The sequence below is a fragment of the Cyprinus carpio genome, chromosome B25 (assembly GCF_018340385.1).
Source record: "Cyprinus carpio isolate SPL01 chromosome B25, ASM1834038v1, whole genome shotgun sequence".
Classification (NCBI taxonomy): domain Eukaryota; kingdom Metazoa; phylum Chordata; class Actinopteri; order Cypriniformes; family Cyprinidae; genus Cyprinus; species Cyprinus carpio.
The window spans coordinates 6,097,986-6,242,164 of record NC_056621.1 but is presented as its reverse complement, the minus strand read 5'-3'; the positions used below and the strand labels follow the sequence as shown (position 1 = coordinate 6,242,164).

The following is a 144,179-nucleotide window of genomic DNA, read 5'->3' as shown; positions in this document are numbered from 1 at the left end:
TAATATATTTGTATATATATAATTTATTAATATATTATATATTACATATAAAACAATACATATACAATACAATAATTATTGTTATAATAATTTACAAATATAATGTATGTAAATATTTACTTTATTTGATATTGACTTCATTAGTTCTACAGTTCTCACCAGTTCCTGAGCGTTTGTATACTTCAATGGCATATTGACTTGCATTGGGTAAATTCCTCTATTTTATCTCAATTTAATCTCATTGATGTCTATAGATGAAACAAGTAAGATCTCATTTGTGGTTATGGACTATGACTTTACTGAATTTCCTGTTGCCCATAAGGGCTTGTGTCTCTCTCTTTCTCAGGGAGATTTCACTGGAACGGTCTCCCAATAGCTCTTGGCAGAAGTAGTTCAATGCAGAGAGCAAACAGGGAATTCACCTTAAAAGGAGCCAATCCTGAGTCTCTATAAACCCAAGAGAGCCAAGAGTGTATATACAACTGCATGAAACAGTTTACAGTCGCTCCAGCACTTCTTAACGTCTGTTTTTCCTGAGTGTGTGTGTGTGTGTGAGAGCGAGAGAGAGAGAGACTGTATTTGCATGGCTTCACTTTCTTAGAGACCTCTGTGTGTTTTTATTGTCCTTTTTACAGTCATATATAATCTATTGTCTTTTTTACTGTCTGATGCACTGCTTACACAACAAAACACTCACTGCTGGGCCACCAGGCAAGCATGTGATGAATAAAACTTTATGTGAAAAATGCAGAAAATGACTTCCTAATATGACTGGATTTGTTGGTTGACAATATTCTCTGGAGACCAAAGCATCTCAGATGTGATTTATGTTATTATTACACCTAAAATTCTCTAACAATCTAAAAAAAAAAAAAAAAAAAAAAAAAAATCCTTATTTAAATTACTAGTCTTGTGCCCAAACTCCCTCTAAAACCATCAAACCAGACAAGTCTGGGCAGGTCAAGAGACCAGCTGAGAGTCAAAAACCAGATTATGCTACATACACAATCTTAAAGGTGCAATGACAAAAACAACCTACTTAAGGGTCAAGAGAGGTCAGGAAACGATCATGAAAATAAAAAAAGATTTTGTTTGTGCAATGTATGATCCTAGGTGGCTCATGCTGACAATTTATGAAAGCCTGAATATTTTACCTTGGGTTTAAACACAAATTTAGCATTACAAAGTACACACGTTGAAATAAGTTTGAGTTAAAGCATTATATTTGATGCAAATAATTTGCCACAGCAGTGTTTGCACTTTACTGGTAACCATTCAAGGTAACATTGATTATTCAACATGAATTTGAATATTTAGTGTTGACATGAACCACGATGACAACAAAAACACAATGACGTTATACTCTTGATTTAACTTCTGGACTATGTGCATCATCCTGATAAAAATGGATATGTGGTTTAAAACAGGAACAAATTTAGGCCTTAAGAATCTCGAAACCATCTTCAGACAGACATGAAACTGCAATAAGAGGTTCTGAATATTTTACACGCAGCTCTGCGGTGCGTCAAACACCGGTGACAGCACTGAGAGATACAGTGCACATTAAAGTTTTCAGCTGTAGTCCGACATGACAGTTTCTGCTGAACTGAGTTAATATTTACTTTGATAAATGTAAAATTTTCATATTCCAAGTTAAAGTTCCAAAGAAAGTTTTGCCAGGAGTATTATTCCCTACATTCACACAATAAACTCAACACAAACTGAAATTTGGAATGATTCTGTTTTAACTCAGAATATTTCTCTGATGTTCTTGCAAAAGATCCTCTGCCCAAACAAACATTTTTAGCATTTTTATTATATGTTTTTTAAAGCATCTTCACAATCTTCTGAATATTTTCAGCACTGATAAACCTCTGCACTATGGAAGTGTGTGTTTGCCACGGAATACAAAAAGAAAGTGTAATTGTGACTTTTTAATTTCACAATTCAGATTTTTTTTTCTTGCAATTCCAAGTGAGACATAAACTCACAATTCTTATAAAGAATGAATTGCGAGACAAAATCTCTGACTTTTCTCTAAATTCTAAGTTTACATCTTGCAATTAATTTATTTTTTATTTTTTTATTCTGCCATAGAATAAAAAATGAAACGATCATTGACACTTTTTATCTCACAATTCAGAGTTTTTGGCTGTAAGTTTACAGAAAAAATAATTAGAGAGAGTTAATCTCATAATTCTGAAAAAAAGAAAAATCAAGATTTGCAAGATCTTAACTCGCAATTGTGAGTTTATATCTCACAACTATGACTTTATTCAGAATTATTGGATAAAAAGTTACAATTCTAAGAAGAAAAGTCTGAACTGTGAGACAAACTTGGAATTGCAAGAAAAAAAAAGTCAGAATTGTGAGGCAAAAAAAGCAGAGATTACCTTTTTTTTATTTTTTATACCATAGTGGAAACAAGCTTCCTTACTACTCTTACACTGGAAATTATTTTTTCCCTTTACTTAATTTTTACATAGAAATTGCTAGTAAATTCTATAAATAATTACAAAGAAGCAGCAAGTAACATTTAGAAAATTAAACATGAAATTTTGAAATAGTAAATTTGTGTGAAACGTACTCCAATAATCTTTATTTATAAATTTGGAAAGTCATTTTCTTCAGTGTATTACATCCATGTTCTTCCTGTTTATAAGCATTAATGCTGTAATCCTGAGGCCGTGTGAGAGCGAGAACATCTCGCCTGTCTCTGTCAAACAAACGTGTCTGATTTGCTGCTCCTCTCGTGCAGCAGAGATCTGTACACTGTCATTTTGAACATAACAGAGGAACAGAGCTATACACAAACATGATTTATAATGGAGAACAGGAGCGCACGGGCCCGGAGTTGACACTCTTTTCCTTTCACCTATTCTCTACTCCTTAAGAAAACCAGAATCAATCCATTTATGAACTTTTACATCCTTGGAATTTTATTACTGACCCCCTGAGTGACCCCTGCAGTTCCTCTAAACACTAACGGGGTGTGAGTGCTCTCATTTAGGTCCTCTCACTGTTATCTCTGTGGTGATGAAGAATGTTAGAGGTTGTTATATATACCCCTGGCGTCTGATAGCAAGGTGACTGTGGCAGACGTGTTTATCTCTGCTAGATTTTTCTTGATTACGAAGAGGGCAGGGTGGTCTGTAAAAGAGATGCAGACCCCCACTGGGACACTACAGGGTAAAAGCAACGCCCAAATCACGCCCTCTGCTAATTTGAGTGTTTATCTGATATCTCAGTTAACCGAGAAAAACATTTGCAGACTGATCTAAAGAGAGATTCGACTTAGACATGAACCAAACTGCTACACTAAAAAACATTTGAAAAACACTCAGAAATTGCTAGTAGATTTCACAATTATTACAAAGAAACAGCAAAGAACTATGGAAACCCATTACTGGAACAGAATTAAAAAATAAAAAGCAATTGTGGCTTTATATAAACTCTATAAAATCTTTATATAAACTCAGAATTGTAATATATAAACTTCTCTATATAAATATATAATATATAAACTAATCACAAGATATACGAAGGTAATTGCTCTAAATTTTGACTTTTTTTGTACAATTGCAAGCTTATATTTCACAATTCTGTCTTTTTTCTTGCAATTCCAAGTTTTTTTTTCTTTGAATTGTGAGAAAAATTCTGAATTCTGGGATAAAAGTAAATTACCTTTTTATTTTTTATCCCGTGTTGGAAATTTTGAAGTATAAACAGTGAAATATTGTTTAATTGTAAAACAAACTTCAGTAAATATTGTAATTTTTTTTTTTTATCTTCACAAAATCATCTTTTACAATGCACACTTTTAATAAATTGTGGCTGAAACATATTCATTCTCGTGATATTTACAGAAGTAAATATTATAATATTTACAGACAAAATGCTATATTATTAGGAAAAGTTGTCAATCAATTAATTTATCTATTTAATTTTTCCTAAGCAGCACTGAAATTGCAATAAATGAAGGAGCATTAATAAAATATAGAAATAAAAAAATTGTTCTACTCATTTTATAGCATTCTTTAAGATGTATGAGGTCTTAAATAGACCTTTTCTACATAAACTCTCAATGAAATCCTAAAACATGAGTGTGCATTTGTGAGTCATAAGTTAATAAGTGACTCAAATGCTTTTAGCAATGCTCATGAATATTTAGCACTTGCAAAACGTAAGAATGGAAAAATAAGCAATAAATCAATAATTTTACAACTCAAAAATTCTGATCTGTGCAATATCTTAAACACAGATCCTTACTGAAATGGAACATGTAAATATTCTGTACAGCGAGGGACTGTAAATAAACACACTACAGCTGTAATACCACAACAATTGTCAATATTGTCTATAAACAGTAAAGGGATATCAGAATATCAGTGACTGGAGGTGTAAACCACAGATATTGTGGCATCTTTTAATCTTCACATACGAACTAGGAAGGTCAGAGATTGTTTTAGTTAAGCAGTAAGCAGGTAAATGATTGTTAAAGTCTCAGAATCCCGGCAGCAGGTTTCTGGTCTTTGAATTGTTGTGTTCCAGTACAAAGTCAGGAAACCAGTCATTCCTGCACACACAGGCTGAGCGTGCATTAACACACACTCCGACACACTCACAAGCACCTTTACACACACACACACACACACACTTCAGATGGAAACTGACTTCAGCCTTGCCTGTGTACATATTAGACCAGCTGAATCACATGCTTAAACACACAGACTGGCCAGTGAGCCCTGGATCTCTATAATTATATGTCTACTTGATCAGATATTACAGATCAAAATATGAAAATGCCTCTGTCATTAATAAAAACACACACAAAAAAAATATATGCTCAAAAACAACAAGCTGACCTTAAAATATGGGCAAAAATGATCAAATAACCATAAATAAAATAAATAAATAAATAAAAGTCATAATATAATATAATATAATATAATATAATATAATATAATATAATATAATATAATATATTTGTTATAATTACAAATAAATATATATACATTTTAAAAAAATGATATTTAAAAATTAATAAAATAAATAAATCACATTATTTAAAATATTTAAAATATTAAATTTGTAAAAATATTATATGTAATATATATTTAATTGTAATTATAACATAGTTTACATTATATTATATTAAAAACTTGTATGACATTTATTTAAATGTATGGTTTAAATAATATAAATGTGAAGATCTGTCCTAATTACAAATAAAAATATATGAATTTTTGAATGATTGTTAAAAATGCATAAAATAATCTTCAGAGAAACACGCTGCATGATGCTCAAAAACAACAAGATAGTTTATGGCCAATGATGATAAAATAACAATGAATACCATTTAAATAAATGTTATAAAAATGTAAATATAATATAATATAATATAATATAATAAAAAAAAATAAAAAATAAAATAATATAATATAATAAAATAAAATAAAAAATTCCTAATATAATATTTCGAATTAAAATTAAATTGAATTAAAAAATCTAACTTATAATACTTTCTTACTAAAATTTACATTAAGTCAGATTAATATTATTATATATTTTCATATACTATAACATAATTGTTGTTGTCGTCTTTATATAACAAAACATAATCTATTGTTCTTTAATCTATTCAACTTTTATTTTAAATATTATGATATTTACAAATATAAATACAACAATATTTACAGAAAGTTAATTCTATAATATTTACAGACAAAATGCATTGGTAAAACCTGAAGTACAAGTTGTGATGTAAAGGAGCAATTATTAAATATAGAAAATACAAAAGTGTAAAAACGATGTTTAACCTGATTGTTCCTCTGTTTTTGTTTGTCTGCTTTAACACAAGTCAAGAAACGGTCTGGTAAATGCTTTGACAGGATTGTAAATGTTTCACACTCAAGCTCATTAACCGTAAAACATGCGCGGGACATCAAGAATCTGTCACGAGACCGAGCTGAGCACATCACGCGGGACAGCCGCGAGATCTTACAGACCTCAGAGGATATTTAGATAGCAAGCAATGTGGTATATTTAATCAGAAACTAAATGTGTGTAACCCATATCCAGTATTTACGTCACATGTGGACAGAACAAATTCAGTTCATTTTGATAATGTGGAGCCAAAACCCCAGAGCAATTGTTCAGCCAGTTAAAATGCGTTGATTCTGTCTCACATTACAGTCAAGGAAACTGTGGCTTTTCATCCACACAGCTATGAACATTCAAAATAAAGCCTACAAAAACTCTTGTGATCCCTGCAGTTAAAGCCATAGAAATAAAATGTTCAAGTCCAGAAATTAGAAAGGAAAAAGGAGGGGTACATACAGGGCTGTCCTGGGCCTTATGGATTTTAGCAATGGCCCTGGTTAGATTAAAAGACAGAGTTAAATCATCAGTAAAAAAAAAAAAACCTTTGCCATAATTTATTTAAAATACTTTTATTTCATGCTCTTTTTATTTCAGCCCAAGTAATTAAAAAATTAAGACCTATCAGTTAAGCCTTATAATTATTTAAAATACTTTTATTTCATGCTTCAAATAGTAACCATTAACACTATGATTTTGTATTTTAATGTCACTATTGATGAGGATTGTATGATCTTTGAATAACAATAATTATATATTTGTAGTATTTCTCTATTTCTTAATATTATGGCTAAATTGTATTTTAATGTCACTATTGATAACTATTGAATAACATCTGAATAAAAATGCAAGATATTACCTGAGGTTTACTTGCAGTAGTTCCACTTTAGCACACTCGAATGTAATTCAGTGTATCTTTAGTTGGACTTCACAATGTTGAGACTTCAAAAGCACTAATTCCATAACAATTTAAAGTTCTTTTCCCCATTAAAATGTTCACTTATGTACAAAAATTCCTTACAAATACAATTTAAAATACATTTTAATATAATTTTAGATAATTCATCAAATTATTAATCCAATGATAAAACAAATAACAACACAAAGAAAAACACAAAGAAAATTAGAAATGACACATCACCTGTTACACCATAATTTCAAATGTATGTACATATGATGATATTACAATGATCATTGCACATTTCAGAAATGTACCAAGATGTTACATGTGGAATGACACTGTGACATCAGGGGTATCTTACCGTAATTTTATGACAATGCTCACGAGAATACTTTTTGTGCGCAGTGTATTAGAAAGGTAAAAACAATAACAGTACTTCCAAACTTATTTAACATATTCAGGTTTCCCCGAAGTTAAAACCGTTAAACTTTCGCCACTTTTGGAGAGTAGGCTACCCCAGAACGTAATCAACGTAATGAGCGTTGCATGCGCTTGCTGTCTACTAAATGTAAACAACACTGATAACGTTGCGTATATGTTCTGGGGTACTCACCAAAATGGCGAAAGACGGTAGCCTAACTCTGGGAGAAGAATGGCTAAATAAATTATGTTAATATTGTTTTCTTTGCGCCCAAAATGTATTCTCGTAGCTTCTTAAAATTACAGTTGAAACCCTGACGTCACTGACGACTATTTTACCAATGTCCTACGTGGTAATATACTTAGGCTGCTGTCTATGGAGGGTCAGAAGATTTGTGTTCTGAAGTTGAACGAAGGTCTTACAGGTTTGGCATTTTTGGGTGAACTTTAATAAAACACAATCTAATAGGTATAGGCTAGAAAATGAAATTTTATTGTTAGTTTCCGGTCGGGAGCTGTATCCCTCCTATCCATAGCCATTATGTAGGCAGGGTTGGATATAGAGGCAGGCATGGATGTAAAGGAGGGGTTAGATATGGTGATGATGGTGGTGGTGGTAAAGTGGGCCGGGCCTCGCGCAGCTGAGTCCCATCTGAAGCTCGGGTGCGCATTTAACATGATTGATCCGCTAATAGGACAGAAGAGCAGACGCACAACTTCAGCTTTAAATCTACCCACGGTTCCTCTTTCCTCTTTTCTTTCCACTTCAACTCAAACGAGCTTGATGTGAGCGAGGGGGGATAAAACTCCAAAAATCACCTCCTTTCCCTTCTGTCACCCTCACAGAGCACCTCTCACCTTTACTTTCGGATTGTGGCTTTAACTCACGGCTTCACTGGGCACAAACGACACCAGGTTCTCTTCTGCAACTTTAACGCACACCAGGGACAAAATCACCGACAGGGAAACAGATTTTTGTTTTTGTTTTTCTGGCACAAAGAAGCGTTAAAGTTACACAATGAGTCTGAAGTCAGATTCAGAGACGAACACCAGTGTTTCATTAGAGGAGGAGGTAAGAGAAATAAACTCTTTTGGTAAACACAAACTTCGTTTAGTGAAGTGCAAGTCTCTGCCGGAGGATGACTGTGGAAAACGGTTTTGGAGTTTGACATGACGATTAAAACTCGTGTGAAGCGTTTCGGAGGCGTTTGGCGCTTTGAGGAAAAGCGTTTGCTGTGGAAGAGCTTTGAGAGGAATGTGGAGTCTGTTGATGATTAATCTTAAAGTTGGCAATGAAATATGACTCACCTGATGAGACGCACACACTCGTGTGACTCTGTGGATAAAGTTTAAACAAGCAAATGTTTCAGTGGGTGTTCTTTTGAAGTTGTTAGGTTTTTTTTTCTTCTGTTACGTTTTTCTTCCCTCATTCTCATAGTTTCATTAAAGACGCGCAAGCAGTGACGTACTGAAGAACGTGGGTCTGCAAGAGAAAAAAACCCTTCACTTTTAGTGCTTTAATTTTCAATGTGAATCAAAAGTATTGTCTATGTTTTTGGATATATATAAAATATCCTAAACATTATTTGCATAGACTCATAAGTGTTTTTTTCGAAACCGTAATTTCTGTCCTTTTCGGTATTTGTTTACACTGTGGATGTCATCTCTTACTAAAGGAGACATGGTTTTAATTTAGAGTTTAAATAATTTAACTTTAACTTGAGACGCAAAAAGAGAGCCAATTAATTGTGTAAAAAGTATTCTATTTAATTGAGTTTTATTATGCATTTATTTATTTTGTGCAGCTTATCTTTAATTTAGCCTTTTAATTTAAAATTAGTCTATTTCAGCAGTTGCAGTAAATTGAGTGAAACAAGTGAATCTGTATGATATAGGCCTAAAGTTTCTGCTCTTAAGTGTAGATGTCACCTCTGACCTCTTATAGAGGCATTTCCTGCAGTTCAGTGTATTTTACTTTCTTAAGACCTTACAAGGCAGTTTGCAAACACTCCTATCAGAACACAACAGACTTGAGCAGGTTTTTTTTTTTACGTTAAAGTGAAAAGTTAGTGAGGATCATTGTGTAACTGGTGCAGTTTGGGGTGGGAGTTGTGTCCTGTCATTGTTACCGGGCAGCACTGGGTCAGAGCGTCTGGTGTGGCCTGTTCAGATTGCTCATTGTGTTCAACATGCAATAATTAGGACAGGGGTTTCCTCCCTCTGTGCCTCGAACCGGTCGCTCACATGCCCTTTGTTTCGGTCCTGCTAAACCTGCACCCCGTTTTTCTGACCGCCGACAGAATCAACTGTTTATTTAGGTTATTAAGTGGCACATTGTCCATTATTTGTGTTTGTGGAGTGTTTATTACTTTTTGATTAAATTCCTGTTGTTTATTTACCCTCTCAGCTGCTGGCAGCGCTTGAGCACTGCACTCGTGTTTCATGTTTCAGGAACATTGAGGATAACCAGAAAGTTTCTGCTGAGGGGTTTTAAACTGACACGAGTCTGAACTCTGCGGCTGCTCTCCCTGCAGCCGTTCCATCGCTCGCTCCTCTGAGCCGTTCAGGAAATGACGGGTTTCCAGTGGCTGATGTATTGGTGGAAAAGATGTGTAGAAATCGAAGTGATGGGCGTTTGTCCAGTTATACACTCTGATGATTGGCTGTTTTAGCACTTTAATGACCTGACACCTTGTTTTTAGTGTTGGTACCATGTCTTTTGTGCACCGTGGTGTTTAATTGCTACCATATTCTTGTGCCATGGCATTTGATACTTCAAAGAATATCATGACACAAAAAAATGTACATTTTTAATTAAAAAGATGACTCTTAACAAGTGTCGGAGTTATATAAAAAAAGGTGAAATTTTGCATTAAAAATCCTTTATTTTTTTTTTTGCAGTGACATTTTCATAGTTTTATCATTATTGCTTTATACAGGGTCTTTCAGATTACGGTTGTTCACCTCTGAAGCGTTTGGAGAATGTGGTGGGTCAGGCTGAACCAAAGTTCTCTCTTCCCCTCTCTCTCCCCTCTTTTCCGTAAAAGGTCATAGCACACTGTGTCCTTCCTCCAATCTTTCTCTTCTCCCCTCTAGATCTGTATAGAGTTGCTACATCTGTTTTTAAATGCTCACTGCTTTTTGAGTAACTCTAGAATCTGTGATACTTGGTCTCAATTTGTTGGATAAACCGTGTTTTAGGAATTCCAAGGTCGAGTGCTGGTTTGCTGTGTTCATTCAATGATGATTTTGTTTCTTTATTTGATTGCTCTTTGCTCTCTCTGTTCACTGTAATATCATTTTATCCATCCTGTTAATTTGTCCAGTTAAATTAAATTTTCTACCTTCCACTCACATTGGAGCAATAATGCTGTCCGCGCCCTGCAGAAGTTTCTGCATCCATGCTTAGGGTCACACACCTGATCACCACAAGCACACTTCTGCTCACTAAACTAACATAATCTCATGATTTTGATCTGAACGAATTCAGTCTCAGATAGCAATTTCTGCAGACAAACGGGAAGACTCTGACACAATAGGAAGGGACAGAGTCAGTCCAAGGTAGTTCTAAACCGTTCCTATTTTTCTCCTTTTCAGGTGCACATTTATAAGTCCATACATGGCACTCATAGGTCAGAGGTCACTGCATTTTGTCACTTGTTTGCTGATGTCATTTAGGCATTTCCCTGTTCTAGGTACGAACGCTATTTGTCAGCGGGCTGCCTGTCGACATCAAACCACGTGAGCTTTACCTGCTGTTCAGACCCTTCAAGGTAAGAGACAACGGCTGAAATAAAAAATAAAATAAAATGGAGTTTTGTTGGTCCACATTTTTCTGGATGTGGTGATTTTGATTTTAAGATAATTGACTGGAATTCAAATTTTCTTCAGATTAATTTAATTTGTCCTTTTTATTAAACAGGGATATGAAGGATCTCTCATAAAACTGACCTCAAAACAGGTAAAGTTGAATTATTTTCTTTTGATAATTACTTCCCATTTAAAGAACACACAGATGGATTTATCTAACAAATGTCCAGTTCATATTTAACCTCCCCAAAACAGACTTTTTTTAATCAAATTATATTTGTATTCTCTCTCTGCTTTTTAGTTGCTTTTCTGTCTGTTTATCCATCTGATGTTTCTTTCCATTCTCTAGCCTGTGGGGTTTGTCACGTTTGACAGCCGGTCTGGGGCTGAAGCGGCCAAGAATGCATTGAACGTAAGTAACGTGGTCCGTCAGTAAGCTGAAGTGATGGCAACTTTTAATTATTCATAAAACTGTCTGTGCTATGTCCTCCAAACTTTGCTCTTAAAAGTCTGACTCAGACACTGCTCTCCTCTCTACGGGGTGGTCCCTAAGAAAAGTTCCATGACGTCATGCGTTTCATGTGCATACTTTAGGAATCGGTGCACTTGTGCTGCTTTTCTGTTTATGGACCTGTTGATTGATTTGTGCATTGTATGAAAGTCAACCCTACCTCATCTGTTCTCAGGGTATCCGCTTTGACCCAGAGAGCCCTCAAACGCTGCGTCTGGAGTTTGCTAAAGCCAACACGAAGATGGCGAAGAGTAAACTGATGGCCACGCCAAACCCTTCCAACCTGCACCCAGCTCTAGGTGCACACTTCATCGCTAGAGACCCATGTGAGTAAAACAATGGGCTTAAGCCCCGCCCACACCGCAGAACATGATGCTGGCTCCACCCATCTGAGTTAATTTGCGATAAGCCACTAGAAAACTACCATATGCATTTTGGGGTACATTTACACAATTTTCAACTAAAAACAGAAACTTAGGGGTCTAGGGGTGTGCAATTTATACCAGTAGACATGATTAACTGGTAGAAATTTGTCAGTTGGTAGATTTTCGACTATTGTCTCTTTTGGCTACACACATGATGTTGTGCTTACATGGTCACAAAAACATTGTTTCAATGCATTAAGCATTGCAGTTTAATAACAAGTGACTTTAAGCCATTAAAATGCAATCGGCAGCGAAATAACTCATTTTGCTATGTGTGCACTGTTTGGGAGACTGTTTCTACGCGCTGTCAGAAGTGCGCGCACATGAAGACTGTGCTCAGAGTGCGGGAGTATTGAATGTTATTTTTGACATTTTTACAGGCCTTGAACAATTAAATACACACACTTGTATCTGTCAAAATGCCCATCTCTGCAAGTATTCCTGTCAACACAGTAATTTTCGTCTTAAGTTAAAGCAAACTGCTGAGAGAACAACTCATGTAACAGTATATTGGATCCGGGCAGCTCTTAAAGTGACAGCAGTCTAATATCCCTGCTTTCTGTCATTTAATCAAACAAAAGAGAATCTCTCAGTGCTTAATCACTTTTGAAACATTAAGAAATATATTTAGTTTATACCATAAAGGATATGCAGTGTTTTATTCATTTACGTTTTATACATACTTTATACAATGTACCATTTCTTATTATTCTTGTTCTACTGTGTTGGATTTTTTTCCCTATTGTTTTGTAATTTGGTTTTATTCCTTTTTAATTGCAGACTGTTTGCTTGTCTTTGGTGAGCTTATTTTTATTTATTTTTTATTTATTTTTTTTTATCTAGACTAGTAATCGTTTGACACTGGTGACAAGAATTATGAAATTTCTATGGAATCAAATTGATATCATAAAGACCTTATTTAAAGCAAAAATAACTTTGTGATGTACGTTTAAAGTGGAAAAAAAATAACTTGTATTGTGAACAAGCACTCACTATCGAACAAAATACATCTTTACTGATTTATTTTTTTTTTTTTAATCAAACACAATCTTAAACCTAATGATACCAAACATTTGAGCTGTGGTGTATACAGTATTTTGGAGCGGTTTCCTTTTGGCTTTCTTAGTTTGGGCTTAAAATACACTTAATATTCAGGAATATTATCAAATTGAGGACACTGACCCTCAGGTGAGAACAAAGCATACACTAGTGTCATTATTCGGCTCACTTCAGTTTTTGTAGCTGCTTTATAGCTGAATCACATTTTGATGAATTTGTGACAATTTTATTGAACTGAATGGCAGCGTTTCCATCTGTATAGCTGCTTATAGCCAAATTGAACTTATTTCATAATTGATAAACTACAGTTCTTGATCTGGTCCAACACTGAACTGACTTGAGCCAAATAATGACACTGTCGTTTTAGAGCTGCTTTATAGCAGATTTTGGATTTCTCATATTTGAATGTCAACAATCATTGATTATTACTTTCCTGTTTATGACTGTGAAGCTGCTTTGAAACAGTGTCTGTTGTATAAAGCGCTACAGAAATAAAGTTGACTTTGCTGTAAGTGGTGATTCAGCTTCCTAGTGTTTGGTTCCGGATGTGATGCTCAGATGTGTGATTCTGTAGATGACCTGACGGGGGCAGCACTGATCCCTGCGTCTCCTGAGGCGTGGGCTCCGTATCCTCTCTACACCACTGAACTGACCCCAGGCCTGCCTCACGCCGCCTTCACCTACCCCGCCGCTGCTGCTGCCGCCGCCGCCCTGCACGCCCAGGTGAGGGACCAACCGGTGTGTGCCCTCTCTTCCTTCACTCATCACTGTCTCTCTGCTTTTTCTGTCCAGTGTGATGTCGCCAGAGCTTGGCAATCCTTACTTCCGTTAGTTTGTATAGGAAGCACGTTCTGTGGTTGTGAATTTGTAGCATTCATAATTCAAAATGAGTCGCTAACTCCATATCAACGAATGTTGAAAAAGCCTTTTCACATCAGTTCTATTGCATTGCATAAGGGATTGTGGGTAAAGCCCAAGTTTCAAGGATTTCCAAAAAATATTTTTGAATTTAGGTTTTTATTTTTATTTAATTAGTTTGGCTTATGTTTATAATTTGGCATTTATATTTTTTTTTTTTTTTTTAATCTATTGCATTTATGTTTGTATTTTTTTTTTTTTTTATTGAATCTCATCTTTTCTTTTTGTCTTTAATAAGATTCAAAACAATCAAAATACAGAGACCAAATGAAAGGGATTCAAAATAAAAAAAATCTATGAATACACAATACAAAATATACGTTTAAAATTTGTGTTTTTAATTAAAATTAAAATTATTTTGAATCGTATGAGTTTTAAAATGTTTAATGCAATCTCTTGATTTTTTTTCTTAACACATTTAGAAAATATTTACTTTTTAATTGCATATTGAACCATGCAATTCAAAAATTCACCTATATATTCATATACTGTATATATGAATGTGTATAAAGCATTGCTAGTTTTGTTGTGTACTGCACTATTTCACAAAAAATACATGAGCCTTCATTTCAGTGGCCTGCAGTTCAGTATGCCAACTTTCCCATAATGCACCTGACTCTCGCTCTGGTTAAACCTGACCATGGGACTTGACGCAGCTAAACCAGAGGAGTTGTCAGGGGTCCAATCTGAATATGACAGTTCTGATTACCCAAAATCCCTTTATAACAGCATTCCTTGGCCTGCTAGCGTTGCTACGTGATCACATCAGAGAAAAGCTGTTTTTAATTGCATCTCAGGTTGGGTTATGACCGAGTTGTTGAGTGAATCTGTGCTCAGGGAGGTGTCGGTTAAAGTTTAGCCAAAAAACTGTGTTTGAGCGTTTTTATGATCCATTAAAAGCAGCACATGTTAAAATTCTCCCCCACAAATGCTTTGCATTGTAGGTTTAAATGGGTAAAAATGAATATTAAAGTGTTTTATGCTCCTCAGGTGATAATGTTATGGTTATGGTCAATCTTGCATTGTTCACTTGAGTTTAATGAAATGTGATTGGTTTTGAAGACTGTGCTGACAGATCAAGTTTATTGATTGGATGGCTAGACTTTTTAGTTGTCATAGCAACACAGTGAGAGCTAAAGGTCATGGATGAAGAGGTTTTACTTCAGTCTCTTGAGCCGTACTGTATGTTCACAGCTTCAGCAAGCCTTAAATTCAGCTTGTTTGCAATTTAAGTGTAAGAGAATGAGAAGTTATCCAAACAAATCCGAGAGAGAGGAGAACTGATCCAAACAAATATTTAACAATCCTGTTTGGAATGACTGGTTAAGGTTGTAGTGTATTTTGTTCAGGATCTCAGAGCGGTTGTAAAAGGTTTCATCCTCTGGGTGAGCGAGCGAGTGCAAATGGATCCACACGCTAACACATTCTCTGCCCAGTGTCACTCTGAGGGGCTTCAGAGAGTTCAACCATTTTGTATTTTCCAAAGAATAAATGGATTTTTCAGTTAATAATAATAATAATAATAATAATAATAATAATAATAATAATAATAATAATAATAATAATATATGGTTGTAGTGTTGCTTTTTAATAAAAAAAAATTACAAACTATTACTACAATCATATAATCACAAAAAAAAAATACAAAATTATGTAAATGTACAAAAACAATAATTTATCAACAAATATTTTATATGGTGTATATGCACGCAACAAATAATTTAAAATAAATTATACATATAAAATATTTCAATAATACACAAATATAAATAATATCTATTTTAAAATGTATACATAAATTGTGCAAAACTATATTTAATCTCTTCCCCTCTGTACAAATATTGTTCCATTTTACAAAAAGTCTCCATTATAAAGTACTATTGTCTTGTAAAAACAGAAGGCATTTTTTTTTTCTATAGAAAAAGCTGATAATTTCCTGCTTTTCATGAAATGTGTTTTTATATTCTATCTTCCAGACTACCAGGGGAAAAAAATAAAAAAAGCTTTTTTTATTTTTTTACCGTATACAAGGTCACAGAAATTTGTTAAAATGTAATGTCCTCTATAGAGGACAAAACGCCATAGCTGGGAGTCGGGAGGATATTAAACTATATAATAAAAATAACAATATTGATGTTCTGTATAAAGCTCCTAAACAAATATGAAGAACTTCTAGCCGTCCTGCATTATCTAGCTCAAGGAAATAGAAGTGGAATTCCTTTGGCATGTTTGCATGTAGCTGGGATGACACAACTGTAAGTCTGCAGTCAAACTGCTGGAAGAACAGAGCTCTTGGCTTTCTCTCACTCCACCATCTCTATCCAGAGCTTTCCAACACACACACCTGCGGAGTGAGATTACACGGCCTGCACTCTGCCGTCGAACTGCTCCAGGCCGCGTGAAGAACCTGGGAAGCTCGGAGTGAGTCGGTGAAGGGCTGAAACGGACGTGCCAGACTGCTTGTTGTCGTCCTCTTGCCCTTGGCTGGGGAAGTGGGGGTTTTGGCGTGGTTTGGGAGGGCAGGATGGGAAAGGAGTTAATGTCATCTTGCTGAAAGATGTTTATAGATGCACTGATAAGAGTTTCCTGCTCAGTCAGGGAGTTCATGCTTGCGTCAGGTCATTAGCACCGCTCAAACGGGAGTCTGTTGTAGAATTTTTTTTTTTTTGTTTGTTTTTGTTGCCCTCTACAGTTTTAAGACTTTTTACAGTCGTAAGGGTTGGTGAGTGGTTCTTAAATGCCTCTTGGCAGCAACTTTGGTTCAGAAAAGACGTTTTAGTTGGCTTTATGGTTCTTTTGGGATGTTTAAATTTGTTCTGAATGTTAAGCTTGTTTGTTTTAGTTTTACAGAATATAAGTATTTATTAATATTGGTATTTATACATGTAGTTTACTGTAGAATAAACATTTGATATTAACCGTAAATGTAATGCATGAAGCATAAAATTAGTTTTTTATAAATTAACTGTTTTAAAGTGTTATTGTACAATAAAACCATGTATTGTATTGTATTTTTAACTTTTCTTTATAAAAATGTAATGCATTGTTTTAGACTTTTAAATGTACTTTTAATTTCATTTTCATAAAACATTAATATAAATGTTTCTTTATAAAACATACAAGTGATATTTTTAAGAAACAAGATACTTTTAGAAATGTAAATTATATAATACCAAAAAATCAAGTATTTTTCTTTACATAAGACTATGCAAATAAACAGTAGTGCTGCAGTATTTATAAATGTTAGAAAAATATGAACGTAGTTTAATAATTACAATATAGAATAAGCTTAAATGTAAATTTTTCTTTATCTAAAACAATGCAAATGTAATGCACTGTTTATATACATCTATTAACATGTTTTGTTACATTTTTACAAACTAAATTGCTTTGTTTTTTTTTTTCTTTTTTGTTTTTTTTTTTGTGGTCCATGTTGGTCAAGGAGAAGATTGTGAAATATCAAAGATCTCATTGTAATTTCTCTTGTTCATGTTGTCTGTAGATGCGCTGGTACCCTTCTCCCTCTGAAAGTTCTCAACCGGGGTGGAAGTCACGCCAGTTCTGTTAAATAATCAGTGAGTATCGCTTGCGTCACCTCCTGCTTATGCTCACTAGTCTTGATTGTACTCTGACTGTAAGCTGATGCGGTGTTCTCGTCTCCACAGATGCCGGTCCTTACCAGGTGTTTTGTTTCTGTTTCTCCCTCCTGTTTAAATGAAGGACAACTGGGCTCAGCATTTAATTTAATCCGGTTTATTTAATGGACAATCTAAGCATGGATTGTTTTCCTTGGAGGAAGTTTTCTACAAAGCACTCTGAGATGCTGAGGACTCTCACGGTACTGTCTCTGTTTCCAGAGCTGCGCTTGATGAAACAATCAGGCGCAGACGTTCAACTTGTCTAGCTGCTCTTATAGATGTTTGTTTTTAAGGTCGTCGTCATCCTGCATGTGATAAGGCATGAGTTTTAGAATTCAAACCTTTTCTTTTCCGTCCCAGTCGACCCTAAATGTTTTCAGCCTCTTGTTTTTGCAGTTTCTTTGATTTTGTGAAAGGTGGAGAGCTTTTTTTATTTTTTTTGCAATCCAGTCTGTGTACTTTTGTTTTCTATTTAAGAACTGATGACATATGCACTGGGTATTTGTTTGTGTTTGTGACCTTGACGTGAACAGAGCAGATTCGAGTTCTTGTCTCCTCCAGACCTTCGATGCATCTTCCTCTGCCCTGAAATCACCAAACCTCTGCTATCTGTGTCTGCTTGGAGAATATTTGAAAAAAAAAAAAAAAAAGAAATGTACAAGTATTTTGTACATTTGTGTAATGAATATTTATGCATTTTTGTTTTGTGCAATTAAATAAGTATATATGAGCAGTTTAGTGTTCCTTTTTTTGGGGGGGTGGGGGGTGTTTTAGTTGATTCAGTCTATATCCTGTTTGAAGTAAAGTGCAATTTTTTTTTTTTTTTTTTTTTTTTTTTTTTTTTTTTTTTTTTTTTTTTTTTTTTTTTTTTTTTTTTTTTTTTTGCTCTGTTACATACTGAAGTTTCCAGACTGTGGCAGGACTAAAAGTTTAAATTGACTGCTAACATGAGATTGCTGTATTATAATATATATTAAAAAAAAATGCAGATTTTTTTTTTTTTTCTTTCAGAATTTGAAACTGGAGAATAAAAGGGAATCTGAGGATCTTGAGTGTTTGGAGTGGCTTCTTCTAATCCATAACTAAAATTGTATATTTGCTGTAAATGTACTCACCTTCAGGCCATTTAAGATGTGAAAGTGTTTATTTCTTCATCAGATTTGGAGAAATGTAGCATTACATCACTTGCTCACCAGTGGATCCTCTGCAGTGAATGGGTGCCGTCAGAATGAGTCTAAACAGCTGATAAAAACATCACAATCCACATGATTCCAGTCCGTCATTTAATGTCTTGTGAAAAAAGTTGTTCATAAAAATAAAGTCCTCTATGCAAAGTTACTTTCTCCAGTAAAAAGAAAAACGAAGTTGCCTAAAATATGCACAGATCAACCAATGTTTACAACAACAGTCAAAGGCCAAAGCTGTTATAAAAGTGAGTTTTGCTGTTAGAGGACAGGGGATGGGTTTTTTTTTTCTACTGGAGGAAGTGCTATAGATTTTTGCCAGAAGCAACATTTAAAGTTAAAACCTCTTGATGATGGATTTGTTATGCAAACATGCATCTTTTGGCTTCACAAGATGTTAACTGATGAACTGGAGTGGTGCGTATATTGTGATGTTTTTATCAGCTGTTTGACTCATTCTGCCGGCACCCATTCACTGCAGAGCATCCATTGGTGAGCAAGTGATGTAATGCTACATTTCTCCAACTCTGATGAAGAAACAAATTCATCTACACAAAACATAACATTAATATCACAATTCTCTTAACAAATTAATATTTTTGGGGGTGAACTATTAAATAGCATTTCCTTGTATGGATTTTTTTCACCATACTATATACCTCTATTACTGCTGCAGATAAGAGTTTACGGGTTATTTTAGTGTGTATATCTGCTCTCTTGTTTCATGTTTTTCCTTTTAAGGCATCAGTTCCAAAGCATCTGTTACCAGCTGAAGAACAGAACTTCATCTAATCACAACACAACGCAGATCTGGCCTCTGAAAAGCTGGTGTTTATTTGAACAGCGCTATTGTTTGCAAACTACGTCTGAAAGAATATCGGTGGGGAGTTCAGTTTATTTGAATGGTGCTTTTACAAAACATTGTTCCAAGTCAGCTTTACCAAAAATAGTATCTTGCTAACTCCCAAGTGAGCAAGCAGAAGCAAATGGCAAAGGAAAACCCCCTCAGATGTGTAAGCAGAAGGGAAATCCTCCTCATCTGGCACACATTTAAAGTCTGTGTTTGTTTTATATATGCTTGTGTACTCCTAAAAAGTTGTTTTTCAAAAGTCTGAGTAAGATTTTAAAATGTTCTTGATTGGTAAGGATTCAGTCAAAACAGGCTGTAAAGACATTTAACATTTTAAAGTCTTTTTTTTTTTTTTTTTAATTAATTTATATTTAAAAAAAAAAATCTGAAAAAAATGTCTTTTCACAAAAATATTAAGCAGCACAACTGTTGATAAATATAGAAGCATATGGGTAGCTAAATTAATTTTGAAATGTAATATGCAAAATGACAATGTATTTCTTTATTTAAATTTACATTTTCCCATACATATGTGCAAAATGAAAATTCAATTATATAATTCACATTTGCCATTTCCTACACTAGTTTTAATATGTAAATTAAAAACCTATTTTAACGCTTTATGTTGCAAAATTAAAACGAAATTGTATTACCCAAAGTGATTATAATGTTAATTTAAATACAAAAATACATTGCCATTTTACATATCGCATTGTCATTTTGCATATTACATTTCAAAATTAATTTTGCTACCCATATGCTTTCATAGATAAATGTTCAATGAGCAGTAAATCAGTATATTAGAATGATTTCTGAAGGATCATGTGACAGTGAAAACTGGAGTAATGATGCTGAAAATTCAGCTTTTAAAAACAGTCCGTCATGCTGGAAAGTTCATCATTATTTTCATGTATTATCGAGCTCATGAACACATCGGTTTGTAGTGAAAATAGTTTTACCGTTTGCTGCACTTTGTTTTTGTGTTTCTTTTAGCTATTTGAATCGGAAGTCTCGCGCATAACAAATAGCTGACTTCCGCGTTTCAAAACAAGGAAGGCAGATAAACACGTGTTTCTGACATGAAAGCACAGTCGTATGTTGACACAGAGCAGAAAAAAAAATGTTTGTCCCGTCTCCCACTTAAGAGAGATTTCCTGAATCCGAGAAAAGATCTCAAATGTTCCACAAGAAAACAGAAAGAGACGAGTATCTATCTGTTTGTCTAACATGGACGACTACAGACTCTTTAAACCTGTAATGGCATGTTGCTATTTACATTAAAGAAATGGCATTAATGGATTTAAAGTATTTTGGTAGATGAATGAATACGGTTATGACGTTCTTTTTGGAATGATGTCATATTGCTGTTTTTAGTCCTTGGCTCTTCATTTCACATTGTTTAAATAAGTAGACAAGAAAGATTTTATAAAGATAATCTATGCACTGTGAGTCATTCAGTGTAGCTCAGGTGTGACCAAACCGCTGCCATTAGGAGCGCTGCCGCCATCTGCTGGCTAGAAACTAAACCTGACTAAATAAAACTAATAATAATAATAATAGTACACTTCTGTATTTTATCAAATGAAACATGAAATCCTTCTCAAAAAAAGAAATGATTCTGTATTGTGCCAAAGTCCCTTTAAGGCATTATAGGCATATAGGGTATTCTATAGTGTTGGATTGTGTGTGTGTGTGTGTGTGTGTGTGTGTGTGTGTGTGTGTGTGTGCGCGCGCGCGAGTGTGTGTGTGTGTGTGTGTGTGTGTGTGTGCGCGCGCGCGCGTGTGCGTGTATGTGTGTGTGTGTGTGTGTGTGTGTGCGCGCGCGCGCGTGTGCGTTTAGGTGCATTGTACGGAGGAATAAAATAAAATAAAGCAAAATATATAAAAACCATTTTTTCGTACTTCGTAGTAAAATGAGGACAAAATAATAAAATTAAATACAACTCGAAGTGAATGTTAGTATTTTAATTACATTTAGTTCAATGAGATGTCTCAAGAAAACCAAAAATACATGCTAAAATAAGTTATTTTCCATTATTATTTCATTTGTTTTGGATACCTGATAAAATTTTTGGGATACCTCTCCTGAAATTGAGCATTTAAAATTAAATGCAACTAAAAGTAGCCTACACCATATGCTAAAAATTAAATGCTAAATTATTATTGTTTTTTTGTTTTGTTTTGTTTTGTTTTTTTATAAACAATATCTCAGTACAGTACTGATTAAATAAAATATAAAATAAAATCTAATGTTTATATCATGTGTTTAAAAACTTCACACACGGAAATGAGGCCAAACACACACACACACACACACACACACACACACACACACACACACACACACACACACACACACACATATATAAAGTCTGTTTATTTCCCGTTTTGGGATACCTCACCTGAAATTGAGCATTTAAAATTAAATGCAACTAAAAGTAGCCTACACCATATGTTAAAAATTAAATGCTAAATTATTATTATTATTTTTTAATAAAAAATATCTCAGTACAGTACTGATTAAATTAAATATAAAATAAAATCTAATGTTTATATCATGTGTTTAAAAACTTCACACACGGAAACGAGGACATAAAATAAAATTAAATAAAGCTAAAACTATTTTTTTTTGTATTTTAATTAAAATTGCATTTTAATTATTTATTACTAAAATCAGATGCTAAATTACATTTTCGTTATTTCCGTTGTTTTGCATAACGCACCTCACTACAGTATTGAGGAATTCAATTAAATTAAAATAAATATAATTATATTAAAATAATTAAATCAAATTGCATTTTAATTTCACGTAGAGGTGCTCGCGGCGCTCACGCATGCGCGCGCCCCCGGCCCTGTCCGCTTCAGCACCGCGTAACGGGTCACGTGATTCAGTCTCCGGCGCTCTCCGCCGCTCCGCATCATCATCATCAACAGCAGCAGCAGCAGCAGAGATGTCCGCGAGCTCCGCGTTCATCGACGAGAAAGGCGGCTCCGCCAGCGAGCCCGAGTACGGACACGACCCGGCCAGCGGCGGCATCTTCTCCACCGACTACAAGAGGTGAGACCAGCCGAGTCTGTGCCACCCTACAGAAAATCTCAGACAGGGCGAGGTGCGCATGCGCGGATGAACGAGTGAATCCTGTGGAAAAACAAAGAGAGGATAAACAGTGTGTGTGTGTGTGTGTGTGTGTGTGTGTGTGTGTGTGTGTGTGTGTGTGTGTGTGTGTTTCAGCACCGGTCGCTGGACAGCGCTCAGGTCCCGTATGATGACTTCTGTGCTGTTTCACACCTCAGTTTGGCTGTTTTAGTCGTTTATCTGGTGAAATCGTTGGTTTATGTAGATCATATTTGTATGGCAGGGATCTCTCGTTGTTTTTACAGTGTAAATATAGCCCTGTAATCTATACCTCTCGCTATCCTATAGATTTAGCGTCGCTAGCATCATGCTAACCTTACCTCTTCATCTACATCCGCCTCTTCTGATTATAACCCTAGGTTATATACATCAATATACATTTTAAAATAATTTTTTTTAGTTATAGCAGTCGTAGGTAGTCATAGCAACTAGTTTCTAACCAATTAATCATTTGATTGTTAAACATAAATATAATAATATAGTATGTGTCAGGCAGTCATTCATAAAATGGTATGTATAACCATGATCCTACTAACCAGCTACTCCAATTAGGGTACAATATTCAGCAACCAAAGATTTATTTATCAATCATTGGACAGCTATTTGGAAGTTGAAAACAAACATTTTAGCATTTCAGCAATTATTAAATGATCGATATGGTTTTTTGTTTTAAATGTAGCCAGAAACATTACCAGAAAGAAGCAACAGAACTTGTCAAGGAGTATTAACACAACTCCAACCACTCAATCTATTGAGAGCCGTAGAAGTGTGGAGGACACATACACATTAATAGTGTAGTAACACGTCTGCGCAAACTTCTGAGTAGGAACCAATCAGAGGACATATTTTAATGATGTCAGCATCTGACAAAGTATTTTACAGTTTTTTTAACCTACAAAAATGCAAAACACTAAAGTATTTTGATACACAATATGAAGCCATTTTCATCAACCCAACCCAATCAATTACAAATTACAAAATCCTATTTTATATTCGAAATACGTATTTGAAACACCTGCCCAGGTTAACATCTCAGCAATTATTTTTGGTTGTTTCTGGGGAACGATAGAGAACTTTTTTAATCAAAAACAAACATTCCCAGACTATTTCAGATAGTTTTTTTTTTTTAATAATCTAAAGAGAACTTATACAGAACGTTCTCATATGCTGTTTTCATGTTTTATTTTTATGACCATTACTCAACCTTCTCTGAACATTATGAGAACTGAAAAACTGGGATAAGCTGGGAGTACATGCTTGTTCATGTTTCACACAATTATGCTTTACTTTTTGGGTTTTTAATTCTCACTGTTTATCTTTGGCAACACATAATATATATATATAGCATATTAATAAATGTATATATATAAACGTATATAAAAATACTAAAAACATTTTTTTCGTTAACTAAAAAAGTAACCTTCCAGGATCGTTGCAGGGAGTTTTTTGTAATAATCTAAAGAATGCTCTATAATGGTTATTTTTAGTGTTATATATATATATATATATATATATATATATATATATATATATATATATATATATATACATAAACTAAACTTCTTAAAACGTCTGGAAACCAAAAAAAAAAAAAAAATTGGATTATCTTGGTTTTGTCCGTGCTTCTTTACTCTGGGTTTTTAACTCACACTCTTTACCTTTGCCACCACAATTGGAAGCAAAAAATTGTGAAATGTGAAAAATATGTCAGCTTAGCAATGAAGATAAATTAAATTATTTATAATAATAATAATAATAATAATAATAAATAATAATAACAGTGACAAAAGCACATAGCAAAATTACTAAAAATAAAATTACCATGCAAACCATATAATTTAAACTAATTTAAAATATTATTAAATAATATAAAAAAACAATTTCTTTCCTTTCTTTTTCTATTTAAAAAAAAAAAAATAAAAATGTATTAATAAGTTTTTTCTTTTCTTTTTCTAGGTAAAAAAATAAATGTGAAAATGTTGCTTAACACAGGCTTAAATGTGACCTTATGCCAGGATTACATCTTTTCATTGAAGCTGGCATCTACATCTTCCTCTTCCTCCACCTCTATTCTGCCTCCGTGTCTCGTAAAGATGATGAAGATGAGATCTTTAACTGAGATTGATAATCAATGTTGGCAGACTCTCTTTCTCTGTCTGTGGCTATATTTAGAGGCAGGTGCTTCAGATCAGTGTGATGTGTGGAGAATATCAAGGCTCTGGTCAGTTTCTGCTGAGGTCATGTGACATGCTCATGGCTTCATTGTTTATTTACTGATATTATTCACCTGAAATGTCTGTTTTTATCATTCATCTGTTGCGTTTTTGATGCTGGATGTTGGATCAAGTGTTAATTTATACTAAGATTAAAATTATGAAAATCTGTTTTTGGTAATTGAAATAAAGCTGAAATTATTAGTTAAAAAAAAATTAAAAATGTAAACAAATTAGAAATTAACTGAAATAAATAAACTCAAGTGCTTACATTTTTAAACTATAACAGAAAAGCGGAAATAAACGAATGAAAAATTAAATACATTAAAAAATAAAATACATTTAAATCGAAAATGTTTAAAGAAAACTAATGGAAATGACAAAAGCACATCTCAAAATGACTAAAACTTAACTAAAATTTAAATGAAAACTGATATCTAAATATAAAATCTACCTCAAAATAAGACTGAGATTACTCTGGATAAATCTGGCCTTTGACTGGGCATCATTTAGTTCATGTCATTTCTCTGTCAGACAGTAGAGGGAGCCAGACGCACACGCTTAAACAAAAATAAAGCTGCTTCATGATACCATAGATTAGAACCTTTTTTGTCTAAATTGTTCCATGAAGAACCTTTAACATCTGAAGAACCTTTCTGTTTCACAAAAGGTTCTTTGTGGCGAAAGAATGTAAATGTAAATGCCTCTACTGTCACTTTTGATCAATTTAATGCATCCCTTTTGAATAAAAGTAAAAAAACGAGCTTTATTTAGATGGACATGCAGCACTGATTCCAGCAGAGGGCGCCTTAATACTAGAATTCATGCAAGAACACAAACCAGTCACTGGAAGTTGGGGATTTTAGTTTGAAATTATAAAAGTTTATTAATCTGTCCACATTATTATAAAGAAAAATCGTTTAATCAGAATAACTTCTCTAGAAACCTTCCTGTTCTTATAAAATAATAACCAATAATATAATAGTCTAACTTCAGTTATTTCCCACTTAATGTTCTGTTTCTCTTAGAAATATGTCACTGAATGAACATGAGATGCACTGTGAATGCATTTGATTCTGTTGTTGTGTTGTGAATGAGGCATAAATGTGACATAAATATGTTTTCTCTCTGCATAATCATCACTTTCGGATTTCTGCTCTGGTGTCACAGAGCTCTGACACTGTTGCGCTGCAGGATACATGTGTGTGTGTGTGTGTGTGTGTGTAATGGCAGGTCGACTGGTTCCACAGTAAACATGAAGACGAGCGATCCTCACATGCTGTTGCCTTGGCAACACACCCCTCTGACCTGCTACTGTACAGCTCTCCATCTCTGCTCCGTTTACAGCTAAATAAACAGAGAAGCAGAGACGCTAATCTGTAGAGAATTCATGAGATTGCTGGAGATCAGACAGACAGACTCTGTATGTGAGTGTAGAGAGATTTGGGGCTTTCTGACGCAGGAGAATGTCTCTTTAGAGCTCAGAGGCTTTTAGCACTGCAGTGTGAATTCTGCATCTGTCTGTGAATTCGGCTGTTCCCTTCTCCATGTTATTCTGGACTCAGAAACGCCACGTCACTGACAATAAGAATCAGACTCATTCAAATGAATCAAACTGTACTGAACGAAATGACAATGAATCGCTTTGATCAAACTGTGACTTAACTGTGACTGAAATGTAAGGAAAGTGTATCTGACAAAATATCAGTAAACTGAGTTATAATGATTCAAATGAAACAAACTGTATCAGACAGAATAAAACTAAATGTGACTGAAGGATTCAAATGAATCAAACTGTACTGGAAAGAATGAACATGAATCAAATTGAATTATACCGATTCAGTTTTGATAAGAATTGGCATACAGAATGAAACTGAAGCATTTTATACAAACTGAATTGAACAGGATAAAATTGAATCAAACTAAATCAGATAAATTCAAATCATTCAGATTGTACTAAATACAATGAAAGTGAATCAAAATAAATTCAAATAGAATCAAACTGTGTTGGACAGAATGACAGTGAATCAAGCTAAATGGTACTTATTCAAATAAATCAAACTGTATTAGAATTAAACCTTTTTTTAAGTGAATTGGACAGAAAACCTGAATTGAGCTAAATCAGATTGAACTGGACAGAATGAAACTCATTCGATTCTTATTGAACCGTATGGGATAGAATGAAAGTGAATCGGAATTGAAACAGATTGATTCAGATTTATTCAAACTGGATCAGACAGAATGACAGTAAATGGAACTGAATCATACTGAATTAAATGAATCAAACTGCATCGACAGAATAAAACTGAACTGGACAGACTGAGACTGAATTGAACTGTATGAGTCAGAATGAAAGTGAATCAAATCAGTGAATCAGACTGATTTAGTTTATCATTTAGATTCAGTTGCTTTCACTCAGTTTTAAAACAAATTTCAGCTACACTGTAAAAAATTAAATATGATCTAGTAACTAGTTCCACAGATTTTTTTACATTCACTCAATTTCTCTCTTCAGAGTGTTAGCTGAAATGTTATTTTTAGTTGGCTCAACTTTTATTGAACTAGTTTTATAGTCTAGACTCTATTCAACTAAAACATTGAAATTGGTCAAACATTAAGAAAACTAAAGAAAATTTAGAATTAAAATTTAACCGTTTACTCCATGTGTTTTATTTGTTACCTAAACTAAGATTTATTATTTGGGCATCATAAAAAATTTAACTGGTGTCTAACAATCACTAAAAACACAGACAAATGCTGTGCTTTGCATGCAACTGTTGTGTACTGTTTCCTGACTCTTTATATACTACACAGTATATACAACTGTTAAAAATAGTAAGCAACACTGTTGTCACATGATCACATTTTGTGCATGTTTTACATGTTTTAATCTTTGATGTACAAAACTGTTATTTCACATTTTAAAACCAAGAAATATTTGAACCTTTCTCAAATGAATCAAATAATGAGTCAAAAAAACAGAAACCGAACGTGAATGGTGCAGAATGTGCACACGCACTCAAAACAACATGAATATCTGGACTGTGGTGTTTAGCATTCAAAGCAAATAATAGTACAGAGCTTGTGCGTGTCGACATCCCAGCGATGGGGTTTTCCTGTGAAAGCCTCTTTTCAGAGCAGTGTTTCTAGCTGAGTCATATCAGAGACAAGGAGAGGCAATCGACCGTTGCAGAAAATACGATGGAAAAGAGGACGAGGGACAGAAAAATGTGCCAGAGTTCTGGGAAAGAGTGATGGTGTGAATGAAAAGAGAGGGAGAGACAGAGTGTGCGTTTCATGAGGGGTGGGGTTTGCTGCTGGTGGGCGGGGTTTAGCTCTGCTCAGCGATCAGAGCAGTGTGTTCACCATCAGTCAGCTCTGAGCAAGATGAGAACAGCTTTTGCTGTCACCTCCCTTGTCATCTCCTCACCTCTCAGGGCCGCTTCACGTGAAAGACGCTTTGAAGCCTCTGTATCTGCATCGAGTTGAAGACCAGACTTAAGGATTGTGCTTGTGTTTTGGAGTTTACGGTCTGCTGTTGCTTTTGAGACGGATTCTACAGGTGTGTGTGAGCGTTTGACTCTTCAAGAATCATCTACAGGTGTGTTCACCTGCCTCAGGGGATCTAAATAGGTGCGAAAGTTTTGGGACTAGCTTGACGATGACCACCATGCAGAAGTTGCTCCAGCTGCCGGTGAACGCTGTGAACATGGTGAAGAGCGTGCAGGGAGTCGCTCAGGGCCAGGAGGAGGCTCTCAGTCCGGTGCTGACGCCCGACAGCGGCCCGCAGAACTGGTACAACGCCGTCCAGCCAGAGGAGCTCCGACACCTGAGATCTGGGGGGACGGGCGGCGGGGGGGAGGGGTCAGAGGATCGACCCGGGCTGGAGGAGGGGCTTACCAGCGTTCAGTCACAACCTTTACGGTATGCTAACACTCATGTAAAGTCATGAATGGCTGTGTGAGTGATCTCTTACAAAGTGTAATTTAAGACACTTTGCTTCTGTTGATTCTCTTAAAATTTTACAAAATTTTATTTTTTACATAAAAAATAAAAAAAAAGTTTCATTAAAAAGAATAAAAATTAGTGCACATTCAATTAGAACTAAATGTATAATGTTATAAATAAAAAAGTTAATTTATAAACAATATAAACAAATCTTTAATATCTAAAATATAGTGAAAACACTATTTTTTAGCACAGTAACAAGATCGGCAGTTTAAGACATTAACTTGTAAGCAAAAAACACAAGATACTTCTCTTTTCAATATAAATAAGACTTTATTGGATAAATCTAAGACATATAAACTAATCTAACACATAAACAAGTGCATTCATACAGTCACAAAAGTTGCAGGAAGAGAAAAAGTGAGGAAATAATGAGTTTAAGAGAGTGAAATCTCAAGTTTATAGCAATATGTACAATTACATAGACCTGAATAACCATCAATCATTTAAGTAGCCCTCACAATTTAGATTAGATTAGATTCAACTTTATTGTCATTATGCAGAGTACAAGTACAGAGCTAATGAAATACAGTTAGCATCTAACCAGAAGTGCAAGAATATAGTGTTATATATACATAAAAGTGCAGAGTAAGTAAAGCGTATGATATACAGAATGTACAGTGGAGTTGCTATATACAATATTGATCAGAGTATATACAGAATATAAATATGAATGCAATGTAGGGATTGTATGTACATTATGAACAGAGCAATGAAGGATTATATATAAACATTATGAACAGCAGCAATGTGAGAACAGTGGTAATAAATACAGTTGGATGAATGTGCAAAAGTATTGTTAAAATGAATTCTATTTAAAATAACAGTAGTGCAATTATATTTTTATAGAATAGTTTACAGTGCGATAACTAGATGAGTTCCTCAGTGAGGTTAAAATTTATATTAAATGCACCAGTTCAGCTAGAATCTGGAGGTACTTGCGTTACCTGTGTAGGGGGTTCCCTTTGTTGTCTTCGTTGCAGAAAGGGGTTTCACAAAGTTGCTGTTTGGCTGGAAGTTGAGTAGTCGTTGAAGTGACGTCTTGGGAAGCCAATGGTTGGGGGTTGGCTGAAGATGCAGAGTTGTGGGCTGGCTGAAGTTTTGAGGTGGTCACAGACTCAAGGTGAACTCAGAGACACGGTGTTGCAGCAAAACCTAACTCAAAACACTAAACTCTCAACGGAAAAAAAAAGAAACTAAAGTAAAAAAAAGAAAAGGGTAAAGTTTGACGAGACTAGGTGGCGTTTCTCCTCATGGTTTTGGAGGAGTTGCTGGCATGCAAGACAGAGCACACTGGAAAGGTGCTCGAAGAATTCACGGGCAAAAAGCAATGACTAAAAGCAAAAAGTGGCGGCTAAAAGCCGAAAAGGCAAAAAGCATAATTTGATGGTGTCCTGAGTATTTAAACCAGGCTGTTGGACACATTTTCCAAATGGTGTCTTGACAAGTTAGTCATTGTCTTAGCTTGGGGTGTCGCTACTGTATGTTTTTTCTCCCAATACATAAATCAACATGTTATCTTATCAGTCACATGATCCAAACTTTCCCGCTCTTGCAGAGTATAAATTGGGCATGATTTCTATAACAAGAATATAATACATTTTACAAAGTACTGATTCATAGAAACGTTTAATGTATGAAAATTCAAACTCATACATACCCAACCTGAATATAATCCTACAAACTATTCAATAGTTATTCCAAATACATACACAATGAGAGTCAAATGTGTGGGTTACATACGTGATATAGAGTTATGCATAGAAGGGAAAGTTGTTCATAAGTCCTTTTAGCATCATTTTGGTGAAAATATGCATGTAAAAGACAGTATCTCTATCGTTCTGTGAATGTGAGGATGTGCTTTGTGAGGAACAAAAGGTAAAAGTACGGTGGCCGAGAGAGCTCAACACCCTGCAACTTCAGAAAACACATGCAAATAGAAAAAGCACCAGCAAATCAAGAAAACGTCTTCATCAGTTTGACAGCAGGTGCTGCAAATGCTCACAACACGATATATACAGATATATTTTTACAGTAGGAAATTTACAAAATATCTTCATGGAACATGATCTTTACTTAATATCCTAATGATTTTTGGCATGAAAGAAAAATTATAATAATTTTGACCCATAATGTATTGTTGGCTATTGCTACAAAAATTTACCCGTGCTGCTTATGACTGGTTTTATGCTCCAGGGTGACATATATATATATATTTAATTGGTATAACTCTTATTATCTGGTCTCTTCTGAAACTCTTTAAGACACATTGCTGTCTTGGATAAACTTCTTTTGTTGTTGTTGAACCTTTTGAGCAGAGCCTTTGTTAATTGTCAGCTATGGTTGGCGTAATAGTCACCTGTGCACCTGCTCATACAGTGACACCTGAGTCATGCAGATCTTCCTCTACACATTGTCCTGTTGGCAGAGCCTCAAGGAGTATCATTGTCTCAGAGTCTGTGTCCAGAGAGGATAGCTATGCTCCTCAGCAGGCTGAAAGAGAGTGAGAAACCCATGTGGGGCCTTGAATTATGAATAACTTTAATAATATGGAGCTCAGAGTGTCTCATGCATGAAGAAGAAGACGATAGGAGATGTATTGCAAATCGGATTCTCTGCAGGGATCTTGTATTTCATTGCATATGGTCATTACAATATGCTATGAAATGGCTTTATTTTTACATTAGTCGAATATTCCTCTAATGCAAAGGCAGATGTGAATGCTGGGACAATGCATTGCTAGTGCTTTGTGCTGTTGAACATGTCCTTGTGCTTTAACTGTGACTGTAACAAGTGCTCTAGAGGATGGTACAGTTTCCTTCAAATGTCTGCACATTAAACTAGATGTTTTACAACTATGAACATCAACAGTAATCATTTTATTATCAGCTTTATAAACAACAAATAAAATGTTGATTTTAATGTCTATTTTGTCTGTCTATTTTTAGACTTAAATTATTTTAAGTATTTATGTTTTTCTCTACTGTTCTGTATGTATGTATATGTGTATATATATACATGCAATATATATATATATATATATATATATATATATGTGTGTGTGTGTGTATGGATTTTACATATAAAAGGAGCAATAAGATTATTTTTTAAATTATTTTAATTTAAAAAAATACATTTATCAGCTAAATTAATTATTTAATTTTAGACTTTTATAATCAAATTCTTCCAAGACCAAATCACAATAGTTAGCTTCAAGCTTGCAATTTCTTTTTAAAGAAAATTGGTTTCTTTATAAATGCATATTTATCTAACAGCTTAGACTGCGCCTAAAAGTTTTCCATTAACGTAAATATAGCTACCCCCCATTGTTGTAAACATACCCAGCATCTGATTTATCATCGGAATAATTAATTTGCTAAAAGCTCGTCCCGTATGTAAATCAAAGCATTGGTGCTCAGTCACTGCAGGTCAGGAGGGAAAGTGATTACAGGTTTGTATTCCCTCTGCATGCAGCAGTTCATACAGTGATACAGAGAGTCTTCCCGTAACTCATCTCTGATTTATGACACTATTTATCCACTACATTTATTATCCAAAACAATTTACAGTTCATTCAGTTCTCTGGAATATGACATATGATAATCTGCTGTAATATGGAGGTGATGTATTTGACTGTAGCACGTCTGCTGAATCACCGCTCTGATCACGACCCACCGGCTGCGTGTGCGTGCATTTGTGTGTGAGGTAACTGGAGCTGACGGAGCGCGTCCACACACACACACGACTAGCACAGCCATCACGACAGGACACACACACTGATGCGTGAAAGGAAACACCGCCCACACCTTCTCACACACACACACTAATATTTGACAGTGTTTATGGACCCTTCCAGCTAATAAAGCCGCAGAGGGAGTCTTTTTTCAAGAGCGATAGATAGTTGTGCTGGGTGGAAGACTCTGGCAGCAAATCTATCCACTGGAGTTTATTGCTGTCTTTGTTGCTGTGGAAACCAAAGAGCAGTACCTGGGTGTGTTGCAAGATATCATAGTCATTTAATTCCACACCGGGGGAATTTGTTTAATTAGCGAATTGTGTTATCTTGGCCAGCTCGTAATATTTTCATACCACAGCTTTGAGGGAACACACTCGCTCTGATTGGTTCGTTTTGAAGCTGCTGGGACATGATTAGGCCTGTCATAATGCGTGACATGTTTTCATCAATCAGGGTTCTGATCTGTGATGACATCAGTGGAAATCCATTGTTGCATCACTGTAGATATTATACATAATGTTTAGGAATTTAGGAGTTATTATAGTACTACATTTGCCTATAACCAGTCTGCAATTTGCATTCATTTGAATATATTCAATGATTGGCTTTTGACTATGTAAATATTACAGCACCTTTTTACACTAACATTCTGCATTTAAATTAATCTGTGTTTATTTAATCAAAAATACAGTAAATTTGTGAAAAATTATTACAATTTAAAATAACTGTGTTCTATTTAAATATATTTTAAAACATAATTCATTTCTGTGATCCAAAGCTGAATTTTCAGCATCTTTACTCCAGTCTTCAGTGTCACATGATCTTTCAGGAATTACTGTAATATGCTGATATGCTCCTCAAGAAACACTTTTTATTATCAGTGTTGAAAACTGGTGCTGAAAACTGTCATACCTTTATTTTTAGGATTTTTTGTTTTAAATTTGATGAATAGAAAGTTCAAAAGAACAGCATTTATATATGAAATATAAATGTATTGTAACATTATAAATGTTTTTACTGCGACTTTGGATCAATTTCATGCATTGTTGCTCAATAAAAATAGAAATTTTCTTTAAAATGATGATAAAAAATAATAATAATTATTATTATATATAAATAATTATAAATAATAATAATAATTATTATTATAATTATATAAATAATTATAAATAATAATAATTATTATTCTTTTTTATTATTATTATTAATAATAATAATAAAATCTTGCTAACCCTAAATTCTTAAAGCAACAAAACCTTAATTTTGATGTTGTGGGTCATTTAGGTCCAGGAGTGAGAAGGTTTAACACACAAATGAGGCATTTTTAGATCTGGTTTTAGATTCTTTGAACTCAATTATTATTTCCTGTTGTGTATGAATCATCATGAATTATCATCATCAAAGAACTTAATTATTATTTAAAAACACCATAAGTTCTCTTTGAATCTGAGCATAGTTGAGCCAGTTTTGATATTTGCTATTCGATGTGTTCATTCAGTTAGTTAGTTTGTGTGTGAATGAGTCTGTATGTGTGAACAGATGTCAGTTTGTTGATTTAAACCCAGCCAGTGTGATTAATTATGAGAGAGATAAAACGAGAGACTCAACATCTCTCCTTCACAACTTCTTTCTAAAAGGAGATCGCTAACATTAGGATGTGGTTGCTATAGTAATGTGTATCTATGGACAGAAGGGTTATGGGCTTTCTTGCACGCAGGATGTCAGACGGTCTAAGATTGATGTGGGTCTTAGTGTCACAGCCAATCAGAAAGAGTTTGGCTTGTCATGTGACTGATTTGCAGATCCTCAGATTAACACCTCTTGACTCGTTGTGGTTTAAAATGAGGATCTCTTACATTTAGATACATGCAGAAAGTGGTTAATATTTATATCTTTTCTCATTTGAGCTAATATTAATAGGTTGTCCCAGACTTCTAGAGGATCATTGGCCTTATTAATTATCGTGCCTCTGGGTTCGTTTGGAGTCACAGACATCAACTAGAGAACATGAAGTCAGTTTAAATCGACAAATACTTAAATTCATCTTCAATCTTTAAAGACCCTTTGAAAAGACAGTTTTCCTTAATGTGTTGACATGTTGTGTGAAACTGAGACATATTTTATTTTTTTTATAGGCCTGATTCCTTTTTTTTTAATAGCTAAAAGCTTATGTTTAAGTCAAAGGATGGCAAAATCAGACTTGACTGCTTATGCTATGGATAAAAAGACACTTTTAAAGTGAATAAATCTACACCACTTTGTTTGCAATCAATAAATGGGAAAGGAAAATAAGCTATTAGCTTTGCAACAACAAAAGAAACATTGTCAAACCAGAATATTCTCATTCTCTCTTTTTAGGACTTGCACAGCTAAAAAAAAAAGAAAAAAAGATACCTAAATTAAGCTAATTCTATGATACTGTACTATGATACTCTACTGAGATATGGGGAGCTTTTATTTTGAAATATGCAAAAAAAAATTTTTTTAGCTTTCTAAATCTTTTTTATTACAGTAACTGTTGTAGGCAAACTTAGCAATTTATACCATTTAATTTATAATTTATAAATAAAATTAAAACATAATTTTTAATTTATTTAGTTTATTATAAATTTAACATTGCAAGTAAAATTAATACAAAATTTGATTTTAATACATTCTCTTTTTTTCAACTGCTTTAAGGATTGAAATAAAATTAAACCATTTTTAAATGCCAAACTTGTTACAACTTTAAGGGAAATTACATTAATTGCACTACACTTCTGCAAGAAAACAGCATATATACCCATAATGCCAATAAAAACTATTTGCACAGCAATGCTGGGATAAGTTTGTAAGATTTCATTTATTATAGCTAGGCTATATTATTAAACATACACTTGGAAAACAGTTTTAGTCTTTCTCTCCTCAGTCAATTAATAAGAAACTGTTGCATGAGAAGGGATTTTTCCAGCAAAAACAAATGCTTAGAAGTTTGACCTTTCAGAGGAGACTTAATGGAGAACATGTTTATGTTTGAGCATCAACTTTTCCCAGATCTTTCTTCTATAGGCTAATTCGCCATTAACAGCAGTTTTTGGCATCTATATAGATGAATGAATGTGGATGGTATCTCTCAAGTAATTTGATTTTGGAAAAAATTGATGATCTTCATACTGAGATCTCTGACTTTGCAGTATCTTTTAGTATCACAGTTTGAGACTTTGTTGTAAAAGATATGCATTTGAGAGTTTTCTTCTCAGGAAAAGCATGTCAGAGCAACAATTTACTGCCATTGATTTCTTGGAGAAACAACTGTCATCCAAATGAGAAAGAAAATAGGTATGTGGCTTCCCTTGGATTAGTATCTGGTGCTTAAGGAAACCAAATCATGCTGTTGATGGTATTTCTGGGTGTGTTTGTCTTTTTTGATTCTCTGTGTGTCAAATTTGTGTGAATCCTTTGAAGGAAGGCTTGATTTAATTTGCTCTGGTTGGTTCTTCTGAACTCGTGAATGTCCGCAGGGCTCTTAAAGAACTGAGATGAGTCTGGCTGATACATCATTGTTATAATGGACACCTTTCTGAGATATTTAAAGGAGAGAGAACAAGAACAGTTGATAAAAATTCTGTCTTTTTTGTTTTACATCTTCAGACACGATGACCTGAAGGAGATGCTGGACAGTAATAAAGACTCCTTGAAGCTTGAGGCCATGAAGCGCATCGTAGCGGTGAGTAAACCACACACATTCAGTATGTTTGTCTTGTTTTCAAGTCTTACATCAACATGCATATATTTGTGATGCATAATGACATAAGATATTAAGTCTTTTTTTTCTGAAACAATAACCAAAATTTAGTGAGTTTTTGCTTAAAACAAGAAAATGTCTGCCAATGAGGTTAAAAAACAAACAAACTGGTTTTCCCTTTGAATTAAGTAGAAAAATTTCTCATCCCATTGGCATATTTTTTCTTGTTTGAAGCATTTAAATTCACTTAGTTTTGTTAATATTTTGAGAAAACAAGTCTTATCAAGTCCATGCTTCTTAAAGGGATAGTTCACACAAAAATTTAAATTCTGTCATTAATTTCTCACCCCAATGTCATTCCAAACCTGTAAGACCTTTGTTCATCTTCAGAACACAAATTAAGATATTTTTGATGAAATCCGAGAGCTCTCTGACCTTCCATAGACAGAAAGGGTCCTAACACGATCAAAGCACAGAAACGTAGCAAGGACATCGTTAAAATAAGATGTGACATCAGTGGTTCAATCATAATTTTACAAAGCTATGAAAATACTTTTTGTGTGCAAAGAAAACAAAAATAACGACTTTAGACAACAATTTGTCTCCTCCAAGTCACCCTATAACACCATTTTGGAGACTATCACATACATAACGTATACAACGTATGTACACGGATAAATTTTTACATACAGATCAAAGCGTAAACAGCGTATCCGTGTACGGTACTGCTGACACAGAACAGCATACGTTTTCTTTGCACATAAAAATTATTTTTGTAGCTTTGTAAAGTTACGGTTGAACCCCTGATGTCACATGGACTATTTTAACGATCTCCTTGCTACGTTTCTGAGCCTTGATTGTGTTAGAACCCTTGCTGTCTATGGAGGGTCAGAGAGCTTTCGGAATTCATCAAAAATATCTTAATTTGTGTTCCGAAGATGAACGAAGTTCTTAAAGTTAATGTATTCTGATTTAAGAACGTTTAGATATTTGTATTAGAAAACGAGACAAAATACCAATTAAGAAAATACATATATATTTTTTGCATACTATTTCACTTGTATATTCTATATGCATTAAATAACATTTTAATGTACGTTATAAAACATAGCACTGGGTAATGTGTCCCACAATGCAGTTTTCTCAAGCGTCTCATTGTGTGATGCACAGCTGGGCTGTGCAATTTGAGCTCAGTTTTCATGGATCACTGGTAATAAAGTCCCGGCAGGTTCAGTTTTATAGATGTATTGATGAACAGAACCAGATATATACATGAAAATCTAAGTCAGATACCTGATTGTCTAGCATTTCACGAAGAGATATTTGCGTTCATGTCAGTAATTATGCGACGGTGTAAATAGACAGAACACAGAAGGCTGTAACTGAGGGCAGTAAATACCGCTGTCACTGTGTGTTTTGTGAAGTCTTGGCTCTCACCGGTTTGTAACTGTTGCATCAGGTCTGATTCTATAGCGAGACAAGCGATTTCAGCAAACGCTTTGGAAATGGGACAGATATGCGAAATGCGTTTAATATTCATGAGCGGTTTTAGTGTCTCTGTATTGTAAAGGATCAGATCAGGACTGAAATATTTATCACTCGGAGCTCAGAAGCCATAAACAGCCACCTGATACTGTTTCCATTCACAGAGCACAGGTTGCACCGGCAGCAGGTACACGATTCCATCAGGACCGAGCCAAAAATCACCCTATTTGTTGCTTGTAATTTCCTGTGAATAATCCATCAGTGCATGTAATAAAAATGTTCTCTTCTAGTAGCAAACAATAGTGATAATATAGTGCAACAAATTTATTTTGGTGGCTGCAAACTGATGCAATAATTAAACACTCTTAATATGTCCTCTTTTTTTAATGCAATTCAATGCTATCCTTATTGTTTCTGTGCTAGATAACACTGTTGCATATAATGTAAATTAGACTATGTGATAGTAAAATGTTTGGATTAAATATTACACTTAAACTAAATTGTGGCTGTTCAGTGTAGTTAGCAATCTTTTCAAATAGGTAACTTTAACCATTCAACCAAGTAGCTTGTCATTCTAGTTACTAGTTACTGTTAAAGTAGGTCCCCAACACTTAATTTTATATAATAATATATTATATAATAACAATTACGTATATATATACAGTATATATATATATATATATATATATATATATATATATATATATATATAAATATTATATATATATCTATATATATTCTAATTTCATGCAGATCAATGCTAAATATTTATATCTTTTGTGGAAACCATAAGGCACATAAAGAAAGAAAATCACATCAACATTTGACTAGCTTAAAATGTCTGAATACTTGTCTGAATGTCTTAGCTTTGAACCTCTTTATCATCTAAACAAACTTTATTTTATTTTATTTTTTGCTGTTTTGATTTAAGAAGAAATGTGTAAAAAATTACTAATTAAAAATGTAAAAAGTTCATAAGCATGATTCAACCAAAAAAAAAAAAGAAAGAAAGAAAGAAAGAAAGAAAGAAAGAAAATTATTTTGTTATATAGACAGAATTAACATTTTTGGGTGAACTGTCTCTTTAAGTGTCCTAAGTTATTTTCAGTTAAACTGTATACTGTACATCAGTATCTAAATGTTACCCTGTTTTTGTATGTTTTCCCTCAGATGATCGCCCGGGGGAAGAACGCCTCAGATCTCTTCCCTGCCGTGGTGAAGAACGTGGCCTGTAAGAACATCGAGGTGAGTGAAACGCCGAGGAGCAGCAGGAGACAGGAAGCGGTTCAGATCTTACAGGATGTCAGCTTTTCTGGCTGTTATTGACTTTAATCTTATGTTAATATGCAATGACAATGAGGTTCTGCTCATGAGTCACCGTACGCTCAAGTGCTGAGTCACACAAATGCATTAAACAGCAGATCAGAGCTCTATTCACCCCTCTGTGAGTGTGTGTGCTCTGACGTGTGTTTTCTCTCTCAGGTGAAGAAGCTGGTGTACGTGTATCTCGTCCGCTATGCTGAAGAACAGCAGGATCTCGCTCTGTTGTCTATTTCCACCTTTCAGAGAGGACTGAAGGTCCTAAAACACACACAAACACATTACTCAAGGTCTAAACATGCTGCTTCATCCTGACAAAATCTCTTCATCCTCTCTAATCTCTTTCTCAACATCTAAAAAGGCTGCACTCCTGTTTGCGTACTTTGTATTAAATGTGCATAATGTACTTTTGAGTGCATTGTAAGACTACGGCTCACTTAGTTAAAGCTGCTGTTTATCATATTATATGAATAATAACAATTATACAGTATATAAATATATATATATATATACACACATTTTACATTTAATCATTTAGCAGACACTTTTATCCAAAGCGAATTACAAATGAGGAGAACAACTGAAGCAATCAGATGAACAACAAAACAAAACAATAAACAAGAAAAGTCACAATTATCATATAACATAACACATAAAAAATATATATTTTCAAACAAAACAGTAATAGGTAAGTGCTAGTATTAATTATATATTAGTATTAGTTATATTATTAGTATATATAAAATCTATAAATAATAGAAAAATTATATTTTATACCATATAATATATTTGTATATATTATATAAATATAAAATATTTTAATATATTAAAACATTTATATTATGTTTATGCTTATTTAATGCAGTTATGTAAAAGATAATGTATTGTCAGTTTTCAGGCCAGTTTATTGCAAAATAAACCCCAAGATCAAGTTTGTACTTTGTAAGTGTTATTTTAGTATTTATTTACACTTAGAATTTTTATTTATAACTTGAATAAAATTTTATTTTTATTATTTTAGTAAGTTTGCTTCGTGCTTTTGTAATTTTTATTAGTTTTTATATTTTTTATATTAATGTTTAGGTTTAATTTATTTTTATTTCAGTTTTAGTTTTAGTCCAGTTTTAGATTTTATTTATGTCAATGTTAATTTTAATGCAACATTTCTAATTTCTCATATAATATATTTATAAAATAAAATACATGCATATATATATATATATATATATATATATATATATATATATATATATATATATATATATATATATATATTCATAATATGTATAGATATAAAACATTTAATGTTAAAAACTGTTGAAAAGTATAATTTTATAATTTTATTTCGGCTTTATTTAAAATAAGAAAAATGTTTAAATAAGTTTAGTTTTAGTTAACAATTAATCTGTACTTTGTACTTTGCTGGTGATGTAAAGTGCTACTGTATTTTTGAATATGTAGTAAGATTATTACATCAGTTTGCTTTTTTCCCTCACCTTACAATTCATGATTACTTTTAGGTTCATATATTTAAAGCTTCTGTGGTTTTCTAATCATTTTGTTCTTAAAAGGGCAATGGAGAACTGTTACAAACATGTTCCCTGTGTACTTTGACAGGAGAGGCACTCTCAAACCAACAGCACATAGTACGTAGTATAGAGAATATGCTAATAGTGATGCAGCTAAATGCTCAGTAAAGCTCAAAATGGTGCAAAAGTGTCATATGGGACCAAAAATGCCCTCTAGTGTTCAAATAAAGGAAATACCTCTCACACCCTTTAATTCTGCTGTGTGAAGTCACATTATTGAAGCATCAGATTCTAAATAAATAATTCTCTGCGAATCATTGTAACCTCAGGACCCCAACCAGCTGATCCGTGCGAGCGCCCTGCGTGTGCTGTCCAGCATCAGAGTGACCATCATCGTGCCCATCATGATGTTAGCCATCAAAGAGGCGGCGTCTGACATGTCTCCATACGTCCGCAAGACCGCAGCTCATGCAATACCCAAACTACACAGGTACAGTAAAGCAAGAGTCTGGTCTGAGCACAAATATGCCACTGGGGGTAATAAATTGTTCATTTAGATAATACTGCAGTTTATTACCATGTTTTTAATTTAAAGGCAGGGAAGGTAATTTGGTTTGGTTTTTTGTTATGCTGGTTGAAAGTCTCTTCACATCCCGACAGCAATCACTAAGTTAAATGGTCTAAATGTATTTATATGTATTTATATCATTTGTGGAAAGCGTAGGTCCGTAAAAGGTTTGTCCAAACAAAATGTTCGGTCCGAACATTATAAAAGACAGTCCTACCTGCCAGTCAAAATATGCATTTGCATAACTCTGTGCACCCTGTTCGCCCAGAAATGATTATCAGTGCATTCCAGCGAGAGTAAAAGGTGCTATTATTGTAATATTTTGTGTTTGTACTGTAATATTTTCTCAGCGGTGAATGAGACATGAAGTAATCTGACAGCGTTGCATTCAATCCTCCACTAACGCCGTCTGTCATTGTATCACTGGTTAGCTCTGACGGAGCGCGCTCATGTGTTTTTGAGCTCTGGCGGAGCGCAGGGAGCTTGCTTTTAAAGCTGTGTTTTCTGAAATCACCTACTTTTTTTCTGCCAAAAATGTTTTTTTTTTAGAGTTTTTTTTTTTTTTAAGTTTTGTTTTGCTGGGAGACTACATTAATTGATTAAAAACAGTAGAAAGTTTACTGTGAAATATAGCAATTTATCCAAAACGTTTGTTTATATTTAAAAATATAATTTATCTCTCTGATGCAATGCTGAATTTTCAGCAGCCATTACTCCTTCAGGGTCACATGATCCTTTTGAAAACGTTTGTTTTGTTTTGTTTTGTTTTGTTTTGTTTTGTTTTTGGCTGAAAAGAAATTTAAAAAATAGCATTTATCACGCTTAAAACTTTTGCTCAATGTAATATCTATTCTGATAAATATTATAAAATACATTTGATGTAATGTAATATAATATATGCAATCTGTATTTTATATAAAAAAAAAAAAATTAAATATATAAAACTTTATTATAAAAACTTTTTATTATATATATAATATATATATATTTTGTGTATAATATATATATAGTCAGTCTCAAGAAATATAAATTTTTACAATTTTAGATAAAAACTTTATTTTCTATATATTTAGAAACATTTGTTTGTTAATCTTAAATATATTGTTAAGATGAATGTGAAAATGTATAGTCAGTCTCAAGAGGATGATAAAGAACTTTGTGTATCCTTAAATATCCCACTAGCAAAACAATAAATAAATAAACAGTCATTAAATATTTATTTGTAATGAAATAATTATGTACAAAAAAGCATGGAATTATGTGAGTGATATAAATCTAGGAAATACGGTGACTAAGTGCTCATTATGTAACAATGTTTGACCACATAAAACGAATAACAATAAAGTATTCCAGACAGCTGTATGGTAAGTTTTCTTAGCATTCTAGCTTTAGTTTGACTACTTTAATATTCAATAAAAGTAAAACAAATTCACAGGTTGCAGGGGTTGATGGTCATTTCTCTCTCTCTTCATTCAGTCTGGATCCAGAACAGAAAGATCAGTTGATTGAAGTCATCGAGAAGCTGCTGGCTGATAAAACCACAGTGAGTGACAGAATCATTTCAGATCAGTCCTGAGATATGATCATCATTCCTGACGTGTGTGTGTGCATCTATCTGATCCTAGCTGGTAGCAGGCAGTGTGGTGATGGCGTTTGAGGAAGTGTGTCCAGACCGCATCGATCTGATCCATAAGAACTACCGTAAGCTGTGTAACCTGTTGATTGACGTGGAGGAGTGGGGTCAGGTGGTCATCATCAACATGCTCACGCGCTACGCCAGGACGCAGTTCCTCAACCCCAACATCAACGTGAGTATCACACACATGCGTGTGTATCCCATGAGGACATTTCCACTCTTAACGTGTGTGTGTATGTGCAGGAATCTCTGTTGGAGGAGAGCAGCGAGAAGGCCTTCTACGCCTCAGATGATGAGGAAGATGAAGATAAGAAAGCCGAGGCGGCCACTCTAGCGAAGAGGAAGCCGTACGTGATGGACCCCGATCACAGACTCCTGCTGAGGAACACCAAACCCCTGCTGCAGAGCCGCAACGCTGCTGTGAGACACACACACACACACAATTCTGCAATTGCTTGACTACAAATTAATTTGCATTTAGAAACAGAATTATTTATTTTGTATATTTTAAATAATTATCTAGAATAGTTCACTAATTATATTTAGGCAAAATTATGAATGTAAGAATTAACTGAATTTGAACTGAATTGACATTTGGGATGACATTAGTCCAGTCATTAATTTTGACTAATTACATCTTAATTTATTCCCTGATATGTAGAATTATTATTATTATTATTTAAATATTGCTAAGACGTTTTTCTGTTCAGTTTCAATTTCAATTCTGCATTCAGTTTGCCGCCTCAATTTAAATTGAATTCAAATTCAAGAATTTAATTGGAATTCAAGAGGCATTGTCAATTCAGAATCAAAACAGTTATTATTCTTTATATTAATATCCACTTGTGTACATAATGTGAATGAACAACAAATGAATGTGCATCAAAAACTGGAACTTCAGATTGTACAAATGTATTTTTGTTCAGGTTTTTAATTTATTTTTGGAGGTTGTTGTTTTTATTAATACATGTATGGTTGTTTTTATTTTATTTTTGAAAATTTAGCAATTTTAGTTTACTGCCTTTTTTGTTTATTTATGTTTGTTATCATTAAATTCATGGGTTATTTATTTTAATTTGTTTTGGAATTATTAATGTATTTTAGTTTAGTGTCATTTTTTCCCCATTATTTGGTTATGTTTTTTTATATATATATATAATTATTGTTCTAATAATTATTAAATGCATGGTTGTTTTCATTTTATTTTTTGACTTATTAAAATATATTTTAGTTACATTTTTTCCAATTATTTTGAAAGTTTTAGCTATTACTATTTTAATTTGTTTTATTATTATCAGTATCAGTTTTTATAATTATTAGGTTAGTTTTTAATATTTTTAAAACCCTTGTTCACACACATACCATCAGTATTTACGTTGACAAAGAGCTGAAGCTGATTTGCCAGCATTATGACAAGGGGACCTGTTCACACTTGACCTCTTAAAAAACAGGTGTTGATTTAGCTGTAAGCATCTCATAATGAACGTCTCTCTCTGTCTCTGTAGGTGGTGATGGCAGTAGCTCAGCTGTACTTCCATTTGGCTCCTAAAGCAGAGGTGGGCATCATTGCTAAAGCTTTGGTCAGATTAATGCGCAGCCACAGGTGAGTAATCAGTCACTTACTAATGAAACATAAACACACTCATACACACTCACAGACAAACATGCTTCCTGAGGTTTTCCTTCAAGCGTCTCCGAAAGTGTGACACAGCGTGAAGTCTCTGTTTAATGATGCAAGGCTGGTCATTGTCTGTTGACATCGTTAGTCAGTACAGGCTAAACAGCACTGGATGATGACACTGCAGTTCTCACACAGAATTTGGCATTAGCTGCAGATAGAGAGATGCTCAGACCGTAAACATCATCCATTATTCACATGCATCTCTCCATTTAGCCTCTTTATGAAAATATCGCTTTCCCTCTCAAATACCTTTTAAGGGTTTTGAACGATAAACATCTTCATGATGTTGTGTCACTGATGTTGCTGTGTGTTTTGTTTCTCTGCAGTGAAGTGCAGTATGTCGTGCTTCAAAACGTGGCCACGATGACCATCAAGAGACGAGTGAGTGATTCACATAAAAGTGTAAAAGCACTTTGACATCCACTTGAAAAACACTGTAGATCGCAGAGTCACCGAAGGGCAATTTTAACATTTATTTCCATAATATGATGATTATGTATTATGTTCATACTTCTGACATTGTGTTCGACAAATTTTATGCATCTAGTGTGACTGGAAAGGTCAACAAACAGGATCAAGGTTTAAACAGCTTGATCTTTGAGGATCATGTTACAGCGCTTGATCATAATGCTGGAGCTTGATGTTTTGCTCCATATAGTTCAGTGCATTGAGCAGCTTTGCTCTTTTTAATATTTTATGATTCAGTATTTAAACTGAAAACATTCTTGGGGTTTTGTTTTTTATACATTTAATGGTTTGTCCTTGAGAGATTTCTGATTTTGAAAAGCTTTTCTGTAAAGGCATAATAGAACAGAAACATTCAATCAGTATTAAAAATGTTTTTATGCAGAAGGTGTTCTGTTTATATGAACGCTCTGGTGTTTTAATATGTGTGTTTTTGTCTTTTAGGGAATGTTTGAGCCGTATCTGAAGAGTTTTTATATTCGCTCCACGGACCCAACACAGATCAAAATCCTCAAGGTGAACAAATATGCTTAACTGTGTTATTAAATGTTTTCACCAAAGAATGTTGATTCAGTAAGTTTTGAGTGTTTTAAGGTTGGACTGACGATTTTATTTTCTCTTACTAACACAGCTGGAGGTTTTGACGAATTTGGCTAATGAGACGAACATCTCCACCATCCTGAGAGAATTTCAGGTACTACTTTACATATGCTGTTCTTACAGTTGTTCATAGAATAGAATAGAATAGAATAGAATTTGAATTTGAATTTTATTAAAGGGAAAACCCCTTGAGATGCTCCATCTCATTTTTTGAGGGGGACCCAGCAAATAGAATAGAATAGAATAGAATAGAATAGAATTTGAATTTTTATTAAAGGGAAAACCCCTTGAGATGCTCCATCTCATTTTTTGAGGGGGACCCAGCAAATAGAATAGAATAGAATAGAATAGAATAGAATAGAATAGAATAGAATTTGAATTTTATTAAAGGGAAAACCCCTTGAGATGCTCCATCTCATTTTTTGAGGGGGACCCAGCAAATAGAATAGAATAGAATAGAATTTGAATTTGAATTTTTATTAAAGGGAAAACCCCTTGAGATGCTCCATCTCATTTTTTGAGATTAAAGGGAAACCCAGCAAAGAGATTTATTGTAATATACCATTCAGAACAAAAAAATAGAATAGAATAGAATAGAATAGAATAAACTTTAATATAATATAATGTAGTTTATTGTAATATACCATTCAGAACAAAAATTATTCTCATATGCTCACCAAGATTGGATTTATTTGACCAAAAATAGTTAAAACAATGGTGTGGACAGTTATTTTTGCACCTGACCTTATCGAATATGCATTTGTAGGAGTTTCCCTTTGAGTTTTTAAGATTATAGATTCTAGAGACTGCATGAAATATTTACTTTTCAAAATTATTGATTTATTTGTCACACCACATGACTTTTTAAGTGAACTGCATACTAAAAGGTGGATAAAAATGGTGAAAAAGAAATGGTGACCTGTCATAACACCCAAAATACACTTACATTACACATACATATAAATTGCAACCTAAACCTTTAAATAAAATATCTTCATGTCTGTGTTGTTTTGTCAAGCACCCAGTGGGAAGTCGTGGCCTAATGGTTAGAGAGTCGGACTCCCAATCGAAGGGTTGTGAGTTCGAGTCTCGGGCCGGCAGGAATTGTGGGTGGGGGGAGTGCATGTATTCTCTCCACCTTCAATAACCACGACTTAGGTGCCCTTGAGCAAGGCATCGATAGTATTGGCGCCCACTGCTCCGGGTGTGTGTGTTCACAGTGTGTGTGTGTTCACTGCTCTGTGTGTGTGCACTTTGGATGGGTTAAATGCAGAGCACGAATTCTGAGTATGGGTCACCATACTTGGCTGAATGTCACGTCACTTTCACTTTCATTAAGAGTATAAGTAACAGTGTAATTCTCTGCTTGTGTTATAGTATTTTCCAGTGTATTTGAATAGTGATAATGATACGTTTTCTGTATTTGTGTTGTAGACGTATATTAAGAGCATGGATAAGGATTTTGTGGCGGCCAGCATTCAGGCCATTGGTCGCTGTGCTACAAACATCGGCGAGGTCAGAGACACCTGTCTGAACGGACTTGTACAGCTGCTGTCCAACAGAGACGGTGAGACTGTGTGGATTTCTAGACGGAGCACAAGTAAATGCAACAGAACTATTTTAATGCCCACACTGCCATTAATTATCCATAAAGTGAGAAACACTTTGGCAGACATCAAAAGTAGTTTGCGCCGATGTCAGATGAGGTTCTTATCATGCAAAAGAAGAAAAATATGAGCCTCTGACTTTGTAACATGCAAATGTTCCTGTAAATCCTCTTGAAATGCTCTTGAAATTGGTCTATCAAATGCTGTAAAAGAACAGCAAGGCGCAATGCAATGGCTAAAGACGTCTGTCAGATAATGCCGAGTAATATTCGGTGCATGTTTGTTTGTTTGTGTGTGTGTGTTTTCAGAGTTGGTTGTGGCTGAATCCGTGGTGGTGATCAAAAAGCTTCTGCAGATGCAGCCCGAACAGCACAGCGACATCATCAAACACATGGCCAAACTCATTGACAACATCCAGGTATAGTTGTGATCTAAACTACCCATTTTCACATTTCAAACAGACTCCTATAGTCCTGATTATGTGTGTTTGCATCAGGTGCCCATGGCCAGAGCAAGCATCCTGTGGCTGATCGGAGAATACTGCGAACATGTCCCTAAAATCGCCCCCGACGTCCTGAGAAACATGGCCAAAACCTTCACTAACGAGGAAGATATTGTCAAGCTGCAGATTATCAATCTGGCTGCCAAACTGTATCTTACTAACTCAAAACAGGTGAGGCGACAAACGTGGTTTTGGCCATTTTTACAAAAAAAGCAGTGTTACTTAATATTATTTATTATCAAAATATTAAGTTTTTTATTAATGTTTTGAATTAGCTTTTATTTTTATATTTTCAGTTTTCAGTTTAATTTTAGGGATTTTTTGTAATTTTATGTGCTCATGTTTATCATTTTAGTGCTTTAACTTAATCTTATTTCAATTACTGCCCAAGGCGAGTTTCGCTTAGTTTCTCCATCTAATATTTATATTTTATTTTAGCTTTATTTCAATTAATGGAAATGTTTTTAATAGTTTTAGTTATTGATAACCCTGTGCTGAAGTGACTGTGTGCATCACATTAGCTTGTTTGCACGCTGTTAACTGGTGTTTAACATACTAGGATAAATGATGCAAAGCACATTAGCAGTAAGTAAGTAAGCTGCTGAAATGACGAAACTCATAAATGAATGCAAGCAAGAAAATAAACGGGCAGAACACACTGAAAACTGAAACATACAGTGCATCAGTCTGGATGAAAGCTGGGGAAACCCAACATGAGTCACTGTTTAATCAAGCGAGACAATCTCTGTCTGCATGTCATATTATTTAGATGCACACAAGTGCATTGCCTGTCGGGCATGAAACTCTTGAGAATTAAATTCCTTTGTGTATTTCTTTTCTTTTCTGTCTTTCAGACTAAACTGTTGACGCAATATGTACTGAACCTGGCGAAATATGATCAAAACTATGACATCAGAGATCGTGCCCGCTTTATCCGCCAACTCATTGTGCCCACTGATAAGAGCGGCGCTCTTAGCAAATACGCCAAGAAGCTTTTCCTTGCACTCAAGCCTGCCCCCGTCCTGCAGTCTACATTTAAAGGTAAAGGTTTTCATTTTAGATTCAGTTTTAGTTTTATTTAACACTAAAAATCCTGATTTGCATGCAGAACTTATTCTTGAGATTACTGGGACCTTCAGGAAAAAATCTGAGGAGCAGGAGACAATTAGAGTTCTCATTTGTGATTTTCTTCATTTCTTTGCAGACAGAGATCACTTCCAGCTGGGGTCACTGTCTCATCTGCTGAACGCTAAAGCCGCCGGATACCAGGAGCTGCCTGACTGGCCCGAATCGGCGCCCGACCCATCCGTGCGCAACGTGGAGGTGAAGGATTCTGTGTGTGCAAGGCGAACAGTTCTGACAGGGCCAGAGGGCGCAGGGGTGCTTCTCCTACAGACCACCAGAGGGAGCTCCAACATGCAAGACCTCCCAAAGAAACGCCCCAAATCGCTGACAAAAAAACCCCAAAAACACGCTAAGCTCAATCACTTTTATATCGCTCACTTACCTCGCTCATTAGCATAACTCCACCCTCATAACGCATAAATCACACAGTCTGCATTTCAGCAGGGTGGTAGCTACTCATCCTGCAGCCCGATTGGTTGATGTGTCAGAATTATTTCCCTTGGTAATAGAGTGCAACAGTCCAGGCTCCGGAAGTAAAAACTCAATTATTTTCTTAATAGCAGAATGTGAGTTACAAGGTTGTTAAACGATGGTAGTGACTTCTTTTGTTGAAGTAACTTTTAAATAATCATGTTTAATTGAAATTCTGATGAATGCTAATAAAAAACTACATTTCCCATAATTCAGCAGAGAGTCTCCACCAATCAGAGAATCACCATAAAGAAATCTCTCACTCTCATGAAACACTGCAAGTAACGTAGAGTAGATATTTTTATGCACAATATACATAGTTTGAAATAAATGTGTAAAATATATTTTATGTATATACTGTATATTTTTAAATGTGTGAGACTTTTTAAAAAATCTCTATGGGAAAAATGATGGAAAAAATTCATCCAGATGTTGCACTCTATTAACAGCATGTCAAAAATGGCCATTACAGAGTTAAACTTTAACACTGAACATTCCTTCAAACGGAAATCATTAAAAAACTAATTCCAGAATTCTTTGTCTGAATGCTAGATCTGAATGCTTTATTTGTGGTTCTAGAATTATTTTTAAATCACTGAGAGTTCTAGAACTGACTATACAGACACGCCCACGCACATTTACATATGCCACGCCTCCCTGATTAATATTCCATTATCAAATCTGCATATGCATGAGGTCTGTATCACACACTGATCGGTCAGGGTCTTGATTCCAGCTTCAGGTTTTTGTCTGCATAATCATGTTTGTTATTTCATAAAGCACTCATCATTCACAGCAGATTTCTTGTCTCTTAGATGGGTGTGTTATCAGTTTCATCCCCTTTCTGATAGTCTGTCTGTCTCTTTATGTTCCCACCCACCATATTTTGCAGCAAGAGGAGGTCATAGACACCAGTGAGGGCCGAATGGGTCTCCTGGGAGACTGGAGAGAGGTGCCCGCAAGAGTGCAGTGGCTTCTCTCTCTGTCCTCTATCTGTGTAGTCGGGTCGTCTGGCTCGACCTTTCTGCACTAAAGTGTGTGTTTTTGTGTCTCAGTCTGAAATCTGCTGACCTCATTTCCTGCCAAGCAAAACATCACATGGCTAAACCTTCATATTAATGTTGCACTTCCATTACTGTGACACCAAATGCTCAGCAGAGCATTAAAACATCATGCTAACACAGATTTGTTATTGACATATTGAGTATATGATTAGAGACCTTCTGAAAGTTCTAAACTAAGGGGTGAATTCACTAAACAGACACTTTTGCGTACGATATTTCAACGCAAAATAAACGCATGCTAATTTAATTAGCTACAGTCTCTAATGGTATGTCCAAGACAGCTGGTGGTAAACATAATTAGAGATATGTTTGTGAGCAATTTAATCAAAGGAAAAGAGTAATATAACTGACCGGAATAACAGCTATAGCAATATTGTTCTGTTCTAGTAAAGTATGTCAAATTATGCGGTTGCAGAATCTGTCGCATTGATACCCAGCTAATAAAAGTATGTTCTTAGAATGTTTTGCAAACAATTTACTTATGAAAACGCTATTTTTGATGTCCCCTGAACATTCAAAACATCCACTTTTTAAAATAAACTAAAAAATTTAATTAAAAAATACTACCATTAATAAATTTTAATACTAACACTAACAAAAAACAAATGAAGACCATAACATTTTAAAAAAATGAAAAAATGGTTCCATGAATGATGTATAAATAAAAATTTTTGTGCTAACGTTTTGAAAACATAAATGAAGACCAGATCATTTTAAACAAATGTTCTATTAACGTTACTGGAAGAGTGTTTGTTCATAGCTTCAAGAGAACCTTGCTAGAATGTTAACCAAAGTTCTAAGAACGTTCCCTGTTAGCTGGGTAATCACTTAGTACTTAATAAAGAGTTGTGCTGTGCAGATTGATTTCAGCATTAAATTTGTTGGCGTGTTTATGCGGTTACCTAATTTGCATAATTCGCATTAAAAATAATGACTGCTAAATTGAGTGAATTTAGTAAATTGAACACTTAAACAACACTGACCAATGTAAATAATGCTGTTCATTCTGAGTGAATTCCCCCTTAATTGCCCGTTCACACCAAGAACGATAACTATATTAGCGCCCACACCAATGGTTTATTAAAAGCGTGTACTGCAGTTCTGTTGTCTGCCACTTTAAATGCTCACACGCTTTAAAGTCAGATGCATTCTGATTGGCTGTCGACGTTTTTATTGTTCAGCAGCTCGAAAGAAAATTGTCCAATGATGTTGCTCTTTTATGTCAGGGGTGTCAAACTCAGTTCCTGGAGGGCCACAGTCTTGCACAGTTTAAACTGAACTCTAATTAAACACACCTGATCCAGCTAATCAAGTCTTTTAGGCTTATATGAAAACTACAAGGTGTGTGTGTTGGAGCAGGATTGGAACTAAGCTCTGCAGGGCTGCGGTCCTCCAGGAATGGAGTATTATATGTTGTTATTGTTATACCTGTGGTGTGGAAGTCACTACTGACATATAGTTAAATTGATCTCTCATATAGTTACAATTTATTCTCTTTATAACGTTATCGTTCTTGGTATGAACGTAACACTTTCAGTTGCTTTGACTGAAGCTGTTAGCGAAATATGGACGTAAAACGCATTCCAAATACGTGCTAATCTATTGACAAGTGCAACCTGAATCCTTGTGTGTACTTTTTAAATCTTTTTCTTTCTTTTCTGTTCTGTTCTGTTCTTTTCTTTCCTCTTCTTCTGGCCATCTCACAGCATCATTCTTGCGTTTCTTTTTATTCTTTCCTGTTTGCCAGGTTATTAGGCTGCTCGAAAGAGTCACCACTTTAACCAGCGTGAGTCTGTCAGTCACCCTTAGCGTCAGACCCAAAGAGCTTTTGCCACAAGCCTAGCGTAGCGTCTGTACTGTGCTAGATCAGCCTTTCCCTTTCCTCAGCCCTTGCTCTGTGATTAAAGACCAGAATCCTCAAAAACACCCCAGAAATGGCCTGCAGCACTGGTGCTAGTTGCTAAACGCTAATTTACGTTCTAAACACCACGCTGATTCTAGCTTAAAGTCAGATGAATCTTGTGTAATTCGGTGCTGGTGGTCTTCGGGGTCTTTTTTTAGGATGTGATCTCTTTAATTAAATGTTTAAGCGTACACAACAAGAATGAAAGTGGCCATGAATGCACAACCTTCCCTGCTGTAGACACTGAGCGAAGAGAGGCACGGCTCTCTAGAACTGTAATTTTATTAACGTATGAGTGTAAACAAAGATGTTTTCTGCTTTTAAAGAGGCATTCATGGCCGTTATATGATCCTCTTTCTCTGATTAGGTCCTCCAGATGTACTTGAGCTTGTTTTGATGGTGTTTTGCGATCCTTTGCAGATTCCAGATTGGAGCAAATGCACAAGCCGGAAGGATCGTAAGGAGAAGAAAACAGAGAAACCATTCTACTCAGACTCAGAAGGAGAATCTGGTCCAACCGAATCAGCAGATAGCGGTAACTGTGGTGAACGGGAAAATGTAGTTATTAGCCATATAGGAAGCTATCATATTAGACAGCATGCCGTGGTTATTATCGTAACCAAAAACAATTAAAAACATTTTTGTTAAATTAAACAAAACTAAATTAATATGCCTTAAAATAGTCTTTATAACGTCTTTAAATGTTTATTACAAAGATACATAGTACATGCAAATATTGAAAAAAACTGTTATTTACATGAGATTCAACACTGATTCCTGTTTACATTAGCATGTTGCTAAGCTTACGACTATATATGCTAATAAGTATAAGAAATGCAAATAGAAGATACTCATTTTTAATTGGATTCCCTATCTGTTCTCTTCATTGGTGACTAAAAACTATTTAAATTTAATTTCTAAGTATTCATCACCATTTTGAAAGAACGTTTTCTCTGAGGTCATTACAATGCTAAGCTTTAGGGTTAGTTAATATAAGTCTGATGTTAGCATGTTGCTAATGTCTTTAAATGTTTATCACAAAAAAATGCACAGTAAATGCAAAACTATGAAAAATAGTTCATTAACGTGATTCAACAATGATTCCTGTTTGACATTAGCATGTTGCTAAGCTAACGACTCTATATGCTAAGAAGCACAAGAAATACAAATAAATAATAAAATAAATGTATTAGATTCCTTGTCAGTTATTTTCATTAGTGAATAAAAATTATTTTATATAAGATGAAAGTATTTTCATCACCGTTTTGAATGAAAATTTACATTGAGGTCATTACAATGCTAATCTTAGTCAATGCTATTTAATATGATTTTGCTCGCTCACCTGACAGAATCAGATTCAGGCAGCGGTTCAGAAAGTGCCAGCGCCAGTGATGAAAGCGGTTCCGGTTCAGAGAGTGAGGAGAGCAGAGAAGAGACTGAATCTGAGGATGAAGAGGAAGATGAGGAGAAGGAAAAGAAAAGAAAGAAGCGTCTGGACAAGACCAAAGCAAAGAAACCAGCAGAAGAGAGCGCAGAGAGGTGTGCCAACCACACATCACACCAAATCAATGTCAGTTAATTAAGTTCTGATCAGCGTGTTTTGCCAAATGTCTCATGTTCTGCTCCATCATTCCCACAGCGAGCAGAGCAGTGGTACCGAGGACAGAAAACGAGGCAGGAAGGCAGTGAAGAATCAGAAAAGTGCCTCAGAATCAGAGAGCGAATCAGAAAGCAGCGAATCAGAGGACGAATCGGAGGAGGAGTCAGAGGAGGAGTCTGAGTCAGACACCGACATCAGGAAGAAGAAGGTTGGGCTAGATTGAAATAGAATACTAGCTTACTACATAGTTAATACTGTGCATCATATACAGCATACTGCTTTTTTTTTTTTAAATAATAAACTCAACTTAAAAGTAGTATGCTACTGTTAAGCTGCATAGGAGATAAAACAATGCAGACCGTGTGTTAATAAACAGTGCTATTATGCTATTTTAATGTTAATCTTATGGGTAAGAGTTAATGCAAAACTTTTTCTCATTTCGCTCAGACGCCCATATCAAAACAACCTCCCAAACAATCCAAAAAAGAGAGCAAGAAGGAGAGGCAGGAAATGTCTTTGCTGGATCTGGATGACTGTGAGTAAAACCTCTAACACATACAAGATCAAAGACAAATGCTTGAATGTAAAAGCACAATTTGTCTTTCTCTCTCCCAGTTGAACCGGCTCCAGCATCAGCTCCAGTGACTCCGGTTAACTTCCTGTCTAGTAGTCTGGTGTCTGATCTGGAGGGTTTGTCACTGACCAACAATATTCTTGCACCTACAGTGAGTTTTGGGCCAAAGTACAATTGTAAATTGCAATAAATACAGCAGAAATATTGTCATAATTTAGGGTTTTCATTTTAGATATTAGTCTGCAGAACAAAAGTTATTTTCTCTTTATAAAATAATTTTTTTGTTTATTTTTTAATGCACCTCTTTTTATTATTTTCAGATTTTCTCTTTTTCCCACTGGCAATTTTAAGCATAAACATTTTGTTATATTGCTCTGAAATGTAATATTTAATATTTTGTAAATTTTAAATATTGCATTTCAGATCTTTTTCCTCAGAACTACGAAATACAAATTCATAACTGCAAGGAAAAAGACAGAAATGTGAGAATAATTCACAATTAAATTTTTTACATTTTGAATAGAAAGTTTAAAACAACAGCAGTTACTTTAAAAATATATTTTTTTGTAACATTATGAATGTTTTTACTGTCACTTTTGATCAATTGAATTCATCCTTTGCTGAATAAAAGTTTTTATTTCTTTCCAAGAAAAAAATCTTACTGACCCCAAACTTTTGAACGGTACTGTATAATATGATTGATTTTGATATATATATATAAAAATCTCTTCTGTTTTCTCACAGACCATTGCTCCTTCTGGTTCGATAAAGATGTATGAGCTCCTACATCGTATAACAGGTGAGGGTCTTGCGGTTGAGTATTGCTTCAGCCGACAGCCCTTCAGTCCAGACCCTAATATGGTGGCCGTCCAGATCCAGTTCACCAACAACACCAACTCCGAGACCAAAAACCTGCACATCGAGGAGCCCAGGCTGCAGTCTGGGATGAGGATCCGAGAGTTCACAGAGATAGGTCTGCAACCCTGCACAGTATAAGATTTTCTACACAAGCTTTTTCTATGACTACTTTAGGTTTATTTTTGTTCTGTTTGCATTGTTCTTTCAGACGTGTTAGCAGCAGGTGAATCGGTTACTGTGGTGATGGGCATAGATTTCTGTGATTCTACACAAGCAGCAAACTTCCAGCTGTGGTGAGTGTTTAAGAAGAGCTAAATTATAAACTTCTATTTCCTGATGTACACTTGTTACCCATCTCAGTTAACACCAGTAAAATATGGAGTGCCACAAGGATCTGTCTTAGGCCCTTTGCTGTTTTCAATATACAGAACTTTCACAGAAAATTCCAAAGTAACAATCCCATAATATTTGCAAAATAATAGAATGATTGGTTCTTTAATATTCTTAACACTTGCATAAAAAAAAAAATCTAAAATCATTTAAAAAAACTTTTGGAACATTTGGAAAGATCTGAGACAATTCAGAAATAACAGTTCCATAATGTAATGGTAAGCAGAAGCAGAACATTCTTAGAACATTTTTTTTAGCTAGTTAGTCACCTGGACATTAAATAAAAATAGAATGGTCCATTTATGGTCGAAATTTAGCTTTTCATGGCCATTCTTCGTCCTTTACAATTAAACGGGCTGCATATTTCTTTATATAAATCACCTCCATTCATATAAATCATATAACAGTTTCTTGACTCCAATTCCAAGCATCTTTGTTTACTTTTGTCACAAACCACACCAGCAATTTCTTCCTTCCCATACCTAATGACACCTGTGTTTCTGACAGAAAATGACTTCAAGAAGGAGCAAGGTAAGAGAATGTCAGTTTTTTCTTCCTGTTCAGCCTGACTTACCTTTACAGTGAGAGAAGTTATGTCTCTCTTTCATTATTCATGAAACATTAAATACATGTGTCAGAGATCCTCTCAGCAGTTGATATTACAGTGAGAGAAGTTATGTCTCTCTTTCATTATTCATGAAATATGAATTTCATGTTTCATGGCTTTTCCTAATCTGAATTCTTCCATTGTGCTCTAGAACTACATTTCGTAACCAGAATTTTGGCTCTTGATACCACAGACCCCTTTCTCGTGTACTGTTACCATTTGCATGCAAGCATTAGCTTCTAGCTAAACTCATTAGCTTACAATTCATTATTCACCACAGCGCAAAGTGTTGTGTAGTATTAGCTTCAAAAGCATGTACAGTATAGAAAATCCAGTGGAAGTTAAAGTAGTACCATAGCAGTAAAATTTTGAACATAATACGGGAGGTGAATCTGAATCTAGCATACATCATAGCTTGTAGTTAGCATGCTGCTAACAGCTCAGCATAAACGGTTGTCAGTTTAGCATTTTAGTGTATTTGTTTTAACATATTAGTTTAACAAACTCATGTTTTCCTCTTCCGTGGGCTCATTTTGCCGCTGTTCGTTAGAGAATCTTTTGAATGGTAAGTTTATCTGATGTAGCTAATTAGCATAGCTCCTCCTCTTCCCCTATTGTTCCTGATTTGTTTACACAGACACACACAACCAGCAAAGAGAGAACTTTGGCTAATGTTCTGGCAAAGTTATGAAAAATGTCCTTTCAGTAATGTTAATAGAACACTTGTTAAAAAAGTTAGCACAGAAACCTTATTTATACATTGTTCATTAAATATTTTTTTTGTTAAACATTAATCTAAACAATAATCTAAAATTTTTAAAAACTTGTTAAAAAACGTTCAAAAAAAATCAAAAAAAAACAATAACAAAAATTCCCATAAAATTAAACCAAAAAAAACAAACAAAAAACAAAGAAAATATTTGAAAAGCTGGACGTTTTGGAAATTCAGAGAACATTGAGATTTTTTGGAACATTGAGATGTTTTCATAAGTTAATGGGAATGTTAGCCAAATGTTCTTGGATCATATTTTTGTTAGCTGCACACCCCTTCCTGTTATTCTAGAAATGCTTTTGCTTCCAGCTGCTCCTCCCTCTTACCGCAGTCTCCAGCCTTGGCGACTGTTACCATGACTATGCATTTCCTCATGCCATGTCAAGGTAACATTATGCTGCATCTAGGAATGTGCCTTAGAAACACTGAACCTGTCCAATTGACCCTGAACCATCACAACACTTGTGAGGCCGGCACGCTCCGCACAGTTCACAAAACCTGTTGTGTACTGTCTACTGTACATAGACAGCAACCTAGCGTTTTTAATAAATTTTGAGCTTTTAAGTGACTGAATTGAACATTTTTAGTGGGCTGCAGCTCTGTTAATGCACAATAGACCAGACAGACGTTCACTGTTCAGTCCAATACTCTGACATTAGCATGCGGCTAAGCTAAGAATGCAATAAATTTAAGTACACAGAATTATTTTCAATTTATGCTTTTCAGCACATAATATATTTCGAATTTTTCCTACACTATTCATAATCTTGGTTGATCATTTTTAAAATGCCGGTTTGTTGCCATGCATTCTATGCATTGTTTCTATTGTTAGCTAAAATTAATACAAATTGTTTTTTGGAAGTGAAATAAAGCGGAAATAAAAATATAAATATTAGATGGAAAAATTTAAACATGGGAAAAAACAAAAATTAGAAATGTTGCCTTGTCAGCTAACTAAAGTACTAAGTACTAAAATTACTAAAACTAAAACTGAAAATTAAAGATAAATAGAAATATAAAAGAATAAATGACGAAACAGCTAAATTGCTCAAGCTTAAATTAAAATTAAAAGAAAAACTGAAAATATAAAAATAAACACTAATTCAAAATATTAATAAATATTGTAATAGTATATAAATAATAAATGTGTGTGTGTGTGTGTGTGTATATATATATTATAGTATATATATATGTATAGATATATATATATAGATTACTTAAATTATTTTAAATAGACATGAAAGAATCAAAAAATAATCCATATAAAATTAATATAAATAGACATGAAAGAATCAAAAAATAATCCATATAAAATTAATATCGGTAAGTTGGAATGAATAAAATTAGTAAAACTAAAATTGAAATGAAAATGAATTAAAGCTAAATAGAAATATAAAAATTGCTCATAAAAATGACAAACAAAATTACTAAAACTAAAAATCAAAAATAAAAGCTAATTCAAAATATTAATAAATACACAAATATGTGTTTTACATAATATGTATAATTTTTTAAACCGATATTTATTATTATATTGGCTTTAGATTCTTTAATTTAGTGCGTCTGTTTTTTGGTTCTGGATATTGGATATTGGTTGTCGAAACAATAATAATCTGTATAAAAGATTTAACATTTTCACTAGCTTTCAGCTAATCTGTAGCGACGCGTGTTAGGACAGATTAATGTAGCACTGATCTGACGAAGAGATGCTTTCTGTTTCTTGTCACAGGTAAACTGATGGGAATGAATGAAATCTCAGAGAAGTTGACGCTGGGAGAGAAATGCGTGAACGAACATGTCATCGTTGAGAGAGTCACGGCCACCGCTAACTTGAGCAGAGTACCATGCGGTTCAGAAAAAGAGTGCAGGTAACACACACATGAAGACAGTGGCCCTGTCCCAAATGAAGACTTTGAGTCCACAAAATCTTGCATAGACTGTTGTGTAGTAAACAGCCGGGGGCGCTAGTGAGCACACTTTTGAAACAAAAAATGACAAATGGGACGCCCACTGGTCTTGTACAGAAAGTACACACTAACTGTGCTGTTTGAGACGGGGCCTTTAAGTTTAAAAAATCAAACCTTAAAGGGAAAATTCTCTAATTAATTACTCAGCCTCATGTCATTCCAAACCCGCAAGACCTTTGTTCATATTCGGAACACAAATGAAGTTATTTTTGATGATTTCCGAGAGCTTTCTGACCCTCCATAGACAGCAACACAACTACCACGTTCAAGGCCCAGAAAGGTAGTAAGGACTTTGTTAAAATATTCCATTCTGTCCAATGACAGAATTTTCATTTTTGTGTAGGTAACAATAAATTGTAAACAATTTCAATTAAAAACATTAAATCTTACTTTATTTGCTTGAGGAATTTGTATGTTCATGTATATTTTATGTAGGTTTGAGTAAAGGGTCCATTATTTGAGTTAAACTCTTTAAATCTTTCTTTGCTTTGCTGTCTGTTTTTCTGGCCTGTGATCTTTTGAAATCTCAGTACACCTCCTCCTCCTCCTCCTTCTGCTCCTGTTTACAGATTCGCAGGGAAAACGGTCAGCAGCGGTTGTCTCGTGCTGGTCACCGTCCCTACGAAGGAAGGCGGCGGAGCTCAGCTGACGGTGAACTGCGAGAAGATGTTGATCGGCACACTGCTGGTTAAAGACATCATGCAGGCCCTGTCGCAGTGATGGCGCCCCCTACAGTCAACACCCTCCTATTGCTGCTTACCGCATTGATTCGCGTCTCTGTGTAGATATTTTCCCAACGCGGACTGGCTTGTAGCATCAAAAAAAATACTTCGAACTGACATCAGAACAGCAACAGTAACATTCACAGCCCCGTAATCAGGATGTTTCTTTTATTTTCATCTGTTGAATGTTGCATGACATCAAAAACAGTTAGTAAAGACAGTCTTTCCACCATAAATTCTCCCGAATTAATGCACAAACTTGTGTCAGTTTAAATTTAGAAGCTCTGTAGGATATACAGAACATGGCTGGCTGTTTTTGGATACCATCTGCTCAGTGAAACAAGACTAATAATCATCTGAGTGATTCGTCAGTAGAAACCCTGTGCGGTTTATTTTTAGTGTTTATCTTTCACATTTTCTGAATGTAATGTCTTACATCTGATGCCAGACCGCATCCCAATGACGACAGCAGACTTGTTTCCAGAAACCACTTCAAGCTGTTTTTGAAAACATGAACTTTGTTCAACTCTCTGAAACATGTTCATTCTGGTTTCGTGTTGGTTTTAGCAAAATCAAAAGCTCCGAAACACATCAGTATGAATGCACCGTCTTCACTATCTCTTTCGACAGTATGTCTTATCTGTATTTGCGAATGTGTAACTGCTGAATTAAGGACTGTGGACTGGTGTATCACTCAACATTCATCAGCTTCTTGTTCTCGTGAAGCTCTCAGAAGAATACAGTATCTCACAATCCGGTTATTTTAGATATTTTAATGCAGTCTGGAGCCGTTTATCCTGGTGAAGACACTGTTAGTAGTTAGTTTTAGACCTTTTTTAGATTTGATGATGTGCTTGATGGCATAAACCGGATCTTCCTTCTCCCCTAGGTTCACAATGACATCCAGCTTTACTGACTGTGGGAAATCATTTGTTTGAATATTATATCTCTATTTATTATAAAGAGTTTTAAATGTCAATAAAAGAGAGCGCACACTCAAATCAAGATGGATTGTATTTTTTATTCAACTTTGTGTTTATATGGTTTGATATTTATGCAGATAGATGTAACTGGGTTAAATTGTCACACTTTATTCCAGTTGGTTTATTTATACATTTGCTAGTTGCATAATAACTAACAAAAAGTAGGCCTAACTGGTCGTTTTCATCGTTATTGACAAAGAATACAGTTCATTGAAACATACGTTGCCAGTTGTGACAACATATGCCCCAATAGCAGTCACAGCAAACGTGTTTAAATGGTAAAACCATTTTTAGTATCAAAATATTTTTTCCTCAATTTCTGATCAAAAATGTTACGTAAAATTATATATACAGACATTGTAATTAATAAATTGTTTTTTTTCTTCTTATGTTTAACTTCGCGTGCGACAACTAGCCCCGCTCTGCACTGACTGTATCCTATGTGTTCAGTGCGCGTGATTTGCTCGTGCTGGAGTCATGCACCTGTTTAATCCGAAAATGACTGAAACGTGCTCTGGTTTGAGCGCTAATGAGTGGTTGAGCAGCAGCCTTACACTCGTTTTATAGTGTACTCGTCTCATAAAGTCAAAGTTAGCGTCTTTTTTGTCTTTGTGAACCGCTATAATGGATTTCTACAGGGTAAGAGACGGTCTATGTGTGTAAAAAAAAAGGGTTTTACACACACTTTCAGTTTCAGTTTTTTAATGGCGCGAATTCTACATCAGGACCAAACATTCGCAGCTTAGCTGTGTGTGATGAACATAATGCAAACACAATGTACGCCTTCACAAATTGAGATAAAACCACAAAAGGCAATTTACTAAAGAATAAACAAGATGAAGAGCATTAAGGCATACAACAATTAAAGAAGTAGTATTATTGCTGTCTAAATAGGGAGCTCACTAGGTTTTAAGATACCATAATGTTCCTTTAACATTGAGTGGAGTTTCATAGTTTGGTAGGCTCTCTCAAGTTTGTTTATTTGTAATATTGAGGTAGAGCCAGACATCCTAGCAAGCTAGGCCTTCTCAAAAAGTCAAGTACAAGTAATGTTGCTCTTTAGTTTACTAGAACGGAAGTGTTCAGCTAATATGACAATTCTGGCACCATATGTTTCTTTTAACAGAGAGAGAAAACACACTGCAATGCTGCATATGGAGATCCTGGAGCTCACAGGCCCTTCGGGCTGTTCACGGGGGCCAATCCGCTAAACGTTTGGAAACATATCACAGGTGAGATCCATAAACACACACACACTGATTCCTGAATGTGAATGTGACATTGAAATTAGACCGTAATTACCTGCTTAATACATGTTTCTGGTCTTATTGTGAACAATTCATCACTGCCTGTTATTCCTTCATTATCTTTCGTCAAAATGTTCAGTCCCAATAAGGTCAACATAAACTAACAATGAGCAAAATATTTGTTACAGTATGTATTAATCTTTGTTAGTTGTTATTTAATAAAAATGCTACTCTTCATTGTTTGTTCATGTTAGCTCATTTCAATTAAATAATATTGAATAATTAGGAGATGTTGAAATTAACATTAACTAAGATTAATCTAAGATTAATAAATGCTTCCGATGTTTCTTTATTGTTAGTTTATGATAACTATCAATATAACAAATGGAAGTTTATTATAAAGTGTTGTTACTGTATATTAAGAATAACTTACTGTGCAACACTGATAGTTTGATACCTCTTCTGCTGAGGCCACACAAACTATTAAATTATGTTAAGCAATCTCCAAATAGATATTTAATAATTGCTTTAGCATACCTGCAATTACTATTCATTATCCTTATGGTCAATTTTTTTTCAATGATTTTTTATTTTTTTTGTATATGTATACTCTTGAGTTATAAGTACTTTACATTATATATATATATATATATATATATATATATATATATATATTATATATATATATATATATATATATTTAAAATAATCAATTGTTATTTAAAAGAATAAATTATTATCAATATATTACAATAATCAGACTTTAATATAAACTAAAATGCTAAATAAAAAAATAACCACTGTTTTAACGAAGAACATAAATGTCTGGAATCACAACGTAATTCATATTTATTTAATAAAGTATATAAATATATCAACATCCAAAAAGTTTGAAAACAAGAACTTTTTGTCACAATAACAGCAGAAATACTGAAAATATTGTACTCGATATTGAAGGGGGCACATTACCTTTCCTTGGAGAATATTATTTTGTTAATATGTGGAATATGTTTTGTCAGATAAATTTTGACTATCTGCAAAGTTTTTACTGGATATTTAGATGAGGGCTTGTCCAGAGTCAAAGTAAACCAACTTTCACTCAGAATTTGCTAGTAAATTTCACAAATTATTACAAAGAAACAGCAAGTAACACAACCTTTTGAATTAGAAAGACTGAAACAGTATTTTCAATATTACTCACAGCTTTGGACATTTTTACAGTTTAATTTATTTATTTTTAAATAACAATAATAGTTTGACATAAAAAGGGGCGAAATTTAGCTGTTTGTTTTCTAAATTTTTTTTGTCACATCGTATGTCAGGTGATCAGTTTAAAATGAATCTGGGTACAAAACTGAGCGCCAGTGAACAAACACGGCAGATTTGACAATGCATAAATCTGGAGATCATGTTTCACAATGTTGCGCACTTTTGGATACACCTTTTGTGGTGCCAGTGTTGGGGAAAGTTACTTTTGAAAATAATGCATTACATATTACATTTCTCCCTGAAAAAAAGTAACTCATTGAGTTAATTAGTTACTTTTTATGGAGAGTAATGCATTTCATTACTTCTGTGTTACTTTTTCTCATCTGGCCAGAGCTTGCTTGTGTATTTTTAAAGGGGTCATATGATGTTGCTAAAAAGAATATTATTTTTTCGTATTTGGTGTAATGCAATGTGTTTATGTGGTTTAAGGTTCAAAAAACATTATTTTCCACATAATGTACATTATTGTTTCTCCTCTATGCCCTGCTTTCTGAAACTGAAAATTCTTTAAATATGTAAACGTACTTACAGGCTGTGAAGCGCCTGTCCTTGCAAAGTTTGAACTGCCCAACTTTATAGAAACAGCCGTTGTGCAACAGACACATTGCAGGCTACTGGTTCAGGAAACAGTTCTCGTCCCAAAGCCGGCGCCAGTGCAGCACTGATGAGAGGGTGGCTGAGGTAATGAAAGAGGGCGATGACGTAGCAAAAAGTAAAAGTAAAAAACAAAACAAAAAAACAAACAAAAAAACCTTTTGTGGCCCATTCACGTATTTGTCAGACCGTAAACAAGCCTGCCCGCTACTACTACAACTACTAGAACACAGGGTTCACACAGATTGCATTTTGGTCGAGAGACAGGTCAGTGGAAGTTTTTTTTTTTTTAAACCGCAAGGTCTAGAGACTTGTTTTTAGAAGCTGAATTTCTTTGAACTTGAGTGCTTTGAGTGTTTTACAATGATGTATTATGCGCGAGAAGCTGATACCAGCTGATACCACATCATTGCGACCGATTCCCTGACATAACACATTAATTACGACCCATTTAACAGATGCATCATTTTAAGTTAGAACAACTTGAACAGCAACAAACAATAACAATACAGCGAAATAAATTAAACTACGATCCTCTAGCCCTCTATTTAACATTAAGGAATTATTTTATCATACCTTTAGCTTACTCAGTAGTGCATTCTTAGCTGAACAACTTGCACAAAAAGTTTGTGTCAGATGTAACAATTAAAATATGATTTTGTGAAACTGACTGTCCTAAATTGTTGCTATAGTAGCACCATATTAATGCTAGAAAGCCTATGCATTTGGCAACTGTATTTTTTTAAATAAACCATTATATTTCATAAATAAAATCAATTTCCACACTCATTTTCCCCCACCCCCCCAATGCGCCGACCCTGCCTCATCCTCTATAAAATACGTAGCACACATCTGAATATTTGGGTTGAACTGTTTGTACTAGTGTTGAAATACAACTTAACCACTGATTTCTAGTTGTGTCTTCTTTTGGAAGGCCAAACAAAGTAGTTTCGCTTTCACAAGGAAACACACAGCGTCTCCACAACATGGCAGCAGCAGCAACAGCGAGAATAAAAGTTACGCCTTCTTTCTTTGCGTGAACATTTGGGCGGCGTTATGCAAATCTTCCTACACAGTGACATAGATATGTGGGGGCGTGTTAGAACGAGCCGTTTTAGGTAGGAGTGGTTGACTCTTAACTTTCATAAAGAATATCTCTTTGGATTTGAGACTTTAGTCTTTGCAACTTCACAGATCTACAAAAATCACAAAAAACAAAAATAAAAAAAAATAAAAAGGAAAAATTTAAATCACATCATATGACCCCTTTAATATAAAAAGGGTACTTTTGGACACACCTCCATCACCTCGCTGTGAGTGTGAACACCCCTTTAGTCGGACACTAGGGTGCGTCTGGTACAGCCTGGGATCAGCAGAGAGAGACGAGTGTGTGTGAAATCAAATGAGCTGAATCATAGTGATCAGTGGAGCCCTGCCCCCTTCCGTCTGTCTCTCTGCTGAGTCAGGCCATGAACGGGAGACGAGCCAGAGAGACAGACAGTACACGTGATTCACACACACACACACACACAGGGACGGGAGGTGGTGAGGCTGTTCTGGCAGACCGAGTGTGTGTATGATGGAGTGAGCATGGCTTTAGCACTAGCAGCAGTGTGTGAGGTTTGAGCGGGCCGGTCACATGTTTAACAGGTCAGTGATGAACACACAGCGGTATGATGAACTCCACTGGACCCACGGCAGGTCGGTATGGGAAACCAGGTTCGGTTGTGTGTCTTTGTGCCTCTGTAACTCTCTCTCTCTCTTTCTCTCTCATAGATGGTTCGGGCACAGGCTGCTCTCCGCTGGTTAGCAGCATGCTGTTTGCTCCAGAGCAGCAGGATCCTCTGGCTGCCGTGCCCAGTGTTGATGAGCTCAGTCTGGGCCTGCTGTCTCTGAGCTTCCCCTGCTGGAACCAGCAGCCCTGGAGCCGCCCCGAGTCCCAGCGGTCGACCCAACCCTGCTCCCAAATGCCCGGTGAGTGAACCTGTGCTTGAATGTTGAATGGCCGCTCCTATCTCTCTGTTCAAGCTAGTTTCAGACTGCTTTATTATCTAGGAATATACAGTAATATATATATAAACTATATAAGTAATTTTAATATGTAATATAAAAAATAAAATATTTTATAAAACAAATAAGATAAAATATATAGATATCCCTTTAAACAAGATACATTTACTTGAGTAGCAAAATTTTGTAGAATTTAAATAAGCATTGACTTCAGAGACTACCCTGAATACTGTTTATGTTGTTCATTTATATGCACTTTATATGCACTTCACAATCAATGTGTTTTTATATAATTTATAAAAATATAATATATGTATGTATATATATATATATATATATACACGTAATATACATAGTTTTATATTATTTATATGATATCTATATTTATTGTAAAGTGCATCATTAATTTAATCTTTATTGAATGTATGATTTTTTTATTCATTTAAATACTTTATTTAAAAATATAAATATATATAATTAAAAATATAGAGATCTTTATACTTAAATATAGATTTCATATATTGAAATGTAGTAAAATTTTAAATTTTTTATAGAATATGTATATTTACTGTATATTTTATACCGTATATTTTACTCTCTCTCTCTCTCTCTCTCTCTCTCTCTCTCTCTATATATATATATATATATGTGTGTGTGTGTATATATATAAATTAAATATTTTATTTATTTATTTTAAATACACACACACACACACACACATATGTATATATATGTATATGTATATATAATTGAAATTATAATTAAAAATATATAGATTTTTGTTAAATTATATATAGGTTTCATATAGTGGAATATAGTTACATTTGATATTTTTTTAATATATATATATATGTATATTTACTGTTAAGTACATATAAATTAATGATTGTTCTTGCTTTTGTGAATTAGATATTTGAATACTTAAAAACGTATACATATACCTATATACAATGTTTGTATATATTAAACATAGTTTTTTTAAGCATAAACCTCAGTGTTAGATATATATATATATATATATATATATATATATATATATATATATATATACATATATACATTTAAATAAAAATCTAACAACACTGACGTTAATTCCATATTTATTATATATATATACATATGTATGTGTATGTATGTAATTGAAGGTCTTGTATTTAACACTTCAATTCATATTGTTTTAAGGATTTTTTTTCATGGAAAGGCAGGATAAAAATACAGATAAAGAAAATGTTTTTGTTTTTTGTTCAGACCTTCCAGAACAATCTTGATGGATTGTTCTGGAAGGTCTGAACTGTAGTGATGTCTCATATCTTGATTTCTCACTCATGACTAATCATTTTCACACCGTTCACAGAGGACAGAATGCTGGATTCATCAGCGTTGGCTTGCATTTCATTTCGACTTTCTCTTTAGCTTCACTATCTCAGATTACAAGCGTAAATGCATGTGTCCATCTGTATTTTAAATGAAAGCCATGATGTGCCTAAGGTTTGTTCTGACCCAAATCCAGTAATAGAGACACATATACACACACACACACACACACACACACACACACAGACAGACACACAGACTGAGCTGGTTTCTGCTGTCTCATCCAGCACATCTCTCATTCATTCAGTCTTTTTACAGGAATAGAGACAAAGTGTTATTTTCGGACAGATATACACAAATAATTAACATGTCACCAAACTCACATCACTGGCTGAGCCAAATGTTGGCCAGTTTGTAAAAAGTAGTTAATACTCATATTTGATGTTGCATAATATTTTGGCTCGGTTATGTTTTAAAAAAATATATTTTTGAAAGAAGTCTCTTATGCTCATCAAGGCTGCGTTTATTTGAACAGAAATACAGTTAAAACAGTAATATTGTGAAATATTTTTACAATTTAATATAAATGTTTTCTATTTTAATATATTTAAAAAAGTAATTTATTCCTGTGATGCAAAGCTGAATTTTCAGCATCATTACTCCAGTCTTCACTGTCACATGATCCTTCAGAAATCATTCAAATATGCTGATTTACTGCACAAGAAACATTTCTGATGATTATCAATTTTCAATACAGTTGTGCTGCCTAATATTGTTATGGAAACTGTTGTACATTTATTTTCAGGATTCTTTGATGAACATATGTGTTATATTTTTTTTCACTAAAACATACCATTTAAGAAATAAAATTTAAAGGATTTATTTTTCAATCGACAAAAACTGTAAAAAAGTTGCTCTGTCAGTAAAAAGCACATCCCATAAAAATCCCACTGATTCTCTCCTGCAGCGCTGGATCTCTTGGGTGCTTCAGAAGGCGGTGATTCGGGTCACCAGGCCCACGAGTCTGCGTCTGGAGATCCACTGGAGCACTTCTCCAGCCTGATGGCGGCGCTGGAGCCTCACTCTCTGCTGCACTCGGGATCCAGCAGCCCCGTCAACTCAGAGAACAGCGCGATCTCGTCAGGATCTGACCACCTGGTGAGCCACAACAACACCCCGCTCTGATACAGAACCCAAAGTGGAAGTGCAGTGATTCTGACAGTGTTACAGTAAAGTTCTGTCTCCGTTAGGTCTCTCTCAGAGTCTCTCCTCCGTTGCCCCTGTTGCTGCCCAGACTGCAGGCGGAGGGTGTGAAACTGGACACCGATGCTCGTTTAGAGCAGAACCCCCTCAACACCTTCACAAACGCTCCCAGTGCTCGGGCCGAGGGGTCAGAGGTTGGGTGCTGGTCCACAGGTCCCGTCTGGCCTGGCTGGGACACTTTGGGCTTGAACAAACCCACGTTCTGCATCGAGAGAGAGGCGAAACTGCATAAACAAGCTGCAGGTACAAAGACATTAGCCACCCTGCTAAACAGATTCGGAAGTACACTATAAATGTTACATGCTTGAGAATCTCAAAGCGGGTGTTTGCAATGCGCTTGTGGAAACAAACTATTTTTAACTTGACATGAAGTGATAAAAATGCGATGCTCTCAGTGTGAATGCAGATGGCTAGCTGCTTGTTTTCAGCATTTCACATTGTGACTGTCAGATTTATAATAAGCAATGTAAAATTAATCCTGTAACACCTACTTATCATATTGATTAAGCAAAATTATCACAATTATCATCATGATCAAAACTTTGCTATGTCTTCTGACATCTGATTGATATTTTATACCTTTTTATCAAGTAAAAAGCCCCTTTAGTACTAAAAATACAGAGGTGGACAGTAGTGAAGTATTTTTACTTTACTCAAATAAATTTAAAAAGTATCTGTACGTTATCAGAGTGTTTTTCTTTGGAGAACTTTTACTTCAATACATTCCAAAATCCAAAGCATAAAGTCATACTTTTTACTGCACTATGTTTCATAAATAAAAGTTGTTGTTTAATTACTTTTACTTGAGTATTAGTAAAACTAGATTAGTAGTAAGTAAAACTAGTAAGTACTAGATTTCGAATGTAATTAAGTATTAAATGATATTTGATATGAAACGTAGTGCAGTAAAAAGTACAATATTTTGCTTTGGAATGTTGTGAAGTAAAGGTTCCTAAAGAAAAACACTGATAAAGTATAGACACTTGAAAAGTACTTTTAAAGCAATGTAAAAATACTTCACTACTGTCCGCTCTGAAAATGAATTATATTAGGTTGTGGTTCACCTGGCTTTTTGATGTGAAATCTACTGATTTTTATGTACTAAACATAAGAATAACTTTTTTATTGTTAGTAATATTTCAAGATGAACACTTGCTGGAATGAAACAACGGCATGTATTACTAATTTATTTTTAAACATTCTTTTTACATTTTGTCTAAATGTTCAGTAAACTATTCCATTTCTAAATATATACATATATATGTGTGTGTGTGTGTGTGTGAGACCCTGGAGCACAAAAGCAGTCTTAAGTTGCTGGGGTATATTTTTAGCAATAGCCAAAAAAAAACATTGTATGGGTCAAAATTAAAAAAAAAAATTTTTTATGCCAAAAATCTTTAGGATATTAAGTAAAGATCATGTTCCATGAAGATATTTTGTAAATTTCCTACCGTAAATATATCAAAACTTAATTTTTGATTAGTAATATGCATTGCTAAGAATTCATTTGGACAACTTCAAAGGTGATTTTCTCAGTATTTTGATTTTTTTTGCACCCTCAGATTCCAGATTTTCAAATAGATGTATCTCGTCCAAATATTGTCCGATCGTAATAAACCATACATCAATGGAAAGCTTATTTATTCAGTTTCAGATGATGTATAAATCTCAATTTCGAAAAATTGACACTTAAGACTGTTTTTGTGGTCCAGGGTCACATATGTAAATTTCTGACTGTTATTTCATTTGTCAGGCTTTAAAAATGGTTAAACGTTTAAAAAAAACACATCTTAAAAACCTTGTGTTTAGTAGCGCTGCACACTGTCTATAGCTGTTATTAATATTGCTGTGATTTTATGACTGACTGTTTCTCACAGCTGTAAATGAAGCCACTTACACCTGGGAAGGACACCTTCCTCCACGCCACTACAAAAACCCTGTTTACTCCTGTAAAGTGTTTCTGGGAGGAGTGCCATGGGACATCACAGAGGGTGAGATGACTGACACTCATTTGAGATGTACTGTAGATAAACCTTTTTCACATTTCCGGGTTTCTCAGCAGCGGAAGCCATCGTAGTTGGGTAAACTTGGAGGGCAGTGAATGGGAGAGAACCGCAAATATATATTTTTGCTTTCCCATTTGCTCAAATAGCAAAAGAAAATCTTCACTGTGTTTTCACGATGTTCAATCAAATGAAGAAAGTTGATAACGGCAGTCAGAAGAGAGAACGATGTCAAATTCACTCTCCCTCAAATAGACGCTGCATTAGAAACACCCTCGTGTTAACTAGCTTTTTTTGTAATTTGATGCATAGGTGATATGATACAAAGTGTAGTGTTATAAATGCACATATGTTTTAAAAAAAATCGATTTACGATGCTGATTGAGTGTCATCATAGTCTTATGAAAAGGGTCTGTTGTTATTCTGTATTATGTTTCTGAACACAAACAAGTTGTAAATAACTTTCCTGTCTCTGTGTAGCGAGTCTTTTGAGCACATTTAGTGTTTTTGGTCCATTGAAAGTCGAGTGGCCTGGGAAAGACGGTAAACATCCACGCTGTCCTCCACAAGGTAACAGTAAAATTCATTTTATAGTTGCATATATCAACTACAATCCAGCAGCATCTCATACTGAGTCATTGCAAAACATGGAAACATATTTGATGTTTAACCAGATAAAGCTGTATGTATCAGATCTGAAGCATGGCTTTCAAGGGTCTCCACATCTTTTACAAGATCAACGCTTTTCTGAAATATTGTGTGACATGTCTTTTGCCCTCTGCTGGATTATTCATGCTTTTCAGGAAATAGAAGACTTTTAAAATCATTTCCAGATTGTCAGCATCTGTGTCACATACCTTTTTGATGGGAAATCTTTATTGAGTTAAATAAAATATCAGCAAGAATAACTTTTATATTGTTATTGATATTTCACTTTTTATTCAATTTATATTGTTGTTGATATTTCAATGAATATTTAGCACATTTAAATCAGTGTTATTTTGTTATTCTTTATTAACTAGTATAGTTTTTTATTAATATTTTTAATTGGCTTCTGTTATTTGCGTTTGTCATTTTTATCATTATTATTATTATTTATTTATTTTTAATTCTTTTTCGGTTTAATTTGTTTTTATTTCAGCTGTAGTATTAATTGAGTTTTATTTTTTATTTATTTCCAATAAGTAATTTAAGAAATTTAATTTCAGTTTATTTAAATTTAAATTATGTCTTCGATAATCTTAGTTTTAGATAACAATAACCCTACTTAAAATGCCTTTCATGATGACAATAAAATGATCTTCAAACCATTTAATCATTCAATTATAAAAAGTAAAAAGTAGATTTTAAATTAATATTTTATATGCATATATTTTATATATGCAGACTGCTTTATAATTATTAAAATTAAATTTTAATAATTTACGCATTTATTGATATATTTGTACATTTATATTTATAATAATCTTATTTTACCTGGTTAACCGTTGACTTTGTGGCATTTATACTGGTTTTGATTTCCACAAATCTAAATGACAAGTCCTTTTTATGAACAAAAAAATTATTAAATTAATAGAAATGCTTCAGAGATTCTGAATGCAATGCAATGAAAAATACAAACAGAGAAAATAAAAAATATAAAAATATAGAGTGAGCAATAAATTACCATATCAAAAAGAACTGTGTGTGCGTGTGTGTGTATGCATATATATGTATATATATGTAGATATATAGATATATAGATATAGATATATATAGGTGCTGTCAAACGATTAATTGTGATTAATCGCATCCGAAATAAAAGTTTTTGTTCACATTAGTTTTTGTTTACATAATATACGTGTGTGTACTGTGTACACACATGCATGTATATATTTAAGAAAAATACAGTATGTTAGATTTGTGTATTAAATATATTTATATATAATATAAATTATATAAATATAAATATATACATTTAAATAAATGTAAATATTTTCAAAATATATACTGTATAAGTGTGTATTTATATATACATAATAAATATGATATATTACTGTATGTAAATAAAAACTATAAAAACTTATACTATTGAATAAATCAATCATGTAAATATATATATATATATATATATATATATATATATATAAGAGAGAGAGAGAGAGAGAGAGAGAGAGAGAGAGAGAGAGAGAATACTTTGTTTTCATATCCAGTGTGTTTGTGTGTAGGTTATGTGTATCTGCTGTTTGACTGGGAGAAGTCCGTGAAGACGCTCCTGCAGGCCTGTACTCTGCACCGCCTGCAGTCTGACGATTATCTTGAGTTCTACTTCAAACTGTCCAGCAGGCGGATCCAAAGCAAAGATGTGAGAATAACATGCACCTAAACATCCTCCGTTACTGACCCCTGACCTCTGACCCCGCTCTGCCACTCCCTGTACTGCAGGTGCAGGTCATCCCGTGGGTGATCTCAGACAGCAATTTCATCCGCTGTCCCTCCCAGCGCCTCTGCCGCAGTAAGACGGTGTTCGTGGGCGCTCTGCACGGGATGTTAAACGCAGAGGGTCTGGCCCACATCATGGACGAGCTCTTCGGAGGGGTCATGTACGCAGGCATCGACACAGACAAGCACAAATATCCCATAGGTCTGTGCATTCTCCTCTCATCTACACTGAGAAAATAGCTGTAGAATTTATACTGGCAACCAGAAGTTTGGAATCGTTGGAACAATTTGGAATTATAATAAAGTTAAGAGTAGTCTGTTGTGCTCACCAAAACTGCATTTATTTGATCACAAAATACAGTAAACACAGTAATATTGTGAAATATTATTACAATTTAAAGTAACTGTCTTCTATTGTAATATATTTTCAAATATAATTTATTCCTGTGATGCAAAGCTCAAGAAACTCTGCTCAAGAAACGTTTCTTATTATTATCGATGTTGAAGACAGTTTAATATTATAATATTCTTATGGAAACTGTGATACACTATACAAAAGGGGTACAATAAAAAAAAAAGAAATTAGTACTTTTATTCAGCAAGGATGCATGAAAAATTATTTCAAAGGAATGCTGTTCTTTTTATCTATTCATCTAAGAAGCCTGAAAAATGTATTACTGTTTCCACAAAAATATTAAGCTGCAAAAACAATGTTTTCGGCATTAATAATAATAATAACCATTATTAATAATTGAGCACCAATAATAAATGAGCAAATGAGCCTATTAGAATGATTTCTGAAGGATCATGTGACTGAAGAGACACAAGACTAGAGTAGTGATTCTGAAAATTCAGGAATAAATTTGATTTTAAAATATATTACAATATAAACCAGTTGTTTTACTGTTATAATATTTCACGGTTTTACTGTTTTTACTGTATTTTTGATTAAATAAATGCAGCCTTGGTACATGGTGCATGCCATTGGTAAATGCAGAAGAGACTTTCAAAATCAAAATGTAATACTTAAAAAAAAAAATGTATAGTGTAGTATATATATATATATATATATATATATATATATATATATAGTCTTACTTTTTTTTGCCACAGAGTGAATGTATTGTGTTTGTTGATCTAGGCTCTGGCAGAGTGACGTTCAGAAGTCAGAGGAGCTACTTGAAAGCCGTGACTGCAGCGTTTGTGCAGATAAAAACCTGCAAGTTTACCAAGAAGGTACAGAAGAGCAGAAGTCAAATATGTCACATGTTGTGGGATCAGCCCTGTGTGTCATCCTCACTCTCTTTCTGTTCCCTCTGTAGGTCCAGATTGACCCGTATCTGGATGACTCCATGTGCCAAATATGTAACAGTCAGCCCGGGCCGTTCTTCTGCAGAGCTCAGGTAGGAATCACACGTCACAGCTCAGTTCACTTAGCTTCAGTTTGATTCTTACTGTCTCTTCATGTGGTGTAATTTGGCTTCAAACAAGTGGTACATTTGCATCATTAATGTGATGGTGAGCAATAATTTTAAGCATTGTTCTTGTTCAATCTTTATTTATTTTTCATTGTAGGAAAAATTTCAAACATGTAGGTTTGTGAATCGTTGGGGTGACTGCGAATTGATTTGATTATTGATTCACTGGGTCTTGAAAAGCAAGCTTTGCAATTTCTAAACAATTCAGTTCAGTAGACAATAATACAAACATTTATTTTATTATAAATATCTATTTATAATTATTTCATTATCAATTAACTAGGTTTGATTTCAATTCAATACAAATCAATGAATAATCAAATAACATAAGAGTCTTCTTCCAAAAACAATTACAAAAAATTCTTAATAACCTCAAACATTTTAAAAAAATATATATACATAATACATATATTGATTATCAACTTTTTAAATTTGTTTAAAGTTATGTTTTAAGTATCATGTGTCAAAACAGCCTTTTCCAGTACTGTTGAAAGTGATTGTGTACAGACTGTATAATACAAATTATACAGCAACTATACGTGATTCATAGCGATTTATTGCTAAAAACGTATAAATTGGTTCCATACAGTACACTGCACCAACCAACCAAACCAAACTCTTGTCGTATTGCTCTGAAATGTATATTTTTCAACTCTACAGGCCTGTTTTAAATACTACTGTCGGTCATGCTGGCATTGGCGGCACTCTCTGGACGTGCTGAGCAGCCATCAGCCTCTCATGCGCAACCAGAAGAGCCTGAACCACAAATAAACCGGCCGGCGTGGGGATGAGTCCGGACTGAGTTCACTGTTTTGAGGAAGGAAGTCACTGCGTTGTATTGCACTGCTCTCGTTCTTGTTCATTAAGGCTCTATGCACTCTAAAGGGTTCATTGATGTTTGCACAGTTAACCAGACAGCCATCGCCATGGAGATCTGATTTTAAGAGTTGTGTTTTAGATTTTGCATGCACAGATTATTAGTTTATCTCGCAGGTTTGACCTTCTGATGCAGGCAAATGCCAGTCGGTGCCTTCGGCTTCTCTTTTGTTACCAGTGTTTAAAAACCATTATTTTGGTTCATTTCATAAATTTTTAAGGTGGATTTACCTGCTTTTCTACTGCTGGTTTAGGTCATAGCATATGAACCTGATTTTTTAAGTTTTTAAGTTTGCCTGCCTCAAGCCTCTTTGCCTGTAAGGCCTTTTTATTTAACCTTTTTAACACTATTAAATGGTTGATGAGCATCTTGGCCTGTGAAATACTCCAGGAAGTGACAAGCTTAGCAACCACCCCGCCGTCAATCATCCATCAGATCGGACACACACTAGCAACTCCCGATGGTTCTCTGACCTCTGTGCTGTATATAGTTTTTATCAAACCGTAGCACTTTTTTAAAATTAACTTAGCACTACGTTTGCCAGTGGTTTTAAAATTGTTTGTTTGAGCAGATAGAGGTGGAATCCTCGCGTTGAGTTTGGTGTTTCGTGTTAAACCCTTCTTACCTTAGTTAGCCGCTCTGGTTTCTCGCTGAAGCTGTGCCAAAGAGTATAATCTCTTCCTCGTTGCCTTTTGCAGCCGCTTTTTAGAATTTTCAAAGTCTCTACCTCATTGCTCTGCAAGTATTGCCATGGTTATTTACAAATGTTCCGATTGGACAAAATAAAGTTGTTGAAGCACTTAAACATTGGATGTTCTGTTTATTTCTAGGCTCAATAATGAAAAAAAAACTCTCAAAAGAGAAATATGCAAAGACAAATGTCAAGTTAATTGAATATAATCTGATTATAATTCAACAATATCATCAAAATAAAATCAGATGCCACTCAACACTGGTATAAACAATAACAATTTTATGTATAATATATATTCATATAATATAAATGTATTTATTTTTGATATTATAAAATTAACTAATGTAAAATGTAACTCAACTTATATAAAATAAACTAATATCAAATTACATACCGCCCAACATTTTTATTTTTTGTTAAAAACAAGATATTACACAGTTTATGACTTTTTATTATACAAATACTTCAAATCACAGATTATTCCGTTTATTATATATTTGAGATTTCATTTTAAGCTATCATTAAGAATTACTCACAGCATACCATATTAAAATCCAAAAATATTTATCCACAATTAGAACAGAAAATATGGCAAAAAATGTGCAGACTCTGTGGGCCGACTTCTCGAAGTGAACATGTGCAACATTTAGGGCAAAACTGCAAAGTGTCAAAGCTCTTTGGTTTAGTGTTTGGTCCCAAACTCCCAGGATTGACAGGTGATGTCAACTGAGAGTGTGTTTGTATCATGTGAGTTCAGTCTGTTTAGTTTGAGGCAGTCGTAGAGCCGCCAGTCCTCCTGCCAGCAGGAGCGCAGACACCATCAGCAGAGGTACGGCACAGTTAGAGTCCACCAGCTGCCCAAACACTACATTTCCCATGATGGCCGCCACACGACCCACTCCAGTGAAAACCCCCAGAGCTGATGAGCTACAGAAGAGAAACTGCGATTAATGCATTCATTCTTTAAATCCTCAGAATTCTTCTGCTCACCAAAGCTGCATTTAATTGACCAAAAATATAATACAATTGTGAAAAATTGTTACAATTGAAAATAACTGAACCTATTTTAAAATGTAATTTACACCGCACACATAATTATTAGGCACGTTGATATTCCCAAGCACATTTTACCAATCCCAAACCACATCAATCTTAATAACTACTAATAAGTTTGTATTTAATAATTTATAATTATATATATATATATATATATATAATATATATATATATATATATATATTTATACATTTATAATTGAAATTTAATATGTCCTTTTACAGGTAAAATGAGCTAAGAAAGAGGTTTAACTCTAAAAAAATTAAATCCCCATGAGAAATATTCAAAATTAATGCAATACAGAAATTGCAAAGTTAAGGCATGGAAATGCTCACTAGGTCAGTAAGGTCAGAAAAAAATTGACACGTTAACTGAAAAAGAATTAAGAATTAGGGTGAAGAATGAGGTGTAAAACCACCGCTCTGTTACGATTGGCTGACCTCTTTACATGTGAAATCAGTAGCAGTATAAGATTACGATGAATGTAAGGGTTTACCGTAGTTGTGTGGGATAAAGTTCAGTTCCCAGCACGTCCAGAGCGTTCCAGGAGACGACAGAAACTCCGCTGAACACGCAGGACACGATCAGACTCTGAGTTTTAGTCTCCACCATGTAGATGACAAACACACTCAGGCTGGACACCAGCAAACTGACGGCTACCAGACAGAGAAAAAACATCCGCATCATTATTATATATTCTTTAATATGTTGCTTTTAATATTTCAATATAGCAATATAGCATTCAAACATTGGAAACTACTAACAAAGCAGGATTTTCCCGCCAATTCGGTCCATGAGAAGGATCGTGAAGATATTTCCCGGCAAGTTTGAAGCCGCTGTTACGAAACCCTCCATATACACTAGAAAACACACAGGAACACATGCAAACGACACAAAGCCATTATAAATACTGCTTGAATGTCATGACAACAAACTAAAATACACTTCCTGATAGTATAACTAACATATTTCATATGTTTTGTGCTTTTGCTGATGGGAAAAATAATGATTAGTCTCTTTTGGTCTGGTTTTGTAACATTAACCTGCAGTTTGGACTGGATAGCAGCTTTCATTTTCTGAGCTTTGGACTCGAGACCCTCTCTTTGCACATGGAGACCCTCCATCCTCAGCTCTCTTAAAAAGCTCCGGAAACCACATCCATAAGCCATAATACCTGCACACAGAGGATTACAACATCGAATCATACTTAATCATAATTTGCAGCATTTTAAATGAGTAATAACAGATTCAGATCTTAAAGGTACAGTAGCAAAAACAGCTTGTGTGGTGTTTAGCCAATCAGAACAGAGCTCATTTACATATTAAAGTGTAGCAAAAATATGTGAAAACTGACTTGGGTGTAAAAACCTTGACTAACATTATTAGTTGACTTTAGAAAAAAAACAACAACCTTAAACAGGCAGAATATTTTGCCTTTATCATTTGTATAATTTAAGTACCCAAATGAAATGCAGAAGAATAGAAACAGCAGAACGACACTTCTGGAAGCCAGCGGTCCAACAAACAGCTGGTTCATGGGGTCCAAAGCCTGTGGAAGAACCAGCAAGGCCATGTTAGCGTTAATAGAAAGCAGATAAACAAAATCTCAATAATGTGTGAAGGGTGCTGTGAACCTGTTTGAGTTGCTGGCTGAGCCGCTGACATCTTGAGCTGCTAGTGGGTCTGTTTTTTACTCCATCATCTTTGGATCTTATCATAAGACCCGCTGCCTGTTAAGAGAAACTCTGTTTTATCAACTGACACCATAATGATAGTTTCCTTTATGAATAAGGTTGGCCTAGAATTGGATGCAAACATCAATGAGGCGATACATACAGGAAATGGTTTTGTGGCGCATCTGTTGTTCAGTTTGAACATCTTCTGGAACACCAACAAAGCCTCTGTCTCACGTCCTGCCTGTGGAAGAGAAACACATAGTGAAATAATGAGCCACCAACTCTGTAACAGAACTCAATTCTACTAAATTCCAGAACTGTAACTTGTTCAGATTCATATGAAGTGGTAGAATTCACAAGCTATTCGTTGAACTTTTACAGCAGTCTAAAGTAAAAAGTAAAGTATCAGTCGGTACGCACCTCCATGAGGAACTTGGGGCTCTCGGGCATCAACAGTCTGAAAACAAGAGCTGATGACAGACTGGGGACAGAGCAGAGGACCACAAAAAGACGCCAACTCTGAAAATCCAACCAACCCCAGTGAGCAATCAAATATGTTCTGGGAATCACCAACCACGCCACGCCTGGACAAAACACAACATATGTATTAAAATCAATATTAATGTGTGCATGTTTTGGGCAGATGATGACAATGAATGAGTACAGCCTATTAATTAGCTGATTATTTAGAGCCTTTTTGTTTTTATATAGTGGCATGTAATTTATACACTTTGTGTTTTTAATGTTTTAATTATATTAATATATTAATACAAATTTTGCTTAAGCATCTATATATTTTATTTTATGGTTATTTTATATATTGTTAAAATTTATCAAGTGTACATTTATGGTAATTATTTTTTCTTATGCATTTTTTTATGTTTATATATCTTTTATATTTTTTATTCATACATACATTATTCTTGTCTATAAGCATTTTTATTTTGTTTTTTTAATACATTTTTTTATTTTTATTTATTAATGTATGCATATTTGGTTATTTACTTTTGTCTTATGCATTTTTTATTATATGTTTATAAATCTTTTACATTTTTTATTCATATATACATTATTCTTATCCTTAAGCAATTTTATTTTATGTTTATTTATACATCTTTTTATTTTTATTTATTAATGTATGCATATTTGGTTATTTACTTGTCTTATGCATTTTTTTATATTACATTTATATATCTTTTATATTTTTTATTCATACATACATTATTCTTGTCTTTAAGCATTTTTATTTTGTACATCTTTTTTTATTTTTATTTATCAATGTATGTAAATTTGGTAATTTACTTTTGTCTTATGCATTTTTTATTTTACGTTTACATATCTTTTATATTTTTTATTCATACATACATTATTCTTGTCTTTAAGCATTTTTGTTTTGTACACCTTTTTTAGTTTTATTTATCAATGTATGCATATTTGGTTATTTACTTTTGTCTTATGCATTTTTTTTATTTTACGTTTATATATCTTTTATATTTTTTATTCATACTGTATATACATTATTGGCTATGTGTTGTTGTCTTTAATTGAATTATTATATATATATATATATATATATATATATATATATATATATATATATAGTAAATCTCTAGATGTTTTGAATGCGTTATTTATTTACTGCTCATGTTTAAATATTAAAACAGGAAAAATGATTAGTCCATCCTTCTAGACAGTATTTTAGAGACACTCCTCTCTCAGCTCAGAGGATGATGTTTTTACCTGCCGCTAAAATATTTCCAGCCATCCAGAAGGTGGCTAGAGCGCTGATCATAGCCCCCCTCCTCAAACGCGGCTGAAACTCAGAAAAATAGGAGAAGATGACAGGAATGGAGCCGCCGACCCTGAGAGTGAGACACAGATGCATTCATGTGATTCTAGTAAAATGAGTCCAGATTCTGTCTGTATGATTTCTACCTAAACCAGAACCTATCCAGAATGTCTCTGTGTATGTAAAAACTCTTCTGGCATGTCATTACCCGACTCCACTGAAGAACCGCAGGAGCAAAAAGAGCCAGAAACTCGGGGCCAAACTGGCCACCGCCCCAAATGTGCCATTCACTGCCAGAGAGACGACCAGAACACTCCGCCTTCCTCTGCGATCAGCCAGATACCCCCAAACATAACCGCCCACCATCATCCCTGCCGAAGGAAGCAGCCGTTAGACACCGTATATCTTACTGAGCAGCAAGTCAAATCACACGATTATCTCAGCAGTTTTAATCACTGGGTCGGTTATGTATTTCTTGTAAAAAGCATGACTCTGCAGTTTTCAGACAAGTGATAAGGCAACCATATAGGGCACAAACTGCATTTTTGACCTCTTTTAACAATTTATTTGATAAAAATAAAGAAGTTAATGTTTGATGGTCTTTGTTTGACATGCAGTTTAAGATTGTCGTAACCGTTTTCTCAACATGAATGAATCACAAATGCCTTATTTTCTGTTTTTAAAATGCAACATGATGAAATAAATAAGAAAGCAGCACAGATAATAACCAAGGAATATGCTGGCGGTGAGGAGCCCCATGTCGGCTGAGGTCAGCAGGAGGTCACAGCGTGCCGTGGGCAGGAGGAAGGACACACACAGGATCTCCACAGCATCGCTGGCGTTCGCCCAGCCGCAGACGGCCAATAGCAGCCAGTGGAAGAGCCCAAACCCTGTAGACAGACAGAAACATGAGGATCGCTGACCACTGCATCTGGACACACATATGAAACTAAATGCTGGAATTATTATATAGCACACACTGTATACATAAAGGTAAAATAAATATGATTTCACCTGCTTTCTCAACAGCCTCCTCATATGAAAGTTTCTTTCTGCTGGACGCCTGGTCATCTAATGGAAACATAATATATCATTAATGTCTGGAAATGTAAACTGATATTTCCTACTGACACACTACAGCAAAAGATAGAAATAACTGATTAAAACCATTTTTAGCTGCTTAAGTGTTCTAATAATTTTGCCACCACTACAAATATATATATATATATATATATATATATATATATATATATATATAGATATATATATATATATATATATATATATATACATACTACTACAGTATTATTATTTTTTGTTGTTGTTCAAATTTTGTGCATAACATGTTCTGAGTACAATGTAATAGTCAAATGTCTAGCATACGAAAGCACGTTACGTTTTAACGTTACATGATGAATAATAATGCATTAACCGTCTTCGTCGATGTGAGTGAACGGAATCAGGGGTTCTGTGTCTTCCTGACTCCGTCGAGGCATAATAAAATGTAATTCAAATGAAACTGTGAGAATAAACTACATGACCGCTGATCAAATGATTCAATTCGCTCCTTCCGTAAACAGACGCTTCGGTGGGCGTGGTTTGTGTCAACGTCACGCCAAGGCCTGTCCCTCTCACGCGCGCTTCCTCGAATTCTCTCCGTGTAAAAATATAGATCTCCATAATTGCTGAGCTCAAGCGTTTTTTGTTAAAAACAATTTATCAGTGTATACGTAAAATATTATTTTGCAATACTTTGAGGGTGGGCTTGTGGGCGTGACGTAACAGAGCAAACCCCGCCCCTCTTGACCAACAGGCGTCGCTGTTTCTCACAGTCTCTCCCTCTCTCTCTCGCTCTCCGTTTCAGGTCTATGTCGCTCTGTCATTTTCTCTCTCGCGCTCTCCGCTTGTAAAATATAGTTTTTCCGTGTGTGTGTGTGTGTGTGTGTGTGTAGCTGAAGATGGCGGCCAGCTCGGAGCGCAGTCCTCCGCCTTTCCCGGACTCAGAGGAGCCCGAGCTGCTGGAGGACAGCGACGAGGGCGCGGATGCGTTCACGGGAACGGTGAGTAACGCAGTTAAACGCGTTTATAACGCTAAAGCTGCATACCTCATACAGACAGAAAGAGAAGACCGATCACTTTCACTTCTCTGACACCCTCAGATCTGCCCGTTCTTCTTCAGCTCTGCTGGTTTATAGTTTTCTGTAATCATACTTGCGTAATGATTTAATAACGACACGTTTTTACATCATCTCCTCAGATTTGGTCCTTCCGCGGGGTTAAATAGATCTGGGTTTAGGCCTGCATGTAACACACTTAAGTTCTTGAAGGACTCTTGTAGTTGAGTAAATAACATCAGAAGGAATGTGACCCAGTTTTTTCAAACTGACTGAAGTCACACTGTTAGAGAGAGCGCGTATGTGTGTAAAATAAACAGGTTATGTCTAATAAAGGAAGTGTGACTGTACTTGAACTTGTTTATGCAAAACCACCCAACAGCCTGTAGCTAAAGTATTTTTATACGTGTAAAATATGCATATATATATATATATATTTATATTATATATATATATATATATATATTATATACATATATATATATATATATTTATATATGCATGCATGCATGCAGAGCCAAACTAAAATATGAGTACTGGGAAGGCAGCTCTGTCTCTAATGACTGTCTCTAGTGTCCAGCAGTCAGTATTTATTTAGTGTAATAATTCCAGTCTTTTCAGGTCAAAGTACACTGGTGTGATCATGTGAGACTCAGATGTGAGTGAACGTCCCAATGCCCTTTTTTTCTCCCTTAGCAAGCTTTTATTTTGTGAAGATTTTGCTGTGTGGGAAGAAATTTACAGTTGCTGTACGTGAGTCATGATAGGGTGGATTGGTGGTTAAAGATCTGGGCTAGTAACTGGAAGGTTGAAGGTTTGAACCCAGCGTGGGTTGATTCGTGAGTTGCAACCTTTTATATCGTTAAAGAGCTGGTCATATGGGTTTACCAGAAATATCTATTTTGCAGTTTGTAACATTGCTGTCCTTCAATGCAAACAGTCTGCAAAGTAGTACATCAAAAAAAGTGCATGATAAAGATATCGTCTTTTTAAAAAAAAGAGTCGACTCTGAACCACCTTAACGAGTCGTCATATTTTCGAATCTTCTGCCTGTTACCTATATACGTCACGAGTTAACACATTTGCATAATCCCGCCCACGAAATACGAACACTCTGACCTTCCCACAAACAATTCCGGTAGTTAGAAGTGTCAAGAAGACACTGTGTTCTTCGCTGTGAAAACAAATTTGTTTTGTTTTCATTGCCGAAAGATGATGATGTGAAGAATCAGTGGTTAAAATTATTTTTTTTCCTCGATACCATAGCAATACAATTCGAACCTTTTGTTGTGTACTTCGTAAACAGCACAGGTTTTCAGCCTCACTGGGCATTTAAACACCATTCCCACACGTGCACCTCAAATAAGTAAATAATAATAATGAATACAATAAAACTGCTGCCACATCACATAAAGTAGGGCTGCACAATTAATCGAATTTCTAATCACGATTACATTTATGGATGCCAGAATTACATAATCATTCAAAGTCCACTTACGTTATTCTGCATGCTTAAGATGCATTTTTTTCTTTCTACATGTTATCTAAAGGGTTTTTCCCCATTATTTTAATAGTATAACATTGTAATACCATTCAATAGTATAACATTGCAATACCATTCATATTTTGACTTTTTTATAATTTAAAGAAGAAACCAATCAGACGTATAGTTGACATTTGAGGCTTAATTCATATAGGTTTTTCAGTTAGAGTGTTTCCAGCTTGTTTATTTTCATATAAAAATACGGCATGCAGTTGCATCAAACAATGGTATAAACATCATTCAATATAAATTGTGATAATCATAATTAATCGCAATTACATTTTCAAGGGAATAATCGACAGTTATGATTCTTGTTGTGCAGCCCTAATGTAAATTACCACATACAAACTTTAAACTTACCACCAAGTTGGTTTGCGATGGAGTTTCCGGTTGAACGACGGCAATGGTATGCATCAGACTCTTATATTTGACCATATTTACCATATTTAAAATATGGTAAATATTTTATCATATTTTTACCATTTTACCATGTGTAATTACTGTCACAATAGTGAAATAGCATTTAAAAAAAAAAAAAACATTAAATTTTAAAAAAGTTTATTTTAAATCATCAGTTGTAGAGACACACAAATACATAAAATAACAAATACTAACTTGATAAATATATAATTACTGTTCCAATAATAAGAATTTGGGTGGAACATATGCTTACTTTTCAATGCAAAATAAAATAATAAAAAATAAAAATGGATTCCTTTATTTATTTATTTATTGGTGAACTTTAACCAGGAATATTATGTGAGATTCAGCCCAAACATTTTTAATGTATTTAATTAAATGCCATGCCAGATGGAAAAGTATTGCACTGGCTGTTGAACACAATCTAATCTTGTTTCAGCTCATAATAGATATATTTATAGTAACTTTACAACATTAGCTCTATGATCATTTCTTTGCTGTTCCTAGTCAATCTCAGAGATGGATTCTCCGTCACCGGACTCAACCAGACCTCCTAAAGACATCTTCAACGAGCCACCAGAAGACATCTTCAGCGATCCTCTTAGCAACATTAACTCTGAGCCCCAGAAGAAAGTAGACACCAAGATCCCTTCACCTAGTAGCGATGAGGCCGTCGACCTGTTCAGCGAGCCGCTGGACGATGATAGCGAAGTAATGAGTTCATCTGAGGTCCAGAATCCCATGCCTGATCTCTTAAACGAGCCTGTAGAAGCGCCAAAGTCTGATGTCCTCGGTGAACCACCGGTGCATAAAAACGCAGCTCGACAGCAGGATTTTTTCGAAGACCCTCCAAAGGGCAGCAACAACAGCTCTTCTTCTGTCAAGAAAGCAGCGAGCGCGGAGCTGTTCGGTGATGATGAGGATGAGGAGGATCTGTTTAAGGAGACACCAAAAGTTGTGACGAAGAAGCCTCAGCCTTCAGGACCACCTGTCGATGTTTTCACAGAGGTGAAATCAGACGTGAAGGTCAAGCCACAGGTTAAAGACGACCCCACGGATCTGTTCACAGAGGAAGCCTTGACGGCACCTGCCCAGAAACCCCCCGCCAGCAGCAGCAGCAGCTCCACCAACAACGTTCACCACTATGAGCAGCATCATCTCTCATCAACTACAAAACATCACACCTGTGACACCAGATCATAACTGTGGCACTTCTGAAACCTAGTAAACTACCTACATGGACAGCAGTTTTTGGGCATCGTGGGTATGTGAGACTGTTCGAATTAGTGTTAATTTTGTAGGCTATTTTCAATTTTTGTCTTAGTCCTGTGAAAAACTCAACATTTAATTAATAACATAATTATTAAACAACATCACATTAATATTTATAAAACATTTAGTTGACTATGGCCCGGTTTCACAGACAGGGTTTAGACTAAACCAGGATTAAGTCTTAGTTCAATTAGAGAATTTAATTAGCTTTTGTAAATGTGATTTAGAAAAAAAACATCGCTGTTGTGCATCTTGAGACAAAACAATGATACTGACAAATTTTAAGATATGTCAGTGCAACTGGCTTTCTGTTAAAACAGCTCAAACATGCATTTTAGTCCAGGACTAGCTTAAGCCTGGTCTGTGAAACTGGGGGTAAAAGTCTCAACATTTTAGACTAGTTTTAGTTGAAGAAAACCGGAAGTATTATAGTCTAGTTTTAGTCAATGAAAACTTGACATTTTAGCAATAAGTTTATTATTAACTAACCGTACAGCAGTATTAATTTTGGCAGCCTTTTTTAGTTTAGTCTTAGTCTTACTTAAATGTACATTTTGATTATCATATTTTATTTTATCAACCTTGTCCTGTTTTTGTTTAGTAAGCCACGAAAAGTAGGCTATGAGCTTTTTAGTCAGATTTTAGTCAGTGAAATCTTAGTAACATTTTCGTCACGCTGTATAATGGTTAAACTGATTTAAAAATATATATATTATTTGCATAAAATAAACAAAACACCTGGCAGAAAATGAAACAGCTAAGCTCTGATTCAGGGATTTGAACTCTTGATATCTGGCAACCGCACTCATGTAGAGCAGTCTGCAATAACAAATTGTCTCCTTTTTTGGTGAAAATAAAAAGACGTAATAAAGACGTAAATAATGACGTTTTTGGGCATCTTATGTGCGCTTGAACATTTTGCATTTAAAAGTTCGATTTGTGTTTCAAAACCTTGCGAGCTAGCTACCTAAACAGCATTTTTGGCCATCAAAGGCATAAACCTATTTTACTCTTCTTTCCAAGACATTTGAACATCATACTGTATATACATTTAAATGTTTGATTTAAGTTCCCAGACAACATTTAGGCTTTCACAGGGGAATTTAGTCAAAGGAATTCAAAACAAACATTTGGACCAGTGTTTTATTGTTAAAGGGATAGTTCACCCAAAAATGAAAATTCGGTCATTAATTACTCACCCTCATGTCGTTCCAAACCTGTAAGACCTTCGTTCATCTTCTGAACACAAATTAAGATATTTTTGATGCACCCCGAGAGCCCTCTGACCCTCCATAGACAGCAAGCATCCTCACAAGATCAAAGCTCAAAAAATGTAGAAAGGAGATCGTTAAAATACTCCATGTGACATCAGTGGTAAGCTACAAGAATACTTTTTGTGTGCAAAGAAAAAAATAAAGATTTTATTCATATAATAAAGGAATTGTAGCGCCATTTTGGAGAGTATCACATCTCAACATATGTAACGCATGTACGTGGATACGCTGTTTACATTCAGATCAAAGCGTAAACACTGTATCCGTGTATATACGTTGCATATATTGTTTGGAGGAGACGAATTGTTAAATAAAGTCATTATTTTTGCTTTCTTTGCACACAAAAAGTATTCTCGTAACTTCGTAAAGTTACGTCTGAACACCTGATGTCACATGGATTATTTTAACGATGTCCTTGCTACGTTTCTGAGCCTTGATCGTGTTTATTACATTGCTGTCTATGGAGGGTCAGAGAGCTCTCAGATTTCATCAAAAACTTCTTAATTTGTGTTCTGAAGATGAATGAAGGTCTTACAGTTTTGGAACGACATGAGGGTGAGTAATTAATGACAGAATTTGCATTTTTTGGTTGAACTATCCGTTTAACTACTAGTTTTTGTTGATTGAAATAAAGCTGAAAAAGGTTGAACTAATAAAATTAGAGCTGAAATAAAAATAAAGCTACATAGAAATACTGTGAATATTTCCAAAGAAGATGACAAAAGCTCATAACAAAATTACTAAAACTTGAACTCAAAAACTGAAAGTATTCAAAATATTAATAAATGCTATCATAGTATATAAGTAAAACTAAAATAACGCTGAATGGAAGTGCTGTAGGGTTTTCAGGCTTAGTGTTTTTTCAACAAGAAACCTTTTCCTGCTGTTGACTCTTTTTACTGGAACATATATTGTACGAACAGGAATGCATACACATCACTTTTGAGCGATGGATGATGAATTCGCTTTCTCAGCATTGACTCAGGAAGAGGAAAAGGAATTCCTCAGTGATCTTTACCCTCTCACCCTGCGTTATGTTGCTGATGGAATGTGTTTTGCATTTATATGTGTGTTTGTTTTCTATGCTATCTTTTTAGTTTTATTGAATACATAAAATGCACTTTCTCTCACTGTTTTTCTCAGAAGCTACAGTGGAGTTGTCTCTGGACAGTCCTCTTAATGACCGCAAGAAGAAAGACGCTGTGAAACCGTCACTATCGGCTCCTGCCGCCTCTGTAGCCAGCAGCTCCAGCAAAGCTCCGTCCAAAACCCTGGAGGAGGTAAAACACTCCCTGATCTTATAAAGAGCTTGAGAATCAGCTGTAAAAAAAAAAAAATACTGAATGACCAAGTTCACACGCAATGACTCTTGTGAGCTGATTCTTTTTAATGAATCGGTCGAAAAGACTCATGCATTATTTATTTCTGTTTGATCTAAAATTCACTTACACATCAAATTAATTTAAATATACTAAAACCATCAAATGGAATCAGAATCCAAGCCAGATTTTTGTTAAATGTATTGCGATTCCCATCTCTAGAGATCAGATCAAACCTTCACGTACATCTCAGAAGCAGTTCTCACTCGGTTTCCCACTTCCTTTCTCCTTTTTCTGTTTCCTTTTTTTTACATAAAGCTGGAGGAAGAGGAAAGTGAGGACAAGTTTGATCTGAACATTTCTGTCACGAATCCAGAGAAAGTCGGTAAGATTAACTTTCTAATATCTCTCTTTTTTTAATACTGTGCTCATAAAACATTAGTTTAAAATAGCGTTTGAACCCAGTAGTGAGATCACTATCTTATGAGGTGAAATTGTTCTAATTAAGGATCTGAGTCACTGATGCGGCTGTCTGAAGCTTCCTCTTTTTGTCCTGTGCCAGCTATTTTTCATTTCCTGTCCTTCTCCTTTTTTAAAGGTGTGGTGTTACAGCAATGTCTAAAATCAGCACTAAATGTTAAAGGGAAGATGTGTAGGGTTTCTGTTTGCTCACCTACTGACTGTTTGGCTATATATGGCCTTATGGTTTTATAGACAGGTATAGAGAAGATGTGATGAGTTTTGGTTGTTTGTTATTTAGCAGACACTGATTATTATCTAGTTACAATTGCAGAAATACATTTGCTTTGGAGGATCTTGGGGCATAACTGTTTAGCATAGACAGATCCTATAATAAAACCAGGATTTTTCTTGTTCTTTAAAAAAAAAAAAAAAAAAAGATTTGAATGTATTTTAAAGCAAAACTCCCTCCCTAATCCAACTAATATGCAAATAGATTAGCCAATCATAACACAGTTCATTTAAATGTGTAAATCTTGAGTGGTTCAATAGTAAAATCTTTTTTTTCTTTTTTTTATGAAACGTGTTTTATTATGTATTTATTTATTTTATTGGTTTACATATATATATATATATATATATATACCAATAAAATAAAGTATTATATTTTATATATATATATTTATATATATATATATATATATATATATATATATATATAATATACCAATAAAATACTTTACCATTTTTTTTTTCAATAATTCTTCTGGATTCTGCTTTTTTCAGTTTAAATTTTTCTAGATTCCATTTTAATGGTTAAATTTCATTTTGGTAATCAGAAAGCATGTCTAATTAATTGGAATTATAAAACTTACACAGTTTGACGACAGATTAGCAGAAATTAAATTTTAAGGGGTCTTTTGAAATCTGTTTACTTTTTTCAAAATTGTGTTTTAATTTTTATATATATATATATATATATATATATATGTATATCTTTTGATTAAATTTTAATGACCAAAATCATGTTTAATCAATTGAATTTATAAAATATTAACAAAATATTTATTAATTTTTTGCATTTATAGGGCTCTGTCAGTTGTTTTATTTTGAATATTTACGTGGTGTTTATTATATTTTTTTTTTCGATTCCATCTGCATTTTCTGTCTTGCTGAGATCATAGGGTCTTATTTACACCAGTTTGCTTCTGGCCTGGAGAAACTGGTGTTAAATTGGTTTCGTCTGAAAAGCTGACAGCTCTTCTAAAACTAGCCAACCAGAAAAGTCTTGGAGACCAGCTTTGGCCAGTTAAGACTTTATTTTCAGCCAGAAGAGCAGGATCATAAAGCATCTCAGCTACCTGGGACTAAACCTGTGACTTTTGTATAACCAGCTCTAATATTTAAACATGTACATTAGCAGCACATGTGTTTTATGATTTGGTTTTATTTTGGTCTGTTGGAATATGTTTTGCTCATGTGAGCTGATTCTCTTTCTTCTCCTCACAGGTGATGGTATGAACGCTTACATGGCCTACAAAGTTTCAACACAGGTCTCTTCACTCATCCTGTTCACACTTTCACATGATATGACACGCAGTCTAAATCTCACACTTTTCTCATTGTTCCCCAGACGTCACTAACCATGTTCCGTAGCAAGACGTTTACCGTCCGCAGACGTTTCAGTGATTTCCTGGGATTGTATGAAAAGCTCTCGGAGAAACACTCACAGAATGGATACATCGTACCTCCACCACCAGAGAAGAGCATTCTGGGTAAGAACCTGCTCTGCTAATGCATCCGATCTGATCTGATTGTGAATACGTGGCTGATTCTGAATAAATGTGCGTGGATTTGACAGGTATGACAAAAGTCAAAGTTGGGAAGGAGGACCCATCATCAGCAGAGTTTGTGGAGCGGAGGAGAGCTGCTCTAGAGAGGTTCGTCACTCAAGATGACATTGGTTCTTATCTAGGTGCACTGAAGGAAATTGCTGAATCCTAATTCTTCTTTGACTTTTTGTCTTGACCAGCCAGAGTCGTTAACAGTGTGGCATGTCAGAACATTTTTTTTTCACTCATTCGGTTTCTCTTTTCATTACATCGTGCTAAGTTGCCCCGCCTCCAATGAAATCTTATTGGTCTAAAATCTCAAATTGCTGCTATACAGTATTTTAATGAGGCCTGAAAAATTACTTAGGCTGGATAATATAATATAATATAATATATAATAGAATAGAATAGAATAGAATAGAATAGAATAGAATAGAATATAAAAATACTATTGATGTAGTTAATATAAATGTATATATTTTAATTAATGTGGACAGAAAAATTACTTTGAATAATATAATGTCATATAATATAATAGTAGTTAATAGTAATTAATATTAATAATTACTTAAACTACTTTAAAAGTTACGTAAATTAAATAATATAATGTAATACAGTTTAAATATAGTAGTAAATACGTATGTTTTTAATGAGGACTGAAAATTACATGCATATTATATGAAATATAATGTTATAATTAATACTAATTTACATTTTAATTTTAATGTGGATAGATGTAATATAATGTTATTGCTAACTAATTTTAATATATTCAAATTTTAACATTTAAAATTATTCAATTTGGATAATATAATTTAATATTGATTACTGCTTACATTTTATTATTATAAAATACTGAATATCCAAGTAAACTAAGTGTTATGTATATTTATATTAATTACTACAAACATTGAATGTATTTTTTCTGTCCTCGTTCAAATGTAATTATATAATGATATTTAGTCAAGTCACCTTTTTATAGTGCTTTATACAATAAAATATTAATTACAATTTATATTAAATTAGATTATTTTATAATATCATTTGTATTATCTAATCTAATGTTATTGGTTATTTAAATAGGATAATATAATGTTATATTACTTTAGTAGTAATTAATATATATTTTATTTGTAATGAACAGAGAAAAATTACTTTGAGTAATATAATTGTAGTAATTAATATCAATGTATATTTTACATTTAAACAGAAAAACAAACAAATTTTTATACTGTAATCTAAATGTTAGTAGTAGTAATTATAGTAGTTATTGTATGTATGTCACTATTTTCAAATGTGAGGCTTGTTTGTGTCATTGCAGATATCTTCAGAGGGTTGTGTGTCACCCGTCTCTACTGCAGGATCCTGATGTGAGAGAGTTTTTGGAGAAAGAGGAGGTGAGACAGCTTCTGTTTAGTGACCTAAAAATGATCATTTTTAATTATTCAGCACATGCAACTGCAACATCCAACATTAGCATAAACCTTTCCTAAGAGAAGTGACTCGCAAATGTTTATCTGTCTATTCCTCACATGCAGAAACATCAGCTTTGCTGCTTGTATTGATAATTATGTCCTCTGTTTGTTTGTGTGTGTGTGTTAGTTACCCAGAGCAGTCAGCACACAGGCTCTGAGTGGAGCCGGCTTCCTTAAAATGCTCAACAAAGCCACAGATGCTGTGAGCAAGATGACCATCAAGATGAACGAACAGGATGTGGTGAGTGGAAGAACATGAAGGTCTAACCTACACTGAACTCCTCTTCACAGAGATTGAGGCTTAAAAACAACCTACAAAGGATACTGAATATAAATCTGTGTGTTGGTTTCAGTGGTTTGACGAGAAGATCCAGGATGTAGAAAATGAGGAACAGCATATGCGGAAACTTCACGTCATGGTGGAATCGCTTGTCAATCACAGAAAAGGTCACAAGTGCAAACAATCATTTTCAGATTTTAAAATTAGCTGATATTTGCACCTAAATGTGGATATTTTTATTTTTTTAAATGTAGTGCAACCCATTTTATTTCTGTAACGTGACATCTATTGAGTGAAACACAATATATTTATTGATCAAAAGTAGGACGGGCTTTATTTTATCCATCATAAACTGGATGATGAAAACATGTGATGCTGGCAGTGGACTACTGATTTGATGGTGTAATGTGTGTTTCAGAGTTGTCTGGGAACACGGCTGTGTTTGCGAAGAGCGTGGCGATGTTGGGTAGCTCGGAGGACAACACGGCTCTGTCGCGAGCTCTGTCTCAGCTGGCCGAGGTGGAAGATCGAATCGAGCAGCTCCATCAGGAACAAGCCTCCAATGACTTCTTCACCTTCTCAGAGCTGCTGGCCGATTATATACGACTGTTGGGAGCTGTCAAGGTACAGACACACAAAACACACACACAGAAGGAAACTGTGTGTGTGTGTGTGTGTGTGTGTGTGTGTGTGTGTGTGTATATATATATATATATACATATATATATATATATATATATATATATAATTTGTGTGTGTATAAAAATATAAATTTGTATGTTGTTGTTGATGATAATTATAATATATTTATTTTTATTTATTTTTATAATTAGACATTTTTTAAAAAATTACATAAAAAATACAATTACAAATAAGAAATTTTAAATTTTTAGCAATGCAATATAAATTTTATTATTAATAATATAAACATACATATATGTATCATGATCCTAAAATGTATAGTCTTCGAGTAATTTACCTATAGTTATAATAAAAAATTATTATAAATTATTAAAAGTAAAGTATTATTATTTTTTATTCTTATTCCTATTAATAATTTGTTTCCAAAATATGTTTATCATTTTTAGCATATTGTATTGTATAATTTAGCATATTGTATCTAATTATTAATCTTGTTCCTGTTGTAACACCGTAAGATTTCAGTCATACCCTCCAACCCTTAATACATCCTGTTAATAATAATAATAATAATATTGTGATTGTCAGGGTTGCTTTGATCAGAGAATGAAAGCATGGCAGCGCTGGCAGGACGCAGAGAACATGCTCCAGAAGAAGAGAGAGGCCGAGGCCAAACTCCTGTGGGCCAACAAACCTGACAAACTCCAGCAGGCCAAGGATGAGATCGCTGAGGTAACTGCGCAAACATGCTACTGTTTGTCTGGTGGAGGTTTTCTAGACTCGCTGCTGTTCTACAGATAAACGATAACATCTGAAACCTTTACAACTCAGCTTTATAATGAGCCATCTCTTATTCCCGTCCTCCAGTGGGAAGCAAAAGTCACGCAGTACGAGAGAGAATTTGAGAGAATCTCAGCCACCGTACGGAAAGAAGTCATCCGCTTTGATGTGAGACCTGATTTCTACATGGATTTAAATATCAGCATTAAAGGAATAGTTCACCCAAAAATTTAAATCTGCTGAAAATGTACTCACCCTCAGGCTGTCCATGATGTAGATGAGGTTGTTTCTTCATCAAATCAGATTTGGAGAAATGTAGCATTACATCACTTGCTCACCAAAGAATCCTCTGCAGTGAATGGGTGCCGTCAGAATGAGAGTCAAACAGCTGATAAAAACATCACAATAATCCACACAACTCCAGTCCATCAGTTAATGTCTTGTGAAGTGAAAAGCTGCGTGTTTGTAAGAAACAAATCCATCGTTGTGACGTTTTTAACTTCAAACTCTTGCTTCCGGCTAAAATAGGAATCCTCTATCCATAACATTGGTTCCTCCAGTGAAAAAGATGTGTCTTCTGAATCAGGAGAGAAATATACACAGATCAAGCACCATTTAAAAGACAAAAAAAAAACAGTTCTTAACAAAATGTTGATGGATTTTGATGTGAGAAGACAACAGGAGATTAACTTTTTCACTGTTGGAAGTGTTATTATGGATTATGGACTAGTATTTTTGCCAGAAGCAACAGTTTGAAGTTAAAAACTTCTTAATGGTGGATTTGTTTCTTAAAGACATGCGGTTTTTCACTTCTCAAAACGTTAACTGATGGACTGCAGTGGTGTGGATTACTTGTGGATTATTGTGATGTTTTTATCAGCTGTTTGGACTCTCATTCTGACGGCACCCATTCACTGCAGAGCATCCATTGGTGAGCAAGTAATGCTACATTTATCCAAATCTGATCTGATGAAGAAACAAACTCATCTACATCTTTGGATGGCCTGAGGGTGAATGCATTTTCAGCAAATTATCATTTTTGGGTTAACTATTCCTTTAAATTCTCCTTCAAAACATTCATCTCTTCAAAACGACTAACTGTTCATTTGAATTTCTTTGCTAACAGAAAGAGAAAGCTCGAGACTTTAAGAGACAAATCGTCAAATATCTGGAGTCACTGCTGAACTCGCAACAACAGGTACAGAAACATTTTCAATCATTTTATCTATCAAAATTGTCTTTAAAACACACATAATTCATATTTCGCTCTCTCTCCTCTAGCTGATAAAATACTGGGAGGCGTTTTTGCCGGAGGCGAAAGCGATCGCGTGAGGCGGCGTCCGCGCTCAAACACACACTCACTGATAACCGAGGCCTTTCTACACTCTTTACCTCTCGCCGGTAAACCAAGAGAAATCACGCTGCAAAGGGAAATCATCTATCCGGCCGCTCGTTCCTCTGATTGAGTTAGTAACCTGTATATTTTCTGTGTAATCTTCACCTTTATTTTCTTACTTTGCATCTTTATTGTTTGGAGGATGTGAACACAAGTGGTGGCTGGGTGTCTTCCTCGTCTGTATGCAACCAAACCTTGTTACTCGTCAGCAGTGATGTCAGTGGTGTACACTAGAGGGCGCTCGTCTCTCAGTCATATCCTCACACAGTAAGAAACTTCCCATCAGCTCACTTGTGTGACCAGTCAAGACGTTTGTACTAATTACACCGGCTTTTCAGAGAGAAATAGTGACCTAGTTTGTCCAGAATATTGTTATATACACTTTTAAACACCATGATGACATTGTATTTGCAAGTTGAAGAGGTTGTAATACAGTTATTAGGGACTGTTGAAATAAAATGACTGAAACTGGCCGGTGGAAATGACAGGAACTGTATGTCAACACTTACACTCACTGATCAGCCTGTTAGACATTGATCAGTGTGTTTTTCTTTTCTTTGTCTTTTTGTTCTTATTGTTTTTACTCAAAGGATCATTTTAAATCTTCCACAGATGTTTAAAAGCGCACTCCTAAAGCGTTTTCTCTCAATATCAGAGCTGGGTCAAGCAGGAAGCCCAAAGCACTTCAGTCTTAAAGTTCTTCAGAATTTCATTCCGATATGCTTGATATACTTTACGTTTTCATTTGTAGACATTTATGCCAACATGTTTTTATTTCGTGTCAAACCGTATTTGTGTTATCCACTTGATTCTGGCATGTTATAATAATTAATGAGCTTTTGCTACGCTACTAATAATGATTGTTTCTTCATTAGATTTTGTTTTTGTTTTTTATACAGATTTTGCTGCTGTCAGAGTTTATAAGACTGTCAGATTCATTGTTTATTAGTTTGCTGTAGAAATTATATTTTGGGCCCTGCTGTAATGACACTTTGAACAGATGTTAACAGGTTTGACTTCACCATTAGGTGCCATAATAATCAAAAGTATGTTTATTAGAAAAATGGGGGCAGGTATTTTTTTCACTATGGACACTTCTTTTGAAAAAAACAATAAAGATTTAATTACAAATATCAAGCTTTTGATTTAAGAGTATTTTGTTGTTGTTGGTGTGTGTGTCTGTTTAGATACTTCTTGATAATTGTCTTTGCTGAAACCTTGAGCCAAAAGATCCACATCCACACAGTGGACTAAAAAAGGAAGTGATCCTGTAGGTCTTCCCTCTTTTAGTATTTGTTCTGTGCTGTAAGCACCAGCTCTCATTTAATGCTCTTATCGTAAACGATCGTTTCTCCGAGCTTTGATGAGACACTTTCACGTGACCTCATTGAAGGTTTACTGCGGTAAAAATATTACAGATGCTGCGGAAATAATCTTTCACCAAAAGCCTTTAAACTATAAACTCATTAATCATTAAGCTTTTCGGCTTGTTTATTTTCCAGCAGTTTGTAAGTTAAAAAATGTCCAGGGTTCAGTTGCTCTTTTTGGATGAGAATGAAGTCTTAGAGCATTGAATTAAAGAGCTGGGATGAAGTGGGAATGCTGGGATAACACTTGAGCATCAGGAATGTGGCTTATCTTCAGACTGGAGTGTGTTTAGTCAGCAGTAAATGCATGAATGGCTGTGTGTCACGGGAAATCATGTGATTCTCATTTATTCTCCATTCAGACAGAAGAAATGAAGACATCAGGTTTAGTCCTGATGCCAAGTGCTAACCATTTGACCTTCCTAAAATAGTCATTCTATTTTAGATACTTATTATTTAAAAAAATAAATAAAAAATACTAAACTGATTTAATATCATTTGTAGAAACTAAGAATATAATATTTTGAATGCACAAATTAATGTTCATTTGAACTCCGTATGGAATAGTTACAAAAATCTCCTTTTACATAACTTCTTCGAAATCTATTATAGTGTTTATTAAAGATGATAAGTGTTTATAAATGAGAGAGATCTCATGACAGACTCATGATCCGAGTAAATAACAAACAGACACTGGGCTCTTTATATTTAACCCTCAAATAAAATAGTTCCCTATATATATATATATATAATTTAACTATCTAGAAGTTGGTTTACCTGTACTAGCAATGTTTTCCCTATTGTAATTTTTTTGTTAAATGCTATTTTACGGCTTTATTTCTCATTTATTTCACAGTGTGTGTGTGTGTGTGTGTGTGAGAGAGAGAGATAGAGTTTGTGTGTGTGTGTGTGTGTGTGTGTGTGTGTGTGTGAGAGAGAGATAGAGTTTGTGTGTGTGTGTGTGTGTGTGTCTGAGAGAGAGAGATAGAGTTTGTGTGTGTGTGTGTGTGAGAGAGAGAGAGAGATAGAGTTTTGTGTGTGTGCGTGAGAGAGAGAGAGAGATAGAGTTTGTGTGTGTGTGTGTGTGAGAGAGAGAGAGAGATAGAGTTTGTGTGTGTGCGTGTGTGAGAGAGAGAGATAGAGTTTGTGTGTGTGCGTGTGTGTGTGAGAGAGATAGAGTTTGTGTGTGAGAGAGATAGAGTTTGTGTGTGTGTGTGTGTGTGCGTGTGTGTGTGTGTGTGTGTGTGTGTGCGAGAGTGCGATGTGTGTGTGTGTGTGTGTGTGTGTGTGTGTGTGTGTGTGTGTGTGTGTGTGTGTGTGTGTGTGTGTGTGTGTGTGTGTGTGTGTGTGGAGGAGGAGGAGCTCTGGAGTGCTGTCCAGCGCGCGGAGCTGATCTTGAGTTCAGTCGGTGATCTGTGCGCTTGTGTTGGAGATGTTGGATCATCAGTGTGTGTCTCCAGTCATCGAGGTCTTTATTCCGTCTCTCGTGAGGGAAGTGGACGAGACGGGAAAATTGCGCAAAGTAAGTCAAACAGAAACTCGTTTATATTTGTGGTTCCTCAGGGCTGTTATATTATACAGCGCGTTTGACGTTTTGCACGTGCTTTTGAGTTGTCATTCATTTCGAAAGCTGATCATTATTATTAATCATTCCGTGAGGCTTCCCAACTTATTATGGTAACCACAGGTGCACCCGAAATAGCATACAGTTCAGGGCTGGGGCAGGTGCTCAAAGTATAAAAGGGGCACATGGAGCAGGGCTTTTAACAGGACAGTGCTCCTTGCTGATATGTGTATCGAAACGGATGCTTCTGTATTGATAAGAGCAAATGCAGTGACGCAGGTTTGAAAAAAAAAAAAAAAAAAACAGAACATAAAAGACCATTTTAAGCTTAAATGTTATATATATATATATATATATATATATATATATATATATATATATATATCTATATATATATATATATATATATATGCAACTCTTAATTACTCAGGAATTAGAAACTGAATTATATTATTGATTTTGTTATTATTACTGAGTTTACATGGTGGTTTTGCTGTTGTAAACACAAAAACATTTCTGTCTTATTTAAAATAGAATTCTATTCTAATCCTGTTCTGAATTTATAAATTTTTTGAATGATAATGATAATAAAAACAGGATCGATAAGTAACCTATAATTCAGAGGATGAGAAAATCAGTATAAGCCTGTTTTACCAGTGTTGTGATAATTATTTTTAGGCGCTCTACTTTTTTTTTTTTTTTTTAATAAATACTGACAGATAAAATATAAAAGGCAAGACACCTCGACATGCTTTAACTTTTCCCAACCAAACAGCAAGAACGAAAGAGAACAAGCACCTTTGTTCATATAGATCTGTGTAGAACTACATTGGCTGCATTTTTAATATAAAAAATAATTAATTTTTATAAAATGTAAATTCGTCCCACGTACTTTATTCGGGCAGGTGTTTTCATGCAGAAGTTTCTAGATTTAAGTTTAAATGAAAAGAGACGGTATTGATAATCTGTCTATGTTATGGATAGTATAGACTATGTCAGTGGTGTATAAAGTACCTGAAAGCCATACTCAAGTAAAAGTACAGATATCTTACCAGAAAATGACTTTGGTAGAAGTTGAAGTCACCATTTAGAATCTTACTTGAGTAAAAGTCTTAAAGTATGTTATATTTATTGTACTTAAGTACAAAAAGTATTTTTTTTTTTTAAGTATTGAAAGTACAAGTAAATGGAAAATGGAAAAGAAGCAAATAAATATATAAATATATATAAAAATGTTCATACTCAGCTTGAGTAGCAAGATTATGTTCAGTTTTAACTCTTTTTATCCATTTTGTCTTTCTGGATAAGAATAAGAAGCATCTGTACTTAATGTCTTTCATTCTAACATAAGAAAACATTTCTGCAATCTGCATCTGAAAAAGCATTTAGGTGTATTTACAGTTTATGTATCTCAGAAGGAAAATGGATGCATTTAACCGTTACAGATGGATAAATAATGTTTTTAACATAAAACATTGAATACTGATATCTGAAATCATTTAAAACATGAACAAAATAGTCGAAATGTGTAATTAAAACCGCCAGTAGGTGGCAACAAGTGACAGTTAATGAGTGAGTCATTGAGCTTCAACCGATTCATTTAAACGGCTGATTCATTCAGAAACAAAGCTGACTGTATTAGTGAGTGAATCACTGAATCATTTATTCAACCGATTCGTTCAAAAAGCTGATTCATTCAAAAAGTAAACACCATCCATTGCTTAGAGACACAAAGCAGTGCTGTGATCTTTGTTTGGAATTATTTTTGTTGGCAAAATTGAGCAAAAACAAGCAATATTTTGTCTAAAACGTAAGTCACTTATTGCTTTACTGAACATGTGTGAAATGATTATTAAATGTGTTCATGTTGATATTTGTGTGATATAGATTAAGTTAACTATATTTAATTATATAAACATAAAAATGCATACAGAAGCATTTTTGGTGTCTACAATTTAGAATGCCTGGAATTTTTAGTTTTAATAGACTAATAAATCATTTGGGTGCACTCTGTGTGATTTGGTGATATACTTGATAATGTCAGATCGCACATCATTACAACAACACTTAACATATTATCGCAGAAAACATATTATCGCCGTGTTCTTCTGACTATTTTGTAGTAAGTAACGAATATGCTTCTGGGAAATGTATTGGAGAAAAAGTATACATTTTAATTAGGAAATGTAGCGGAGTAAAAGTAAAAGTAAAAGTTGGCTGAAATATAAAAACTCAGGTAAAGTACAAATACTCCCAAAAAATACTTAAGTACTGTAACAAAGTATTATTATTTTGTTACAATACACCACCGGCCTATGTATCCAAAATGTGGAGATGTGAAATATCAGGAGCGCTGAACTCTCTCATGCAGTGCAAGTTTCATTCATGCTCGGAGCCAGAGGGCGCTCTCGCGCAGAAAGTCCAAAACAGACTCAATAACATGTGACGTGCAGGAAGTCCCTTATATGAACAAGAGCTGAATAAAAAGCAGAAACGTTTTTACTGATCAAACATGAATACAATAAACACACGATTCCCGAAAATATATGGTTTATGTGTGTTTTTCAAGTTATCTCCAGGTAATAAATAAATAAAATATATTAAAAATACAGTACTATTAATTTTATTAATTTTACTACTAGTTAGATTGTGCAGGCCTTCACAAAATGGCTTTACAAATAAGTTATTGCTGTTATTACTGTAAACTTATAGTAAATTAATGAGATATCAGTCTATCATTATTTCTATAATTTAATTTTTCAACGATAGAGACTATACTTTGAAGGAAAATGTGGTTATAATGGTAAACTATTGCAAAGTTCCTTGTATTTTAGATTATGTAATCAGGTTATTCTTCATGCCATAATCTCTTAAATATACTGTATGATGACGTCTGGGAAAAAAATGTAAAATTATTGCTTAAATAACTGTATTTGTCATTATAATTTAAATGGTATATTCTGTTTTAAATACATGCATAACAAAAGTTAGAAGCATTTCTTCATTTTGGAGACAACACAACAAACATTTATATTGTGGCAATGTTTTTTTTTTTTTTTGGTACTATTGCAACGTTGGTTGTAACACTGTAGAAATGTAACATGCAAGAGAGCTGTGGCAAAATTTTTGCTCTTCATTTGGATGACCTTCTGACTAGGGAAGGCTAATTTATTGTGCACTTATATTTTCAGCATGTTGTCATAACGTTGATCGAAGGTTTGATTGCATTGCAGCAATGTTCCGATTACTAGGAACCAAAAACTGAGAAAAATATAAGCATAAGCGATTTCAGAGTACTGGAACAATAGACAAAGGACTTTTTAAATGCAATAAAATATAAGGTAACAAGTTAGTTAAGTGCTTAAAGGTGTGTTTTTAGCCAATTTTAAAGGGGTCATATGATGCAATTTAAATTTTCCTTTCTCTTTGGAGTGTTACAAGCTCTTGGTGAATAAAGAAGATCTGTAAAGTTGCACAGACTAAAGTCTCAAATCTGAAGACATATCTTTATAAAAGTTAAGAGTCAACCACTCCTACATAAAACTGCTCATTTAAACACACCCAGCACGTCTACGTCACTGTAAGATTCACATTTGCATAACGCCGCCCAGATGTTCACGCAAAGAAAAAATGCGTAACTTTTATTCTCGTTGAGGATTGTTGTTGCCGCGGCACCGCTGCCACAAAGCAAAACTACTTTGTTTGGCCTTCCAAACAAAGCAAAACTACTTTGTTTGGCCTTCCAAAAGAGGACATATATCCGTTCGCCATGCCTGAGCTGATCCGTGCTGGTCGCTGAGGAAATACATCAGCTTCGTGCTGTGGTTCGCCAGATCAGCTTTTCACCGTGGACAAAGCGGCGTCCAGCCTGGGGTCGTCACATGTGTCCTTCGTCGAATCCGCCAGCCACTCCTCACTCAAGCCCACAGTGTGTGATGCATTATATTGAGGACTGTTTCCTGAACCAGTCGCCTACAATGGGTCTGTGCTCAAAGGCTGTTATATAAAGTTGGGCAGTTCCAACTTTGCAAGGACAGTCTGGCGCTTCTGACTCACAGCCTGTAAGTACATAGACATATTTTAAAGAATTTGCCAATGATGATTCAAACACGAGTTTTAAGTAGTGTAGAGTAGAGCTTGTTGTTTGTCGTTTCACATGATCAGCAAAAATGCAGACAAAATAATGTTCTTTTTAGCAGCATCATATGACCCTTTAATTAATGGAAAAATTACGCAGTGCGATACCCAACACAACGCGTAAAAACACAGTATAAGTCATTATAATCAATAATTATGTCCCCACTGTATACAAAAAATGTCTTGTTTGTAATGGGATCAAATTATTTTGACTAGCATAACACTTCACACAAAATCACACAATTATTATTAAACAAAAATTTACATCACGCGTTTGAGGCATTCGGCCAATCACAACGCACTGGATAGTTGGCCAATCAGAGCACACCTCACTTTTCAGAATGATGAGCTTTATAAAAATCGACGCGTTTCAGAAGGCAGGGCATAGAGGACAAACAATAATGTACAGTATTTGAAAAATAATGTGTTTTTTAACCTTAAACCGCATAAACACATTGCATTACAGCAAAAATACACAAAATAATGTTCTTTTTAGCAGCATCATATGACCCCTTTAACACCTAAGGAAAAATGACGAAATATGCAATTCTATAGAGGAGATGCACTCCAGCAGCTCTACTCAGTCATCACTTACAGGACAATAAACGTACCAGGAATGAAACGTTTTGAAACATCTTGACTCATGTAAACAACAAAACTAAATGCACATTTAAACAAGAGATCCTAAAAGATTTAATCTTGATTCTGGAAGATTTGAGCATTTTACACCATTCATAGCAATGCAAAATAAAAATATTACAAAAGTAATTGCAACTTTTTGATTTAATTTTTTTTTCTCAGAAATGGCCGTTTATATCTCGCAATTGCAAGCTTATAATACAGACTTTTTCCACAGAATTTTGAGTTTACATCTTGCAGTTCTGACTTTTTTCTCAGAATTGCGAAGTTTATATCTTCCAAATCTGACTTTTTTCATAGTATTCTGAGTTTACATCTGGCAGTTATGTCTTTTTTTCAGAATTTTGAGTTCATATTGTGCTATTTTTTTTAGAAGGTTTTGTTTACTTTTTTTTTTTGCGGGATGTAAACTCAGAATTCCGGAAAAAAGAAAAAAAGAGAATTCTGAAATGAGAACTCAGAATTCTGAGATATACAATCACTGAAATTGTGAGTTATAAAGTCACACTAGTGAGAAAAAAAATTAGTCTGAATTGTGAGATAAAAATTTGCAAAGGAAAAAGAGTCACTGTGATTTCAAAACACTTCAAAGATGTTTTTTGTGTCGTCTAGATAACAGGATGCAGTTTTAGTTCATTTATCAGATCAGATGGAGCCAAATCAGCTGACCAAACTAGAATGTGTGCATTTTACTCATTTTACTTTCATCATTCCCAATGGATTTGTCCAGTTTATTATCAGAATTGGATAACGTGGCGCTGTATGAGGAGTTTTTGTGGTCTGAATGAGAGGGTTTAACGGGAGCAGTTGTTTGTGTGTGATGCTAAAAGTAGAACAGCTAAATCACAGCTGAATCACAACCACACGGCAACATGCTGATGTCAGTCAAAGCTGTAATGCCAAGCGCACACTCACACCTGTCAGACTGAGCAGGCCATGAAAACAACTCTGAACACGGAGAGCTGTAGAACTTCAGAAGAAAGCAGGTCAGAGGTCACAGTCGAGAGAGATGAGTATTACTGTACTGGAGATGAATAGAGAAAGAGAGCTCTTCATCTTAGTGGAAATATCAGCAACAATGAGAGCTCTATAAGATCGAGAGAGGGAGAAACTGGGTTTAAATCGAGTCCTCCTGACCCCGATAAACACGACACAGTCTGGTGCCCAAAACAGACATGTGTCTTCATTGTTAACCAGGAATGCTCTCCACCCGCCTGCACTAACTCACTTTACCCATAAAGCTTGTGTAGCATTCGCTGATTTAAAGGGATAGTACAACTAAAATGGAATGGAATTCTGTAGTGTGTATATATAAATATATATCTTACATATATAATTTACATATTATAATACATTTAGTATTGTAACATAATAAATGTAGTATGAAAAAGTCCATTAATATTTTAATATATAATATATTTTATTTTTTTATTAAAATGTGTTTATGTGTAAAACACATTTATTTAAAAATAATACACACACATTTATTATATATATATTTAAAATATAATATATATATATATATATATATATATATATATAATTTAGTATATAATACACATCTTTTATCCTGTAAAAACAGTATATAATATATTTATATACATATGCAATATAATAAAATATTGTACAGATAAAATATAGTACAGATATTATATATATATATATATATATATATATATATTTATATCCTGTAAAACAGTAATGAATATATTTAATTTATATTTATTTAATTCATTTTTCTATATTTATTTACATATTTATATTAAAATATAAATAAAAAAATGTATATTTATATGAATTAAATAGTATATATTTATAAACTTATATACATATTTGTGATTGACAATCCATTCACTTTTATTGAATTGCATTAATCCGAAATTAAGTTCTGTGTAATAAAATGGAATGACACAGGGAAAAAGTATTGAACATGCTTACTGAAATGTATATAATACTTCGTATAAATATGTTTGTGTGTGGTATAATATGCATGTATATGTATTATATACTAATAGAGCAATATTATATATCATGCATGGTGTTCAATATAGAAAAAGAGCAATAATATTTTAATATACTGTATTTAATATATTTATTTACATTTTTTTATTAAATGTATTCATATTTAAGAATAAATGTATATTTATATAAATGCACATGCATGGTGTTCAATATAGAATGCTAATATAAGAGCATTGTGATCATTGTTTAACATCATCTTTTATGATTAATAAAAGACAGAACATCAAACAGGTTTGGAATGACTTGAAGATGAGTAAAGGATTTACGATTATAATTGCTTTATTTATTTATTTATTTGGTGAACTGTCCCTTTAAATTCTTGAACAACTCTTGATTTCGTCAGTTTTTTCAGTTCATAACATTGCATAGATAGTTCCCATCACCGTGTTGAGCATGCTTGAGCACCGACTTGTCAAAACATGCTTGAACCACAGTCATTTTTATTCCTCTCTCTCAGCCTCTGATTTAGCGAGAAAAATATTTGAGGTATTGAGAAGCGAAAGACTGAGCTCACAGTGGGAAATATTTGGTGGAACTGAGTGTTCTGTGTTCCTTTGTTATGGGTGGAAAACGGGAAACTGCTAATTCTCAGATCTGCTCACAATGTGGCCTAACCCCATGTACACACACACACACACACACACACACACACACACAAACACACACACACACACACCAAGGTTACACCGGCAAAAGAGTAATAACTCAATGCATACTGTGTAGTATACACTCAATTCTGCATACTGTGTTTTAAAAATAGTATTTAAAGTAGTGCTGGGCAACGATTAATCGCGATTAATCACATCCAAAATAAAAGTTTTTGTTTATATAATATATGTGTGTGTACTGTGTGTATTTATTATGTATTTCTTAAATATATACATGCATACTCAGTAAATATACACTGCACACACACACATATAATGTACTCAAAAACTTTTGGATGCGATTAATCACCCAGCACTAATTTAAAGTCATGTGACCTCATTTCAAAAATAGTTATTTTGCGATTGTTATTTCACTTTTTTAACATCTCTCCTCTCAGAGTCATAAAGTCAATAAATAAATGAAGTCAACATCATGTTTTTTGATTCCCAATCGCTTCTAATTTTCAGTGAAAGGTCACTCACGTGGAGCTCAGATTGATGTCACAGTAAAACACTGTTGCTCTGTCACGTTACATTTCTTTGTGTTGTGGACAATAACGACCCACGAGTCTTTATACAGAGACACTCAATGCTTCAGGGTGTGGTCTCACCTGAAGAGCGTCACACCTGTGCTGATTTAACCTGTGTAAACTCATATGACCTATATAAGACTAAAGTGTTGCACAGTCATATGTGTGTGGGTTTGATGAGGTCATTCACTGTGAATAGTCTTTGGTATTTCTGAATGATTTTTGATTAATATTAACTACTGCTGTTTTAACCTGTCATGACCATGTTAGAGCGCTAGAGGATGCAAAACTATCCTCAGACGCTTTGGCGCCTCCTGCTGGCGAATAATCCAGTGACAGTCAAAACACTGTTCAAAGTTTTATTGAAGTCTGTTCTGAGTGTTCACAGGTTTTATGACACAAGGTTTTATATATGTATATATATATTTTCAGCTCTTCAGGTTGGAGATTCTCTTCAATGGAAGGAAACACTTTGTTTTGCGGCGACATGGTGAATTTCAGATGCTTCACCGGAAGCTGAAGAAGATTCTGCGAGCTCCGGACTTCCCCGGTAAGAGAAACCAGCACCTGCGAACCAAACCACTGGAGCAAAGACGACAGGAACTGGAGGACTACATCCAGGTAGAGATATTTAGTGTTTATTTCATGTTATCATATTAAATTGATAGATTTTTATTATTTTATTGCTTTTATATCTTATTGTTTTATTCTAAAAAGTATTTATTATGCTATTAATTTGAGTATTTATTCATATTTAGCTTTAATTTTTGTTTTTTCAGAATGCATTTTAATTTTAGTTTAGGTTTTAGTCATTTTAATGTGATATTTTTTGATTTAGCTTTAATTTATTTATATTAGTAATCTTATTGTGTGATTTTATTCATTTTCTATTTCAATTTTAGTACTTAAACTTGTTCAACATTTTTTTTTTTTGCAAATATTAGAATGTGTGTGAAATTCTAATGTATTAAATAAAATATGTTTTAATATATCAGTCATCATTTTAATATAATGTCAAACTGAGGTTGTAACTTTTTTTATTGGCTGCCGTTTGCAGGAGATTCTGTACCGAAATGACGTTGTTCCTCAAGAGCTCCTGGATTTCCTGCAGGTCAAACATTTTCATTCGGCCAGCAAGAACTGCAGCTCTGAGTATGTATTTACACCGGATCACTGTAATTGTAATTTAGCAATGCATCTAAATATTTACTATGGAAATTCAGCTAATGAATTAACAATAACAATAAGTAATCTAGTAATAATATTAAAAGTGCTTTCAGGCTTGTTATTAATGCCCTAATTGTCATATTTCAGTGAAAACCAGTCAGATGACTGTCAAGAGCAGGGATACAGGTATGTTCATCCTCATCTCTTTTAACCTGTTCATAAACTTTTCAAATTTATTCTGAACATTGTACATCGTCTTCCTGCAGTTTTAAGTTATTCAGTCAGCGAGTAGTTGGTTTCTCGTCTGACCCTTACCAGCTTGAATCCCGATCAGGTAAACCTTACTGTGATTATGTCATTACAGAATTTTTTTTTTTCTTTTTTACACCCAAATGAAATGTTCTATTGTGGTCATTTCCCCCAGACCTCCCTGATATCGTGGTGGCCGGCGTCCTGCAGGGTTTGTACCCCAGAGACGTCAGAGTGAGTTTCAAAAAGAGCTGCGGTAAACCCAGTGGCCTCACATGTGCACCAGAGCTGCCCGTGCATCCCAAAATCCCCACGATTACCATAAACAGAAGCAATATCAGCTCACTGCCACAGAGAATATGAGTGCAAGAGAGTCACAGAGAATATGAGTGCAATCGCTGCAGTGTTGCCTAGCAACTCCATCTGTTTAAATGTGCCTTTGTATGTTTATATCGACTGAATCTTTCATCTTTAGGTTTGTCATATTTTATTATGTGAATCTCACAAAAACTGTCTAGGTCATTTTCATCTCAAAAGCTTGTACTGAATTTAATTTTTTTTTTTTTTACCATATTAAAATCAAGTTTTTGTGCTTATTTGTAACAGAAAACTTAATGGATCTAAAAATAAGACATTTAATTTTTTATTTTTTTTGTGCATTTATTTGGTATTCAGTTCATATATTTGAATTTTTTTTTTTTTTTTTAGAAACCCTGCCAATATAGATTTAAATTTAAATAAAGTCCAAATGCAGTTATGCATCATTGCAATATGTTGTATTTAATTTGATTTATACATTTAAGTTTTTTGTTTTGTTTTGTTCCCTTACCAAAATCTCATTTGTGCTGTATTTTTATTGTCATAAACAAAAATCCTAAAAATGGTCCTAAAAATATTAAATTTAAACTTTTTTTTGCCTTAATTTCTTATGCATTCATTTTGTGTGTTCATTATGTACATTTTTTTTTGTTTGTTTTTTTTGCAAACCCAGGTTGTCACTGATTTTGTTTTACTGTGCCAAGATAGTTACCTGTACTATAAAACAACTTAAGCATTTTTATTAAGAGTATTTCTATTGAATAAAGAGAGTGTCTGATTTGTTTGTGGTCAAAAAGATGAGGCATTTATTCAAGCAACACAGCAGCATTAAGAAAACCTGGATCCTTTATTGAAGATTTGTTTACAAAAGCAGGTTGGAGTGGGTCAGGAATCTGACCCTGTGGAATGCCGGTTTGAACTGGACCCAGGATGTGCCGCTCTGCGGATCAGGACTGGTGTGTGACGGTCCCGCGAGGGGGCGGAGCTCCAATGAGCACATACACACACTCTCTTCCCACTAGAACTCTAGTGGCACCCAATTCAATCCCCTTAAACCCAGAGTCCCGTTGTCCCCCCAAACTTAAATTACTCTTTAGCTACTGCGAAAGGCTTTTCCACCTCGATCTTGCCAGAGTCATGGATAATGACGTCCTTGAGAGGTTTATCTCGCCCATCTGTCTTTGTGCTCTCAATCTTTCTCACCACATCCTAGAAGACAGCAGGACAAGTAGCACAGTCATTGGAGTAAATGCACTCATAAAGTCTCCATAGATAAATAAAGTTGAGATACTCACCATGCCCTCCAAGATTTTGCCAAACACAACATGTTTGCCGTCCAGCCATGGTGTCTGGACCGTGGTGATGAAGAACTGGGAGCCATTGGTGTCTTTGCCGGCATTGGCCATGCTGAGCCAACCAGGACCATAATGCTTCAGCTTGAAGTTCTCATCAGGGAAACGGTCTCCATAGATGCTCTTACCCATAAAGAGGTGTTAGAAATCTTGTAATACTTCTTGAGATAATAAACAGACCTCAAAGCCTCAAAAAACATACTTAAGAGCATTACGATAAAACATGGTATTCATCTTAAACAGAAGTGTTTTTAGTATTTTGATACCTCCGGTTCCATCCCCTTTAGTAAAATCTCCTCCCTGGATCATGAAGTCTTTGATCACACGGTGGAACTTGCTGCCCTTGTAACCAAACCCTTTCTGGAAATCAGAATTGCATTCAGTTAGACTCATTTTACTGTGAATCATGAATAATGAATGCCAGAGGAAGAGGAAAGAAAAAAAAAAAAAAAAAAAAAAAAAAAAAAAAAAAAAAAAAGTCACCTCTCCAGTAGCCAGCTGGAGGAAATTTTCTGTTGTTTTAGGAACAGTCTTTCCAAAGAGTCCAATGACAATCCGTCCTGCATCCTCATCTCCGATCCTCATGTCAAAGTACACCTGTGAAAACGACCAAATCCAGAGTCACACCAGAACATCAAACATCAGTTCTGCATATGCATTATGGTGAATCCACTTCATAACCGGCCATAAAACCCAGATTTATCATTAGACGAATATGAATGCAATAATTTTTGATTAAATGATAAAACATTTGACGGGTGTTACCAGCCTTTGTATATTTTGCACAATACTAATGAACTTCGGTAAATGCATTAAATAAATAAAAGATGGTTTTCAAGCAAAAAGCACTAGGCTACGCGACTCTAGCACGCTGGATTTAAGTGTAAACGCTACATTAGATTCGAACTGGAATTCGAATTATGTTATTTGTGTGCAATAGGCCAGACACGGCGCTGCAGTGAATGTAACACTAGAGCAGAGCAGCGCAGGGTTTTTGTACCTTGGCCGTGACTTTCGGTCCTTTTTTCTTCTCATCCGCCTCTGACCCGCTCGGGAAAAGCAGGAAAATCACCGAGCCGACGATCAATGTGACTGCCACCAAAAACTTCATCCTCCTCTCGCAGATCCGCACCATGAACAACCCCAAAAAAAAACTGTATGTGTGGCGATGACTGTGTTTTAGGGTTTGCGAGGCATCCGGGGAGGAGATTTGACCTGCGCCCAGAATTCCGCATCAATCCCGGCGAGTTTTGAGCGCTAGAGCTGATCCAGGAAAAGTTAAATCAATCTACTCACTGTGGGAACCTACGAGGCTGTGCGCACGAGGAACTGATCTGAGAACAGGCGCCGGGAGCGCACTCCGCTTTAGGTGACGTGTCCCGAACCATCGGACGCTGATTGGGCGAGCGTTTGTCTGTCAAGGATCGAAGAGCCAATCAGAGTTTGAAACGCGTAAGGAATGGACGGAGCCACAGCGGCTTCTGGAGACGCATCAGCGTTAAAGGCGCACGACGCGACAAAAGCACAAAGGTGATGTTTGTAATGGCTCTCAGACATTTAGCAAATGTAACAAAGTTAAAAATGCTTACGGCATAAATATAAGTACCTAAGTACAAAACAAATATCTCACAAATTAATTTATATAGGCTGCTACAAAACTTTATTAAATAAATCAAAAAGGCTAGTAGCGATAAAAGAGTTCCTCACAACTTGAGTTTGTGGTAATATCTCACAGGGTGATGCATTTCGGATTTTAACACGTTTTTGGTGTATAATATAACTCATGTCAGTGTCATATTCCCACTTCTCGAGTATTTTCTATATTATTTATGAATCTTAATGTAGTTGTAGGTCTATCCAGAACAAATTTCCCATTAAGAAGATGGAAAATCATATTTTTTTTGACACTTAAATAGATTTATTTTTATTTATTTGGATACAAACATTTAAAAAAAAAAAAAGCATGTACAGGACAAGGTGAGCTTAATCTTCAAGTAGGTTTAATGTGCTTAGTCTAGACCCAAAATACTGCATGAAGATGTCTGGATGGCCCTTATAAAACTGCGCCAGGAGTCGTTTCTTCTCTTTCAGGGAGTATTTGGTGTTTTCGTCAATGTCTTTCAAGAGAGAGTACAGCTCATTCTTAGTCGAGTCCTTTATGGTCTCTGTGTACATGTCTCTTGGCACTCGCTGACAAAACAGGGTATCTAACATATTCAGAGTAGACAAATACTTCAAATCACTTGTCAAATTCAAATTATGAAAGTTAAATAGTCACAATAATATATAAATACACATGGCTAAAATTACTAACTGTATTTTTAAATATTGTAAAAATTATAGTATTTAAAAAAAAAAAAAAAAAGTGCGCGTGCACGTATATAACTAAAACTGAAAATGCTAATTTAATGCTAAAATAACATTGTAAATATCATACCAGTTTTGGAAGGATCTCTGTGTTTCACAATGTCATCCAGTTTCTCACTGACCAGTTTGTGAAGAGAACCTGGAATCTAATAAATCAAGCATGGTGATGCAAAACAGCCACAATTAATTATTTCTGTTTTATATCATTATTGACCAGTGCGGTCTTAATTCATTAAATAAAAGAAACCTTGAAGATCTCCTGGTGGTTGTCGAGCATGAAGAGCACCAGCAGGTCTGTCTTTCCTTTGGTCAGACTCTTGCTCTGGATGACGGCTCTGGTGAATGTGTTCTTCACAACCATTCGATTTTCAACCTGAAAATCCCAAACAAGTGTAACTAGTTGAGAAATGTATGAAGAGCATGTCACATACATTTACGACTCTTTACTTCTTTGTGCAGCCGGACGTTTGCAGCATCTGCAGCTGTGGCCATAAACTCCAGCAGCCTGCGCAGTTCCTCGCGTGCAGACGCAGACAGCAGCTTCAGCGTCAGCTGCAGGACTTCCAACGCTCGTTCAAACTTTCCATTCACTAGATATACAGGTAAACAGAGGACAAATAGCCACAAAGCATAGTTGTTTAAGGAAAGAATGAATCATTTGAGGAGCGTTACTCACTCAGGAGTTCCATGATCTCGGTGTAGACATCTGCCATGCTGTCACAGAGGAGAGGCTTGCGCTCCATGTGTCCGTAGTGTTTGTCCAACACATGGAACAGCAGTAGTTTACATTCATCCAGCCCCTGGCCATCCTCTTCCTCACAGGATAACTTGGGCAGCTCTCTGCTCACCTCCACCACAAGCTGATCCGGAAGGAAATCCAGCAGGTCGATGGCTGCTGACAGCCAAACATCAGCTCTGGGTGGAGGAAAGCAAATTAGGCCTATCTGAGCCTCATTGTTTGATTTCTTGAGTTTAAACGTTAAGATGTCTCACTGTGATTCTTTGAAGGCCTTGAGAACCTGTCTGTCGAGGTAGTTGCTGGTGTAGAGAAGGTCAGGCTCACTATTACTGCCACGAGACGGGGGAGAAACAATCTTTGCGCAGTTCAGCACTCCCTCCAGCAGGGGAAGATCTATCAGCTGAGAAAGCTTCCGCACAGTCTGCTCGTGCCACACCTCTCGGACCACTGAAGGACAGTTCATATAAATATTGCTGAAGTTGCAAAGCTTTTTTGAATGGTCTACTGATGTTAATACACACACACATAGTTGGTAGATTACAGTCCATTACAAACACAGGCTTTGTACCTCAAACATAAGCAGAATCTGAACAAAGCTCATACCAGATGGAGGAAGGCATTCAGTGGGAGGAGAACCGACGAGTCCAGTCAAGTCCAGCTTCTCCATGAGACGATCCAGCACATGGTCTGGTTTCACAGGTGTACTATGGGAGAATAACAGGATGTCCTGCCTAAAAAGGACAAAGACACCAAGCATTAGAATTCAAATTAGAATAAAATCATTGTGTGCTACACCATAAAACATCTACAGTGATCTGAAACACCTGCATGGTGTGACGTTCATCAAACTCTCTTCACTGGGAGGGAAAAGCACCATTTCCAATGCATCCAGGCATGGATCCTCCATCTTTAGGAATCTGTAGAGGCTGCTGCTGCTGTCCTGGAAGCCTCCTGGTTTACTGGCCTTTCCCAAAACTTTGGTTCCCACCACCTCAAACACCTTACAGTCCAACAGCACCTGGCACAGCCTCGATCCCATGGCTCTGGAGACCTGGGCATCTCCAAGAACCTTATTCTGGGTCAGATAATCCTGTATAACATCCACTGCATCGGAGCCCAGAAAGCAATTATCGTGAGATCTCAGATGCTGCCTGCGTTTCTTGACCTTCACTTGGGCTTGTAGAGCAGCGATCATGTGGCTCCAGATTTCTTTCTTTTCAGTTTTGTTGGTTTGTACATCTTGAGTTCTGTTGATCAATCTGTGATCTGAACAAACACACAAAAAAGTATTTTACTGTGCTCTTAAGTGCTTCCGATAAAAACACATTACCTTGGACCATAAAACAGATGTTACCAAGAGGTGTGTTGAGGGGACTGTAGAATTTCCCCACAATATTTAATGCAGCAACCTTATCCTTAACTGAAGCCATGTATTCGTTTCCTCGTTGCAGATGTGACTCACACTCATCAAGCGTTTCTCGTTAATCAACAGCAGCTCATTAGCGACCTCTGCATGATTGGCTAACAGCGAACCAGTGAAAATTAGTGCAAAATAACAATACCCAGATGCAACACTAGATGGCAGCAAAACATCTTTCCATAATTGAGGCTGCATGTGGAACAGCACATTATCAAACTGTCTACTATATATGCAGTGTACAGTTTAAATATTGTGCACATTATGCAGATTATTTGAGATTCAATTTATCTAGCAGATTTATTTTTTCAATGCAGTCCCTTCTACTGTGCATATAGTGATAATAATTGCATTGAATGTAATATCAACCATTATTACTCATCTCTTTTTTTGTGATTAAATAAATTTTTACACAAAAGTAGACTAAAAAATGTAAAATAATTGTTTTATGATAAAATAATAATAAATTTACAGGGAAGTCATGGCCTAGTGGTTAGAGAGTTTGATTCCTAACCCTAAGGTTGTGGGTTCGAGTCTCAGGCCAGCAATACCACGACTGAGGTCCCCTTGAGCAAGGCACTGAACCCCCAACTGCTCCCCGGGCGCCGCTGCCCACTGCTCCGGGTGTGTGTGTTCACTGCTGTGTGTGTGCACTTTGGATGGGTTAAATGCAGAGCACGAATTCTGAGTATGGGTCACCATACTTGGCTGTATGTCATCTCACTTCTTCACTTCTAATGTTTTAAAGGTCATGTGACAACGATAGCTATCTATCTATCTGTCTGTCTGTCTAGCTATGTATCTGTCTATCATCTATCTGTCTGTCTATCTATCTATCTATCTATCTATCTATATCTACCTACCTGTCTATCTATCTATCTATCTATATATATATATATATCTATCTATCTATCTATCTATCTATCTATCTATCTATCTCTACCTACCTGTCTATCTATCTATCTATCTATCTATCTATCTATCTATCTATCTACCTGTCTGTCTGTCTATCTGTATGTCTGTCTGTCTTTAGTAATACAGGTGCATCTCAATAAATTAGAATGTCATGGAAAAGTTCATTTCAGTAATTCAACTCAAATTGTGAAACTCACATTTAACAAAAACCCACCAATTCACTACCTCAACAAATTAGAATATGGTGACATGCCAATCAGCTGATCAACTCAAAACACCTGCCAAGGTTTCCTGAGCCTTCAAAATGGTCTCTCAGTTTGGTTCACTAGACTACATAATCATGGGGAAAACTGCTGATCTGACAGTTGTCCAGAAGACAATCATTGACACCCTTCACAAGGAGGGTAAGCCACAAACATCCATTGCCAAAGCAGCTGGCTGTTCACAGAGTGCTGTATCCAAGCATGTTAACAGAGAGTTGAGTGGAAAAGTGTGGAAGAAAAAGATGCACAACCAACCGAGAGAACCGCAGCCTTATGAGGATTGTCAAGAAAAATCGATTCAAGAATTTGAGTGAACTTCACAAGGAATGGACTGAGGCTGGGATCAAGACATCAAGAGCCACCACTCACAGACGTGTCATCTTAATTTGGCTACAGTTGTCGTATTCCTCTTGTTAAGCCACTCCTGAACCACAGACAATGTCAGAGGCATCTTACCTGGGCTAAGGAGAAGAAGAAGAACTGGACTGTTGCCCAGTGGTCCAAATTCTTCTTTTCAGATGAGAGCAAGTTTTGTATTTCATTTGGAAACCAAGGTCCTAGAGTCTGGAGGAAGGGTGGAGAAGCTCATAGCCCAAGTTGCTTGAAGTCCAGTGTTAAGTTTCCACAGAACATTTGGATTTAAAACCCAAAGTCACTGCACCCGTTTACCAAGAAATTTTGGAGCACTTCATGATCCTTCTGCTGACCAGCTTTTTGAAGATGCTGATTTCATTTTCCAGCAGGATTTGGCACCTGCCCACACTGCTAAAAGCAACAAAAGTTGGTTAAATGACCATGGTGTTGGTGTGCTTGACTGGCCAGCAAACTCACCAGACCTGAACCCCAGAGAGAATCTATGGGGTATTGTCAAGAGGAAAATGAGAAACAAGAGACCACAAATGCAGCTGAAGGCCACTGTCAAAGAAACCTGGGCTTCCATACCACCTCAGCAGTGCCACAAACTGATCACCTCCATGCCACACCGAACTGAGGCAGTAATTAAAGCAAAAAGAGCCCCTACCAAGTATTGAGTACATGTACAGTAAATGAACATACTTTCCAGAAGGCCAACAATTCACTAAAAAAAATTTTTTTGGTCTTAAGAAGTATTCTAATTTGTTGAGATTGAATTAGTGGGTTTTTGTTAAATGTGAGCCAAAATCATCACAATTAAAAGAACCAAAGACTTAAACTACTTCAGTCTGTGTGTATTGAATTTATTTAATACACGAGTTTCACAATTTTAGTTGAATTACTGAAATAAATTAACTTTTCCACGACATTCTAATTTATTGAGAAGCACCTGTATAGTTTGTAATATTCTATAGGTTTATTGCTGTCTCTCTTTCATGGCAGCTGTTTCTGTTTTCCATGTCAAATTGATCTCTCCTGTCATCGTTTGAAATGAAGGATGTGTTTGTCGTATCACTTTCAGGCTTACACACAAACACGCTCTCGCCGGAGAATGCAGACATGTGACCCACGATCAAACACTGGTAATATACCACTCTGTTATCTGCATTTCTCTGTGGTCACCTCAATCACTTTCTCTCTCACACACCCCACATCTTTCTTTGTCCTTTGTGGTTCCTGCTGTTTTTAATTTGTTGAGTGGAGGGAATGTTTCTGTGCAGGTTTCAGTGCTGAACTTGAAATAGTTGCGGCAAAAACTCTGCCAGATGCCTGAGGGGCTGAAAATACCTGAATGAATCATTTTAAAACAAATCTTTGTTTGATGTCCAAGAGAAAAATGAAAAAAAAAGCAGGCAAAAGCACACACATCAATCTCAACTGGGTGCTCAACCAAGAAACAAGCGGGAAAATATTTAAATGCATAGTCGGCAACACCAAAAGTATCAAAAAATTTATTATTAAAAAGCTATTGCATAGCGTATGTAGTGACGTTTCGAGCACGCAGGCTCTTCATCATCCAAATTAACAACACTGATGTACCAATCTTTAAAGGGCTACCTCCAAGTGATCAAAGGTCACATGACCGTACAATATTATCATGATAATAATATCACAACAATGACATATTAACCAAGGAGAGAAAAAAAGAAATCAATCATATAAAAACTATGCAAAATACAAGAATACAATTCTTGATGTAATAATCATTAAGTTATCATAGAGTTTTATAGTTTCATAGTTTGGTTAATAACAATTGTAGTGCGTTGAAATTTACGATGGAATTTCATTAAGAGAAAATTATTTTTTTGGACATGCTTGTTCTTCGCACTGCATCAGGCATAGAAACTACTTTGAACTACTTAGAATCAAAGAAACAAATCCTGATTCAAAACTTGTTGATTCAAACATTTGGATGATCTGAATTCGTTTGCAATATATTAAGACACATAATGTTCTGGCACTGCAGAGCTGAATAACTGTGACCTACACATGCATTTCCACCGCTAGGGGGCAGTTTGTCTCCCATGATACCTGATTCCAGGGTGCATCTGAGGCCAACTTTCATCTGAGATGCAAATCTTGGAGCAACACACATGCACACAGTTACTGCTCGAGTCTGAAATCCGCTGCCCGACCGCTCACCACAACACAGGACGGTCCAGATTCCCAGTGCTCTCCAGATCAAACAAAGACAAACGGCTCAGTCTGGAGTCTGTTTGACTCAAACTTCCCCTCCACCAATCAGTGGCTAAATTACAGCATGCAGGATCCAAACAGAAGCAAACAAAAGAAAACAAAGCTGATTGGCTGAGGCAGAATGTGCAGGGTGAGGTTTCAGGCATGTCTGACTGCGTCTGAGCTGCAGGTGATGCATTCTGCAGTCAGGAGAACAACTCAACTGCATCAGGAATATTTAATCTGTACATCTCGGTTTGGTTATTTCAGCTCAGCTAAACTTGGTCAAAGTTTACTGGATTATTTATGAGGGCTATAACCCAAGACATGTGGCTCATAAACAAAGCTGGAGGCATCTTTACCGCTTTAAATCAATAGACCTTTGCTTTTAGACCTTTGAACGTTTATTCAAATGAATCTGACTCCATGCTGAACAAATGAGCAAAACCGTTTCTATGCAAATTATTTTGCATCAGAGCTCAAGTGCTCCATGCATGTTGATCCAGTTTTATATAAAAAGGCAAGACCCCCCGCCCCCAAATAATCAAATTAATAAAATAATAAAAAACGCTGAGAAATAAAAATGTGAAAATGCAGAGTAATAAAGTGGGAAAAATTCAAATAAATTTGTGTATAGTTTTTGTTTATCTAAATAAATATTTATAAATAGGGCATTAAAGTAAATAGGGCATTAACTGGGCATTAATTATAATAAAAAATAAAAATAAAGAATAGGTAAAATAAACTTAACATATGTATAGAATTTATCTTTTTGCAACTTTTTATAATTTTATTTTTCATTAAAAATAAGGAAATTACATGCATAGTATTTTATGTTTTTATCAGAATTAATGCCCCAGTATTAATTATACAGTATTAACCTGTATTATTATATAAATATAATATAAAAAGTGTGTGTGTGTGTGTGTGTGTGTTTATCTATTCTATATTCTGTATTATATTCTCTGCATAAAGTCTCAGTATAGTGGGTATTAATATAAATATGACACTTTAGCTTTCTGTTTTCCTCTAGGAGAGCAGAATAAAAAAATCAGCAAAAGTCAGAGTCACAGAGAGAGAGTCTGAAACACACACACACACACACACACACACACACACACACACACACACACACACACCGTGACTCCGCCCCCTTCGTCTTTATTCAGTGCTTCTCAGCCTGAAGGACAGAGAGAAAGAATCACAGATCAGGACACCAGGAGGAGAGACGGGCCGAACACACCGAATCATGGCCACAGCAGACACGAGACCGCAGCACATCCTTCCGTCCGATCCCCGCGCACCGAGCCTCATATCACGGATCACCGGCACCAGAACCGAGCTGACTGACACCACGGCGGATCCGCGGCCAGAATGAGGGTGATTTACGTCCAGAACGCCGGCGTGGTCGCTGCTTTCTCGCCTGAGATTTTCTGCGGTAGATTAAAACAAAGGAACAACAGAAAAATCATGATCGAACGCGCCACGGGAAAGAGAACACGTCATAACGGAGTAGAATACGTCATAATGGTATAGAACGCGTCATAATAGAATAGTGCACAATAGATACATTGTCGTTCTAATTGTGATTGATACATTGTAGCAGTTTATTAGTGCCATAAAACCACATGGCAGGTGTTTATTAGTTTCTTTTTAATAATATGCCTTTTTAGTCCGTTCATAGCCCTGTTTTATCGTTCATAATTAGACTGGGATTATTACTTTCCTTTAGATAGCCAACCATAGCCGGCTATAGGTAGAATAGATAGACACCTCATTAAAATAAGAGTCATTATTGACAATCATTAATTAGTTTATATGTTAACATAATAAACCTTTGCATTGTAATTTATTTATTTATTTATATGCTAATTAGCTATAATAATTAGGTCTTATATTATCAATATTTCAAAGCATTTAGTCAAGATATTTAAACATAGAGGAAGGTGTAAAATATCGTCCTCCCACGTGATGGAGACACATAGGCCAGGTGACCCGCCGGGCCCCTCAGTGGTGGCGGAGGCCCCTGAGGGCCCCGGTGAGGTCAAACGCAGCAGCTCTGGTGTGAAGAAACATCATCACAAACACAACCTGAAGCATCGCTACGAGCTGCTGGAGACCCTGGGGAGAGGAACGTATGGCAAAGTCAAGAAGGCCATCGAGCGCCATTCTGGAAGAGAGGTGAGAGCTTCAAGCATCTGATAAATAAATCAATCTAATGTAGTGGTTATACATCTGAACTGCTATCCAGAAAGTTGTAGGTTTAATTCCTGCATTAACCTCTAGTTGAAACATACTGTTGTGGTTCCATAGTGATATCAGATGGAAATGCCACGATACATTGATATATACCATTGACTGAACTTTTGTATCAAAAAATCATTTGATAAATGAACATAGACCTGGCCTGGACCTTGGGCCGGCTGCAGTTTGTTGTTTAGGGTGTCAGCTCTGCTATAAAATCTGTTGTTGTGTTTGGCTCATTTCAGTCCATCTCATGGGAATTCCACCCCACGCTTGTGCGGCGCACGCGTTCGCTTGTGCAAGAGCAGATGTTTTAAATCTCATGTAAAGTTGCTCCAATAGCCCCAATGAAACGCATCACTCTTCAACCAATTTACCATTTCTGTTGCAGTTGGGTTCAGAGGTCACTGCTGACCACTCTTCGTAAATAATAATGCAACCAGCGCCAAATGTGTTAGAGACCTTGAGTTCTGAAACCTCAGGTCGCTAATGAACTCTTGACCTAGATGCTAAGTTCTGCTGTGGGCATCTAGGTCAGGCAGGGCTTTAGTGTTCATTTGTTCATTAATCAAACATACCGGATTCATTCGGCACACTTTGGCACGTGGCTATGGTTGTTGTTTAACATTGTCCTCTAAATAGCTCAGTCACCACAGAACCTGGAACAGCTACTAGGAGCAATAAAATCTTTCCATTGTGCTAAAGTTCCACCAAAAATGAAAATTTGGTAATTTACTCATCCTCATGTCAGTCTTAAAAATGTCTTAGTGTTTTTGGTCCATTCTCTGAAAGTCAGTGGGGTCCAATTTTGTTCAAAACAGCTCTTTCACCTTGAGTAGATCTGTTCATTGTTTTAAGGATAAACATTAGCATCTGGCTGATTTGACTAGCTTCTACCAAGTAACTGATGAACCTGGATTAAAATACAGTAGAGTTTGATTGGATGTACAGCTTTTAATGACAAAAGAGACGGGAATAAGCTAACTTTGAATGACTGTATAGTTAGTTATGTTTTGTTATTAGCATTTAGCTTTGTTTTTCACCTCAGGAATAAATCTGCAACCCATTCTAGCAGTTGAAATGCCCTCTAGTCATGTATATTTCCATGGAAACACTGTTGTTGGTGGCTGTTATGGGCTGTAAGCAGATATATAGTCATCTTTTAGTTTAATAATTTACAATCCAGGCTATTTCACAACACATACAGCCATATAAACACACACACAGGTCTGAGTGTATTGGTGGGCAGAGTGCCATCAGAGTGTTGGCAGGCTGTTGAAGAAAGTATGAGTGCACACTAACAGACCTAAAAATAAAACGGCTCATACACTACACATACATGTTTTTTCGTTTACCTCAAACTCAGACGCATGGTAAAACATAATTTGTCATGCGTGTTTGTGGGCCCATAAACATAAAGTCACTCAGGGAGACATGCGGTGTTGTTTTTTGGCATGAGATTAGTGTGCTTAGCAGGAATTAGTCAGAAAAACTGTTAACCAGCCGGACACGCTGTCTGTAATGAGTTACAGCACAGACGTATAGATAACAGACATAGAAAGCACTGATAACTGCTATAGAGACTAAACATTAATCATCACAGAGTCCTAAAACACACCTATAAATGTACAGCACTTCAACATTTTGATTCTTTCTCCTATATGTGATAGTTTACTCAAAATGTCAATTCTGTAAACATTTAATCATGCTCATGTTGTTCTAAAACTGAATGACTTACTTTCTTTTGTGAAACATAAAAGAAGCATTAGCACCCCTTTGTGGCATCACTGAGAACATTGCATTGTGACACATTTTAGTGTGACTTCACGCTTGCATACGTAGAAGTGATTACATACTTGCATTTCACATTTTGCAAAGCATTTTAAAATGGGCATTCATACCTAGAAGCATTTGCATTCATTTTGAAACACGTTCGAATGCAACGTTGCATTAAATTGGCTTTGCTTGACTAAGAATATTTGCATTTGAGTTATAAATTGCATTCTGATTTTCTAGCCCAACAAAGTTTGAAAAAGTACTTTTGTACCTAAAAACAATCACGTTTTTAGATACACTGCATTACGGAATAGCACTGAATAACTTGCAAAAACTTGCTAAAATGACCTTTTCTGCTTGCGTTGTGTTAATAGTGTTCTGGTACATTTTAGAATGCTACAATGTGAAATCACACTTGCATACTTAAATTGAATTATTAATTGTGTTCTGATACATTTTGCTTTCACATAGTTATGAATATAATTTTGAAAAATGACACAATGCAACATTGCATTCAGTCAAGAGTATTTGCATTTGGCAACTTGCATTGCATTATGAATTGCTTTCTGAATAAGTCTTTGTGTTCACATACTTGCATTCCGTTTTTTTTTTTTTTTTTTTTTTTTAGCGTAATAATCTTTGAAATAGAGGTTGCGTACATAGAAACATTTACGTTTACATATTTTTATTTTTATTTTTTCTACTTTTTACATTTTGGTACACTTCTTACATTTACTTTTTAAATTTTTTACACTTGGGTACTTGGTGTTTGTGTTCGCATTTTTGCATTCCGTTTTTTTTTTTTTTTTTTTTTTTTTTTTTTGCGAAATTTTCTTTGAAATAAACCTTGCATTCATAGAAGCGTTTACTATATTTAGTGTAGTTCCTCTAGGTGATGTCCCTTGCAAAACAAACAAACTGAACGTAATGTAATAAAGCTTTACTTTTTGTTATCACATACACAGACAAACAGAAGGTTCTGACTGTTAATATAAGCAACAATCCAGAACGGCATATTCCTGACCTCTACCCCTAAGGCACTGATAACCAAAGACATTGCGTAACATATTCTTCTTTATGGCTTTACCAGCCTCAGATTCACCATAATGACCTGAGCAGACAGACAGATAGCATGAGTGTGTGAGCTCTCGCACGTATGAGCTCGTGTTTGCAATGCATTTGTGGGTATCTGAATGTACAAACAAGATCGGATGTCCACATAACGGTCAGCATTCCTTCCACAGTGTGTGATGAATAGGTCACATGTTCGTCTGATTGAGTGTTTGTTGTGTTTGTCTGTGTGTAAAAAAGGTCACTGTGACAGTGCGAAAGCAGACAGACACTTGAAAGGCCATCTTGAGCAGGAAATTAAAAAGTTGTGGAGACTTAATATCCTGTATGGGGGCCAAAACAGTCTGATAGATTGTAGTGTGTTTTAAATTCTGATCCAGGGTCAGTTAGGGTTTGGGGGTGGTTGCTAGGACATTCAGGGTGGTTGATAGGGCGCTAGGGTTGCTGGGTTGTTACTAGTGTGGTTGTCAGGGTTTTGGGGTAGTTGCTAGTGCATTCAGCATAATTGCAAAAGTGCTTGAGTTGATTGCTACGATGTCCGGGGTGGTTTTTTGCGGTAGTTGCAAGGGCATTCAGGGTGTCTGTTAGGAGGTTGCTATGACGTTTGGGGTGGTTACTAGGGTTGCTGGGTGGTTACTAGGTGGTTGTTAGGGTTTGGGGTAGATTTTATGGCATTCATGATGATTGATAGGCCATTTGAGGTTTGCCAGGGGGTTGCTAGGGTGTTTGGGGGGGGGGGGGGTTCTAGGTGGTTACTAGGGTGGTAGTCAGGGTTTCGAAGTAGTTGCTAGGGCATTTCTGCATTATTGCAAAAAATTTTTTTGATGGTTGCTAGGGTGTCCGGGGTGATTGCTAGATGCTAGCTAGGGTATTTGGGGTAGTTGCTAGGTATTTACTTGGATGGCTGTTAGGATTACGGGGTGGTTGCTAGGACATTCAGGGTGATTGTTAGAGCATTTGAAGTGGCTGCTAGGAGGTTTCTAGGGTATTTGGGTGGTTGTTAGGGTGTCCAGAGTGGTTGCTATGTTGCCTGGGGAGATTGCTACATGGTCAAGTTTTTAAAATTTTTATTTAATTAAAAAGTAGCATAACTCTACACCAGTTTTGAGGTTTCAATCATGTTACATGACAAGGTATAATACTTGTTCAAATCCCTTTCTTTGCAAATACCATTAATGAAATACAAAAACTCATCTGCGCTTTTATTGATGCTGTATTCAATTCATTTGGCTCACAGACAGATAAACAAATAAAAAGCTCCACTGGTCAGAATCCTGTTACTGCCTCTGTGGAAACGCTGTGATTTTCTTCCTGGAGATTATTTTAAACTCTTGCTCCTGCTGTGTTTGAACAAACTGCAGCATTAGTATTCCTGCCGTCTCCAGCGGACCTGGTGGGAGGTGAATACCTTCAGCTGCACATAACTTCATGAGCTCATGGAAAACACTCGCTGATGGCTTTCCAATAAAGTTCAGGGTTTGCCCATTCTTCTTTTAGAGAACTGGTCCTGGTTTCTGGATTTGTTTATGTCTTTTTATTCCACATAATCAGTTTTGAAGCATTCCGCTAGGGCTTTCCTTTTATGGATATAGTCAGTGATTTACCTTCAACTCCTTGGAAACATGTGGTTTTGGTTTCTCCAAGAAACGCGGCGGTCCGCCTGCTCGCTCACCATTAATGACAAGACACAGGCTGCTCTGAAAATAGAGGAGTGGATGGACATGTTATAGGGACCATCATTGTGGGAATGACATCACAAAACAAAAGGAATTGACAAATGGCTTCCTCTTTTCCAGCTAGGCTTTGTGATCCGCTCACTCATTGTTCCAGTTTTTCTTTAAATGGATGTGTAGCATACGCCTGGGAGTGTGCGATAGGACAGAAATAGACAGGAAATCACTACCCAAATATAATTTCCTCTTTCCTCCCCATGACTTCATCCGTCAGTCAGTCAACAGGCCATCTCCTCTTTGCCCACGTCGCATCTCCAGTTCTAGAATGTTCGTTTCTGGAGTTCTAAAACTCCAGAGGACCTGAGTGTGGAACATCATGGCCTTTATTTTTTTAACATTTTATTTTATTTATATTTAAACAATACAAAAAAAAATTATTGTTTGATTATTTATCAGTGTGAGTGTTGAAAACTTTTTATCTCACAATTCTGACTTTTTTTCTCAGACTTGCATGATATAAACTCGCAATTACAAATTATAAAGTTAGAATTGTATGATAAAAAGTCACATTTGTGCTATATATTCAGAATTACGAAATTGCAATTCTGAGAAATTAAGTCAAAAATGAAAAAGGTAATTGCAACTTCAACTCAAAATAAAAATCCAACAATCACGAAACTACAACCATACGAATAAATGAATTGCGATGTCAGAATAATTTTTTTTCTCACAATTGCGAGTTTATATCCAGGCAATTATGATTTTGTAACTAATAATTAAAAGTATATCTTAATTATCTATAATTCTGGGGAATAAATGAATTGCGATGTCAGAATTGTGTCATGTAACCTGCAATTGTGAAAAAAGTCAGAATTGCAATGTAAACTCGCAGTTGTAAGGAAAAAAGTCAAAATCGTGCAATAAAAAGTTGTAATTATTTTTTTTATTCAGTGGCTGAAATGGGGTTTCATACATATTGGAGACTGTTCAGGTCATGTGATCATATAGAGACATCAGTGTAGTGTCCTCCGGGCCCACAAGAGCCGAATAAACACGAGAGAGCTTTCATTCCGCTTCCAAACACTGCACCCTCATTTTCCCAAAAAAACATCAGGAAAATTACACAGCACAAGGCTGAAAATATGCTCAGCCGTGATGTGTGTTTAAGGGATAATTCTGTGTGTGCGTGTGTGTGACGGGATGATTACACCTCTCTGTCTGAAGAATCTACTCAGGTGTTTTTCTGACATTCAGAAATAAAAGTTTTTGTCAGAGCCATGGCTAAGTGGTTAGCTATGGTGCTAATCCTGGCAATGTGAGTTCTAAGCTGACTTGAGTCGTTTGCTGTCAAAAAAGTGGCATAAAGTTACTAAGATAAACATAACATTTTTATTATCTTTTGACACAGGAAAGATTGAAAATTAATCTCTTTCTTCTCTTCAGGTTGCCATCAAGTCTATCAGGAAGGAGAAGATTAAAGATGAACAGGACATGGTTCACGTTCGACGAGAAATCGAGATCATGTCGTCCCTTCGCCACCCACATATCATCTCTATATATGAAGGTATCTATCTATCTATCTATCTATCTATCTATCTATCTTTTCAAACTCTGCAATAAATAAAACATACAATTCTAGTGAATAATTAATAATCTTTCATTAACTATTAATAGAGTTGTGTTGTGAAGGGCAGTAAAAGCTTTGTTTTATTCATGAAATAATATTCAAATTAAACTGGATCAGCCACAATGCCACAATCAGACTTTCCCTACTCCCGACCAGCATGTGTTTCAATGGTTAAGATCTCCAGTGAAACTCTGTGTTGATTATTTCTAAAGACATTTTTGCTGCCGTCTGGTTTCTTCTGCTGAATCTGTGCCACGGTGGGCCTGGCGAGCGCTTGGCGTGCTGACTTGACTTTTTTCCGCTCAGAGTCCGTCTGGGTTTATAGGCCAGTTTATTTTTGAAGAGTTGCCGTATTTATCTTTGTTCTCTGTCATGACTCCGCCTGTGTTGTGGTTGGCCCAACTCAAAGAGGGGAGAACACCTCTTTAAATGAGTCTCTGGAGTTACCAGCTATAAATGAGTCTCTAGAGACTCTTTTTTTTTTCTTTCTCGTGTCTGGCTTTGTCTTTCATTGCTCCAGTGTCAGAGTGTCTTTCTCTTTTAATTTTGTGTGGTTTTAAATTATGTTTATGGGTTTGGGCTGGTCGTGGAAATTTTCAGATAGAGGAATGAATGTGAATTGCTTTCGTACCAGTTTAGCTGCGTGAACTTCCCAGAGGATTATTTTTATTACTCAGTAGCTGTCTGATTGCTCACAAGATTTAGAGTGACGGGTATCAAAAGTTATTCCTAAAATTCCACTCAAATGAGACAATTGTTGACATATGATAAGAAAATAAAGCTATAAAATTAGATGAGAAATGTTTTAGCTCATATCGAGATTATTTGAGTTTTTTTCAGGAGAACCTTCTGAGGAGCAGGAAACTTGAGCAAAGTCTCCTTTTAGTTGAATTTAAGCTCATTGTGAGCTATGAGAAACAATTGAGATGATCTCATTTTGGATTTTCCTTTCCTACAGGCTGCATATCACTGTCAAATTTATCACTGAGCTCCGATATTTAGCATCACTGTAAGAAGACTGTGATTTACTCTCTTTGACACAGTAAATCTGTGTTATGTTAACTCTGTAACCTCTCTCTCTTTAAACTGTACTTGCACAATCCCAGAAGGCCTTGCACTTGCATTCCCCACTGTTCTGTGGAAAGCGATGGTGGACAGGAGAGATTCTGTAAAAAGATGAGGACTGATTCTGGATGTGTGACAGGAGCCGGCAGCAGCGCCAAATGCTTGGGTGGGGTTATGCGTATGAGGATCTTTTGGGTTTTGCAGAAACAGCCACTTTCTGCTGCGTCGGACTGTAATTTGCTGTGTTTGTTCCTCTGGATTTTTCAGCTTCTCCTGGTCGTTAACAGACTCTGCTGTGACCTGCTGAACTTTCTGGACTGGCCACTATGAAACAAAGTCTTTTCATTTTTATGCATCCAGTAGTTTTGTACTTGTACTTTTTCATTGTGGGTTGCATTCTGAAGAAACAAGGCGCCAACGTACATGTTTATTTTTGATTGGACGTGTCCCTGTTGAAGTCTTGGCCTGTGTAAACTAGACATGGGTCACGTTATCCAACTGGTCAATTGCTGAGGTCTACAACTTTATCTAGATTTTTTCTTAACTTCTATATAGATACTTATTGTACTTCCACTAACTTGTGGAATTGCTTAATGGAGAGTAAAGGATAAAAATACTGGACAGCTTTATTGTTAATTGTATTGCTCAAAAACTCAAAACTGAAAATAACACTAGCATTTTTATACTGATTCCAATCTGGTATAATCATTAAATACACATTTTGTACAAACATACATGTATGAAACATGAATAAACATACAAGGTATAAATAAACTGATCAGATTTTCATGATATTGTTTTATTCTATAGTGTTTGAAAATAAGGACAAGATAGTGATCGTCATGGAATACGCCAGTAAAGGTGAACTCTATGACTACATCAGCGAACGCAGACGCCTGACTGAGAGAGAAACCCGACACTTCTTCAGGCAGATCGTCTCTGCTGTGCACTACTGCCACAAGGTATGCACCATTCTTATCTATCTCCTTTCTTTTTCTCAATCCCATTCTCTTCTCAGAGAGAGCCTCATGTTTCATCAGGGTTTCCCGCAGAGCTGCACGTGCAGTTATTCAATGAAATCAGGCCATTCAGTGCGAGTCTATTATCTTTGGCTCTTGTCAGATTGGGAGGAATCTTGGAACAGACAACTGATGTGAAACAGCTTTGCATCATGGGTCACACATTTCAACGTTTAGCAGAGCTGTCGATGGAGTAATAAACCACCCATTTCTAAATTTCCTTGAAGTCTTGTGCTTTTGTGTAAAAGGGCTTTCCATTTTCTTTTAAAGAGTTTCAAACCCTAATTCAGGATAACAGGGACAATTTTCCCAGTTATCACAATGGCAAAAACTGTCCCTATTAACCTGAATTCACTCTATATTTATATATACGTCTTATATGTCTTTTGTTTTGTCTACCATTTTTGGTAGCACTTACTGTCACTGAGCATGTTGCAATGCATTATGGAATTGCATTCCCATACCTACATACCTTATTGAACAACATTAAAATGCTGTCTAATTAGGCAGATGACTAGGTTTTGAAACATAGCCAGAGTTTAAGAGAAAACGGTACCATTTCCCCATAATGCACTGTTCGGAGTAAATCAAGGTCCCTGTGGGCCTGCACTGGGTGGGTTGATTTGCAGCTGAAGATGACGTGATGTCATATCTCAGGGCAGAGGAGCTTCCAGACACTAGAGGGGAGGGTGATGAGTCATCATCGCCATGGGCAACCACAATGCGGGGGGATTTTCGGGGTGGGGTCGGCCAGAAGACATAAGAAAACAGCCTGTTAAACTGTCGATTTATAGTCCCATCTGCTAAACGCTGTGCATGCTGAACACATGCATCTTTCATGGTCATCAGACATCTGTAATGAACCCTCTCAGATCCTAAACCCCTTGTGGCTGGGTTTCCGGGCATGCTTTAACCCGAATGCTGTTTTTTACTTTAAAGGAAACACAAGGACTAACTGCACAATTATGTTCCAATCAAAAACTGGTGTCTGAACAGAACTGGAATTACAGAGAGTGTTTGTGGAACAGATGTCAGTGGTTAACAATGATTCTGTTGGTTGTGACAGTAATACCTCAGTTTTCTGAAGTGCATTCTGACGCTTTCTTTACAGAATGGTGTTGTTCACCGGGACCTGAAACTGGAAAATGTGCTACTGGATGAAAACTGTAACATAAAGGTGAGAATGCTTCTGAAACAGTGGTTATGCCTAGTTCACATCCTATGTAGTGTAGCAACATTAGGATTAGTGTGTCCCACAAAATAGTACATGGAAAAGATGCTATACTGATTCCAATTGATTTTCTTCACCTCAGTAGTATTTACATGCAAGTATGTTATTTAAAAATTAAGAACTGGTGGGCTTCATTCATGAAATATAAGCAGAACGAGCAGAACATTGGAAAAATCACTCCTTCTGAAAACAAACACTTACTCGTGAAAAGTTAACCAGGAAAATAAACTTTTTGTTTTGCATTATTTCTCTAAAACCAAACACTGACGTATCTGTCGTTCATTCAGATTGCTGATTTTGGTCTGTCGAACCTGTATCATAAAGACAAGCTCCTCCAGACCTTCTGTGGTAGTCCACTGTACGCATCCCCAGAGATTGTCAATGGCAGACCGTACTGTGGTCCAGAGGTAAGGCATGCTCAGATAAAGAAGGCTCTACAAGCTGCTCTTTATGTTGAACTTCTTTCCAGGGTCATAAAAACATGCTGGAATGGTTTACTACAGGCCTACATGACGTGATGCACAGACATAAACCCTTGAGGTTTGCATCATCGTAAATGAAACACCCCACAGTTTCATTATGCTGGCGTGTGAAATCCACTGTGAGTGGCTGTGATCTATCATAGACAGTCTGTGTGGTTAGTGAAGCCTTATTCTGCTCTTTGATGGGATTATCCTTCCACAGACCACTAGGAACAGGCAAACACATGCCTTGTGCTTCCATAACAGAACATGGAGAGCAGCTGGAGTTTCTTTCTCCAAGTATCTCTGATTATACATGTCAAACCTCGGTCAGAGTTGAAAGGTTCTTTAGAGCTTTAAATGTGCCTCACTTGTGGTATATAGCTCAGGGCTTTTCAAAATAGAAGTAGTTTAGTGTGCCTTATTGACTTTAGTGTGCAATAATTTGCAGTTTTCCTCAAGGGTACAGAAAACACTACAATGTAGAGGATGTAATCAAAATGGTTAAACCCTTTTGAGAAATAGTTAACCTTGCAATCAATGACAGCAATGAAAGTCTCAATTTCTTTTCACCCTGGTGGCCACCTTGAGCAAAACAATTACTTTGGTCTTTAAGTGATTTCCTGTGAACTGACAACTCAAGAACCTGAAAACCATCCAGCCTGCTGTGGAGATCATGAGATTTTTGGCCTACATACCTTGCCCTTTCAACCCACCCTTCACAGGACTTACATAACTGACTGCTTAAGGTGGTATGTTGTGTAATAGAATGTCTCAGAACAGAATGATTGCATATAGAATTGAAGCCGAAAAACAGCCTAAAACCAACAAGAAAGGGAGACTGGTACTGTCTGATGATGTTTCTGCTTGCTGGAGACTCAAAAAAGTCATGCCATCAATAGATTGTTGCATTAAAGCACAGCCAGCACTAACCATCCCAGTCTTGTCATGTGATTTCTATCCCCCCTCCATATGATAGGATACCTTAAGTGTCATTGATTTAACAGTTAGCAGTAACTCAATTTTCTTTTAGAGTCAGCTGACATCAATGCCATCCATTATTTGCAGGTGGACAGCTGGGCTCTGGGGGTGTTGCTGTATACGCTGGTCTATGGTAGCATGCCATTCGATGGAGGGGACCACAAAAATCTCATTCGACAAATCAGCAATGGAGAATATCGAGAACCATCCCAGTCATCAGGTACTGGTCTTGTACGAACTCTTGTAGACAAAGTTCAGAATGCCTTTTGTTTATAAAAATGTGTACTGATATATGCAGGCAAATTTGTCTCTTGATCATGATAAACAAAAAGCTTGTTTGATCTTTTGTTTAGATGCTCGTGGTCTTATTCGCTGGATGTTGATGGTCAACCCTGAGCGACGAGCCACGGTGGAAGACATCGCCAATCACTGGTGGGTAAACTGGGGTTGGAAGACCAGTGTGTGCGACTGTGAATCACAACGGGATGCTGGCTCACCCATGCTGGCTCGTCTCATTGACTGGCAGAACCGGACCGAACCTCGACCCACTAAAGCCATCCGGTCTGAGCCATTCCTGCTTGTCCGTCAACGGCCCAAAAAGTCCAAGAAAGAGAATGATGTCAGTGTGTCCCACTGTAATGGAGAGGACAGTCTGGGCCTCAAGAGACCAAAGGGCATCCTGAAGACAAGAACCTCTGAAGAGCAACGCTCTCCAAGTCTGGAAGATATAGAATCCAGTGTGGGAACCCCAGAGAAAGAATCTGGGCCTGAAGGTGAAGAGGGTGAGGAGGAGCAGGGGCTAACAGGCAACTCTCCTACCAAGGCAGTCCCTATCCTTACGAAGAAGGGAATCCTAAAAAACAACCAACAACGGGAATCGGGGTACTATTCTTCCCCAGAGCGCAGCGAGTCCTCTGACTTACTAGGTGGTAATATTACACCTCTCGCCACCAGCTCACCACCAAAGCGAGCGGTTGGTAGAAAGGGGATCTTGAAGCGCAATGGGAAGTATTCTACATACAGCGGCGCTCCTCCTTTGAGTGTCCTTGGGGAACCAGCACCTGGTGATTCCGGTTTATCCCGCAGTCAGAGTCGCCCATCTAGTATTGTAAGGGAGGATAGCGACACCATCACCAACAGTTCCTTCAGCGGCACTGACTGGCCCCCACCCAGAGCCCGCCCCAACATCAGAGGCTGTGCGTCTGCAGAAAACCTTCTCCAGCTGGCCAACTTTAAAGGTCTCCAGGCAGCTCCTCCCCTACATAGTGGGAAATTCAGCCGAGAAACGCAGGGCTCTCCGGGGGATAACAGCAGCTTCTCTCTACTAGGAGATCTTGATGATATGACTCAGGTGTACCAACAAGCCCTGGACATCAGCAACAACCTGTCATAGGGATGGGGGCCAGTTGAGAGGGGCCTAGAAAGAAAGAAGGTGGAGCAAATGGAAGGTGTTTGTTTGGCATGTTGTTGACGACCAGTGCAAAACTGGGATTCTATGAATGTGAGTCCTTTTTCAATAGGATAATAATGGAGGTTGTACACAACCAAACCTTAACTCATAACCCTTAACCCTAATCCTACCCTATCCTACTTTACCTTTACCCAACCCAATCTTATACACAGTTAAAATTTGTATCAAATACAACTTGGGGAACTACAGCCTAGGGGGATTTAAGGGTTTGAAGTAAGTAACATTTAAGTTGGTGCTCTGGGACATTTCTCCCCCTACAGGCAAGAAATAAAATGAAATGTTTACATATTAAGTATAAGGTGAGTTAGTATCACAGTAAGGCATCATGTAACGGAAGCCTTGATGAAACAAAAATAAGAGCCAACCTGAGTTTATCAAGCACCTTAAAACTCTCAACAGAGCATGTCGTTTGTGATCTTTACTTCCAAAAAAGAAACCAGGGTCTTGCTCCAAATGAACTGTTGTGTATTATTTATTAATATTTTTTGTAGATTTAGTGATACAAAACTGGTTTGGTCTGGCTGTACTGGAAGAATAAGAAACTGAAATCTCTCGTTGTCCTTGATTGGAACTGACATATATAATTGTTATTTTACTTTCTTGGTTATTGTGCTATGTGCTATATAAACTGCATATGTAACGATCAAACTTGTATTGATCCTATGAGTCGAATCATATCTATGGAATTATAGAAGTGCCTCTTTGTTTGTTTGTTTTAAATTTTTTTATTTCATATTAAATTATGTATGTCATTTCCTTAAGGTGGAGAGAGATGCCAGAGGAAGCTGTCATCAGATGAACAGCGTTTTATTATTTTTATTTTATTATTTTATTTTATTTTAGAGTTTGTATTGAATGCTTAGAAGAGCCCCAGGACTTCTGAGCACATAGCCTACCCTACAGAGATTTCAAGGTTAAGTTTGCCCCACTACTGACGAGAGGCCAGTGCTTTACAGTGCATTATTCAAGAAGAAGAATAGTCAGTCCATGATCGCCTTGAAAGGAAGTTTATTTTCAGAAACCGCTGGGTAATTCAAGGTTCCAGCATGCTGGATTGGTTGTTTTTGATTGAGTTCTGACAGGAACATGTGTGTGTGCACCATGTGTTTCTCTGGAATGGTACTCTTGTGGTTTCTTGATTGGGTTAGGTGACTGTTTAGAGTTCTGGACACCTTCACCTTAACAAGGTTTAACTCAAGGTAGAAATGTCAGACACAATCTCAGCTCCAAAGAATGTTCAGGCGGAGACAAGCTTGTTTGACTATTTCCAAAGGTTCTGGACTGTAGAAACATTGTATCTCCTTGTGTTTATCTGTTGATGCTTAGGGATTATAATTCCTCAGCTCTAAGAATAACAGATTATTGGTTCTCTGTTGAACTTTGATGTCCAAAACACTCCCGTTAGAGCTAAAAAAAAAACAAGTAGACCTATTAGTTTCAAAGCAGTGATGAGGCAGCAAATTCCAAAGGCTCTTTAGAGGCATGTTTGGACTAGATCTTAACACCATGACCCAGAGAGCTTCCCTGTGTCGTAAATTTAATGGGACAGAAGCTTTATTGTTTCAGAATCTTTAGTCCTTTGTTTGTTGTCTACCTGCAGAATTTCAAATGCCATTTTAGTTTTAAGGCTGATGTCTAAATGTTTTTAGAAGGTAAGTGTGAAGTAGCTGTAGTAGAAGGAGAGATTTTAACAAGGTGTATATGTTCATGAAAGTAGGCCTATTTATGGATGGAGGACACTTTTCCAGTAAGAGGGACACATTGAATTATTCACTGGAAAGGATGACGTAGCTTTTTTTTTGCTGCGTATGAAGAAAGGCTAGAGTAAGTGTAGAAATAGTGAGATGAAGAAAGTAGATAAAAAGGATAAGGGAAGTATTTTGTACCAAAGAAGGCGCTTATGTTAGACATGTCAGATTAAAGAGATGCTTAGTTAGCTAATTGGTTATTAGCATTAATAGAAAACATTTTTGCACCAAACATTTCAACAGAAACCGATCAAGGGAGGCATTTTGTTCAAAGGAGGTCCTGGGTAGATATTATAGACACACCTAATGTGTATTGTATCTTACTGCATTTCTGTATTGCATTGTATTGTCAACTGGATTCAGTGATCAAATTATACTATGTTAGTATTTTTATGTTATTGCGCTTCTGTTTTTGATTCTCCAAAATATTATTATTGATTTACCTTACAGAAGAACGTTGTGCGTATAATCAACAATCTCTCCTGGTCTCTACAGGTTTTCAAGTGCAGACATGCAGTGCTAATGCTAATGTCTAGCATTCGCATAAACAGTCGACCAATCACAACTACTGCAGTTTCATCAGGGTCATTTGTGTCAGAAATGTCAAAAGCCGCCTCACAGATCTGACCCAATATTTGGTGTCACAATATTCACTGTCAACCTCATTTGTCTTAATACTTCAGGACGAAGTTGAGCATCCACCCAAATGTGCCATTGCTAACCATAGTGCCATCGCAAGTGAGATTAACAGAGGCGGCCATTGCGAATCAAATTCAAACATGCTTTCAGCCAAACTGGAAATACCTGGTGCATATTAGTCAGAATCAGCATAGAGGAAAACTTGACTGGATATTGTTTAATGACAGTACTGAAATGGTAGTATTATTATGTTATTTATGCATTATTTTATTATAATTAATTACTTTTGTTGGTCAATGCCATAATCTTTTTTGGGGGTTTGGTATCAGTTTGAGAAACAAGGACTGCCAAGGTATTTTTCGTTCAGTGCCTTTGCTATCTTTTATTATTTTTGTTTAATTTTTTGATAATAAAATGATTACAATTGCATTTTTATACTCTATTTATTGGTGGTGAAGCCATTTCATTTAACAGCAGTCATATAAAGTGTGCATGTGTGAGCTTGTGTCCAGACACAAACAAACACAGAAAGACAACTGGAAGAGCAAAATAACAGAGAGATGGTGCATTGCAATCATGTGGTTGTGTTGCAAAGCTTTGGTTGTGTATATAGCTGCTTTGGTTATTGTTAAGTGGAGATATCTCGCTAACCAGCAGTGTTTTGTACCACAAAACCAAATCTGTGTAAAACCAACTCAATAAACAAATAATTTCAAAGGAGGTGATATCTGTGTCTACTTCATTTGACTGCATTAAAGGTTTATTTTTGCATTCATAAATCAAGGAATGTCCTGCATCCAATATTTCTCAGTTAGTAGACCTCAAATCTTTCCATGAACCATTTGGATCATTGATTTGCATCCCCTCTTGTGTTAAACAGGTTTTTTACGACATGATGGTGAGTAAATGATGACAGAATACTAATTCTTGATGGAACTATCTTTTTAAGCAGGCCAAAGATTTTACACAAGCCCTGAGTATGGAAAAGTGTGCATGAATGAGAGACAAGATCTGAAAGGAGAAATATATATATAGGAGAGGCTGCTGTCTTTGCCAGCGTTAATTTGATCCAGAGCTGCTCTCCAGGGCCCACGGAAACAGAACAAGAGAGCGTTTCAGCCGCGTGCCAGAGAGAAAGAGAAATTTAGCAGACCTGCTGCACAAACCAGACCGACCCAAATACAGTTGTGCTACTACTACAGTCCTTGATTTTCTGTGTATAAAAGTCCTTAGATGTGTCTCAATCTGCTGTCTAGTTCAGTAGTACAATTCCAAGGGAGTCCTATTGCCAAAAAAACTTACCAGAATGCACTTTAAAACCATTGGGCATCAGCTGCTCACCACATTTACTTGCTGGACATGTCTTATTAAATCTGCTTCGATCTTAAAAAGTATAAATATAGCTAGACAAAAGCAGTATTGAAATGATCATTTTATAAACTACAATTAGCCTACTAGCATTTATATGCATTTATTCTCCAGATCGGTACTTAGCAGGTGGCCTGGATGGCCTAGCTTTTGCTCTGAACTTGTTATTTGAAGCTGTAATACCGATCCAGGAACTGTGAGAGATTATGACTGATTATTATTGCTAAATGGACCACACACAGAAAGACGAGTCATCTCACCCGCGCTAATCAATTCAAGACACTTATAAGAAGTCCTGATCGCACTCGCACATATTCAGACTTACTGTAGTCCACAAAAGAAGAACAGACACATCTGCTTTCTCCTTTCCTCTCCCACTACCCACAGATCAACCTCTCACTCGCTTTCTCTCTCTGTTGTGGTTTGAGAAAGTTCCAGACATTCCTGAAAGGATTCCGCTCGGCAGCAGCCAGTCAGCAATGAATTCCAGAATAGCAGTACAACAGCTAAAAATAGAGACGAGGAGGATTCGATGAAAGTAAGAAAGAAAAAAACAAGTACTCTGGCGGTACCATTTAAACAAATATTTCTTTAGAAAAATAAAAAAAATAAAAATAAAGTACCATGATACCATACAACTTTTAAATTTTATTTTTTTAAATAATACCGCATAGGCTACTACAAAAGTACCATGATACCATACAAATATTCCCAAAAAATTGATACCATGGTACTGAAAATAATACCGCATAGGCTACTACAGTATTTACACGAATGGTAAGCTACTTTAAAGAATAACATGTCCAGAAACCATAGTAACATGGTACTTTTTAAAACTTTTATGTAAGTATGAGAATACCATGGTATGGTGCATGTCCAAAAAAAAGTAGCACTGTGGTACTTTTTGTTAGTATAATATTGAATGAATATTATACCAAGATATTCCCATGTTATTCCAAGGAATGTATGGTATTTCTATAGTACAAACATGGCATTACCATGTCAAACACTTCCCTTATAAAAAAATACTGTGATTGTATCAGATAGTAATTCTGTGGCACTTTAAAATATACAGTGGTACTGAAAGTAATACCATGTTATATGGTAATACCATGGTACATATCCAAAAACATGGTAATGAAATGGAGCCGTTTGTTAGTTGTAACTGCAATAGTGAATGTTTGCCATGTTTAGATACCGCGCTTTTTGCATGGTACTCCAAGGTAATTCAATGTATATGTCCCCAAAACAAAGTATTAGCATGGCATCATGTTAAAAATCTTCAAAACCAGAAGGTACTGTTATGGTACCATGGTAAAATGATGGTATCAGATGGTAATAATAGTACTTAAATGTAATTATATGGTATTTTGTGTTTCTTCCAAGAACACCAAAATATGGTGGTATCATGGCACATTATTACATAATAATGATATTACCATATGATAGTTTCAACAAACCACAGTAATAAAGTATCTTTTTTGTATGTGATTCAGTTTCTGAACTCCTGCTGTGTTTTAACCAGTGCTGTAAATGCTCGATGAGAAGTATCACACCACTAAAATATTTACAGGAAGACATCTCTATCCCAGGATAAACTCCCGTCCATCAAGTCAAAAGCTTTTTCCTCTGAAGCTCTGCACCTCCTGGGGCTGTTTTAGCACTTATTGAGTGTTGTGTTAAGAACTTCTATGGAAGTTAGGGCAGATCTTCTGTGGATGTTTGTTAGTTTCTGTGCAAGCCTTCATTTCCTCCTGCTGACCGTTTGCACTACATCTTTTGGTATCCTACTTAAAGCTGCAGGAAACACTCACTGATGCATAAAGAGCTTCATGTGTCTCAGTGGCAGAGGAAGAAAGAGTTTTAGGAACATCTGCCCTCTTTTTAAGAAGGAATGGAAACAGTTTTAAAGCAAACACTTGGAGTTGCAGCTGTGTTTTATTTGAGAGTCAGCGATTCTGTATGAAAACAGATAGGCCTTAAAAAGACAGATTGGTTTGTGCAGATCCAACAAACTGATTCACAATTTTCTTCACTTATTTGTGAATCAGTTTGACCAAATGAACAATAAACAAAGAACAATGTTTTGTTTTAAAGAATAGCTGATTCTACAATGATGAGATCAAAAAGCATCTCCAAAACCCTATTGGCACTTGTTTAGTTAGTGCTGTTTACTTCTGATTAGATCACTTGAGACAAATATTAATACCATATGGTCATAAATATACATTCTGTAAATAAATACTTGAAGTAGATGAACTTCTTTTTTATTCTGAATGCATCTCCTAGGTTCTCAGATTTTTCCAGGGCAGTTTTCTGTGATTAAAGCTTCTTTTATTCCTCTTTCCATTCCTCTCGTTTTCTCTCATTCAGCCTTCCTTCAAATAAACTTTAACGTCTGAATCTGAGAGGGGAAAAGCATTTATGCCGAGAGCAGTTTGGAAAGGGCTGTGAGTGGAATCTTTAAGATTTTATTTGTGGGAAAGCGCTAAAGAAAGTGCTGATGGATTCTACATGCCGTAGATTTAAAGCCGAAGCCGATAGTGTTTGGCATGTGAAGACTCTAGTTAACCTTCATTCAGGCGGGATTACAAGTGTGGCCTGATTTCAGCCCAGCCCATGACAAACGGGGAAATAGAGAGAGCTTGCCATAGGAAAGAAAGATGTGTGACTGATTCGTCCTGTAAAAAGTGTTGGATTCGGTTCTTTAAGAGCTCACTAAAGTCTCAGAGCACTAAGAACCATACTGAAGCAGTTTTTCATCTCTTTTCATCCCTTGTTCATCATCCCAGCTAAAAAAAAAAATATGTCTTAAGAATATTTTGCTAACATTTAATTCAGGCTGATGCCCCAATAAGACAGAAGCAGAAGAGGAGAGAATAGAAAAAGGGATGGGATTCAAGGACACTCAGCTTAAAGCTTGGAAATACTAAAATTTATACAACTGTAATAGAAAATTTAGACTCTTTCTGCAGGTTACACTGTTACGCCTGTAGGAGGCGACAAGTGACTATGACTTTATAAGTGAACCATTGAATCATTTTTTTCAAATGATTCGTTCAGACTCAGATTTATTCAGAAACCAAACAAATGAATGACCATCTTCATGAGAGAATCATTGAATTGTTCATTCAACCGATTCATTCAACAATAACAAATCATTGCAGGAACGAAACAATCAACCATCTTTATAAGTGAATCATTCAATCAACAGACTGGTTAATGACGAGTTCACACTGCACGATTTTCAAAGCTGTTGGATCACCATTGCTCTCAAATTGCACGACTATTTGAGGTAGCTTCATTTACTGCTGTGTTCACATTGCACAATGGATCGGCGACAGGAGGTTACACATTGCATGACTTTACAATTGGAAGAATCGCCGACAACTCTGCCTGGTCCGCAAACTACGTTTCACAACCAAACGCACATGAGAAGTGATGAAGAAATAACAAAAGATCATGCTGATGTTGTGGTCAATAACTCCTCCCTGAACTTCCCACTGCAGTGTATCTTGCTCTCTCATTGGTTGTAGGTTATCGCCGATGTATTTTTTTTCAGTCTGAACTCATTTCACACAGCAGGATTTTGAATCACTGACAGGTCTAAATATTTAGCATGCCAAATATTTCATGGGCATCAGCATAATGCTGAGATACAGGGCAGCAGGAAGTTCGGGGATGAGTTATTATTTTTGTACCTATATATAAACAAGTGACCAAGTGTCTTGAATCACTCATTCATAAAGACGATCATTTGAATGAGCTGGTATTATTGTAATCATTGAATGAATGATTTAGTGATCCTATCATTTATCTGAGGAGGGTCTTAATAATAGAATCAATGAACCATTTACTCAAATGATTCAAACAACAACATTGATTCATTCAGGAAAGAAAAAAGTGACCGTCTTCATGAATGAATCATTGAGTCATTCATTCAAATGATTAGTTCAACAACCAAGTCCGCTGTAATGGGGGAAAGGTTAGGATGATTCCAAGGGCCCAGCAAGGGAGAGGGGGCCCGGGACACATTTTTTACCGAGCCATTTTTTACCCACCCCGCAAGTGGGTAAGTCCAGAGTCAATGATGTTTAGGGGGCCCGGAAACCTTAGCAGCGCCCCTGTCAACAACACCAGTTCATCCAGGAACACTATTACTTGTGAGTGGCTTGAAAATGCAGATACCTGATTATGGTTTGATTTCATTTCAAAACAATTGTAAAAAAAAAAAGAACAAAACAACCAGCAAAATTGTGTGTAAAATGTAAGTTATACATTGTTAAGGTTTTTGTTTACGGAACTGTTGTTAACAAGGAATATCTCTCAAGAAAATTTCCAAATATCATAGACGGAGTGGGATCTTTTGGGGAACTTAGCAAACTATATTCCTCCAGTCTGAGCGTGTGAGAACAGCTATTATGGGAGGGAAAGTTTAAGATACCATCTTCCTTAGCTGTCACGAAGGGAGGAAAACTCCTGATATCAAAGCTAAATTGGCCTCTCTGAAATATCCCTTTATGACGGATGGCTGTCTGGCCCCTTTTCCTCTTAAAAGGGAGGGATTTTACTCTGTACTCTTCTGTAGAACAGCAAGTAAATGTACCTGGGAAAACAAATGAAGAGATGGTACATTGAAAAGCAATCCCTCTCTCAGCAGTCTGACCCCCGTGTCGCTCGTGCAGCTGATGAAAGATTCCCTCCTCCTTCCCCCGCTTCCATCGCACGCAACTCGCGGGAAAACCTGAGGGGTGGAGAATAGGGTCAGGACTCGGGAAGACAGATAGAAGAGGGGAGTGAGACAAAAGAGGTCAGGAGATGAGGAACAAGATGAGGAGTAAGATGTTTTTAAGATATATATATACAACCAGGTGACAGGTCACCAAACAGTACTGCAATAAAATAAAAATTAATACATGTTTTAAAATGGCCACCTATTAAATTAAATTATTTTCATATAATGATATTTTGATTAGGTTTAAAAAAAAAATTTAAATACCTACTTTTTCAGATATATTGTTAAATTAAACCAGCATTTAAATGTTTAAGTGTAACCGTTTACATATTTTGTTAAATAATAAAAATATAATTAAAACTAATCTTTTTTTCTGTTACATGGTAAATCATACTTTTTTCACAATATTTTACTGTAAAATTACATGTACTTATTTGTAAGAATATATTTCATTTTGACTTTGTGTAAGGCAATTTACAGTTAATTTTAGTTTCAGAGTTACATAACAAATATATCTTTATATATATATATATATATATATATATATATATATATATATATATATATATATATATATATAAATCTGGGATATCTATCTATCTGATCATATCATTATAATTATACAAATATTAGTATATTAATATATATATATATATATATATGGGTCATTCCACTAAATCAGTTCTTTTTTCATCCTTAAGAAATAATCAAACATAGATTAGAATATAAAAACAAATAAATGTACAATTTAAAAACACAACAATACTATGTATTGTTTCATCAATATTACATTAAAAAAGTAAATTAAATATTGTTTTAAATAATTTAAATAGCATTTATGCTGATAAGGGTAGGGTTTTTGGCCTGTCCCTCAGTATGATTTTTCTTTTTCAGCAGGACTTTTAATTTGCAAAATGAAGGCAAAGTGATATAAAAATCACATTTGCATATTGTTTTAAATATAGTCTCATTGTTAAGTAATGTTTTTGGTATAAAGTATTTTTCTATAAAATATAAATAATTTTATTGGTGTCCCCTGATTTCATGTCAGCCCTGTTACCCTCATCAAAACCTTGTAAAATAATGTACATTCTCAACCAGGATTCCTACACTTAAAACACAAGCATGTTACTCTCTCACTTCTATAATGTTCTATTTTTAATTATTTATGAAGCTTGACTGGGCGGACTGGGGGGGCATTAGTATCTAGTCATCATGCATCATTTTTAAACTGTAAATTTAAACAATTATCTATTACATTTGATATCAATAATAATCAATATCTACAAGTAAAATCCTTTCAAAGTGTACAAAATGTGCTTTTGTGAACATGACTATTAGCTAGAAATAAGCAAGTTAGTTTGAAATCATCAAACCTGTTACTGTCAATGAACTGACTTTAAACAATATAATGCAATTTAAAATGGTAAAACTTTACAGTATCATGTAAACAAATATGTGCAGTGTGCTGAAGAATGTATGTTCTATCATCGCTGTTATTCTGGTCAGTCCTGTGACTATGACGTCAACCCTGTTGCTGTCATTAATTTCATAAAAAATTATGTTTGATACAGCCATCCAAGCTTTTCCATTGTAACTTTAATTATATTTTATTTTGTAAAAACCCTTTTTATTATCTCTCTTGTAAAAATATATATATATTCTTAATTGACACATGGTCACCCTCCAAAATTAGGATGTTCTTGGTCATCTGAAAGACAAAAAAAAAATCCATATTTTGAAACAATCAATAGAGGGAATAAAATGCTGCTCATATATGTGAAAACGATCACATAGTTCTAATTAAATTATAGTATCTAGTAACACTTGTGTCAGTAACAGGGTTGACAAAAATACCAAAACATGACGTAGAAAAATAGTCATAAAATAATAACTTTCATAGCCTGAGGTGACACAGTACAATTTCTTGTCATTTTAAGGTATCTTTATCTCATGGATATTTAAAAAAAATGTTGATTTAACTTGTTTTATTTTTAAATTTTTCCAAGTGGAAAAGGCACCAATTTCGTGGAATGACCCAAACATATAGTAATATTGTATATTAAGTATATTATTTAATAAAAAAATAAATAACACATCATAGGCCTGTGGGACATATTTATGGCTAGTAAATTTTCTCAATTGATTGAAAAGTTATTTCTGAATTCTGTTGATTTCTATCCAGCTGAAGGTTCAAACGCTGTCTCTCCACAGACGGACTGAATGAAGGCGTGGATCTCCGCCAGCTCTGCTTCTCAGTTGATTTATGCTGGTCTCTATCAAAACATGGGTGCTGAGAGCTTTTGGGCTTGTCTTCGCGAGCACCTGCAGGCAGCTTTCTGCCTCTTTAAGTCTTTGAGCAGTTAAATGTTTAAGCATTTTAGTCATGAAAACATCAAAGCTGGTAATGAAGGGCTTCTCGCTCTCCAAACAGCCATCAGTCGCATGGTAATCACAATCCTGCAAGTGTGCTGAGCGGCAGAGATTAACACACTGCCTCACATTCCTTACAGCTGGCTTCACCTCTGACTTTACCTTACAAAACACAAGCTGCACAGCTCTGTGGCTCTCTTTCAGTGTTCTGTTCTAAACCCTTGTAAGTGGCCTATGTGGACACCATGTTTAGGCATCATAGGTGCACACCAGATGCGAAATGTATTCCAAACAGTAGTCTGCCTTATACCTTGTCTAGACTAAAATCTAAAGAAGGCTTACATGTATCCTTCATGAATAAGACAGTTTTATAAAATAGTAAAAAAAGCCTACTGGAAGCGCTGTAGTTTAACTATATATTACACACAAATAATATTTTAAGTTATTTCCGTTTCTGAACAAAGAAAGCAGTAAATTGATGTCATAAATATACTAGCCAAATGTAACATAACGTACATAACAAAAATCACAGACATTTGTAATCAAGACTGTGAAAAAAGAATGCCAGAATGAAGCCATAAGTGCCGAATGAAAGCCACATATGAATAATAATCTAAACTCATTAAATAACAATGTTGTTATCTGGAAAGCCAAGCATAACAATACTAATGTAAATTTGTTAACTGACAGTAGGAATTCTTAACCGATTAACTGCCTACGATTTATGACCCCCAGGTGTCAGATTGAAAACCTCTGAACTCTTGGGTTTTTGAGAGGAAAAATAAAACAGACAAATCATGTTGCATTCCACAACAAATGCTTTATTTAATGTTTTCCAATGAATAAATATAATATAATTGCACTATATAATATAATAATATAGGTATAGCTATAAACAAGCCAAAACAAATTAATTTTTAATTAATAATTAAAAAGTGAAACTGAAAGTATTCTATTAAACTTCTGAGTGGGAGACCTTCATAGGGCCGTTAAACTTCTGAGTGGGAGACCTTCATAGGGCCGTAGCCTGCCTCACAGACTAAAATCAGTGCACAGATGGCACCAGAGGTGAGGGGCCA

The 144,179-nt window shown here is 35.4% G+C and overlaps 9 protein-coding genes across 13 annotated transcripts; 6 read left to right on the top strand and 3 right to left on the bottom strand.

Annotated features, from left to right (window-relative positions):
- The first annotated feature begins 7,863 nt into the window (after positions 1-7,863).
- LOC109097932 (RNA-binding protein, mRNA-processing factor 2a) lies at positions 7,864-18,292 on the top strand. Of its 2 annotated transcripts, none has more exons than XM_019111555.2 (8): positions 7,864-8,273; positions 10,897-10,974; positions 11,124-11,162; positions 11,361-11,423; positions 11,698-11,848; positions 13,581-13,729; positions 17,427-17,499; positions 17,590-18,292. In XM_019111555.2, exons 1-7 carry the CDS (start codon positions 8,220-8,222, stop codon positions 17,490-17,492), a joined length of 600 nt encoding a protein of 199 aa, XP_018967100.1. In that variant the 5' UTR covers positions 7,864-8,219; the 3' UTR covers positions 17,493-17,499; positions 17,590-18,292. The 2 variants fall into 2 exon arrangements, with proteins under 2 accessions (XP_018967100.1, XP_042608556.1); XM_042752622.1 differs by having other exon boundaries at positions 13,581-13,744.
- A 10,013-nt stretch (positions 18,293-28,305) lies between these two features.
- Positions 28,306-60,860, top strand: LOC109049489 (AP-3 complex subunit beta-2-like). Its single transcript, XM_042752812.1, has 30 exons — positions 28,306-28,869; positions 36,320-36,395; positions 39,069-39,143; positions 39,381-39,476; positions 41,077-41,237; positions 42,792-42,858; positions 42,941-43,123; positions 43,195-43,371; positions 44,457-44,554; positions 44,959-45,013; positions 45,542-45,613; positions 45,729-45,791; positions 47,132-47,264; positions 47,613-47,722; positions 47,801-47,977; positions 48,661-48,847; positions 49,011-49,141; positions 52,214-52,252; positions 52,790-52,904; positions 53,719-53,908; positions 54,009-54,177; positions 54,417-54,504; positions 54,585-54,694; positions 55,288-55,516; positions 55,610-55,694; positions 55,793-55,851; positions 56,254-56,322; positions 56,949-56,963; positions 58,900-59,038; positions 59,668-60,860. Exons 1-30 carry the CDS (start codon positions 28,607-28,609, stop codon positions 59,855-59,857), a joined length of 3,621 nt encoding a protein of 1,206 aa, XP_042608746.1. The 5' UTR covers positions 28,306-28,606; the 3' UTR covers positions 59,858-60,860.
- A 421-nt stretch (positions 60,861-61,281) lies between these two features.
- On the top strand, positions 61,282-76,117 carry cpeb1a (cytoplasmic polyadenylation element binding protein 1a). Of its 2 annotated transcripts, XM_042752548.1 has the most exons (12): positions 61,282-61,481; positions 61,969-62,074; positions 65,729-65,926; positions 68,244-68,434; positions 68,527-68,782; positions 70,417-70,530; positions 71,023-71,112; positions 72,750-72,886; positions 72,967-73,165; positions 74,105-74,199; positions 74,286-74,366; positions 75,102-76,117. In XM_042752548.1, exons 1-12 carry the CDS (start codon positions 61,467-61,469, stop codon positions 75,210-75,212), a joined length of 1,593 nt encoding a protein of 530 aa, XP_042608482.1. In that variant the 5' UTR covers positions 61,282-61,466; the 3' UTR covers positions 75,213-76,117. The 2 variants fall into 2 exon arrangements, with proteins under 2 accessions (XP_042608482.1, XP_042608483.1); XM_042752549.1 differs by lacking the exons at positions 61,282-61,481; positions 61,969-62,074 and adding an exon at positions 65,246-65,653.
- Positions 76,118-76,403: 286 nt separating this feature from the next.
- Positions 76,404-82,751, bottom strand: sv2 (synaptic vesicle glycoprotein 2). 2 transcript variants are annotated; one of them, XM_042753521.1, is made up of 13 exons: positions 82,639-82,751; positions 81,548-81,604; positions 81,262-81,423; positions 80,742-80,904; positions 80,485-80,606; positions 79,165-79,328; positions 78,905-78,985; positions 78,703-78,798; positions 78,529-78,617; positions 78,112-78,242; positions 77,833-77,928; positions 77,565-77,724; positions 76,404-76,939 (listed from the first exon to the last, which is right to left on the bottom strand). In XM_042753521.1, exons 3-13 carry the CDS (start codon positions 81,290-81,292, stop codon positions 76,756-76,758), a joined length of 1,317 nt encoding a protein of 438 aa, XP_042609455.1. In that variant the 5' UTR covers positions 81,293-81,423; positions 81,548-81,604; positions 82,639-82,751; the 3' UTR covers positions 76,404-76,755. The 2 variants fall into 2 exon arrangements, with proteins under 2 accessions (XP_042609455.1, XP_042609454.1); XM_042753520.1 differs by lacking the exon at positions 82,639-82,751 and adding an exon at positions 81,966-82,293.
- LOC109060629 (sorting nexin-1-like) lies at positions 82,372-96,473 on the top strand. Its single transcript, XM_042753522.1, has 15 exons — positions 82,372-82,593; positions 85,118-85,763; positions 88,288-88,436; positions 88,794-88,860; positions 90,444-90,487; positions 90,568-90,709; positions 90,796-90,874; positions 92,088-92,163; positions 92,369-92,482; positions 92,595-92,688; positions 92,940-93,145; positions 93,749-93,892; positions 94,028-94,108; positions 95,067-95,138; positions 95,222-96,473. Exons 1-15 carry the CDS (start codon positions 82,492-82,494, stop codon positions 95,270-95,272), a joined length of 2,067 nt encoding a protein of 688 aa, XP_042609456.1. The 5' UTR covers positions 82,372-82,491; the 3' UTR covers positions 95,273-96,473.
- Positions 96,474-98,025: 1,552 nt separating this feature from the next.
- Positions 98,026-108,772, top strand: LOC109076557 (sorting nexin-24-like). The gene is made up of 6 exons (XM_042752656.1): positions 98,026-98,225; positions 106,675-106,863; positions 107,300-107,394; positions 107,557-107,595; positions 107,676-107,743; positions 107,834-108,772. Exons 1-6 carry the CDS (start codon positions 98,136-98,138, stop codon positions 108,019-108,021), a joined length of 669 nt encoding a protein of 222 aa, XP_042608590.1. The 5' UTR covers positions 98,026-98,135; the 3' UTR covers positions 108,022-108,772.
- A 32-nt stretch (positions 108,773-108,804) lies between these two features.
- Positions 108,805-110,579, bottom strand: LOC122142340 (peptidyl-prolyl cis-trans isomerase B-like). Its single transcript, XM_042752657.1, has 5 exons — positions 110,329-110,579; positions 109,812-109,925; positions 109,595-109,688; positions 109,272-109,456; positions 108,805-109,185 (listed from the first exon to the last, which is right to left on the bottom strand). The coding sequence occupies exons 1-5, from the start codon at positions 110,461-110,463 to the stop codon at positions 109,063-109,065; spliced, it is 651 nt and encodes a 216-aa protein (XP_042608591.1). The 5' UTR covers positions 110,464-110,579; the 3' UTR covers positions 108,805-109,062.
- Positions 110,580-111,310: 731 nt separating this feature from the next.
- depdc7b (DEP domain containing 7, paralog b) lies at positions 111,311-113,946 on the bottom strand. Of its 2 annotated transcripts, none has more exons than XM_042752655.1 (9): positions 113,789-113,946; positions 113,259-113,700; positions 113,038-113,165; positions 112,689-112,881; positions 112,372-112,610; positions 112,143-112,285; positions 111,943-112,068; positions 111,766-111,841; positions 111,311-111,535 (listed from the first exon to the last, which is right to left on the bottom strand). In XM_042752655.1, the coding sequence occupies exons 1-9, from the start codon at positions 113,862-113,864 to the stop codon at positions 111,312-111,314; spliced, it is 1,647 nt and encodes a 548-aa protein (XP_042608589.1). In that variant the 5' UTR covers positions 113,865-113,946; the 3' UTR covers position 111,311. The 2 variants fall into 2 exon arrangements, with proteins under 2 accessions (XP_042608589.1, XP_042608588.1); XM_042752654.1 differs by having other exon boundaries at positions 113,765-113,898.
- A 4,824-nt stretch (positions 113,947-118,770) lies between these two features.
- Positions 118,771-135,344, top strand: LOC109067344 (NUAK family SNF1-like kinase 1). The gene is made up of 7 exons (XM_019084305.2): positions 118,771-119,799; positions 125,826-125,946; positions 127,885-128,036; positions 129,205-129,270; positions 129,612-129,731; positions 130,854-130,986; positions 131,120-135,344. Exons 1-7 carry the CDS (start codon positions 119,590-119,592, stop codon positions 132,157-132,159), a joined length of 1,842 nt encoding a protein of 613 aa, XP_018939850.1. The 5' UTR covers positions 118,771-119,589; the 3' UTR covers positions 132,160-135,344.
- The last annotated feature ends 8,835 nt before the right edge of the window (positions 135,345-144,179 follow it).

Coding starts and splice junctions, on each gene's coding strand:
- LOC109097932 (XM_042752622.1), top strand. CDS start 8,220: ATGAGTCTGAAGTCAGATTCAGAGACGAACACCAGTGTTTCATTAGAG. Junction 11,163..11,360: donor TAAAACTGACCTCAAAACAG/GTAAAGTTGAAT, acceptor TCCATTCTCTAG/CCTGTGGGGTTTGTCACGTT. Junction 11,424..11,697: donor CGGCCAAGAATGCATTGAAC/GTAAGTAACGTG, acceptor ATCTGTTCTCAG/GGTATCCGCTTTGACCCAGA.
- LOC109049489 (XM_042752812.1), top strand. CDS start 28,607: ATGACCACCATGCAGAAGTTGCTCCAGCTGCCGGTGAACGCTGTGAAC. Junction 28,870..36,319: donor GTTCAGTCACAACCTTTACG/GTATGCTAACAC, acceptor TTACATCTTCAG/ACACGATGACCTGAAGGAGA. Junction 53,909..54,008: donor GCAGAAGAGAGCGCAGAGAG/GTGTGCCAACCA, acceptor TCATTCCCACAG/CGAGCAGAGCAGTGGTACCG.
- cpeb1a (XM_042752548.1), top strand. Junction 68,435..68,526: donor CGTCAGGATCTGACCACCTG/GTGAGCCACAAC, acceptor TGTCTCCGTTAG/GTCTCTCTCAGAGTCTCTCC. Junction 70,531..71,022: donor GCCATGGGACATCACAGAGG/GTGAGATGACTG, acceptor GTCTCTGTGTAG/CGAGTCTTTTGAGCACATTT.
- sv2 (XM_042753520.1), bottom strand. CDS start 82,029: ATGCCTCGACGGAGTCAGGAAGACACAGAACCCCTGATTCCGTTCACT. Junction 80,607..80,741: donor CGGTTCTTCAGTGGAGTCGG/GTAATGACATGC, acceptor TCTCACTCTCAG/GGTCGGCGGCTCCATTCCTG. Junction 78,243..78,528: donor TTCTTCTGCATTTCATTTGG/GTACTTAAATTA, acceptor CTCTGTGTGCAG/GTATTATGGCTTATGGATGT.
- LOC109060629 (XM_042753522.1), top strand. CDS start 82,492: ATGGCGGCCAGCTCGGAGCGCAGTCCTCCGCCTTTCCCGGACTCAGAG. Junction 88,437..88,793: donor CGTCCAAAACCCTGGAGGAG/GTAAAACACTCC, acceptor TTTTACATAAAG/CTGGAGGAAGAGGAAAGTGA. Junction 88,861..90,443: donor CACGAATCCAGAGAAAGTCG/GTAAGATTAACT, acceptor TTCTCCTCACAG/GTGATGGTATGAACGCTTAC.
- LOC109076557 (XM_042752656.1), top strand. CDS start 98,136: ATGTTGGATCATCAGTGTGTGTCTCCAGTCATCGAGGTCTTTATTCCG. Junction 106,864..107,299: donor AACTGGAGGACTACATCCAG/GTAGAGATATTT, acceptor TGCCGTTTGCAG/GAGATTCTGTACCGAAATGA. Junction 107,596..107,675: donor TGTCAAGAGCAGGGATACAG/GTATGTTCATCC, acceptor GTCTTCCTGCAG/TTTTAAGTTATTCAGTCAGC.
- LOC122142340 (XM_042752657.1), bottom strand. CDS start 110,463: ATGGTGCGGATCTGCGAGAGGAGGATGAAGTTTTTGGTGGCAGTCACA. Junction 109,926..110,328: donor GACCGAAAGTCACGGCCAAG/GTACAAAAACCC, acceptor TCGTTTTCACAG/GTGTACTTTGACATGAGGAT. Junction 109,689..109,811: donor TCCAGCTGGCTACTGGAGAG/GTGACTTTTTTT, acceptor TCTGATTTCCAG/AAAGGGTTTGGTTACAAGGG.
- depdc7b (XM_042752654.1), bottom strand. CDS start 113,864: ATGGCTTCAGTTAAGGATAAGGTTGCTGCATTAAATATTGTGGGGAAA. Junction 112,069..112,142: donor ACGTCCGGCTGCACAAAGAA/GTAAAGAGTCGT, acceptor TGGGATTTTCAG/GTTGAAAATCGAATGGTTGT. Junction 111,842..111,942: donor ACCACCAGGAGATCTTCAAG/GTTTCTTTTATT, acceptor TTGATTTATTAG/ATTCCAGGTTCTCTTCACAA.
- LOC109067344 (XM_019084305.2), top strand. CDS start 119,590: ATGGAGACACATAGGCCAGGTGACCCGCCGGGCCCCTCAGTGGTGGCG. Junction 119,800..125,825: donor AGCGCCATTCTGGAAGAGAG/GTGAGAGCTTCA, acceptor TCTTCTCTTCAG/GTTGCCATCAAGTCTATCAG. Junction 130,987..131,119: donor AGAACCATCCCAGTCATCAG/GTACTGGTCTTG, acceptor TCTTTTGTTTAG/ATGCTCGTGGTCTTATTCGC.